General features: G+C 41.2%; 1 protein-coding gene across 1 annotated transcript; it reads right to left on the minus strand.

The window, feature by feature from the left end:
• Window positions 1-23,772: 23,772 nt before the first annotated feature.
• LOC122925814 (chloride anion exchanger-like) lies at window positions 23,773-87,145 on the minus strand. Its single transcript, XM_044277170.1, has 20 exons — window positions 87,015-87,145; window positions 85,801-85,940; window positions 85,560-85,670; window positions 84,393-84,529; window positions 84,136-84,300; window positions 80,655-80,807; window positions 78,135-78,217; window positions 72,926-73,073; window positions 62,034-62,147; window positions 47,005-47,082; window positions 46,819-46,914; window positions 41,733-41,839; window positions 41,314-41,383; window positions 40,575-40,667; window positions 40,390-40,485; window positions 35,462-35,695; window positions 31,196-31,250; window positions 30,676-30,821; window positions 28,609-28,668; window positions 23,773-23,922 (listed from the first exon to the last, which is right to left on the minus strand). Exons 1-20 carry the CDS (start codon window positions 87,143-87,145, stop codon window positions 23,773-23,775), a joined length of 2,367 nt encoding a protein of 788 aa, XP_044133105.1.
• Between the last annotated feature and the right edge of the window lie 57,034 nt (window positions 87,146-144,179).

Here is a 144,179-nt window from a genome sequence, read left to right on the forward strand (position 1 = left end):
TTTGTGACCGATGCAATTTCTGTCAAGAAGTTCACAAAGTCAAAAGGGGAATGTGCTCTTGTTTTTTCTGGCTGCTGGATAGCAGAACAGTATTAAAAGCTAAAGGAGCAAAATAAAATTCTATAGAACAAAGTCGAGCGTCTGGATGAGTTTTGGAGGTATGAGAGATCAAAAAGAAAATTTAGAAGATCGTGTGAAAGTACTAACTAGAGATATTGAAGCATTAAAAGTTTCTGCTAAAAGTGCTGCTGCTTTGTCTGTTAGCAACCAGCTAATTGTAGCAGAGAGCAAGTGTTTAAAAGTTGAAAATGAGGAGCTTACTGAGAGGCTGAAGGTGGCAGGAAGCCATGTTGTTGGGCCGACTGCTTTCTCCAGCACAAATCAGGTTGATCAATCTAAAAGAGAAAGGTGTGAGACACAGTAGAACAGGGTCCAAGTGTCTTCTGTTAGAACTATTGATTCAAATGGTAGATTTAAGCCTTATGTTCAGTATAAGCCAGTAAAATGCTTTTCTTGTGGTCAGCTAGGTCATATTGCAAACAAAAAGGATAATAGGGTTAAGTGCTTTGCATGTGGACAGGTGGGTCACATTGCAAAGTATTGCCCAGCACAAAAAGAAAGGAATTTGAAAACTTGTTATTCTTGTGGTAAGACTGGTCATATTTCAAGAAATTGCTACACTATAAAGGGTGCAGCAAGGGTCCAAAAAGATGAAGAAAGTGAACCTAAAATAGGGGGAAAAGAGCGGGAAAATACTTCCTCATGGTGGAAGTATAGACAATGGCAATATGGCAGCCGAAGACCTTCTCACTGGGTTCTATTCCATGTGGTCAGGGCCCAAAATGAAAAACTAGAAAGTGAAATAAGGCAACTTAAATTGCAGATAAGACCAGCAGAAAGTGAATGTTTAAAGTTGCCAAATTGTGTTAAGAAAGCCTCTCTTGAGGAGGTTCTGTCTGTTGTTATTAATATTTTACTAGTTTTGTCTTTCAGGGAAACTTAGAGATTTATAGAAGAACATGGAGATGTGCGGTTTTGACTGTATTTTTCCTTGCAGGCAATAACTAGATATTAGAGGACCTTTCTGTATTGTTTTTTTTGTTTTTTTTGTTTTTTTTTAAGGAGAAGCCTCTAAATTTGATGTAATGCACAGTCAGGCGGGTTAAAATCTAAATAGATTTTTTGTTTTATTTTTTCCCCCAAAGCTTGCACTGTAGTGGAAGAAAGTAGCTGCTATTGTGAGGCAAATGTAACGGAGAGGATTGTATTTGGGGACAATCACTCCTCTCTAGGAATGTAGCCAGGTGTAAATAAGGCGTTTACACATTCTTATGGTGCAATAGTTTGCATATCTTTGACTTTTTCTGTGCCAGATTATTCTGACTGGCAGCTAGTTTAATGATTTTTTTTTTAACAGATTGCATGTTCCTTTAATACCAGCAAAGTTATCCATGATAAAAAAAATAATAATGGTATAGGAAGCAGCATTCAATCTGGGATATTTATTTTAACTTGTTTGGTCGTCTATGTGTGTTTTGGAACGTCTGTCTCAAAAAATACATTGTCTGCTTGTCTGTAGCTCACACAAGAGCTATAATTACACAGTAGTTTATCAAGTATATGAAACGTCATACACAATATTATATGGTACAGTTACACTACTTTATGGGTTTTCTAAATTTCACAAGGTCTCTCTAAAAAGGTATTTTCTCAAAGTGAGCTCATTTTCTTTAACCACCTCAGCTCCCCTAGCTTAAACACCCTTAATGACCAGACCACTTTTTACAATTCTGCACTACACTACTTTCACGGTTTATTGCTCGGTCATGCAACTTACCACCCAAATGAATTTTACCTCCTTTTCTTCTCACTAATAGAGCTTTCATTTGGTGGTATTTCATTGCTCCTGACATTTTTAATTTTTTTGTTATTAATCGAAATTTACCCAAATTTTTTTTTAAAAATGAAATTTTTCACTTTCAGCTGTAAAATTTTTCCCCAAAAAAATACATTTCTATATAATTTTTTCTCTAAATTTATTGTTCTACATGTCTTTGATAAAAAAAAAGTTTAGGTAAAAAAAAACTGGTTTGGGTAAAAGTTATAGCATTTACAAACTATGGTACAAAAATGTGAATTTCCGAATTTTTCACTTTCAGCTGTAAAATTTTTCCAAAAAAAATACATTTCTATATAAATTTTTCTCTAAATTTATTGTTCTACATGTCTTTCAAACTATGGTACAAAAATGTGAATTTCTGCTTTTTGAAGCAGCTCTGACTTTCTGAGCACCTGTCATGTTTCCTGAGGTTCTACAATGCCCAGACAGTAGAAAAACCCCACAAATGACCCCATTTTGGAAAGTAGACAACCTAAGGTATTCGCTGATGGGCATAGTGAGTTCATAGAAGTTTTTATTTTGTCACAAGTTAGCGGAAAATTATGATTTTCTTTTTTCCTTACAAAGTCTCATATTCCACTAACTTGTGACAAAAAATAAAAACTTCCATGAACTCACTATGCCCATCACGAAATACCTTGGGGCGTCTTCTTTCAAAAATGGGGTCACTTGTGGGGTATTTATACTGCCCTGGCATTTTAGGGGCCCTAATGCGTGAGAAGTAGTTTGAAATCAAAATGTGTAAAAAATGGCCTGTGAAATCCTAAAAGTGCTCTTTAGAATGTGGGAGGCAGAGGCAGGGTGTCGGCAATGTGTTTCTGCCGCCGGCTGTATTTGTATATTAAACAAAAAAAAATCATGTTTTAGTGTCTCCATAGTCTGAGAGACATAGTTTTTCCAGTTTTTGGGAGATTGTCTTACGTAGGGTATCATTTTTACAGGATGAGATGAGACTTTTTGATTGCTTGGTATTACACTTTTTGTGATGTAAGGTGACAAAAAATGGCATTTTTTTACACCTTTTTTAGTTTTTTTTACGGTGTTTCCCTGAGGGGTTAGGTTACAATTACTAAAAAAAATATATAAAATATTTAAATCTAATTTAACCTCTATTTCTGAAAACGTTTGTGACAGGATTTGAACTCACAGCTTCTGCATCACAGCCCAGAACTTTAAACACTACACTATATATTTGCATAGCCAATCACAGAATTTTTATTTGAGACTGAGGGGTTAATTGCCGCGGATCACAGCACCCTCTCAGAGGCAGGGTGCTGGCAATGTGTTTCTGCCACTTGTATTTGTAATGTATTAAACGTTAGTAATCATTGGTGGCGCAGTGGCCACAGCCCCTCCCCTCCTCAGCCCCTCTGCGCTCTCATTGGTGGCAGCAGCAGCACAGAGACTGCTTCCTTCTCCCCGTGCTGCTGAGGGAACATGGCCGTGCTGATAGCAGCACGCTCATGTTCTCTGATACTAGGCTGTGCAGCCTAGTAGCAATAAAAGGCAAATCCCGGTATTGTATCAATACCAGGACAAAAGTATCGACTGGGTATCGAAAGTTCAATACCCAAAACAACCCTAGTCACAAGTGTATTAAAGAGCAGAGCGTGTGGACTTTGTGGTGTTTAATATAAAACTTGTTTGTGTGGTACGAGGTCTTATTAGGTGGCAGGTCCCTTTAAGTATTGCCACGTCCGTATCGACTGGCTCTATAAAACTATCACATGACCTAACCCCTCAGATGAACACTGTCCAAAAAACTTTTTTTCACCTTACAACACTAAAAGTGCAACACCAAGCGATCAAAAAGGCGTATGCCCCCCAAAATAGTACCAATCTAACCGTCACCTCATCCTGCAAAAAATGAGCCCCTACCTAAGACAATCTCTCAAAAAAAAAAAAAACTTTGGCTCTCAGACTATGGAGACACTAAAACATTATTTTTTTTGTTTCAAAAATGCTTTTTTTGTGTTAAATGTATTGCCGCATCCATAACAACCTTATCTATAAAAATACCACATACCCTAACCCCTCGGGTGAACACTGTAAAAATAATTTTTTAAAAACGGTGCCACCTTACATCACAAAAAGTGTAATAGCAAGCGATCAAAAAGTCATACACACCCCAAAATAGTACCAATCAAACTTATCTCATCTTGCAAAAAATGAGACCCTACTAAGACAATCGCCCAAAAAATAAAAAATAAACTATGGCTCTCAGAGTATGAAAACACTGAAACATGTATTTTTTTTAATAAAAAAATGTTATTGTGTAAAACACAAATAAATAAAGAAAAGTATACATATTAGGTATCACCGCGTCCATAAGAACCTGCTGTATAAAAATATCACATAGACTAACCCCTCAGGTAAACACCGTAAAAAAATAAAAATTAAAATGGTGTAAAAAAAAGCCATTTTTGTCACCTTACATCACAAAAAGTGCAATAGCAAGTGATCAAAAAGTCATATGCACCCTAGAATAGTACCAATCAAACAGTCATCTCATCCCATAAAAAAATAGCCCCTACATAAGACAGTGGACCCCCCCCCAAAAAAAACTATGGCTTTCAGAATATGGAGACACTAGTATTGTCGCGTCCGTAACAACCTGCTCTATAAAAAATAGCACTTGATCTAACCTGTCAGATGAACACTGTAAGTAAAAAATAAAAACAATGCCAAAACAGCTATTTTTTGTTACCTTGCCTCACAAAAAGTGTAATATAGAGCAACAAAAAATCATATGTGCCCTAAAATAGTACCAAGAAAACTGCCACCTTATCCCGTTGTTTCCAAAATGGGGTGTTTTTTTGGAGTTTCTACTCTAGGGGTGCATCAGGGGTCTTCAAATGTGACATGGCAGCTTAAAATTATCCCAGTGAAATATGCCTTCCAAAAACCCTATGGCGTTCCTTTCCTTCTGCCCCCTGCCATCTGCCCGTACAGCAGTTTACGACCACATATGGGGTGTTTCTGTAAACTACAGAATCAGGGCAATAAATATTGAGTTTTGTTTGGCTGTTAACCTTGCTTTGTTAGTGAAATATTTTTTTATTAAAATGGAAAATCTGCCCAAAAAGTGAAATTCTGAAATTTCATCTCCATTTTCCATTAATTCTTGTAGAACACCTAAAGGGTTAACAAAGTTTGTAAAATCAGTTTTGAATACCTTGAGGGGTGTAGTCTCTAAAATGGGGTAATTTTTTGGGTGGTTTCTATTATTTAAGCCTCACAAAGTGACTTCCGACTTGAACTGTTCCTTAAAAAGTGGGTTTTGGAAATTTTCTGAAAATTTCAAGATTTGTTTGTAAACTTCTAAACCTTCTAACGTCCCCAGAAAATATAAAATGGCATTCACAAATTATCCAAACATGAAGTAGACATATGGGGAATGTAAATAACTATTTTTTGAAGTTATTACTATCTATAATAAAAGTAGAGAAATTTAAATTTGCTAAATTTTTGGTAAATTTAGTATGTTTTTATAAATAAAAATGATTTTTTTTGACTCGCTTTTACCACTGTCATGAAGTACAATATGTGACGAGATAACAATCTCAGAATGGCCTGTATAAGTAAAAGCGTTTTAAAGTTATTACCACATAAAGTGACACATGTCAGATTTGAAAAATCGGCCTGGGATTTAAGGTGAAAAGTGGCTCGGTAGTGAAGGGGTTAAAGAGTTGTCTGTTGTATAGGTTTTGTCATCTTGGATTGGTGAAATAATTGTAATTATTGTTATGTGTGTATAAGTCTCTCTATGTAATATTTATTTATTTTTGTTCTACTGTAACTCCATATATACTCATCAATAATAACTATGGTATCAATTTTCCACATTATACAATATATCTTTTTTTACACATTCACTCTTGTGTCTCTATTATTGCATCCAACCCCGAATCAGACCCAGTAAGGGTACTTTCACACTAGCGTTTTTCTTTTCCGGCGCTGAGTTCCGTCCTAGGGGCTCAAATCCGGAAAAGAACTGATCAGTTTTATCCTAATGCATTCTGAATGGAGAGTCAGTCCTTCAGGATGCATCAGGATGTCTTCTGTTCAGTCTTTTTGACTGATCAGGCTTTTCAGAAAAACGTAGCATGCAGTATTTTTACCTCCGGCCAAAAAGCCTGAACACTTTGACTGAACGCCTGATCAGGCTTTTTTCCCATTAACTTGCATTAACGCCGGATCCGGCCCCGTGTGTTCAGTCAAAACGGATCCGGCTTTTGCATGTTAAACCCGAAAAATGTGAAAAAAACGTTAAAGTCCATAAATGGCGGATCCGTTTTTTCCAATGCATTTTTCCATTGTGATCGAAAGCCTGATCAGGATTCAAATGTAATCCGTTTTCACACGTTTTTCCGGATCCGGCGGGCAGTTCCAGTGTCGGAATTGAACGCCGGATTAAAACAACGCTAGTGTGAAAGTAACCTTAGACGGTGTATTGTATATTTTATATATTTAATATATATTTATATATAATAATTTCTTACACCTTGTGCCGCTAAAACATTTCTGACCTTTTGAGGCATGGACACAAGATCACCTCTAAAGGGTGCTGTGGTATCGGACAGCAAGAAGTTATCAGCAGATCCTTAAAAGTGGTTCTCCAGGAACATTTTAAAATGGCCACCAGTAACCTGTCCTAGACTGCGAGCTGGACTGTGTGCCTTCACTTGCATAGCTGCCTATAGGGGTGAGTGGGTGGGGCATCACTCCACACGATGCTCTTGCATTTGCATATTCTACATATTGGTGAGTGTTCCTGTCAGGCTGCTCAGCCATGGTGGCATATCGTTAATCACATCACTACCATCTATTGTAGAGCAGTAGTGTCATAAGTAGTGAGACCCCACTCTCAAAATCACAGAAAGACCTTGTCCGGGAAGGTTTTTTTGTTTGTTTGCAAAACACTACTGCCTAACTGGCTACTAACCACTCTTGTTCCAGGCAATAATACTTTTACTTCTTTTATTAAAACAATTGAGAAAAGTAAACTTATGTGAGCTACCTAAAGAGTTAAAACTAGCTATACCTCACTGGATGCCATTCCAGAGTGATAAACACCATAGGATTGCAGGCGGGGGTGCACTAACCCGCACTGCTTTCCTTAGCTACCTGCTATAATGGCTAAAGTATTACTCTGTGCCTAGTTATTCCTATCCCCCACGATTTGAGGCGTATGTTGACAGGCTAGGGCCTGTTCTGTTCACATTGACACTAAGCACATAGAATTGGTCTGGCACCGGTGAGGTACAACAACATAAAACTTAATTCCTGCCCCCCAACATGTTTCGCCAGCTAATCTGGCTTCATCAGGGGTATTGGGCAGATTTGAATGGTAAACGCTGGTATGGGACCTTTATAGGCCACCTCCTCACAGTTATGAAGAAATTAACCAATCCCACCCAGGTTTACAGGTGCATGCCAGGACTGCCCTATCAGGGTAAAGATTATACTTGTGACGAACTCCCTCGTCACCTGCTGATTGGAGTTGTGACCCGCTGCGCAGTGGGTTGTAGCTCCCGGAACTTAGCATTCACAAGCCGGCACCTGATGGTACTGCGGCTGCGCCCACACTTAGCCGTCTGTCTCCTGCCGCTACAACGAGATGCGCATGCGCTCGGTCTTCTTCTCTCCCTCTCTACAGCCGAGTGTTCTTGTTACTGCGCCTGTGCTTGCACTTAGAAATAATGCATTATACCCATGTATGGCAATATGTGGGTCTCAATTGTCGCCTATTTTATATGTTACACTTGTCCCCTATTGCTTAATGTATTGCACCATTTCAACCTGGGTAATTACTAATCTGGTTTAATAAAAATAACTGCTGATATTAAGGATTAAATAGTATGTATTAGGTAGTATTGTAGGGTTCAGGTCGCACAATATCACTTATCATTATTGACTATTCACTGTTTCGTATAATATCTTGATTTATGGCCCTATATTCTTTTAACATATACATAATAGGCCTCGTGATAATTTATGGTACTACATTATATCTTTAATATTTAGTTACCATTATTGATAGACCTAGATCTAATTCTACCATTATAAACACCAGTTGGTGCCTCCATTAGCCTAATTGCAGTTGATTAATTACAAAAATGATGAAAATGTAAAACCTTCATTGAGGCAATTAGAGCTGAGGCTGCCCAGGTGGTAAATCCACCTCATCTCTTCTTGAAGGAGAATTCTATCCAGATCTCCTCTACGTGCTCCCAAGTTTTTTTTTTTTTTGTATAGACCCCAGAATTTTAGATATCTCGGCTCACCATTACGAAACGCTCTGACATGTTTGGATATTGTAGTATCTGATTTTGTATTGATACTACTAATATGTTGGCAGATACGCTGTCGGAATTCCTGAGATGTTTTGCCCACATACAGTTTAGAACACGGGCACCGTGCAACATAAATGATGCCCGTTGTCCGGTAGATATTCCTCTTTTTAATGGCAGAGGATGATAACTCTGCCAATGTAGCAGATTGTTCGTAGGCGTAGGCTTACGATAAACCTCCGTACTGATGCGGCCACCAGATTGCAGATCAAGGAAGGTAAGTGTATGCTGATTTATCTCTGATGTGAATTTCATGCCTACATCATTTCTGTTGAGATTATCAACAAACTTGTGTCCCCAAAAATAATGTGCTTAGTGTATTGGGCAAAAGTGTCTGTGAAAACTATAGTGTCCTCCCACCACCCTAAAAATAAATTAGCAAAATTCGGTGCACATTTACTGCCCATGGCTGTGCCAACTAACTGTAAATAATAATGCCCATTAAATAAAAAATAATTGTGTGTAAGGAGAAAACATAAAAGTGTAAGTACTAACTCATTGTGAGTATTAAATTGCGTGCCCTTAGTGAATAAGAAAGAGGCTACCGCATTAATCCCCAAATCGTGTTTGATATTGCTATATAATGCCTCAATGTCTAAACTGGCAAGCTGAGTATGTTCTGTGACCTGAATCTCCTGCAATCTGGCAACCGCATCCTTAGTGTCTCTAACATAGGATGGTAAAGAAGGGACAAAGAGCGAAATGAAATTGTCGACATAGTCGCTGATATTTTCCGTAAGGCTATTGTTGCCCGAGATGATTGGTCTCCCTGGAATCGGCCGTCTCTGCTTGTGAATCTTAGGAATAGCATATATGGTCGCTATGGTTGGTCTCAAGTTAAGGAGATATTTGTATTTTTTCTTTGGAGATAAGGTTGTTACTTTTTTCTACTGATAAAATAACTTTGAGCTCCTCCAGATATTGCATTGTAGGATTGCAATCTAATTTTTTATACGTCGGTGTATCTCTCAATCGGTCCATCACCATGTCCTCATACATCTGTCTTCCCATGATAACAATATTTCCGCCTTTATCAGATGGTTTTAATACCAATTCAGAATTACCCATCAATTCTCCCAGAGCCATGTTTTCATCTGGGTCCAAATTACCATTAGTGGATGACCTTGATGTATGGAAACTTTTTAAGTATGATATGGGGATTAATGCGGTAGCCCCTTTCTTATTCACTAAGGGCACGCAATTTCATGCTCACAATGAGTTAGTACTTACACTTTTATGTTTTCTCCTTACACACAATCATTTTTTATTTAATGGGCATTATTATTTACAGTTAGTTGGCACAGCCATGGGCAGTAAATGTGCACCGAATTTTGCTAATTTATTTTTAGGGTGGTGAGAGGACACTATAGTTTTAACTGACACTTTTGCCCAATACACTAAGCACATTATTTATGGGGATGATATATAGATGATGTTTTAATTTTGTGGGATGGCACGACAGCACTTTTTCACAAGTTTGTTGATAATCTCAGCAAAAATGATGTAGGCATGTAATTCACGTCAGAGATAAATCAGCATACACTTACCTTCCTTGATCTGCAATCTGGTGGCCGCATCAGTATGGAGGTTTATCGTAAGCCTACATCTACGAACAATCTGCTACATTAGCAGAGTTATCATCCTCTGCCATTAAAAAGAGGAATATCTACCGGACAATACTTACAGGCGTGTCACAATTGTTCCGACGATTCTGGGTTCCTCCGGGAATGTAACACTCTTTTTCATCGCTTTTATCAAAGAGGTTACCCAAAAAAGACCTTGCATAAAGCCTTTCATAGGGCCAAAAGCACCAATCGAGCTGATCTTTTATGCAATTAACAATCTGTATGCACGGTTTCCCCAATAAGGTGCATTGGCACCTTTGATGTACAACATCGCAAGATATTTCAAATTTTACAAAAGCACTGGCATATATTAAGTACAGATAATGAATTCAGGGAGGTACTTTCATCTAAACCCACGATTACATACCAGAGAGGAAAAACTTGAGAGACCATCTGGTACACAGTTTTCACAGCTACAATCCTCCCAGAACAACGTGGCTGAAGTCAAATATAGTGGACAGCTACCCCTGTGGTAGATGTAGTTTTTGCCCATACATCCAAAAACAGAAAACATTCATCAATCCTTTGGATGACAGGAAATATGAAATTAGACAATTTATTAATTGTCAGACGACGGGCATCATTTATGTTGCACGGTGCCCGTGTTCTAAACTGTATGTGGGCCAAACATCTCAGGAATACCGACGGCGTATCTGCCACCATATTAGTAGTATCAATACAAAATCAGATACTACAATATCCAAACATGTCAGAGCGTTTCATAATGGTGATCCGAGATGTCTATAATTCTGGGGTCTATGCAAAAAAAAAAAACTTGGGAGCACGTAGAGGAGATCTGGATAGAATTCTCCTTCAAGAAGAGACGAGGTGGATTTACCACCTGGGCAGCCTCAGCCCTAATGGCCTCAATGAAGGTTTTACATTTTCATCATTTTTGTAATATGGAAGAACTGCACGTCATACTTCTCAACTGAAAAAATAATGTATAGTGAGCATATGTAAATGCTGGAGTAAATATTAAACTGTAATTAGGCTAATGGAGGCACCAACTAGTATTTATAATGGTAGAATGAGATCTAGGTCCCTCAATAATGGTAACTAAATATTAAAGATATAATGTAGTACCATAAATTATCACGAGGCCTATTATGTATATGTTAAAAGAATATAGGGCCATAAATCAAGATATTATACGAAACAGTGAATAGTCAATATTGATAAATGATATTGTGCGACCTGAACCCTACATTACTACCTAATACATACTATTCAATACTTAATATCAGAAGTTATTTTTATTAAACCAGATTACTAATTGCCCAGGTTGAAATGGTGCAATACATTAAGCAATAGGAGACAAGTGTAACATATAAAATAGGTTACAATTGAGACCCACATATTGCCATACATGGGTATAATGCATTATTTCTAAGTGCAAGCACAGGCGCAGTAACAAGAACACTCGGATGTAGAGAGGGAGAGAAGAAGACCGAGCGCATGCGCATCTCGTTGTAGAGGTGGTGAGACGGACGGCTAAGTGTGGGCGCAGCTGCTTTACCATCAGGTGCCGGATTGTGAATGCTAAGTTCAAGCGCATGTGCAGTGAAGGCCGTCGGCGTGTACAGATACTAAGTCCGGGAGCTGCAACCCACTGCGCAGCGGGTAACAAGGTAACTCCCATCGGCAGGTGACGAGGGAGTTCGTCACAAGTATAATCTTACTCTTACAAACAAAGTGTCTGTGGATCGCTACAGCTGAATAATTTGGATCAGGTGCTCTTGATCTTTGTGACCCACCCAGCCACAGAGAAATAATCAATAGGTAAAAAGATAGATCAGGCACTCAAAATATGTAGTCAAGGATGAGAATTGATTTAAAAGTATTTAATTAAGCTCCCTGAAATAGCATTAATTCATAAAAATAGCAGCATAAAAGTCATATACAACATAAATGGCAGTAATAATATAGCAGCATAAAACTCTCCTAAAAACAAATTGCCTGAGTAGCAGCGATAGGTGCTCAGCAAAGTGCAATAATGCAATTAGTAGCAGCAATAGTTAACAAATTCCAGCCTATGGACAACCGCAATCAGTATATTAGATCTTTATAAATAATAGCCCTCCTATGTATCCGGATGTTACTTTTGGATAAATATATTTTTTTCAAATGCTCATAGTTCTAAGTAATATTGCTACTGACTTTCAGTAGCAGCGCATTGATAAATATCACAAGTCCTTTAAAGGAGACAGGGAAGACTAAGTGGCACAGTGCGATAAGATGCAGCGGTGGCGCCCCACCTCTTGTTGTTACTGTGTCAATATTACCTTAGTCCGATCAGTGTACACCTGTCTTTATGCGGGCTTGGCGATTCACGATGAACCGGATGTCAGCTGACTGCGCATTGGTTGAAGTTTGGTATCATCAGCTGACCATGCGCTTGTTGAGGTTATGTGTCGTCAGAGCTTTCTCCAAAGATTGCCGGTCCTTTGATGTGGCCGTCTTTACTTCAAATCCAGAGGGACTTCTTAACCAGCATGCCGGTGCAGGGTATAACCCATACCGTTTCGGGGATATTGAAATGACCCCTTCCTCAGTGGTAACCTTGCAATGTTTCCCCTCCTCCTTTGATATCCTGATCCAGGTAAATATCAAAGTCCGGACTGGAATCGCATCATCCCAGAGAGATAACTAAAACCCGGATTTTCCATTGTGCGGTTTCTGTACATTTACTATGCGTTTTTTTGTAAAATTGCGTTTTTTGCACCATAGCTGCATAAATATAGCATAAATCATAATGCATATAAAATAAATATAAAATACATTAAATTTACATATAAAACACACATGGATCCAATCAATGAATTTTACCCACAGTTGGTAAATCTATGTGAGAAAGGTGCACAGGAGAATATTTTATTGGAGAGTGAGGTGAATTTTATACTGAGTACACAATGCAGACTTCCGTTTTTTTACTACCTACCGAAGGTGCACAAGTGTCCTATGAATCCCCCAGGCCGTCCTATAATTTTTTGGGATAAATTCCCTGACGGCCAACATCTCTCAATATGTTGATCGTCTGTTGCAACCAGTATTGAAGGACACAAAATTCTAATTAAAGGACAGCACACAAATAATGATTTTTTTTTTGGGGATATTGGGCACGTTGGATGTCCAATCACTGTACACATCCATTAAACACGAGCAAGGATTGGAGGCATTAACATCCCAACTGCACAAAAGTGGTAGGTTTAAATCTGTACAAATAGATTTTATGGCTGAGGCAGTGAATTTTATTCTGAAGCATAACTATTTTATATTTAACTCTGAATTTTTTCTGCAGAAGTCTGGTACCGCGATGGGCACCAGATTCGCCCCCAGTTACGCAATTTTTTTATGTCGGACAGGGAAGATGAAGTTATATCGCCAAAACTGGGGGCGGATCTGGTGCTCTGGAAATGATACATAGACGATGTTGTTTTTATTTGGAGGGGATCAGATTTGGCAATGAGCTCCTTTTTTATCGAGTTTTTAGATTTAAAGATTGATATGAATGTGGATAGGTTGGTCTGTAGCACTTACCATAAGCCGACAGCCAAAAATAATTTTATATTACATTCCAGCTGCCACCTTTGTAGGTAGTTGCTGAATGTACCAATGAGTCAGTTCAGGCGCCTCAAGAGAAATTGCACAATGGATGACACATTTGTTAAAGAGGCCGAAATTCTAAAACAGCAGTTCATTGAGAAGGATTATCCGAATGACTGCATTGAAGGGGCCCTAAATAGGGTAAAATATCTGGATTGCAAAAAATAAATTGTGGAAAGAGTAGCAGAACCTCAAAATGATCTGATGCTGTGTGAAGGATTACAGATTGTATTACGCTTCAACACTCAACACAAGAAAGTTGAGAATATCATTGTAAAACATTGGCCCTTCCTGCAAAAGGATAAGGTTATAGGGCCCATGATACCAGCAAGACCTAAAATAGTGTACACACGTGCAGATAATCTGGGTTTAAAAATAGCACCCACAGTAAAAAGATCTTAACAATTGAAAGATAAACACTGGCTATGTTTTGAGGGCTTTTTTAGATGTAACTCTTGTCCTAATTGCAAAATAACAAGTTTCCCTAAAAAAAAAAAGTGAAAGCCATTTCAAACAGCAATGCTATTCACACGAGATAAGAACTTTTCTAACATGGAATAGCAAGAGTGTCATTTATTTGATGACATGCCCCTGCAAAAAAACAATATGTTGGCCGCACTAAGAGACTTTTAAAAAAAAGGATCTCTGAGCATGTGGCCAACATACACCGAGGTTATGAGAACCATACTGTCTCAAAACATTTTAAATTGTGCCATAATAAAGACCCTACGGGCCTGATTTATACGGAACTAGCCAAAGTAGAACCAGATTGGAGAGGTGGTGATCTGATAAAAAAGATGTCAAGACTGGAATCCAAATTCTTATTTGACTTTGGCTCTTTGGTCCCCAATGTGCTAAATGCAGATTGGGAGCTATTTGGGTTCTTGTGAATAAAATGATCCTTGACACAATGGGGGACCTGTAATTCTGTCCCCCCTTGTGTTAATGAGTCTCACATAAAGATGTATGTCAAGGAACCCATTGATTTTAACCCTTATGGCTGAATTGTGGAGGAAATGATGGTTTAACAGTGTGTTTTATATTGGATTATATCAATTTAGTGTTTTTATATATAAATTTAATGTATTTTATATTTATTTTGTATGCATTATGATTTATGCTACATTTAAGCAGCTATGGTGCAAAAAACGCAATTAAAAAAAAACCGCATAGTAAACGCACAGAAACTGCACCATGGAAAATCCGGGTTTTAGAAATCTCTCTGGGATGATGTGATTCCAGTCCGGACTTTGATATTTACCTGGATCAGGATATAAAAGGAGCAGGGGAAACATTGCAAGGTTACCACTGAGGAAGAGGTCATTTCAATATCCCCGAAACGCGTATCGATTATACCTTGCACCGCCATGCTGGTTAAGAAGTCCCTCTGGATTTGAAGTAAAGACGGCCACATCAAAGGACCGGCAATCTTTGGAGAAAGCTCTGACGACACGTAACCTCAACAGTCAGCTGATGATACCAAACTTCAACCAACGCGCATTCAGCTGACATCCGGTTCATCGCGAATTGCCAAGCCCGCATAAAGACAGGTGAGCACTGATCGGACTAAGGTAATATTTACACAGTAACAACAAGAGGTGGGACGCCACCGCTGCATGTTGTCGCACTGTGCCACTTAGTCTTCCCTGTCTCCTTTAAAGGACTTGTGATATTTATCGATGCGCTGCTACTGAAAGTCAGTAGCAATATTACTTGGAACTATGAGCATTTGGAAAAAATATATTTATCCAAAAGTAACATCCGGATACATAGGAGGACTATTATTTATAAAGATCTAATATACGGATTGCGGTTGCCCATAGGTTGGACTTTGTTAACTATTGCTGCTACTAATTGCACTATTGCACTTTGCTGAGCACCCATCGCTGCTACTCAGGCAATTTGTTTTTAGGAGAGTTTTATGCTGCTATATTATTACTGCCATTTATGTTGTATATGACTTTTATGCTGCTATTTTTATGAATTAATTCTATTTCAGGGAGCTTAATTAAATACTTTTCAATCAATTCTCATCCTTGACTACATATTTTGAGTTCCTGATTTATCTTTTTACCTATAATCTTACTCTTATTGGGGCAGTCCTGGCATGCACCTGTAAACCTGGGTGGGATTGGTTAATTTCTTCATAACTGCGAGGAGGTGGCCTATAAAGGTCCCATACCAGCGTTTACCATTCAAGTCTGCCCAATACCCCTGTTAAGCCAGATTAGCTGGCGAAACATGTCGGGGGGCAGGAATTAGGTTTTATGTTGTTGTACCTCACCGGTGCCAGACCAATTCTATGTGCTTAGTGCAAACTGTCAATATGAACAGGCCCTAGCCTGTCAACATACGCCTCAAATTGTGGGGGATAGGAATAACTAGGCACAAAGTAATACTTTAGCCATTATAGCAGGTAGCTAAGGAAAGCATTGTGGGTTAGTGCACCCCCGCCTGCAATCCTATGGTGTTTATCACTCTGGAATGGCATCCAGTGAGGTATAGCTAGTTTTAACTCTTTAGGTAGCTCACATAAGTTTACTTTTCTCAATTGTTTTAATAAAAGAAATAAAAGTATGTCTTTGGTGTGTTGGAGGAAACCGGAGAACCTGGAGGGAACCCATGCAAACACGGTGAGAACATACAAACTCCATGCAGATGTTGCCCTTGGTCAGATTCAAACCTAGGACCCCAGCGCTGCTAGGCACCAATGCTAAGCACTGAGCCACTATGCTGCTTGATCACATTAAAGGGGTTGTCCGGGTTTATCTATGAATAAATCCCCATTTTCACCCCTCCGGCCCCTCTAACATGCTCTCCCTTGCCCTGTTCTGGATAGCGCAAGGGTTTGTTTGTTTATATTTTCACACTGCTAGGCGGAGGCTTCCGCCTAGCTTACCCTATGGAGAGCCCGATATGTCAGCGGATCTCTAGAAAAAGCCTATGCCCTTTGCGATTCAGCACAGGGCAAAGGATAGCATCGGAGCATGAAATGATCCGATGCTCATATCAGGGGGGGGGGGGGGGGGGCTGCCTGGGTGAAAATGAGGGTTTATACCCGGGTTCAGCTCTGAACCTGGACAACCCCTTTAAGATCTGGGTTGGAGGTCATCTTAACAACTTTATCATGTTCCTCAAACCTTTCCTGAACAATGTTAGTAGTGTAGCATGGTGCATTATCCTGCTAAAAGAATCCACGGCCATTAGAGTATACGGTTCACATGACGGGATATACTTTGTTTGCAACAGTGCTTAGGTAGGTGGTACATTTCAAAGAAACATTTACATGAATGCCAGGACCCAAGGTTTTCCAGCAGAACATTACACAGTGCACCACACTGCCTTCCCATACTTCATCCATGTGCTGTCCTGAGGAAGATATGGCACAAGGATGAACAAAGCATAACTTTGTGAGTAAACAGATGCCACTGTATGGCATCAATCTGAGGCATCCACTAACGTATACTTTTTTGTATGCATTAAACAGATGGCAAAATTTTTATTTTAACCCAGCCTAAGATTTGATTCATTCTGAGATGGAATACCCCTTTAAGGTGCCATTCACAATCTCTCAGTGCTCTACAACTACTGGGCAAACTGTCACAAGCATCCTGATTAGCCAACTATTAATCATTACTTGAATCTCATACCTTGGGAAGTCAAGTTCTGGAAAGCTTCAGTATCGGTAATTTTATTTTAGGACTCTTGCATGCAATGGCTCCAATTTTTGTTTATTAGGCTTCTACTGTACCACCATATACCTGATTTCATATAGTGGCATACAGATGTTTTTCTTGTCAGATACTAAATCGAGTTTGCATGGCAACCGAGCCCAGAGCTTACGGCCTCGGCGCACTGCCATGTTGATGAGCCCTTAGGAGACAGAATAGACAAATGGAAAAACAAAAATTCCACCGAATGATATACTGGTTGTGGACAGATCACCAACGGCCAAGAACAAAAAACATCTGAAGGTTGAAAATGCGCAATAAAACATTTAATTACTGCATGTTTTGCTTTATAAGACACACCTGATGATAAGACGCACCTACGTTCTACATCCAGCCTATCCAGATACAGGATATATTTAATTGCCCCCATTGCTTCTTGAAATGTAGGAACCGTGGGATATATCCAGTGTCTGAGTATGGTCTTTACAACCGCCAGAAGGAATAAGTGAACCCCTATAATATGGGTAGAGTGGGATATTTCTCCTTTGTCATCTAGTGGTATATAGTGAAAGATGCAGTGCATAGGTTACAATTGTTGTTTTATCCCCCATACCTGCTGAATATACTCGACAGTTTCCTCCCACAATGGCTTCAAGTGAGGACAATGCCAAAGACCATGCAATAGATTAGCTTTTTGCTGTAAACATTTAGGGCACCATCTCAAATAATGTGCAGGCGCGTCCCTATAAGATAAATTAAAGGCATACGTAGCCCTGTGCAGGATCCTAAAGTGCATCTCCCTCCACGTTTCACTAGTTATCGCTTGTCTCACTTTCTCCATCCCTTCCCTCAGCTTGGGAGTGACTGTTTCTTCCCCTAGCTCCTCTTCCCACCTCCTATACACTGTGTCGCCTAGTGGGGTAGAAAGAATGTTCTGCATTCGCCTATATAAATCAGATAATGAGAAATCCTGGGATTCCACCAGGGCCCCAAACCAGGTCAATCTCTTAGGGTCTCCCAGTTTCACCGACTGGGCCTTACAGTATGAGTGTATTTGCTTATATGGCAGAAAATGGGAAGCAGGGATCTAATATTTAGACTGAATCACAGGCCATGTTAAGAGCTCAGTACCTCCCTCATTCACTAGCTGTTGTAAAGTAAGTATCCCCTTACTCTTCCACAACCGGAATAGGCCTGAATGTCTACCTTCCGGGAATGCTGGGAGATTCCACAATGGCATGTATGGAGTGATATACATGGGCAGTTTATATAATTTACGTATGTTTCGCCATGCAGCTAGAGTGTCTCTCAAAACTACATAGTTTTTGAATGGTTTAGGGAGATCTCTTACTCTAGTGTGTAGTAGAGCTACTAATTCCCAAGGTGCTACCAATTCACTTTCCAGAGGGGTATTTAAAAAGTGCGAAGCCATTCCCTAGCATGCCTAAATAGCGAGGCCAAATTGTACCTTCTGATGGATGGCATCTGAAGTCCTCTCTCCCACTTAGTGAGGCATAGTTTGTCATATGCTATTCTAGGGCGTTTCCCCTGCCAGAGGAACCGTACAAACGCTCTTTGGATCCTATTCACATCAATATGTGTCAGCAGGAGAGGTATAGCCTGGATAGGATAAAGTAGTCTTGCGAAACTTACCATTTTTAAGAGGTGAGCCCTCCCAAAAAGTGAAAGTGGTAATTTAGTCCACTTGTCTAGCTCCATTTCTATTTTCCTAATTAAGGGGTCATAATTCAACTTATACAGTGAGTATGGGTGTCGCCCTATCTTGATGCCTAAATAAGTTAAATATTGTGGCACCACTTCAACATGACATAATTCGTGTTCTAGCTGGACTGAAGATCCTCCCTTATCTAAGAATAATAATTGGCTCTTAGTGACATTTATTTTGTAACCAGTAGTGCCCCCAAAATGCTCAAAAGCATCTAAAATCTTTTTAAGGTGAAGGTGTGGGAAATCTATAAATAACAGTATATCATCCGCAAAGCAGACAAGTTTAAGCTCTTTCTTTCCTATCCGGATCCCTTTATAAATATCAGACTGGATCAGATGCTGCACGAGTGGTTCCAGAGCCAAATTGAACAGGAGGGGAGATAAAGGGCAGCCCTGCCTTGTACCTCTGCCGAGCCGGAAGGGAACTGATAAAAAGCCGGGCACACTAACTTGAGCCTGCGGGCACTGATAGATGTTCTCAATTAATGATTTGAAAGATCCCTCTACTCCAAAAGCAGTCATAGATCTCCATAGCCAGTTCCAGTTTACAGTGTCAAATGTCTTTTCCGCATCGACAGACAACAAGGCAGGGCTCCCTCCCACAGCAGCAGGACCATGGCGAATATAATCCTGCACAACCAGAACCAATCTGATGTTAGTCACCGCCGCTCTGCCTTTTATAAATCCGACCTGGTGAGACCCTATAAGGTACGGCATATACTGTGCTAATCTGTTAGTCAACAATTTGGTCAGTATTTTAAGATCTTGGTTAATTAAAGAAATTGGTCGGTATGAGGTGGGCTGCTCCACATCCTTGCCTGGTTTAGGGATGAGTTTGATATGCGCCATGTTCCCAGATTGCATGATACTCCGCCCCTCCAGGCAACTATTAAACAACAGCGTTAAAACGGGGGTAATTTCCTCTTTGAGACCTTTATAGAAGTCAGCTCCGAATCCATCAGGTCCCGGGGCCTTCCCATTTACAAGTGATTTAATGGTAGTTTTGACCTCATCCTCCGTAATCTGTGCGTTAAGATGGGTGCGCATTTCCTCTGTAAGCCTCGGTAGCGAGACCTTAGATATGAGTTCCTCTGCTAATTTGGCGTCATATTCTGTTTGACCATATAAAGCGGCATAGAATTGGCCAAAGCAATCTACTATTCCTTTTGGGTCTGTAATCCTAGTTCCCGATGCATCCACTATGCTTCTAATATTAGTGCTGGAAACACAAGGTTTGGCCAGATTAGACAACATCTTCCCTGCCTTATTTCCATATTTGAATAAGTGTGACGTCTTATAATCTCTGGTCAGTTTTGTATTCTGCTCAACATAAAAATCATAACTGTGTTTAGCTGTGACCCAATGGGTTCTATTAGTATCTGTTGGATTAGTTAGGAAAGCCGTATACGCACGTCGTACCTCATCTGTCGCTGCGATCAGTTTTTGAGCCAACTTCTTCTTTTTAGCTGCGGCATATGAAATTATTCGCCCCCTAATAACTGCCTTTGCTGTATCCCAGAAAAGGGTGTAGTTATCCCGATGCTCCCCATTAGTAACTGCAAATTCCCCCCAACCCCCTTTCAGCTGCAGGAGAAATTCTTCATCTGTAGCCAGATGACTAGGCATGCGCCATATGTAATCTGTACCTCTAGGTGTGGTTTCCAAAAGGGATAGGGATATTGGGGCATGATCCGATATTAGAATATCCAATATCTCTGTTCCCTTCACCCTCCCCATCAGTCCTGGTGAGATAAGTGCGTAATCTATTCGGGACCATGACTGATGAGCAGGAGAGAAATGGGTAAACTCCCTTTCCGTTGGGTGTAGATGTCTCCATGCATCTATCAGGGCCGTGGATTGCAATAAGGGATCAAGTGTCATTCTCCTCACACTAGTTCCTTGTCCCTGCGAAGTTGCTACGTCTACCCTCTTGCAGTCCTCCTGAATATTATGGACTACATTAAGATCGCCCATCATTATTATATGTCCACTACTCTCCTGCATAACTTTCAGCTCTAATTCTGAATAAAAACTAGCTTGCATAGCATTAGGCCCATAAACATTAAACAGTGTTAGCCTACCTGCATCCGTATCTAAATCAAGCTTCAGTAATCTACCTTTCTCATTCCTATCCGTTGATAAGACCTCACATCTAAGTTTTTTGTGTATTAAGATCATCACGCCCGCCCTTCTACCGTCTGAAGGAGAACCATATATTTGTCCCACCCACATGCGTTGCATCCGCCAAAAATCAGCCTCCCCAGGTGCGTCTCCTGAATTAAAGCTATATCGGCCTGTAATCTCTTAAGGTGACGTAGAACCATTATCCTTTTGTGGGGGGCCCTCAGCCCTCTAACATTCCAGGAAACTAGTTTCATCACTTGAGCCGGGTATATGGTTTTAGTAAAATAGAAGCACCTCTGGGAGGTCGATTCCCGGCAAACAGCAATCTATAAAGCCCACGTGTGATACTGTAAATCATGTCATTACATGGCAAAGCAAACATAATCCCCCTTCCCAACATAACCCCAATGAACATATTGACACACTCTCCCCTAAAGAACTTGAGAGTGCTCAAAGAGTACAGCAAATCTTCTATAAACTTCTCTTTTTTCGCGCCAACCTGGGCTGGACCGCTGCATTCCCATAGCCCAGAGTCCATTTTCGAAAACTGTTCCTTCATTTACCGACCTCCCCTCCCCGGACTCAATACATTCACTGTAGTGAACTTGTTCACTATCCTCCCCTCCACTAAACATAATCAGCACATAGAAAAGAGAAAACCAATAGATTTCTTACATAGTCCTTTCCATATAGGAGTCACCGTCCACATTGTGGCTCTCCATATTCGCGACTCCTCGCTATCTCCGTGATATGGCATGCAGCTATCCCCACTCCGGGCTAGAAGCAGGGTCCCTCCTTCGTCTCGGAGACACTCCAGGTGATGTAGGTGGCTGCACATTTCTTGCATTCCTAAAGCGATCTCCTCCTGGCGAAGCAGCTCCCCTGTTAGGTGATCCTGCGGTTCGGTCTCTCTGTAGATTACAGTCTTCCAGGGCGTCTGCTGCGTCCAAAGGTGTAAGGTACGTGTCCACTATACCGTCCTTCCTGAAGACTCTCAGTATTGCCGGATAAATTAGAGCAAATTTTACTTTCTTGTGGACTAGCTGGGTACATATTTGGGAGAATGCTCTCCTCTTCTTGGAGACCTCCATGGAGTAGTCCCCAAAAATTAAAATCTGATGACCACGTAGTTTGAGCGGTTGCTGGAGCTTTCTGTATTTGAACAAAATGGCCTCCTTGTCCGCATATTTCAGATATTTCACTATGGTCGTTCTGGGTCTCCTCAATGGTTCAGCCCTCATGTCATCTTGCGGTGGGCCAATTCTATGTGCCCTCTCAACCGTTGCCGGGGCCTGGAGTCCCAATGCTTGTGGTAATTCGTCTGAGCAAATGCGGGATAGTTGGTGCGCTGGAATATTCTCCGGCAGGCCGAGAATGCGCAGATTACTTCTGCGGGACCTGTTCTCCAAGTCCTCGACTTTGTCCCGGAGCGCCTTATTAGACTGTGTAACTTCCCTGAGCTGGGTATGAACTCTCTCCAGCTCGTCTTCCACAATGCCCATTCTTTGCTCAAGCTCTTGCACTTGTTCCGTGTGCTGGGTCACCACAGCTGCTGTAGGGAAGTCGATATTGTGGCTTCCAAGGTGGCTTTTATATCTGGCGCCAGCAATTTAGCCACAGCTATGGCCATTTCTTTGCAGGAGGATTCCAGGCCTCCAGTCTGCTGAGCTCCATCCAGCTGCGTGAATATCAATTCCTCCGTCTCTTGCGGTTGAGAAGTTTGTGAGGACGAGCGAGTCGTCCTTTTCTTAGCGTCGGCCATCTTGCTCCTCTGGAGCTCGGTCAAGTCACGCGACGGGAGAGGTGAACTAGCCAGCGGGGTGCCACTGCGCACCACAAATTTCTCCATCTACCTCCCTTTGTGCAGGGGAGATATATAGTCGGGGTGGTGAAGCCCCGGGTCTCGGCAACACCCGCTGTTAATGTCCGGGGAGACGGAGCTCTCTCTTCTCACCTCCTTACATGCGCGCGCCGGAACCGGAAGTCCATTTGTGTATTGTTAAAGATGAGGTGGGGTTATAGTCACATTAAATATAAACACTGTCCAGGGACTGTACTATTATTGGCTTGTGTTTAAATTAAATATGACTATAACCTCCCTCAACCACTGTAGTACATCGGTGCATTTCTATAGATAAGGGGAGTTAAAGTCATATTTAACACACATTTCATTTTTAGGCCGGCCCCTGAGCTGTCACTTACCTAGGACTTTAGGTGACAGGTCAGGGAATAGCACGAGGGCCAGTAAAACTCTGTTGCTTTCTCTGTCACAGTATGAGCGGGGAGCTTTGTAACAGCGGGGCTCGTAGTACAGCAATGGGAGGGAGTAAGCTGATTGGTGGAGGAGCAGTAGTTCCCTCCGGCAAACACCGCCAATCAGCATTACATGCATGCGGGCGGCAATGGAGAGGTGAAGAACTGTTCTCTCTTCTCCTCCTCCTGAGGTATAGAGTGGACCCCCCGGCCGGCAGATCTGTGGTAAGGACATGCGGGCTGGTGGAATTCAGTATCACTGAATGGTTAACTGAATGGTTAACTGCTGCTGCCGCCCACCCCACACTTAATTAGAACACCTAATTAGGCTTAGCAAAAGCTCCTGCTATTCTACAATACAGCCGACCATCTTATAAAGCGAAACATTCGGTAATCCCTTAAAAATCAATAGATATGTTCATAACAAAAAAAAGTATAGATTAATCTGATTAGCCTCGAAACAGTGAGTCCTCTTCTTAGATAACAGAGGACAGCACAATATCCACTGGTCACTACACTGTATTGTAACTTAGTCCATTGACGCCAATTGGATGCACAGTGGCATCCAACCAGGCAGCAAGGAACAAATTAGCCGTGGTGATCTTACCACCTCTGAAGTTGCGCTTGGGTGTCCTGTGAGGATTCTGGGGTACTTTAAGTGCCTAGGGAATGGACAAGATATGTGTTTCAAGCTGGCATTTCCTAAAAAATCCCTGGAAGTCCCTATCAGGTGGCCACTCTGTCCTGGATACCTATACAAAGAGTAACAGCACTGATAATGACGACCCCATTTGAGAACCTGCCCCTAGCCTCAAACACCCTGTTTAGACCCTGTTCTCATAGGTTACAAAATGCTATGTTTCACCCAATGGACCATCAGGGGACAAGCTATATTATGGGGTCCTCAGGATAAAAGAGCTGGCTGAAACAAAGTCAGAAGGATGTCCCATTGTCCTGGTATGTACAAAAAACACATGGGGGGAACTGCTAACATGTCAAATTTGGTGACTTGGATTTAGTGAAACGCCTGGTGAGGAGAATTGACTCGGAATGGAGAATTTGGATGTTCACGCCAAAAACTGTGACACTTGGAGGGCTCAATGAACAATTACAACTGTTTTATATAAATAATTCCATATATTTATGTAAATAACTCCTAATTTCTAATACATCTGATCACTCTCTGTGTTGTGCCCAGCCATACAGAGATCCCATTCCCCCCCTGCTCTCTTGGTCCCCTGGTCTCCTTAAGACTCATATTGTGCTCTTGAATTTTATGTGCCCCAGAATATATACACATGGCTGGCTTCATTTATCTCATACACCAATGAGCTGTTAAATACTAACTGCTGATTCTCATTTGTATTTACTGTTATCTTTCAATTATTACTTTAGTGTTTTCTTTTAAGATGACTACTGCACCTTTGCATAAAGTGCCTCCCTATCCTACCATGGCCCAGAAATACTGGGAGACATGGACAAGGTGTATTTATGAAGCAATTAAGTTCAAGGGTTACCTGCCACAGCAGCACTACTGAACATTAGCCTACTGCTATGCTGGTGATGTTATCTTATCACCACCACTAGCAATTTAGTCCCAGTTTAAAGCGGTTGCTTTGTTTAAGCCAGCTCATATCCTGAGCACCTCACACACTATATAATGGCATGCAGAAGTTTGGGCACCCCTGGTCAAAATTACTGTTACTGTGAACAGTTAAGTAAGTTGAAGGTGAAATAATCTCCAAAAGGCATAAAGTTAAAGATATTGTGGGTGACGCTGGGGTGATCCCCATCCCCGCCTGCCATTGGCTGCTCCCCCCCCCCCCCCCCCACCCCGACACTGGATGTTTTCATCCATGTACAGGGAGAAGCAGCAGCGACGGTGCCGGGACCAGGAGCGGGGTAAGTATATTACCTGTGAGGGACTCAACACATGGGGGGGCTGTTTGAGAACTTGGATAACCCCTTTAAGGCTAGGTGCAGGTGCCGGATGGGGTTGCCCTTATCAGGACAGCTGATAGGGACGTCTAGGTATTTTTTAGGACATGCCGGCTTGAAACACATATCTTTTCCATTACCAATGCACCTGAAGGACCCAAGAATCATCACGGGACACCTGACTGCAACTTCAGAAGTGGTAAGATCATCATGGTTAACTTGTTTTTTTGCTGTCTGGTTGAATGCCGCGGTGCATCACATTGTTCTCTGGACTGAGATACAATGCAGTGTAGTGACCAGTGGATGTTGTGAGGTCCTCTGCTATCTACGAAGAGCACTCACTGTTTTGAGGCTAACCAGATTTATGTATTTTTTTTTTGTTTTGTTATGAACATATCTACTATATCTATTAATACGTTTTATTGCGCATTTTCATAATTCAGACAGAATACACAAGTCTACAACACTACGCTGCCTCTCCTTGTACACACTGACCAAATTGTACAGTACAACAACATAAATCACTTTTGTGACATAGTTTATTTTCAGTACGTCTTTAATTTCCAGTCATACTTATTTACATAATTACATGTTAATTGATTACCAAACTCTCTCCAAATGGACCGTTTCAATCTTTGGCAATTTTCTGTTTTTGTGTTTCCGTTTTTTACTCCCTGCCTTCCAGGAGCCATAACTTTTATTATTATTACTATTATTTTTCTGTTCACATAGCTGTATGAGGGTTTGTTTTTTTGTGGGACAAGTTGATCTTTCTAATGACACAATTTACTGTTGGATATTATATACTTGGAAGCTGGAAAAAAATTCCAAATGAGGTAGAGTTGGGGGGGAAAAAAAAACAGTTTTATGATTTTTGTTTTTATGGCATTCCATATGCAGTAAAATTGACCTGTTAATTCCCTGGGTCAGTACAATTACAGTGATACCACATGTATATAGTTTTTCTTGTGTTTTACTACTTAAAAAAAAATAAAAACTTATAAAAAATTTTTTTTCTTTTTATTACCATATTCTGACCCCAATAACTAACTATTTGCATGTTTATGTCTATGAAGCTGTATGAGGAATTATTTGTAGGGCGATCTTTACTTGTCTTTGATACCATTTCGTGTATGTCTTTTTGATCACTTTTTATTAAATTTTTTAGGGGACGATGAAGCTACCAAAAATGGCAAATCCACACTTTTTTTTTCTGTTATGCTATTTGCTGTATGGGATAAATATTATTATATTTTATTTATTAGTATGGGTGCTTTCAGACATGGCGATGCCTAATTGGTTTTTAATAACTTTAACTATTGTGAAAGAGGTTTGATTTGAATTTTTACATTTCTTTTATTTTTTTTATATTTCAAAAAAACTTTTTTTTACACTTTTTATAAGGTCCTCTAGGCAATTTGAACATCCAATTTGTCATAGACTGCAATGCATTAGCATTGAAGTCTATGAGGATTTTGCTATTCCAAAAGCAGGGCCTCCATAGGGACATAGCTGCGGCAACCTCCAATCATTCACTGGGACTGGGGCTGCAACCGGAAATTAACTGCTCCCCCAGTATCCCTTGGTGCAGGCCCAGAGCATGCACTTCCGGGTTATTTAGCACTTAGATGCTGTGGTCATATTTGACCACAGCATCTGAGGGGTTACATATCTGCCATCGGCGTTATCACTGATTGCAGACATTAGCCCCGGGTGTCTGCTGTTTAAAACATCAGGCACTCGGTGGCTATGGTACTTACTGCACTCGAGAGCAGGTGATATATTTAAAGACCCGGCCAGTGGCGTACATGTATGACGCTGGTTAGGAAGGGGTACCGTAATACATTTTAATTTTCGCGCTTAGCCAAATAATATACATAAATGATTGCATCAAAATTCCTTTAAAAACATTAATGAAAATGGCAGTAATCTTCAGTAACCTAACAATCTGTTACTGATATATAATCTCTTATAGCCTTTGGCTCATATACACATTGTAACATTGTTGATCAAATATTGTGCGAGTTCTTGGGATAGGACATATGACTAGATACACAATGCATGATAGATAAGAGTTGGGATGTCCTCTCATCTATATTCTAGTCAGTAGTTTTTGCAATTATGCTGGTATCCGACATGGATAATGGAAAGCAGCAATAAATGTAGGGTTATCGACCAGATTTCTACACTTGGAATCCCTGTATTAATTTACATTCCTAAATGGCTCCTTCTCCTCTACTGGTTTCTTCTGACAGTATACTTTGGTTCAGACAGTCTTTTCATAAAGCAGGAAACCTGCGAAAGCAGTCCTATGGCTCCAGCTCAGATTGGAGAGACAGATAAAAATATGTACAGTATAATAAGATGAATACTTAAAAAATAAAAATAAAAAATGTTCTCATCAATAAGCAAAGCTGCATCCGTGACTGCAATCTGTGTAGACCTCTGTTTCCTTCATAAAGCTGGTCCAGAAAACCTTGAGGTAATGTGCTGAATGACATCCTGTGATCAGAGCTGGGCTTCAAAGTTTTTCTGAAAAGAAGGACGTTAACAACTTTTAATGTCAGGATATAGCCGCTAGTCTCTATATGATAGCAAGAGGACGGTCTGCATAGCAATGGAACCAGTAACTAGCAATCAAATCCGCTTTGAATTTATGCTAAAGATATCTGTTTGATAGTTGGGATTTCTTAGGTTGCATTCAAACTTTCATGTGCTGTGTCATATGGATATGTAATGACATGTCACCTACCCAGAATTAGGAAGGCAAATTGCAGAATTGCAAAACACATTTTTTTTCAGAATGGACAAGAATAGGACATGTTCTCTATATATATATTTTTTTTTTGCGGGGCCAGATGCGAAGAGAATATGGATGCGGACAGCCCACAGTGTGCCTCATTGAAGTGATTCTCTCTTTTGTTCTCTACCAACTAAGGTGACAGCGTCAGGTTTTACAGTATACTGTACACTTACATGTATATTCCTTTTTGCCACCAGATGGCAGCAAATGTAAAATCAATACCATAATTACATATCATCTTTTCCTATTGATAATAATAACAACAATAATAATACATAATATACACCGTCAAAAAATGATACACATAATTTTTCTCCCAAAACGTTATTTAAAAACTGTCTCCTCCTGGTGATAGGGCTTCTTCAGAGTATGTTCACATCCAGCAGATTCTGTGCAGACTTTTGCGATTGTACCATTCATCTAAAAGGGGCTTGGGCTTCCCATAGAAACAACTACAAGCAGATATTTGAAAATTTCTGCAACAAATCTGCTATGTGCAAATATACCTTTAAAGGGAAAATCCCACATACAGACATGAATGTTCTTCAGGATCAATGTGGCTCAGGCCTTACAGTAAATGCATTAATATAGAAAGAGTAATACTTACAGTATATTCATTATCCATGATTACTGGTCTATTTGAATATTCTCTTGCATCAAACTTTGTCTCTTTCACTTCATCCTATTAAAAATGAAATGTTATTTTACAGATCATTTGACATGGTAATGAGCAGTGAAAGGTTGACTAGTGCATTGCATGATGTTTTAGGACTCTTTCACATGAGTGTGTCAGAGTGTGCTCAGTGAAAAACGGATGGTTTTCCATGCAAGTTGAATCAGTTTCATCTGAGATTGCGTTCATTAACACACATCCTTTACTAACGCTCAGTGCAAAATGGACTGTATCCAGATGCCATGCATGGCTGACTTCAACAGACCAGTCCTGCATGACAAATGGATGAAGATAGAAGATTTTGTACAGTATGTCTGCTTGTATTGTTTTCTATTTCTGTTTTATACTGTTAAAAACTAATGCAACTTTACATTTCTGATGGCTGTGATGATATAGCATATGAATGGTGAAAATGGAGAAGACTTTGTTATGTAGTACAGTGGAGTTTTATTAAGTTGTTTCATTAAGACAACCTTTTAGCATGCCCTATTAGGATGTGTGACTGTCATAGATGACATCAAGCGATTGGGACCACTCTAAGAGCCATGGTAGAGAACTGCTTAAAATCATTAATTTCCTTTGCAGTGTCCAAAACTTCTCCCCAGAAAAATAGGAATTTCAGAAGTGGGACTTGTAGCAACTATGGGGGTCATTTATAAAACTGGTGTAAAGTAGAACTGGCTTAGTTGCCAGTTGCTTAGTAGCAACCAATCATATTCCACCTTTCATTTTGAACAGCTCCTTTGGAAAATGAAAGGTGGAATCTGATTTGTTGCTATGGGGAGCCAAGCCAGTTCTACTTTTCATCAGTTTGATAAATCTTCCCTTTGTCTTATGAACATACTAAACTTCTGACAGTACTAGTTAGGTGCTGGGGAAAGAAGTTCAAACATACCTTTTGTGCAACTTTTATTATAAGGGGTAGTGAGGATATGAACTTTTATTCTGCAAGATTCTGCTACTGCAAGTTCACTTGGGGAGGAGCTCACTCTCCCCAGCCCCTGCCTAATGCTGTCAGCAGTTTAGCATTGTCAAAACTGCTGACAAATTTCCTTTAAGATTGGAAATGCTTTATCCTGTAAAATTGTTCCAGTTTAAACAACCTATGTGTACATACAGTAATTCACCTGATCAGTTGTCTTCATATTAATATGGCCATAATCTGTGTGTCTTATTAAAAAAATAGGTTTTGCTGTAAATAACAATTGATCAGAGTTTAAAAGGAGTTTGTCAGAAGTCAAATATACCTTTTGTGGAGCGGTTCTTATCAGAAGTAGTGTGATTAAGAAGCTTTATTCTGCCAAATTCTGCTCTCTCAAGTGCACAGGAATGAGTTTCACTGTGTTGTTTTCTCCATATTGAGCTGCTTCAAAGCACCTCCCTTCTGCTCTGAGTGACAGCTATAGCATCCAATTAGGAGATCTCTACAGCTGTCATTCAAAGGACAGGGGCTGTGACATAGATCAATGTAAAGAGCAGAGAGCACCTCATAGTGGTACCTGCCTCATGGGCACTTGAGAGGGCCAAATTTGCAGAATAAATTGAATAAATGTCCATATTCACACTACTCCTCATAACAAAAGACCCACAAAATGTAGGTTTGTACTGCTCTCTCCAGCACCTACCTAGTTCTGTCTGAAATATTGCATGGTCAATTCTGCTGACAGACTCCATTTAGTGATAATTTTCTAAGCTGCATTGATAAACTGTAAGACAGGTTAGAGTTCCCAGTTTATCCTAGTTCAACAAAATGTTATATTTACTTGATTATGTTTATTTACATACATACAAGAACATGAGAAGCATTTACATGCATACTATAATACTGTACAAAAAAAAGTACAATAAGAATGAGTGACAGACTAGTACAGATGGTGAGAGGACCTTGCTCTTGAGGGAACTTAATCTAGTAGATGGTACTTACGTTTTTGCCTAGAAACATATCACATAGGTTTTTATTACCAGACATCATGCAACTGAATGAATTATGAAGACAATTACCTTAACTTCTTTTAATTTTTCTAAGCTGTCCAGATTTTTCTTATCTAGTACATGTAAAACTGCATCATGGATGGTCAGGAAAATCATTGCGGTTGTAATGTCATCATCAAAAAATCCACATTTTACAAGTTTTTCAAAGACATTGCCTGAGAACAGGAAATCAAAGTCAGAAATACTGCAAGGAATATTTATCAAATATAATTATTTTGGATTGTCTCCATCTATGTATGTATGCCTGAGATGTATTTTATTGATAAAGTAAATGAAAGACACAATCACCTGATGAGCGAGTGTTTGCTAGTTCATTAGGTGATCACAGGCACATTTATACAGGGCATTTCTTCAAATACTCATACCTGATAATTGACCCAATGATTGGTCCATGTGAAAGGAAATATGAACTCGTCCCATCCTCTCCATTATAGAGAAAACCACTGCTAATAGTCTCTCATCACACCCCATAATTGCCCTATTCCTTTTCTCAAATTAACTATAATGAAGTATTAAAAAAGTTACTTACTGTCTAATCCAGCAATGTATACATCCACATCAACCTTGATAAAGTCTTTCAAAATCTAAAAAAAAATGAGAATATAGAGTTTTGTTTATATATATATATATATATATATATATATATATATATATAGTGACACAGTGAGAGGTTTGGTCTGGGAAAACAGATATTTTCCTCCCAGCATGTGCTGCTGGGCTGATTTACAGCCAGATGAGGTCAAATGCCGGACCGGATTTTAAGTGCCGGTCAGGGTTTTGGCAACACCTGGCTGTCCTTAAATAGGCAGCTGGGCTCAGAAGCGTGGTCTCTGTGATGGGATCTGGGAGCCTTGTGTCTGGATATAGGTTCGCTACCTGTTTGGCATGAAAACAGGTTGGTGCTCCTATGCTCAAGGACTCTTTGAGGCAGAATTGCCGCATGGTGTGAATTACCACCAACACCGCAAGGTGACTTTTTGCTTGTTTATGACTGCTTGTTTTGTCACTTGCCTAAAGGGTGAATAAAACACTGAACTGATTGATCCAAAGAACTTGTTGTTGCCTCTATACTGCGTCCGCTAATCCTGTCTACCAGAGCGAAACCCCACAATATATATATATATCAAATAAAAATATAATATATTAATAAAGCATTTTGGAATTCATTGTTATGCGACGGTAAAAAGACCATTGGAAGTATTCTATGCCTGCTCATCTTTATCTGGTGAATTTCTTGCATGGATGGTTTAAATATCCTGTTTTGATACAGAAATGAATGTAAGCACCAGGGTAGAAAGCATAACACCAAACACCTAATAGTGTTCATCTTCACTCAGGGGTGATGACTGCAGTAAGTGATCACTATGATGGAAGGGAAGAGTGGAAAGGGTTGTAAAAATATGAAGGTAGATCACTGGAAATGAGGAAAATACAAATAGGTCTTTGTGGAGACCAAAATGATATGTTTATGCCCTGATCATGTTGTTGAAGGAAGTTCTCCTCATGGTTACTTGTTACATTTCTGATTGAAACTTCAATAATTCTGGTCTCTTATTAAAATTATATTGATTATTTTGTTCTTGATCTTAGCTTTCTAAGATCTTAGATTGCCTTAGGGTATGACCACACAGGTTTCTGAATGCAGTTATGGAGACTAAAACCAGGAGAAAATTAAAAAAGAGGTCATATCTGTCCTGTATATTTTTATGACCCACACCTGATTTTGGCTTCCAAAACTGCATTCAGAAATCTATGTCGCCATAGCCTTATAGTATTGCATTAATGGTAGCTGTAATCCCTAGAAGGATCATGTAGACAACTCTGCTGAATCTTTCATTTAATGAATCATGTAAAATGAACACATGATCCCTGTGGGCCTGGCAACCAATAGAAAGCTAGGGGGACATTTATTAATCTATTTACGCCAATTGTGTCACGCCAAAGAAATTGTGTCATGCCGTTTTTTGGCATGGAAAATGGCTTAAGTCTATGCCAGAAAGATGACTGGCAAAGAGTTGTCTGTTGCACACTCTGCAGAACAAAGCACCAAACTTATGTAGAGGCCTGCACCTTTACATACCTTTGGTGCTGCCTCCGGCAGCGCAGAAGGACTTGAGGCCTTGAAAAATGCTGGTCTTAATAAATGTCCCCCCTAATATTTAAAGGGGTGTTCCAAGCATATTCTCCTACCTATACAAGTATCCCCCACTGATTATAATAGGACTTGTGCTTGATACTTGCTGTGTGTCAGGTGTTTTTATTTTATTTATTTTTATATAAAGCTAAAGTGTTCTCTTTTCAATATACTCCTTTTTCCTTTTTTTCCTTGCATTACTGCAGCATGGCCTTACTGTTGCACATCTACGACATATACACCACAAAACACAGTGCCGTTACACATAGAGGCTCTGCTCTTTCTGCAATTGCTGCATGCTCTCCACTTGGATTGACAAGGCCAGGTAGTGAAAACATTAAAATGCCTGGTCCTGTCAATAGAAGTGCAGACGGTGCAGCTGTTGCAGAGAGAGCAGAACCTCTAGGTGTAGTGGCAAAGCCCCCGTTGCTCCTAGAGGCTTATTTGCATATATTAAAACATTATTTTTCTCAGCAATAAGGGCACATATGAACATGGGACCAACACAGATGCCTTCAGCTGCCAAGCGCCCATGTAACAGGTCAGCTAGTTTCATAGGTACAAATCTGCTGACAGATACCCTTAAAATTCTTGATGATACTCTTTTAGTCCAACATTTGCCTCCCACTAGTAATTATCTAGAGGATATTTTCATTAGTGTTTGAGTATATATTTCCTTATAACCAACGGTTTTGATATTTAAATTGTGGAGATATAAATATCCTTGTGTATTTACTACATTTTTGATCATCTTTAGACCTTCTAATTGTGTATACTGAAGGTTTGTTCTATATACTTATATACAGTGAGGACCAGAAGTATTTGAACACCCTGCGATTTTGCAAGTTCTCCCACTTAGAAATTCTAGAGGGGTCTGAAATTCACATTGTAGGTGCATTCCCACTCTGAAAGACAGAATAAAAAAATTAAAAATCAGGAAATCACATTGTATGATTTTTAAAGAATTTATTTGTCTTGCACTGCTGAACATAATTATTTGAACACCTGAGAAAATCAGTGTTAATATTTGGTACAGAAGCTTTTGTTTGCAATTACAGAGGTCAAAGGTTTCCTGTAGTTCTTGACCAGGTTTGCACACACTGCAACATGGATTTTGGCCCACTCCTCCACACAGATGTCCTCTAGATCTGTCAGGTTTCAGGGCTGTCGCTGAGCAACACAGAGTTTCAGCTCCCTCCAAAGATGTTCTATTGGATTGAGGTCTGGAGACTGGCTAGGCCACTCCAGAACATTGATATGCTTCTTACGGAGCCACTCCTTGGTTATCCTGGCTGTGTGCTTAGGGTCGTTGTCATATTGGAAGACCCAGCCACAACCCATCTTCAATGCTCTGACTGAGGGAAGGAGGTGGTTGCTCAAAATCTCAAAATAAATGGCCCCATTCATCCTCTCCTTAATACAGTCTTCCTGTCCCCTTCGCATAAAAGCACCCCAAAGCATGATGTTACCACCCCCATGCTTCACAGTAGGGATGGTGTGCTTAGGATGCAACTCATCCTTCTTTTTCCTCCAAACATGACGAGTGAAGTTTAGACCAAAAAGTTCTACTTTGGTCTCATCTGACCACATGAATTTCTCCCATGCCTCCTCTGGATTATCCAGATGGTCATTGGCAAACTTCAAATGGGCCTGGACATGTGATGACTTGAGCAGGGGAACCTTCCGTGCAATGCATCATTTGAAACCATGATGGCAGAGTGTACTACTGGCAGTGACCTTTGAAACTGTGGTCCCAGCTCTCTTTGTGTCATTGACCAGCTTCTCCCTTGTAGTTCTGGGCTGATTCCTCACCTTACTTACCATCAGTGTTACCCCACAAGGTGAGATCTTGCATGGAGCCCCAGTCCGAGGGAGACTGACAGTCATCTTTAGCCTCTTCCATTTTCTAACAATTGCTCCAACAGTTGATTAATTTTCACCAAGCTGCTTGGCAATTGCCCCATAGCCCTTTTCAGCCTTGTGGAGGTCCACAATTTTTGTCTCTGTTGTCTTTTGACAGCTCTTTGGTCTTGCCCATGGTAGTAGTTGATGTCTGACTGAGGGGTGGACAGGTGTCTTTAAAAAGCTCAGACAGGTGCTACTAAGTTAGATTAATGAGTGGAGTAGCGGTGGACCTTAAAGGCACAGTAACAGGTCTTTGAAAGCCAGAATTCTTGCTGTTTCTCAGGTGTTCAAATACTTATGTTTAGCAGTGCAAGACACATAAATTCTTTAAAAATCATACAATGTGATTTCCTGATTTATTTTATTTTATTCTGTCTCTCAGAGTGGGAATGCACCTACAATGTGAATTTCAGACCCTCCATGATTTCTAAGTGGGAGAACTTGCAAAATCGCAGGGTGTTCAAATACTTCTGTTCCTCACTGTAGCTGTAATTCTGTGCACCCTATTACTGAACGTGTATTTTACTTATATTCTCAGAGAATTCAGTCCTATTTATGCAGTATGACTCTATATTTTTTATTTTTAATATATGTTTTTAAGATATCCTAATATACTTATTTTGGGGCTTGTTTGCATCTGTGACATATTAGGTACCTATACAGTGATATATCTCAAGATACACTGTTCCAACTAACTACTAGATAAAACATTAATCATTCAGAATTTAATATCAACATCTTATTTGTCTTACATACCGCCTTAAAGCCCTTCATTCCAGATATATCAAGAAAAGATACTGCTCCAAAGTCAATGATCAGACTATGGACATCGATTTTGGGAACCTTCAAATTGCTGGGAAGATCTGAATTCCAGTCAATAGCAAAGGGCAAGTCCGAGGTGTTTATTGGTTGGTCTAACTCTTCAATCCTGTTATTGTCCAGTTCTTCTTCAGACTCATAATTGGTTTCTATTGTTGCAATGATTCCTTTCTGCAATACAAAGTAATATCCATTTAACTTAAATTCAAACAAGGTGAAGTCTTCAAAGAGATATATATATATATATATATATATATATATTATTTTTTTTTTAAAGAAGCAGATTGGGCTAACAAAATAAAAGCGGTATTACTCACCGCGTTGATTCCCTATCACTACCATACTGTGGCTTACCAGGTCCCCAACTGGTTTCTGTTTCCTGGTCATATCTCAATGCACATGTAATGGTAGGAAGTACTTGATCTGTCAAGTACTGGCTGAGGCGAGGCATCACTGTGACCAGTGATTCGGTGAGCACTCATTCCCTATTGTTGAGATGGGACCAGAGAACAGCAGGACTAAGTAAGCTTTGGAATGACAATTGGAATAATGTTTAGTAATGATGACATTTGCACTTACATAACAGTGTTTTAATATTAATAATCAATAACCAAAGGTTATAAAGTTCTGTTTTTGGCCTATTTATTAAAATGTTACTTTGATTATAGTCATGTTTAAAATACAAACTGGATTCCCAAAAAGTTGGGACACTAAACAAATTGTGAATAAAAACTGAATGCAATGATGTGGAGATGGCAAATGTCAATATTTTATTTGTAATAGAACGTAGATGACAGATCAAACGTTTAATCCGAGTAAATGTATCATTTTAAAGGAAAAATACGTTGATTCAAATTTTCACGGTGTCAACAAATCCCCAAAAAGTTGGGACAAGTAGCAATAAGAGGCTGGAAAAAGTAAATTTGAGCATAACAAAGAGCTGGAAGACCAATTAACACAAATTAGGTCAATTGGCAACATGATTGGGTATAAAAAGAGCTTCTCAGAGTGGCAGTGTCTCTCAGAAGCCAAGATGGGTAGAGGATCACCAATTCCCACAATGTTGCACAGAAAGATAGTGGAGCAATATCAGAAAGGTGTTACCCAGCGAAAAATTGCAAAGACTTTGCATCTATCATCATCAACTGTTCATAACATCATCCGAAGATTCAGAGAATCTGGAACAATCTCTGTGCGTAAGGGTCAAGGCCGTAAAACCATACTGGATGCCCGTGATCTCCGGGCCCTTAAACGACACTGCACCACAAACAGGAATGCTACTGTAAAGGAAATCACAGAATGGGCTCAGGAATACTTCCAGAAACCATTGTCAGTGAACACAATCCACCGTGCCATCCGCCGTTGCCAGCTGAAACTCTACAGTGCAAAGAAGAAGCCATTTCTAAGCAAGATCCACAAGCTCAGGCGTTTTCACTGGGCCAGGGATCATTTAAAATGGAGTGTGGCAAAATGGAAGACTGTTCTGTGGTCAGATGAGTCACGATTCGAAGTTCTTTTTGGAAATCTGGGACGCCATGTCATCCGGACCAAAGAGGACAAGGACAACCCAAGTTGTTATCAACGCTCAGTTCAGAAGCCTGCATCTCTGATGGTATGGGGTTGCATGAGTGCGTGTGGCATGGGCAGCTTGCATGTCTGGAAAGGCACCATCAATGCAGAAAAATATATTCAGGTTCTAGAACAACATATGCTCCCATCCAGACGTCATCTCTTTCAGGGAAGACCCTGCATTTTTCAACAAGATAATGCCAGACCACATTCTGCATCAATCACAACATCATGGCTGCGTAGGAGAAGGATCCAGGTACTGAAATGGCCAGTCTGCAGTCCAGATCTTTCACCTATAGAGAACATTTGGCGCATCATAAAGAGGAAGGTGCAACAAAGAAGGCCCAAGACGATTGAACAGTTAGAGGCCTGTATTAGACAAGAATGGGAGAGCATTCCTATTTCTAAACTGGAGAAACTGGTCTCCTCGGTCCCCAGACATCTGTTGCGTGTTATAAGAAGAAGGGGAGATGCCACACAGTGGTGAAAATGGCCTTGTCCCAACTTTTTGGGGATTTGTTGACACCATGAAATTCTGATTCAACATATTTTTCCCTTAAAATGGTACATTCTCAGTTTAAACTTTTGTTCTGTGATTTATGTTCTATTTTGAATAAAATATTAGAAGTTGGCACCTCCACATCATTGCATTCAGTTTTTATTCACGATTTGTATAGTGTCCCAACTTTTTTGGAATCCGGTTTGTAAAATAAACAAAAACATATGTGATTATTTTTAAAAAAAGCCTTACGTGATTTTAAAATCATCGAAAAGCATTGGTGTTATGCTTTTTGTTTCACTGTATATCATCAATATGGGTCTTGGGCTTAATTCTGCATGAGAACAATAGAAGTGTTATTTTTCACACTAACTTTGATATCATAGGTATCAATGTCTTTTTAATGTACAAACCTAACAAGTAACATAAATGTTGCCACCTGACTTAAAGGGGTTGTGTCACTTCAGCTAATGACATTCATCATGTAGAGGAAGTTAATACAAGGCACTTACTAATGTATTGTTGCTATCCATATTGCTTCCTTTGCTGGCTGGATTCAATTTTCATCACATTATACACTGCTCGTTTCTATGGTTATGACCACCCTGCCATCCATCAGTGATGGTGGTGCTTGCACACTATAGGAAAAAGTGTCAGCCTCTCTGGTGGCTGGGACCATGGGAGCTCACATAAGCGGGTGCTTTTTCCTATATTGTGCAAACACGATCACCACTAACGGATTGCAGGGTGGTCTGTAGCCATGGAAACTAGCAGTTTATAATGTGATGAGAAATGAACAGATGCTTCAAACCCCTGAAGACGCCACAGTTGTGGCGAAACATGTCGGGGGAGCTCTAGTTAGATTTTAGGAAGAAGCTCATTGGTGATTGAATAAGGGAGCCTTACTGCAGACATCCCCCTATTTTAAGCTAACAGGCAGCAGAGACATGAAAAGCCTGTGAAGTAAAACCGACTTAGCGTAGGTGATTTAGGGCTACTTGAATCCTGGCAGTAAGGATAGTGAATTTTTGGCAAGTTAGACCACAGTAAACTATTTCTGATAATCGAGAAACAAGTCTTCCCTGATAGATATAGTTGCTACTAAGGCTACTTTCACACTAGCATTCGGGGCTCCGCTTGTGAGTTCTGTTTGAAGGCTCTCACAAGCGTCCCCGAACGCTTCCGTCCAGCCCTAATGCATTCTGAGGGGATGCGGATCCGCTCAGAATGCATCAGTCTGGCACCGTCTGTTCTCCGCTCCGCTCAGCAGGCGGACACCCGAACGCTGCTTGCAGCGTTCGGGTGTCCGCCTGGCCGTGCGGAGGCAAACGGATCCATCCAGACTTACAATGTAAGTCAATGGGGACGGATCCGTTTGAAGTTGACACAATATGGCTCAATTTTCAAACGGATCCGTCCCCCATTGACTTTCAATGTAAAGTCTGGACGAATCCGTCTGAGCAACTTTTCACACTTAGAATTTTTTCTAAACTATAATGCAGACGGATCCGTTCTGAACGGATCCCATCGTCTGCATTATAGGAGCGGATCCGTCTGTGCAGACACCAGACGGATCTGCTCTGAACGCAAGTGTGAAAGTAGCCTAAAAGGGGGAACGCTGAGAAGATAGCGAGTTACTTATTTCCCTTAAGCCAGGTGGCAACATTTAATGTACAAACCAAACAAGTAACATAAAAAGACATATTGATACTTATGATATCAGAGCAAAGTTAGTGTGAAAAATAACACTTCTATTGCTCTCATGCAGAATTAAGCCTAAGCCCCACTATTTATGATATACAGTGAAACAAAAAGTATAACACCAATGCTCTTCAATGTTTTTAAAATCACGTAAGGCTTTGTTTGAAAATAGTCACATATATAATTTTTCCTTTTTATTTTAATTTTAAATAGGACTATAATAAAAGTTACATTTTAATAAATAAATAGGCCAAAACCAGAACTTTATAGCCTTTGGCTATTGATTATTAATATTTACAAATATGTTCTGAGCCAAAAAGGGTCCTTGCTTATAAATGTTTTAATATGTAACATACAATTTATTACTTTATGTATGTGGCTAATCTTTCAAATTAGAGTTTACCAACAAAAAACAAGAAGCCATGAGATTTTCACAAACATTGTTACAATATCAAAGGATACCTTGTAAAATGTGCCATTCTATGCAGTGCCAAGTGATAGCTGAAGTATATGTTCCCTGTATCATGCTTTACTACCCAGCATTATTTGTTGGTCTGTGTTAGGGAATGCATTAATTTATTTTACGCACATGCTTTACAGACATTAGCATTAAGCTGTCCCCAATGGGGCTCACAAGTTCCCTATCAGTATGAAACCTACACAAACATGGGGAACTCCTTGCAGATGTTGTCCTTGGTCAGATTTGAACCCTGGACCCCAGTGTTGCAAGGCACCAGTACTAACCACTGAGCCACCATGCAGGTATAAATGTTTGGGCTTGTTTTTCATGGTTGTTGTGTATCCCTTGATTCCACTGAAGGAAAATGTTAATGTTACATCATATAATGGAAGTCTACAGAGTTATGTACTGCACTTTGTGGAAGGCCCTTTACTATTTCTGACAATAGTCCTATGCACAAGGCTAGGTCTATAAATAATACTTTGGTGTAGAGCCTCTAATTCCACGCTCAGTGCCCTGATCGCATGAAACGTTACAGTGTAACAGCTTGCAGGACTTCCTGCCTTCATTTATGCAAAAATACTTTTGCGATAGTAAAGAAATACTTTGTATGTGGAAATGCTCATCAGCACTCACTGGCGAGATATAGAATTCCCCTTTACTTATCATCTTCTTTATTTTTCTTAGAGCTTTGTTGCGTTTGCGTAACACTCTCAGTGGGTTAAAGCCTGCCTGTAATGGATAGACATATTACAGCATTAAAATGTTGTTTTATAAAGACATTGAAACCATATATGTTTTTTTTAAGTTTAGAAACTCACAGCAGTCACAAGTTTATCTTTAAAAAAATCTATATTGGCAAAAAATATTGGCGATGGACATCTGAAAATCTTGATTCCGTGATGCTCATAGATCTGTAGAAGACAAGCAAAATTCAACAGTGAAATTACCAAAATTACTGATCAGCTGTCTATACAGATACCTATAGAATTGAAAGAGCCTTAAAAATAGGGGCACTTTTGGATACCATGAATAAAAATAAGTTGCACTAGGTTTAATTCAGTAATCTTCAGTTCTTCATTTATTTTCAGACAATTTACAACCTGCTTCTAGTTTAATATTTTTCTCATGTGGACATGTTCCTCCAGTAATACATGCTGGCAGTGAGGCCTGTGTGTCCAGTATACTGCAGTCTTTACTAGCTCTCATGTGCTTTCCTTCCTGTCTACAGCCTGTGTAAGCTGTCCTGCCTGAATGTTTTCCCCCTTTTCTACAATCTGATCTGCCATTTACTCCCCCCCTGCTGTCATCTTTTACACAGAGAGAAAAGAGGGGAGAGCAGAGAAAGCCATCAGAAACAACAGTGAAATAGATTTATTAATTAAGACTATTTATAAAGTTAATTAATTTTACATTTAGGAAGCAACTGAACAAAAGAAAAATCAGTACAAAGGTGCCCATAGCATTTAAGACATGGACTTGAGCTCATTTTTAAATTATATTAAATACTGCTGAAAACTATAACCTAAAACCATACTCTTAAATATGTTTGTGGCTTACATTTTGATAGTCTTTTCTGTTTCTGTAAATGTCAGTTGCTCCAATGTTTGCCAACTGGGAACATTTTGGACTGAAAAAAGCACAAATAACATAGTAAATGAGTATTGATGCATTTAAAAGAGGAGTATTATATAGCGATTGTAGATACACAAAAAAAAAAAACTGAACAGTAAAAACTGCTTCACAGTATAATGCCACCAATTCTCCCATCACAAATAACATTTAGTTCCGATGCTTATGAAAACTGAAGCCAAGTTTGCACTTGGACTAGAATAACCTTTGCCATTTGCATCAATTATGCAGTCCTCAGTCTCACATATACTAACAGAGCCTGAAGTTTCTTAATACCATGTCTATTTTCTTCCTATATTAAGCAATACTTATGGACTACTTATAGGTGAATGAATTGCAGTACTCACAATTGTGCACGGAATACAACTGTCAGCAACTCGAATCCTACTCCTGCTGCCAATCCAAGGTCAAGACCGAGTAAAACAGCAGCAATAAATGACACCACCCATACTAACTGCAATGAAAAAATTAACATTTTAAGCCATTTGGATATAAAATGTTTGATTACCTAAATATAAAACAATTTACTAATCATTTTTAGAGATCGCACTCCTGTACCACTCAGTAGAAAGACAAACAAATCCATGGAAACTGTTGTAAATCTAGGAAAACAAGCAATAATAATAATGATAGAGTCTCATTTGCATATGTCAAAACATCATTTTTCTCAGCAATGTAGGGACATATGAACATGGGACCAACACAGATGCCTTCAGCTGCCAAACGCACATGTAACAGGTCAGCCAGTTTCATAGATACAAATCTGCCCTTTAACCACTTCAACCCCGCTAGCTGAAACCCCCTTAATGACCAGGCCACATTTTACACATCTGCACTACACTACTTTCACCGTTTTTTGCTCGGTCATGCAACTTACCACCCAAATGAATTTTACCTCCTTTTCTTCTCACTAATAGAGCTTTCATTTGGTGGTATTTCATTGCTGCTGATATTTTTACATTTTTGTTATTAATCGAAATGTAACGATTTTTTTGCAAAAAAATGACATTTTTCACTTTCAGCTGTAAAATTTTGCAAAAAAAACGACATCCATATATAAATTTTTTGCTAAATTTATTGTTCTACATGTCTTTGATAAAAAAAAAATGTTTGGGAAAAAAAAATGGTTTGGGTAAAAGTTATAGTGTTTACAAACTATGGTACAAATATGAGAATTTCCGCTTTTTGAAGCAGCTCTGACTTTCTGAGCACCTGTCATGTTTCTTGAGGTTCTACAATGCCCAGACAGTACAAACACCCCACAAATGACCCCATTTCGGAAAGTAGACACCCTAAGGTATTCACTGATGGGCATAGTGAGTTCATAGAACTTTTTATTTTTTGTCACAAGTTAGCGGAAAATGATTTGTTTTTTTCTTACAAAGTCTCATATTCCACTAACTTGTGACAAAAAAATATAACTTCCATGAACTCACTATGCCCATCACAAAATACCTTGGGGTGTCTTCTTTCCAAAATAGGGTCACTTGTGGGGTAGTTATACTGCCCTGGCATTTTAGGGGCCTAGATGCGCGAGAAGAAGTTTGAAATGAAAATCGGTAAAAAATGACCGGTGAAATCCGAAAGGTGCTCTTTGGAATGTGTGCCCCTTTGCCCACCTAGGCTGCAAAAAAGTGTCACACATCTGGTATCGCCGTACTCAGGAGAAGTTGGGGAATGTGTTTTGGGGTGTCATTTTACATATACCCATGCTGGGTGAGAGAAATATCTTGGCAAAAGACAACTTTTCCCATTTTTTTTTTATACAAAGTTGGCATTTGACCAAGATATTTATCTCACCCAGCATGAGTACGGCGATACCAGATGTGTGACACTTTTTTGCAGCCTAGGTGGGCAAAGCGGCCCAAATACCTTTTAGGAGGGCATTTTTAGACATTTGGATCCCAGACTTCTTCTCACGCTTTCGGGCCCCTAAAAAGCCAGGGCAGTATAAATACCCCACATGTGACCCATTTTGGAAAGAAGACACCCCAAGGTATTCAATGAGGGGCATGGCGAGTTCATAGAATATTTTATTTTTGTATTTTCTCACAAAGTCTCCCTTTCTGCTAACTTGGGACAAAAATTTCAATCTTTCATGGACTCAATATGCCCCTCACGGAATACCTTGGGGTGTTTTCTTTCTGAAATGGGGTCACATGTGGGGTATTTATACTGCCCTGGCATTTTAGGGGCCCTAAAGCATGAGAAGAAGTCTGGAATATAAATGTCTAAAAATTTTACGCATTTGGATTCCGTGAGGGGTATGGCGAGTTCATGTGAGATTTTATTTTTTGACACAAGTTAGTGGAATATGAGACTTAGTAAGAAAAAACAAAAACAAAAACAAAACAATTTCCGCTAACTTGGGCCAAAAAAAATGTCTGAATGGAGCCTTACAGGGGGTGATCAATGACAGGGGGGTGATCAGGGAGTCTATATGGGGTGATCACCCCCCTGTCATTGATCACCCCCCTGTAAGGCTTCATTCAGACGTCTGTATGATTTTTACGGATCCACGGATACATGGATCGGATCCGCAAAACGCATACGGATGTCTGAATGGAGCCTTACAGGGGGGTGATCAATGACAGGGGGGTGATCAGGGAATCTATATGGGTGATCACCCGCCTGTCATTGATCACCCCCCTGTAAGGCTCCATTCAGACGTCCGTATGTGTTTTGCGGATCCGATCCATGTATCCGTGGATCTGTAAAAATCATACGGACGTCTGAACGGAGCCTGACAGGGGGGTGATCAGGGAGTCTATATGGGGTGATCAGGGGGTTCATAAGGGGTTAATAAGTGACAGGGGGGTGGGTAGTGTAGTGTAGTGTTTTGTGGTACTTTACACAGCTACCTGTGTCCTCTGGTGGTTGATCCAAACAAAAGGGACCACCAGAGGACCAGGTAGCAGGTATATTAGACACTGTTATCAAAACAGCGTCTAATATACCTGTAAGGGGTTAAAAAAATCGCATCTCCAGCCTGCCAGCAAACGATCGCCGCTGGCAGGCTGGAGATCCTGTCTCTTACCTTCAGTTCCTGTGAACACGCGCGCCTGTGTGCGCGCGTTCACAGGAAGTCTCGGCTCTCGCGAGATGACGCGCCGGCGTGTCACTCTGCGCAGAGCTGCCGCCTCCGGACCGCAGATCTACGTTAGGCGGTCCGGAGGCGGTTAAGGTCCAGCTGGGTGTTACCAGTTAAGGGTGTGTCCCTGAACAGTATGGCACTGGCAGAACTGATTGGCTAGTACACACTGTGTGGGGACACAGCCTCAACTTGTAACACTCATCTGGATAACATAGAGTCATAAGAATAGATGCTCCAGAACTGTTAGAGGTTATATTACAAGTAATGCGGAAAGAATAAGCTAATGCACGTGTGCTTCTGGCAAAAGAAAGTCCAAAGAGTCTAGGATAATTGATTAGGATCTTTATTGTCAAAACATTTTAATATTGGTTTGGTATTTTCATTAGGCCGGTTGAAAATACCAAACCAGTATCGAAACACATTTCTAATAAAGATCTCAAAAAACAAGATGGCTGCACACCATTATATATACAGACAATAGAGCTAAGAAATGGGGGTCATTCTAGATAAAAGTGACCCCCATTTCTTAGCTCTATTGTCTGTATATATAATGGTGTGCAGCCATTTTGTTTTTTTGTAATTATGTTTGCCTCATGGAAATGCACCTGTGATCCTGAAGGTTTTAGTCTGAATTTTCTTGCAATATATTGGGGGTGGCACCCCTTTTAGACTGGACACGCCCATCTACCTGGGACTTCTGAGCAGAGTATGTTTGTAGCTGGTTCCTACACTGCCCTGAATATTGTAGGCTTAAGTAAGTCCAAAGAGAGGCATTATATTTAGTGATAGGGACCCTTCTGTGGAAGCCACCTTGATGGCTGATAGATGGGCCCGACACGTATGTGCGCTAAGGGCTTCCATTATTCATGTATTCTCATTTATAGTCAGTATTGTACCACTTTTATCTAGAATGACCCCCATTTCTTAGCTCTATTGTCTGTATATATAATGGTGTGCAGCCATCTATGTTTTGTAATTATGTTTGCCTCATGGATATGCACCTGTGATCCTGAAGGTTTTAGTCTAAATTTTCTTGTAATAAAGATCTCATTCATTTATCCTGGACTCCTTGGGATTCTTTTTGCCATCAAGGAAAAATATTTATAGGGTAGTTGTAAAATCAAAAACACTGTCACTGAAAACAACTACCTAGGAAGTTGTTTTCAGTGACAGTATTCTTTTTGTCAGCAGCACATATGCATTTGCCCCATTCTTCTAGTATTACTTACATTAATAGCGGTGTTATCTATCAACCTCCTGGGCTAAGGTGCAGGAACTGGAAAAACAAAATTCTATCTCAAAAGGGTAAGCACAATATCTAGAGCATTTACTGCTCTTTTTTTCTTTACATGTTGTGCCATGTTCTTCTATCTCAACAGTGACGTTCAGGTGAGGTTACAGGCCCTCTATAAAATTCCTCTAACACCAGTTAAAGCCCAACTTTATCAGTGAAATAAGTTTATATTAACGATGTCCATGGTGTATGTTCATGAAAATAAAGCTTGAAAACAATGGAATTTAAATAGAACTATTTTTGTAGTTAGGTCCCATGGTGCATCAACTACAATTAAGAGTCCAGTGGATGGTTCCTTTCAGTTACTGACAGAATTACATACAGGTTTATTTATGTTCACATGGACTGGTCCCCTAATAATTTAGGTATTTAGTTGTAAGCTCTTATGGTCAGGGACTACTCTCCTTTTGTCTCTTGTCTTGTTTTGATTTCTTGTCATTTTCTTTTCTTATGGCTTTCCCAATTGTGTAGCCTTGAGAAATATCTCAGTATTGTATAAAATAGTATTCTTTTGGCTACAAAATCAAAATACATTATTTACTGTAATAGACCTACTTGATTTGTTGTAAATGTATCTCTTTTTTAATTAGATGACGCTGTTATCCAAACATATGATTGGCCTTCATTTATAAAAGAGAGTTACAATCCTATTAGTATTCTTTAAAACATGTAACCTCTTCTAGATACCATTGTGCTAGATACCATTATCTAAATTGCTGGAAAAAAAAATGTAATTTATAGAGTTGGAACCTCTATGGACTTCCATTTTATTGCTATACTTAGTGTGACACTTTGTACCCAGACAAGCGATCATACTATGCAAGCAACTCGTTTCCTGTCATTATTTAAAAAACTCTTGTGTCTTTTTGGCAGCAGTTTAAAGGCTCTGAGGTAATATAGTCATATATTTTATAAGAATCAGTTCTTATAAAATATTGGCTCAGGTCCTTGGACATTGCACTAGAATGTTCTAAGGACTAAAAACGAATGTTTTTTTATTATTTTTTTTATATATATATATATACAGCTTTGATGTGGTACTTACACAATCATATTTATCTTTCCGGAACAAATTAGGAATTTCATTGAACTGCATCAACATGCCCTTCAGATTGATGATGACTAAGGCTGCAAGTACAGACTAAAAGAGGAAAAGAAGCAAATTCAGAGGTTGATTCACATACATTTACTGATTGAGATGATTTTATATTAAAGAATGAGGTAACTGTACCTTTTGCAGTGGTTCAAGGAGAAATCCTATAGCCAATGTGACAATCATGACAATTATAGCTGATAAAAGTCCTGCTACCTATTGAAAGATGATAACATATATATAAAAATAGTTTTCTATCTAAATGCTTCTACTATTGAAATGGAGAAAGCAAGGAATAATCAATGCAAAGTTGTGTGGAAATGGGTGACCAGATGACCAGGAGGCTCCGCTCCGTACCTTTTGATAGGTAGACAGCAGTATTGATCGCGAATATTCTAATCGCAAATTTTTATCGCGAATATCGGCACTTCGAATCATGAATATTCAGGATTTTTTTTTCATCAGTAACCTCCCTTCTTGCTTGTGGGCCAATTAGAAGGCTGCAATATGTTTGTCAGAGCATAGCAACATCCCTAGCAACCAATAGGAAAGTTGCCTACCCCTTTATTATATAAGAAACTCCCCAGCAGCCATTTTCTGCTGTTTTTTGCTTGTGTGAGAGAGACAGCAGTGTCATTGCTGTGCTCTGTGCTTTGCTGAGTTATTTACATTGCTGAGTCAATTAGATTAGATAGTTGGCTCATATATATAATACAGATAGTTAGTTGGAGATAGTCAGTGTAGGTTAGATAGTGATATAGTGTAGCTGCATGTAGGTGCAGGGTGTTAGGTAGTGTGGTAGGAGATATTTCTCTGCTGTACATACATACAGTCGTGGCCAAAAGTTTTGAGAATGACACAAATATTAGTTTTCACAAAGTTTGCTGCTAAACTGCTTTTAGATCTTTGTTTCAGTTGTTCCTGTGATGTAGTGAAATATAATTACACGCACTTCATACGTTTCAAAGGCTTTTATCGACAATTACATGACATTTATGCAAAGAGTCAGTATTTGCAGTGTTGGCCCTTCTTTATCAGGACCTCTGCAATTCGACTGGGCATGCTGTCAATCAACTTCTGGGCCAATTCCTGACTGATAGCAACCCATTCTTTCATAATCACTTCTTGGAGTTTGTCAGAATTAGTGGGTTTTTGTTTGTCCATCCGCCTCTTGAGGATTGACCACAAGTTCTCAATGGGATTAATATCTGGTTTCCAGTTTCCAGGCCATGGACCCAAAATGTCAACGTTTTGGTCTCCGAGCCACTTAGTTATCACTTTTTCCTTATGGCACTGTGCTCCATTGTGCTGGAAAATGCATTGTTCTTCACCAAACTGTTGTTGGCTTGTTGGAAGAAGTTGCTGTTGGAGGGTGTTTTGGTACCATTCTTTATTCATGGCTGTGTTTTTGGGCAAAATTGTGAGTGAGCCCACTCCCTTGGATGAGAAGCAACCCCACACATGAATGGTCTCAGGATGCTTTACTGTTGGCATGACACAGGACTGATGGTAGCGCTTACCTTTTCTTCTCCGGACAGGCCTTTTTCCTGATGCCCCAAACAATTGGAAAGAGGCTTCATCGGAGAATATGACTTTGCCCCAGTCCTCAGCAGTCCATTCACCATATTTTCTGCAGAAGATCAATCTGTCCCTGATGTTTTTTTTTTTTTTTTTAGAGAAGTGGCTTCTTTGCTGCCCTTCTTGACACCAGGCCATCTTCCAAAAGTCTTCACCTCACTGTGCGTGCAGATGCGCTCACACCTGCCTGCTGCCATTCCTGAGCAAGCTCTGCACTGGTGGCACTCCGATCCTGCAGCTGAATCCTTTTTAGGAGACGATCCTGGCGCTTGCTGGACTTTCTTGGATGCCCTGAAGCCTTCTTAACAAGAATTGAACCTCTTTCCTTGAAGTTCTTGATGATCCTATAAATTGTTAATTGAGGTGCAACCTTAGTAGCCACAATATCCTTGCCTGTGAAGCCATTTTTATGCAATGCAATGATGGCTGCACGCGTTTCTTTGCAGGTCACCATGGTTAACATCGGAAGAACAATGATTTCAAGCATCACACTCCTTTTAACAGGTCAAGTCTGCAATTTTAAATCAATCAGCCTGATATAATGATCTCCAGCCTTGTACTCGTCAACATTCTCACCTGAGTTAACAAGACGATTACTGAAATGATCTCAGCAGGTCATTTAATGACAGCAATGAAATGCAGTGGAAAGTTTTTTTTGGGATTAAGTTAATTTTCATGGCAAAGAAGGACTATGCAATTCATCTGATCACTCTTCAAAACATTCTGGAGTATATGCAAATTGCTATTATAAAAACTTAAGCAGCAACTTTTCCCATTTCGAATATTTATGTAATTCTCAAAACTTTTGGCCATGACTGTACATGGTACAGTCATGGCCAGTCAGACATAGTGCTGTGATGTCACAACAACACTTAGTGCACCAATCAGTAATATCTACTCAGACCTGATAAAATGTAAAGTTGCATGTATTGCACCAAAAATATGTGCATCATTAGTGCCAATTTTTTCGCAATCGTGAATATATTGGAGCACAGTGCTGTAATGTAAAATTACTTACAGTGATCAGGAGTCACGAAAGTTGCTGCCAACCATTTTCTCCAGCCTCAGGAAACTTCTAGCAGCTTGAAAAATGTAGCAAAAGTGAACTACGCCTGTATTGTGCGCGCAATATGCGCATGTTACATTGCCGTTTTCCGCAATCAAGAATATAATTACTGGAGATCACGAATTTGCGAATTTAGGGCGAATATTAGGTCAAAAATTCTAATATTGACTATGCTGCTCATCACTAGTAGACAGTAGAGATGAGCGAATCGAAGTTGATGAAGTGGAATTCGATCAGAATTTCAGGATAAATTTGATTCACGCTTCGTGGTAAAGAATCAAATTTCTTCCTAAAATTGCTGCTGCACATGTGAGGATATGGAGCAAGGAACTCTGTGAACGCAGGTTCACCCATAATGCCATGCATGCAGCCAATCAGCAGCCAGCCAGCCCTGTGATGTCCCAGCCCTATAAATAGCCTTAGCCATCTTGGATTCTGTCATTTTCCAGTGTACTTTCCAGTGTACTTAGTGCAGGGAGAGACATCAGCAGGCGCTAGGGACAGTGCTAGGAAAGACTTAATTGTGCTAAAAAAAAACTATTTACAAAGTTCAGGGAAAGATTATTCAAGGTGTCGGGAAAGGATAGGGAGGAATCATTTCACAGCATTTATGTAGAACAGGGTTCAGTAGGGGAGGTTACAGCCTGGGTAATAGGAAGAATCCTATTACACCTTCCTGCACTGACTGGGGATCCAAATTGCCATTATACAGCTCTGTAATTCCAGCAAACCGTTCTTGTTATTGGGGTGCAAGTGCTGTTTGATATAGCCATTAACAGGGTTTATTACAAGGAAATATTTCTACATCTTATTTGCCCTTTTGCGGTGCAGTTATATGTTCTAAAGCATTTTTGGCTTGTATTAATGGGAAAAAAGGGCTTATTAGCGGAGTGTGGAAAAAAGAAAAATATATTTACTGTTCAGCGGTGCAGTTATATGTTCTAAAGTCTTTTGTGTCATGTATAAGTGGATAAAATAAGGGGTTATTTGTCGTTCAGTGGTGCAGTTTTATGTTCTAAAGCCTTTTGTGCAGTGTATAAATGGAAAAAAGAAAAATATATTTGCCATTCAGCAGTGCAGTTATATATTCTAAAGCCTTTTGTGTCGTGTATAAGTGAAAAAAAATAAGTGTCTACTTGCCGTTCAGTGGTGCAGTTATATGTTCTAAAGCCCTTTTTGTTGTGTATCAGTGGAAAATAAAAATATATTTTCTGTTCAGAGGTGCATTTATATGTTCTAAAGCCTTTTGTGTCGTGTATAAGTGGAAAAAAAATAAGGGCCTATTTGCCGTTCAGCAGTGCAGTTATATGTTCTAAAGCCTTTTGTGCTGTGTATAAGTGGAAATAAATAAGAGCCTATTTGCCGTTCAGCTGTGCAGTTATATGTTCTAAAGCCCTTTTGTGTAGTGTATAAGTGGAAAAAAATAAGAGCCTATTTGCCGTTCAGCGGTGCATGTGCATGTTCTAAAGCCCTTTTGTGGAGTGTATAAGTAGAAAAAAGATAAATATATTTGCCGTTCAGTGGTGCAGTTATATATTCTAAAGCCTTTTGTGTCGTGTATAAATGGAAGAAAATAATGGCCTATTTGCTGTTCAGCAGTGCAGTTATATGTTCTAAAGCCTTTTGTGGAGTCTATAAGTGGAAAAAAGACAAATATATTTGCCGTTCAGTGGTGCAGTTACATGTTCTAAAGCCTATTGTGTTGTGTATAAGTGGAAAAAAATAAAGGCCTATTTGCTGTTCAGCGGTGCAGTTATATGTTCTAAAGCCCTTTTTGTCGTGTATTAGTGGCAAAAGAAAAATATATTTGCCGTTCAGCGGTGCAGTTATATGTTCTAAAGCCCTTTTTGGTGTGTATTAGTGGAACAAAAAAAAGGGCTTATTAGACGTGTGGTGAAGTGAAAAAATTACAGACTTTTTGGGGGTGTTTTAATTTCCTTTTTATTTATTTATTTGATCTCACAGTATGTCGGACTGCTACTGGCGCTGGCACTGGTCGCAGCAGAGTAAGGGGATGTGGCAGCAGGAGTCGTAGCGAGAGGCTTGAGCTCCCAGTGTCATCTAGCGGTCATGTTGTTCCACTTCATCCCAAGTGACACCCGCCAAGTGTCGATGGGTTCATCAGACACAACCCTTAGTTGGCATGGCCCGGGAGCAGGCCCTGTGCCCTCACCTGTCCTCAACCTGCCTCTGTCCTTTTCTGTTCCCTCAGCCAGAGAAGTATTATATGCTATGGGATCAGCCCCACTATACAGCAAGGACGAGCTACTAGAGGACAGTCAGCAGCTACTGGCCAGCCAAGATGTCGAGGAGACATCCGCCGCTTCCTTCACTGGGCAGGCAAGTAGTGATGAGGAGAGTGGCGTGGGAGCTAGTGTTGCCGGCGGTGAGGCTCCTGACCCAGAGACTGTTGAGGAGGACATCAGTGACTTGCAGACAGTACTCGATGATGATGTAGCTGATCTCACTTGGGAGCCGGGTGAATTAGGGGCTTCATCATCATCGGGAGAAGAGGGTGGCAGCTTCCCCGTGAGGCAGCGGTGGAGACAGTGAGTTGATAGCGTGGTCGGGAGATAGAAGGGTGGCAGCAGCAGGTGGTCTGTAGCCAAACTTGCCCGGGGTAGACCACCCACTTTGCAGGAGCCTATCTGCCCAGAAAGTAGTGGTGCACGGGTTCACGGAAGCAGCGGTGGCAGTCAGTCAGTGCGTAGTGTTGGGGGTAAAATGACCTACTCGGCGGTGTGGCAGTTTTTTGTTAAGCCGCCGGAGGAGGTGGACATGGCCGTATGTAGAATCTGTGGGCAGAAGGTGAAGCGTGGCAAGGGTGCCAATGTTGGCCCCACATCCTTGCGTCAACATATGCATCGTCACCATAAAGTAGCCTGGGAGAACCGTGGTGGTCCAGCCTGCCGCAGCAACCGCTGCATCACCCAGTGACACACACCCGGTTTCAGGCAGTCAAGGCTCCACCACCTAAGCTGAAGGGAGCTGTCTGTCCTTCCCATCATCTGCTAGTCCTGATGCTCCTCCTCCTCCTACGCCTCGTCAGTCAGCAATCGATCACCGAAGCGATTACCAAGAGACAACAGTATGCGTGCACTCATCCAACGGCACAGAAGCTGAATGTGCTTCTGGCCAAGTTGCTGGTGCTGCAGTCCCAGGCTTTCCAAGTGGTGGACTCTGCACCTTTCAGAGAACTGATGGCTTGTGCTGAGCTGAGGTGGAGAGTCTCAAGCTGTCATTTCTTTGCCAAAAAGACAGTACTAGCCCTGCACACACATGTAGAACAGAAGGTGGGCCAGTCCTTGAGCCTGTCGGTGTCTGCCAAAGTGCACACCAGCGCCGACGCGTGGAGCTATAACTACGGTCAGGGACAATATGTCCTTTACGGCCCACTGGGTGAATGTGGTTCCTACACAGCCACATCAGCATCTTGGCCAGGTGACGCCGCTTCCGCCTCCACGTTGTCACGCCGTTGCTCCTGCAACAATGCCCGCTCAGGCTCCTCATCCTCCACCGTGTCCTCAGCCTCCACTACAGGGACAATTCACAGTGCCCCTCCAGCATACCACATGTGCAGGCGAACTGAGTCACACAGGGGAGGAACTGCTCCGTGTGCTTCATCAAGAAATCTAATCCTAGCTTTCTCCACGACAACTCAAAATTGGAACCATGTGACTGACAACAGGAAGAACATGGTGTCGGCACTGGGTCAAGAAAGGCTGAGCCATGCGCCCTGCACAGCACACGTGTTCAATCTGGCTGTCAAGCTGTTCCAGAAGTCTTTCACCCATCTGCAAGACATCCTAAAAATGTCCATGAAACCTTGCATGCACTTCAGCCACTCATACACTGCAAAGCACACCCTCCTTGAGCTGCAGCGGCAGAATGGCATTCCCCAACATAGGCTGATATGCGACGTTTCCACCCATTGGAATTCCACCCTCCATATGTTGGACCGACTATACAAACAGAGAAAGGCCATAAAGATTTCTTGATGATCCAAGGGGACAGGAGTACTCCCTTATGTAACTTCAATGTCAGCCAGTGGCAACTGCGTGACACCTGCCGTTTGCTCAGGCCCTTTGAGGAGGTCACGTTATTTGTCAGTCGCCAGAACTATGGGATGAACAACATAACTCCACTGCTTCATGTCTTGGAACAGATGCTGGTAAATCTGGCTGCTCAGGGGACTGGAGACGTGGCACCTAGATCTCACGGCCACATGAGCCCTGTGGGGGCTGAACTGGAGGAGAAGGACATTGAAGCACAAGCAATGTGTAGTGAAATGGGTGGTTTTTACACACAGATGACAAAAGAGGAGGAGTAGGAGCAGCCAGAGGAGCTACAGGGTGATTAGGAAGACGAGGCAGAGGACCCAGACACACTGTGGCAGTATGCAGTGGATATGGAGGCAGGGAGTCCCTCCGAGTCACTTGCATGAATGGCCTGATGCATGCTCACTTGCTTGGGTAGTGACAGCCAAATTGTCACCATTTGGCAGAGGGATGACTTCTGGGCCTCCACCTTGTTGGACCCTTGCTACCGGTCCAAAATGGGGGCCTTTTTTACACCCACTGAGAGGGAGGACAAACTCATCTATAGAGATGCAACCTCGATGTCATCCATAAAGTTGAAATTAGGCCTGTGTTGTTCATGCAGAGGCACAATGACTGGATTAATGATGTTTTTCAAGTAGTATGGGCTTATCACTGTACCATTTACAAAAAGTAGGGCAGTTCTGTATTGAGTAGACACACCTGCCCACCAAAGGCTCGTCTGGTGACAACAGTGGCTGATGCATAGTGCTCTCCTTGACGTCTCCAACATTGTTGGCAGCCATCATTTCTGCTCAGCGTGAATCGACTTTCATCCCTCATCCAATGTAGATGCTCCCCGGCCCATGCAAGATGATGCCTGTGCCTGGTGGTGTGGTCAGGTAACCTTGCAGGTCGTCTAGCATGCAGACCACACTGATATAAACAGTTTTTAATGGTCTGACGTGACATTTGTTTGCCTCTCACCTCCCTTAAATGTGCCTGGAGTTGTGTGGCATTCATCATCTGGTTCGGCAATCCATTGTTCACAATAAAGCAGTCATCAGTGTGGGATGTGGCCAAAGGACGTCCCCTTCTATGCCTTTCTGTGACTCTTCCAATCTCTCTGGATCTCTGTTGCAACCTGCTGATGACAGTCTGACATCTCATCTCAGTGACCACTTCCGAATATCCTGCTTCAATCCTTGCAATGCCGAGGTAGTGTTGATCAATTATCAGGTGTCGTCTTGGTCTTATGATGTCAAAATGTGAACAGCATGATGAGGAGGACTATTTAAATATCAATTCTAATTGAACCAGGAAATGTATTGGGCGATTCATGGATGAAACACCTGTTGTGAATTTTGCTGTTAAGCTCCTTGTTAAAGAACAGCAAGTTGCGCAAAAAGTACTGAAACATTGAACAGTTGGACATGTGCATTCAAAAGTTTAGAAAAGGTCACATTAAGTTCATCTGAAAAAATTAGAGTGCATTTTAGGTTCATCCTGAAATTTTGCCCACAAGCCAAATATCCCTAACTTTTTGTGAATAGTGCATATACACCCCACACACTGCATATATAATAAGCACATATACATATAAGAAATGCAATAGGTATAGATATATAGTATATGCAATAGTGTACGAGGTGAAATTTATACCTCGTACCACACATATCAGTACACTGCTGTATATACTATATATCTGTACATATTGCATCTATAATACTGTGTAATATATGCAGTATGTATATATATATATATATATATATATATATATAGTTATATATACAGTACAGACCAAAAGTTTGGACACACCTTCTCATTCAAAGAGTTTTCTTTATTTTCATGACTATGAAAATTGTAGATTCACACTGAAGGCATCAAAACTATGAATTAACACATGTGGAATTATATACATAACAAAAAAGTGTGAAACAACAGAAAATATGTCATATTCTTCTAGGTTCTTCAAAGTAGCCACCTTTTGCTTTGATTACTGCTTTTACACACTCTTGGCATTCTCTCGATGAGCTTCAAGAGGTAGTCACCTGAAATGGTTTTCACTTCACTGGTGTGCCCTGTCAGGTTTAATAAGTAGGATTTCTTGCCTTATAAATGGGGTTGGGACCATCAGTTGCGTTGTGGAGAAGTCAGGTGGATACACAGCTGATAGTCCTACTGAATAGACTGTTAGAATTTGTATTATAGCAAGAAAAAAGCAGCTAAGTAAAGAAAAACTGGTTCATGAAGGTCAGTCAGTTTGAAAAATTGGGAAAACTTTGAAAGTGTCCCCAAGTGCAGTCACAAAAACCATCAAGCACTACAAAGAAACTGGCTCACATGCGGACCGACCCAGGAAAGGAAGACCAAGAGTCACTTCTGCTGCGGAGGATAAGTTCATCCGAGTCATCAGCCTCAGAAATCGCAGGTTAACAGCAGCTCAGATTAGAGACCAGGTCAATGCCACACAGAGTTCTAGCAGCAGACACATCTCTAGAACAACTGTTAAGAGGAGACTGTGTGAATCAGGCCTTCATGGTAGAATATCTGCTAGGAAACCACTGCTAAGGACAGGCAACAAACAGAAGAGACTTGTTTGGGCTAAAGAACACAAGGAATTGACATTAGACCAGTGAAAATCTGTGCTTTGGTCTGATGAGTCCAAATTTGAGATCTTTGGTTCCAACCACCGTGTCTTTGTGCGGCGCAGAAAAGGTGAACGGATGGACTCTACATGCCTGGTTCCCACCGTGAAGCATGGAGGAGAAGGTGTGATGGTGTGGGGGGCTTTGCTGGTGACACTGTTGGGGATTTATTCAAAATTGAAGGCATACTGAACCAGCATGGCTGCCACAGCATCTTGCAGCGGCATGCTATTCCATCCGGTTTGCGTTTAGTTGGACCATCATTTTTTTTTCAACAGGACAATTACCCCAAACACACCTCCAGGCCGTGTAAGGGCTATTTGACCATGAAGGAGAGTGATGGTGTTTCCCCTAGATGACCTGGCCTCCACAGTCACCGGACCTGAACCCAATCGAGATGGTTTGGGGTGAGCTGGACGGCAGAGTGAAGGCAAAAGGGCCAACAAGTGCTAAGCATCTCTGGGAACTCCTTCAAGACTGTTGGAAGACCATTTCAGGTGACTACCTCTTGAAGCTCATCAAGAGAATGCCAAGAGTGTGCAAAGCAGTAATCAAAGCAAAAGGTGGCTACTTTGAAGAACCTAGAATATGACATATTTTCAGTTGTTTCACGCTTTTTTTGTTATGTATATAATTCCACATGTGTTAATTCATAGTTTTGATGCCTTTAGTGTGAATCTACAATTTTCATAGTCATGAAAATAAAGAAAACTCTTTGAATGAGAAGGTGTGTCCAAACTTTTGGTCTGTACTGTATATATAGTTATATATCTCTGTAGAGCGATAGAGAGTATTGATATGATACATACAAGGTATAATAGATGCAGTGTGTACAGAAATATGTGGTCAGTTATACATTATGGTCACTGTGTGTGAGGTACATGAGGTAGTAATGATGTCACTGTCTTCAGTATTATATATGAGTGAGCAATGTGTAAAATCAGGGCATGGGTGGGGGGAGGCAAATGAAGAGGAAAAATGGAGGACCTCCTTATACCACTCCATTCCAGTTTTTAATAGATCAATGCATAGCACATTATGCACTTCTAATCCATGCTGGTAGGGGGTTGAAGGACCTGTGATGATGTCATCACAGGTCCTGGCAGATCCACCTATTAAACCTGGGAACTACAGATGTAGCAGGGTTAGCACTCATGCTCTTAACTCAAATTTCTTAACTCATCACGTTATCTTGAGACAAAAGCCATTGAAAAGCAATTGAAGGTGTTTGCTTAACGCATTTAGTTTAGATAACACGTCTCATAATTCATGAGTGTTAACTCTACTGCATCCGTACAGCATCCTTGGTGCAGTTCCTTTGCTAGATCATGCAGGACCTGTGATGCTGAAGATGATGTCATCAGAGGTCCTGGCAGATGCATTGTTCTAACCTTGGAACTACACTATTATCTGTGCAGTTCCCTTGCTAGATGTACAGGACCAGTGATGACATCATGAAAAGGTCCTTTAGCTTCCTCCTCTGACGATAGGAATTTTAGATGAATGGGATCCAGTATTGAAGGTAATTAGGGGGCAGGGGCCTATCCTCCACTACACGGCTACCCTTCCCCACAGGCTCCATAGCAGCTGCGTGGTTCACCTATATGTGAGGTATGCCACTGTGTGTGAGATCATCTAATTTACTTTACCTTGAATGGAATATATGTCTGCAGATCAGGTCCACATTTAGAAAAAATTAATCTACACAACTGTATGGCTTTACTGTCATGAATGTGTATTCAGTGTGTAATGTGTATTTTCAGTTTAATTTGTAAAGCCTTATACATAAGATCTATGGAAACATGAGCATGGCATCTGTATTCTAGCATGGCAAATTGTGGCAGGAGTCAATGGGACTCATCTTGGCTGGAGTCTGGGATTTTTTTTCACTGTATACTGTAGTTATCTGTATTACACGCAGGGTAAACGTGCATAAGTGCATCTGAGAATGGATATGTCGGTCAGGTTATTCATGCTAATATTGAATTCACTCACACACTGTCATTAGAGCAAATTTCATTATCTCAACTGACTCTTTCTGTTCCCCCATTTGTATAACCTTACAGTTATACAATATAATTATACTATACTATATACTATATTATACTTTATAGTATACTATATATAACTAGAGGCGTGAAATACTGATCAATGTACTTCTGCCCACTGAGGCCAACCCCACTAATCCCAAGAACTGGCTAGGAAATAGGTGGAGATTATATTGAACTCAACAGGAATGGCACTTTCCATAAACCCTCATTGTACGCTTGTGGCCTGCTTTTTTTGGTTTGCTGGGATAAAAACTGCTGTATTCATAAAGTCAGTACCTCCATTGATTTTATGTACTGCCCTATTTACGTGTCATAAAATGTTTGTTGTGAAATTCCTTCAATTTACTATGGACTTTAAGACCAAATCAATGAGATTTGGATTAATATTGCTAAGTCTGCAAGTATATGCCTACATACAAAGATGGTTCCTGCTAGTAACCAAGTTACTAGTACAAACCGGATTCCAAAAAAGTTGGGACACTAAACAAATTGTGAATAAAAACTGAATGCAATGATGTGGAGATGGCAAATGTCAATATTTTATTTGTAATAGAACGTAGATGACAGATTAAACGTTTAATCCGAGTAAATGTATCATTTTAGAGGAAAAATACGTTGATTAAAATTTTCACGGTGTCAACAAATCCCCAAAAAGTTGTGACAAGTAGCAATAAGAGGCTGGAAAAAGTAAATTTGAGCATAACGAAGAGCTGGAAGACCAATTAACACTAATTAGGTCAATTGGCAACATGATTGGGTATAAAAAGAGCTTCTCAGAGTGGCAGTGTCTCTCAGAAGCCAAGATGGGTAGAGGATCACCAATTCCCACAATGTTGCGCAGAAAGATAGTGGAGCAATATCAGAAAGGTGTTACCCAGCGAAAAATTGCAAAGACTTTGCATCTATCATCATTAACTGTGCATAACATCATCCGAAGATTCAGAGAATCTGGAACAATCTCTGTGCGTACGGGTCAAGGCCGTAAAACCATACTGGATGCCCGTGATCTCCGGGCCCTTAAACGACACTGCACCACAAACAGGAATGCTACTGTAAAGGAAATCACAGAATGGGCTCAGGAATACTTCCAGAAACCATTGTCAGTGAACACAATCCACCGTGCCATCCACCGTTGCCAGCTGAAACTCTACAGCGCAAAGAAGAAGCCATTTCTAAGCAAGATCCACAAGCTCAGGCGTTCTCACTGGGCCAGGGATCATTTAAAATGGAGTGTGGCAAAATGGAAGACTGTTCTGTGGTCAGACGAGTCACGATTCGAAGTTCTTTTTGGAAATCTGGGACGCCGTGTCATCCGGACCAAAGAGGACAAGGACAACCCAAGTTGTTATCAACTCTCAGTTCAGAAGCCTGCATCTCTGATGATATGGGGTTGCATGAGTGCGTGTGGCATGGGCAGCTTGCATGTCTGGAAAGGCACCATCAATGCAGAAAAATATATTCAGGTTCTAGAACAACATATGCTCCCATCCAGACGTCATCTCTTTCAGGGAAGACCCTGCATTTTTCAACAAGATAATGCCAGACCACATTCTGCATCAATCACAACATCATGGCTGCGTAGGAGAAGGATCCGGGTACTGAAATGGCCAGTTTGCAGTCCAGATCTTTCACCTATAGAGAACATTTGGCGCATCATAAAGAGGAAGGCGCAACAAAGAAGGCCCAAGACGATTGAACAGTTAGAGGCCTGTATTAGACAAGAATGGGAGAGCATTCCTATTTCTAAACTTGAGAAACTGGTCTCCTCGGTCCCCATACGTCTGTTGAGTGTTGTAAGAAGAAGGGGAGATGCCACACAGTGGTGAAAATGGCCTTGTCCCACCTTTTGGGGATTTGTTGACACCATGAAATTCTGATTCAACATATTTTTCCCTTAAAATTGTACATTTTCTCAGTTTAAACATTTGTTCCGTGATTTATGTTCTATTCTGAATAAAATATTCGAAGTTGGCACCTACACATCATTGCATTCAGTTTTTATTCACGATTTGTATAGTGTCCCAACTTTTTGGGAATCCGGTTTGTAGAAAGTACCAAGTAAAATGTAACCATTTTTGTATGCCTTTAGTTTAAAGCAGTTATCTGAGATGCATCGCAATCCTATGAGTCCGCCACATTGGGCAGATGATCCCAGCTTGGGGATTGAACCCCCAGCGCATGAGTGACTCTGAATCTCTCACAAGAATTTTGGGTAGAGAATCAGACTTATGCTTGTGCTGCTGGTTGTAATCCCAGCCTAGGATCATGTACCCAAGGTTATAGTCTGGCCATTGGGACACCCACTGAAACTGAAAATGAGGGAATTATGTGATATATATAGTCTCTCGCAAGTGAAATAGACAAGAGTTATAGAAACCTAATCAAGGGTTAGCCATGCCTTCTGAATACATTAGCTGAACCTTCAAAACCTTGCGGTGACAAAAATCACCATATTGGGTGTAATTTACTCAGACTGGCGTTTCACACTCTGATCTTAGTAAAAACCCTGCTGAAGACAGATCTCACACCTCTTAATAAAGTAGTTCCACCTTCTGTCGGCCATGCACCAGAATTGGAAATGTACTCCACCCAGAAGCTGGAGTAGATTACTGATGTAATGTGCGCCAGTTTTCTGGTGTACATGTAGTTAAATGAGTCAGGTTGTTAATAAAGGGCTTCTGTCACCCCCCAAAACTCATGTCTCATTTTTGGGCATATTAAAATCCTTATTGGACGACTATTCCCCATATAGGGCTCTTACCTTGTTCTGTGGCTTGGTTTCACTAAAAATCGATCTTTTAAAATATGTAAATGGCTTCACTACCAGCAAGTAGGGCGTCTACTTGCTGGTAGCCGCTGCATCCTCCTTTCCAAAAAACGCCCCCTCATCCTGCTGATTGACAGGGCCAGGGAGCGCTCTCCTCCTCCGGCTGGCCCTGTCTGCAATTCAAATCCCGCGACTGCACCTCATTTGGCGCAGGCGCTCTGAGAGGAGGACGCTTGCTTCCTCAGAACTCCCTCAGTGCGCCTGCGCTGATGATGTCACCTCTAAACTCGAAAGAGAAGATTTCATTGGCGCAGGCGCACTGAGGAAGTGCTGAGGAAGCGAGCGTCCTTCTCTCAGAGCACCTGCGCCGACTGAGGTGCAGGCGCGGGATTTGAATTGCAGACAGGGCCAGCCGGAGGAGGAGAGCGCTTTCTGGCCCTGTCAATCAGCAGGAGGGGGGGGCGTTTTTTTTAAAGGAGGATGCGGCGGCTACCAGCAAGTAGACGCCCTACTTGCTGGTAGTGAAGTCATTTGCATATTTTAAAAGATCGATTTTTAGTGAAACCAAGCTACAGAACAAGGTAAGAGCCCTATATAGGGAATAGTCGTCCAATAAGGATTTTAATATATCCAAAAATTAAAAATGAGTTTTGGGGGTGACAGAAGCCCTTTAAGCTCCTGCCATACTGAGGGCATCAGAAAAAGTTAAAAAGTCACAAAATGGCACTTGTGTCAAAATAGGTGACTTTTCTACTCCAGAAACTGTATAGTAAATTATGCAGGTATACATTTACACTCAAACCCGTGTGCATACACCCAGATATATAGACATATACAAAGACTGCACAAACATACGGAATGTTAACCTGAATATCGGCTGTACCTCAGCTGGAAACCTCTCTCCCACCACTCAATTAAAGAGAGAAGGCATAACATTGTTCTCTAGAAAAGTCAATAGCAGGATGAAGGAGATGGGAGTAGGACTGAAGGGCAAGGGGTGATAGCTTATGATATATTCACCTGTGTTTTTCCTCCTGTGCTTTCTTGGACGGCAGACCTCGACAATGAAGTACTTGCAGCAAATCCTCTAAAACAACCACAGAAGATGTTGCTTAATCCAAAGGCTACTAGCTCCTGTGAATGTAATAAGCAAGCGATATTACTAAAGATGAACATAGAAAGATGTGCAATATCATCCCACTGTGCATAATTGTACATGTACTTGCTCCGACTTTGGGAAGAGGTAGCCATATATTAGAAGTAGAACCATTTGTATAAAGACTAGGGATGAATGAATCGAATTCGGATGAAACATCCAAAGTTGATTCACATAAAAGTTTGTTTGATTACTTTACGGAGCAAGCTCCGTACAGTATTAGAATGTATTGGCTCAGATGATCCAAAGTTATTACTTTGCAAAGCCTCTTGAGACTTCGGGTAATAACTTCAAAAATACATTTTTACTCTTAAAAACCTTTTCCCGAACTTGGGTTCGGTTCCAAGTGGTACCTTGGGACCGAACCCGAGCTGCTTTGTAAAATAAAAGGTGGAATATGATAGGTTGCTATGGGCAACTAAGCCGTTTTTTCTTTACACCAGTTTTGATAAAACTGACTATGACTAAAATGATATTTCATTTACGTTCTGATCATTAATAGTTGTGTCACTTTAAGGTTAAAGAATTAAAACTGAAATATTGATCTCTTACAAGGTCTCAAGTGAAGAAAAAAAAATACTTTTTTTAAAATCCTACTTTAATGTAATAGTTTGAGTTATAAATTGATTTTACGGGGAGGATGACGTGATGACGTAGTGGACGTCGCGCTCCCGGCTTTCCCCGCTGCTCAGCTACACCGCTGCCGCCTCGATTATGCTGGCGTCTCTGTGCCGAATCCTCCATCCACCCTCTCTGTGACTGGGAACGGGTGATCAGCGTTGTTGAACCGCGGCGCTGTTATCGACTGCTGGTTCGGATGTGGGGGCTGCCTCCGGTTCCTGCTCTTTGTCCAAGCCTGCATGCTGCTGCTTGTTGATTCTGCCATTCCCGATTCTGCGCTCCTGCCTCCTTTATCGCCCACCATGTCGCTGTGAACAGTTTCTTGTCTGGAGGTTCTTTTTTCCTTTACCCCCGTGGACTGTGCCTCCGGCTCCTGCCTGAACTGCTACCCCCCCTTTGGTGCCGTGAGTAACCTCTGTGTTCCCCCCCTATTTGTGTTCCCCCCACCTAATGGATTGTTGGAGAAGATGATAAGCTGATAAGCTTCTCTTCTTTAGTGACTAACCTCCTCACGATTGATGACTCCAACTAACCTTGAACGGAGTTTGAGATAATTGCACATGACTGCACATGATTACAAGAAAGTGAACTCTGAAGTTTAAAGTATAAGGTGGAGAGGGAAAAAAAAATAAAAATAATAATAAGAGGGGAAAGAGTATAAAGAAGAGCGGACACAAAAAAAAAAAGAAGAGAAGAGAAACAGAATTAAGAAGAAGGCACTATAAAAAAAAAAAAAGGGAAAGGGGGATAAGGAAAAAGGAAAAAGGAAAAAAAAAAGAAAAAGTAAAGTAAAAAAAAAAAAAAAGAGAAAGAAGGAGAGCAAAGAAGAAAAGATATATATTTAAAGGAGAGAAGGAGGTGGAATAAGGGGAAAAAAAAAAAAAAAAAAAAAAAAAATTAATACTCCAAAAAAATAAATAAAAATAAAAATAAATATTTTAAAAAAAGGGATAAAGAGGAATAAGCTATGGGCCCAAAAGCCTTTAGGCGTTCGACTGATCTATCAGGTCAGAAACATGGGTCCAAAACTGCTGAACCAACAAAATTGGACCAGTTTCTGAAGTCCCCAAGGGTCAATACGAGGGGTGGACAAAAGGAGTTTTTGGAAAAAAAAAATTATGAATCAGAGGTAACAGACCTAGAAATACAAAAAGGCGCTAGATACCCTGAAGAGGAAGATGGAATAATGGGGGAAGCAATCCCTAATGATAACTCTTCACCGCTGGAAGAAATACTCCTAGCGGTTAAACAGAACGGGGACCTAATACAGGTGGTTACAACCCAACTTGGATTTATTCAAGTTGATGTGGGACTAATAAAAGATGAATTGTCCAAAATGCGAGACAGAGTCAACACCCTTGAAAGTTCTGTCACCCTAATACAGAAGGAATCCAAAAAAATAAATACGGAAGTTTCTACACTTAAAGTGGAATATAATCTCTTGAAGAAAAAGGCAGTGGACCTGGAGGATAGGTCACGAAGATACAATGTGAGAATAATAGGGATCCCAGAGGGTGAGGAAGAAAAAAATCCAACCGAATTTGTACAGAAATTAATTCTTGAGAACTTTGGTAAAGAGTCATTCTCTCCTCTTTTTATGATTGAAAGAGCCCATCGGGTCCCAGGAGGAAAACCAATTCCAGGGAGACAACCTCGGTCAATCCTTGCTAAGCTACTGACTACAGGGGACAGAGATGTCCTCCTGAGAAGGGCGAGGGAATCCTCACCGGTTCTGTATAACGGGATTAGACTGGCCTTTTTTCCTGATTTTTCGAAAGAAATACAAGAAAAGAGACGTATATTTATGACTGTTAAAAAGAAGCTAAGAGAAAGGGATATTAAATATTCTCTTATATTCCCGGCCAAATTGCGGATTGTTTTTGAAGATAAAATCTTTTTTTTTGATACCTCAGAAGAAGCCACGGATTGGCTAGAGCGAAACAATCGATGACTCAATTGGGTTACAATCGGGCGGGAATAATTAGTATTATAAGGGGCTTATACCCCCAAAAAAATAGTTTTCTTTGCTTCTTAATCGCGGTGTGGGGGTGGCTGAGTGGGGGGAGGGTCGAGGGTTGGTCATAGGAAAGAAATCTACTACAATATGTGGTGGATTGCATGTGGGAGGGGGGTGAGGGGGGGGTGGGGTTGGGTTGTGGTGCGTCAAAGTGGGCATGGTTCCCCTTTTCTCAGTTTGCTATTTTCTTTTTTTTTCCTTCTCTTGTTTTTTCCTTTTTCCCTCTCTCCTGATCCTCCACTTAACCATTGTAGATGACGATGATTAGAATTTTTTCTTGGAATGTACGTGGTTTGGGGTAAGAGACAAGCGGTTTTTGACCTGACTCAGGCCCATTTACCAGCAATAGTATGCCTGCTAGAGACCCATCTTACTGAGGAGACCACTAGGGTGGTCGACAGGGGATGGGCTGTGCACACGTATCATTCTACCCTCTCCAACTACTCGAGAGGTGTTACGGTTTTGATACATAGACTTATTGATTTCGTTTGTGAGGCATCCTCTGTCGACCAACAGGGGAGATTTATTTTTCTATATTGCAGGTTAGGGGGAGAGTTATGCATTCTGGGCTTTGTTTATATCCCTCCGCCATTTTCTCTTTTGGTTCTTAATTCCCTTCTATTATTTATGGATAGATGGCCAGAATGTCCAACATTGATTATTGGCGATTTTAACTGTGTCATCGATCCTTTACGTGACAGGGTTTCTATGAGTGCCGGGAGAGACAGTCCGGTCCAGGGGTCTCCCCTCGCACGGTTTTGCCTGGAGGCTGGATTTGAGGACGCTTGGGAGTTTCTGGGACAGGGGAAAAGGGTTTTTTCATGCTTTAGTAAAGCAGGCAAATCACTGTCCAGAATAGACCTGGTACTGATAAATAGCAAATATGTGAAATTGATAAAACGAATGAAATATGAAACAAGGTCAATATCTGATCACTCCCCGTTAGTATTTGAACTATGCTTGTCTCAGGAAAGATATACACCAAAACCTCCCTTTAGACTAAACCCTTACTGGCTATCAGTCATAAAGACACATGAAATAATTCGAAATGAAATAGGCCGATTCTGGGATATTAATTATGGCTCAGCAAAAATTCAAGTGGTATGGGATACCTTTAAGGCGTACATGAGGGGATTGATGGTTAGTAATATTACGAATCTTAGAAGAGAATATGGAAAAAAACAGAAAAATTTAGAAAAACATGTAATGTCAGCGACAGAATCCTTCCATATAAATAAGACGGAGAATAATAGGGAAAATATGCAAAAAGCCACACAAATATATGCTAATTTTTTACTGGATAAAGCTCAACAGAATCTCTTCTTTAAAGGGCAAAAATACTTTACAGAGTCTGGGCGACCCGGTAAGCTCCTCTCTAGAGTAATCTCCAATCAACAACCCAAAAAACATATAGACAAGGTTCGAGTGAGGGATGGTAGGATAGTTACTGGACAGGGTCCGGTGGAGAAGGCCTTTTTTGATTATTTTCTTGATCTGTATAAGGCTGATTCTAATATTACAGACGATAAGATAGATTTATATCTAGATAGGATCAACTTCTCAACTATCACTGAGACGCAAAAGAAAGCATTAGAATTGGAGGTCTCAATTCAGGAACTTGAGGGAGCTATTAAATTATGTTCAGCCAATTCTACTCCTGGTTCAGACGGCCTTCCATATGAACTTTATAGTAAATATGGGGACTGTATTTTTCCTAGATTACTGGAGGTTTTTACTGAATCAATGGAGGATGGGATGTTGCCAGATTCAATGATGGAGGCTACAGTGATACTAATTCCAAAAAAAGGCAAGGACCCTCTAGATTTAGAATCTTATAGACCAATCTCACTGCTTAATGCAGATGTAAAGCTTTTGGCGAGGGTCCTTGCTACAAGGCTTTCTGGGGTTATCTCCTCCATAGTCCATCCGGATCAGAGCGGTTTTATTAAAAACAAGGGTACACATCATAATTTACATCGGCTATTTTCTAATATCCAGGCCCCTGGGGGGACCGCCCGCTCCATCTTGTCATTGGATGCCTCTAAGGCCTTTGACAGGGTGGAGTGGCGTTTTCTCTGGAAGGTTCTTGTTAGGATGGGCTTTGGAGAGAGGTTTATACGCACTCTTAGGTTGTTGTATGGATCTCCAAGGGCTAAATTGAGTCTTAATGGAATCTTGAGTGGTAGTATCGAGCTAAACAGAGGCACCCGTCAGGGTTGCCCATTATCTCCCTTATTATTTGATATATATATCGAACCCCTTGCGATGGCCATCAGGCAGGACGATAAGGTCAAAGGATTTGGTACGTTAGGAACACAAGACCGTATCTCATTATATGCAGATGATATTCTGTTTTTTATAGATCATACGGAAACCACTCTCCCTAGGATTATTCAAATGGTTAAATTATTTGGTGAGGTGTCTGGTCTTCTTATAAACTGGGCTAAGACCAGCTTGCTCCCAATAGACCCCCTGCCACAGAAAGAGGTTCCTGCTACACGGTTGGATATTGTTGATACTTTTCAATATTTGGGTTTGACTATATCGCCTCGGGTCGAAAATTTTGTAGAACTCAATCTGATCCCCATAATGGTAAAGATCAGAGCTAAAATAGGAATCTGGTTGAAACTTCCCTTATCTAGAGCTGATCGAGTTTCACTAGTTAAAATGGTGATACTACCACAATTTCTTTATGTGCTCAGGAATACACCTATTTGGATACAAGATAAACATTTTAAACTTATGGAGAGACTAATTAATGATCTAATATGGGGAAGAAAGCGAGTTCGAATTAAGCTGGAGTACCTGTATAGATCAGTGGAGTGCGGGGGTTTAAATCTCCCCTATTTTAAGGGGTACTTTATTGCAGCCCAGCTACTGAGATGCTACGAATCAGAGCATAGCGCACTTCTGGGGAAGTTGGTAACTAGTCACGCTCATAATAATATTTTTTCCTTGTTGGAATCTGGGCTATTGAAGAGTTATGAGCAAGGCTATAGAGAGACTATAAAACTACTCCTTAAGGTGTGGGCTACAACTAGGACATGGTTGAAGGTTAAGGGTTCACTCACATTTACGCCTCTTTGGCATAATTTGTATTTACAAAGGCTGGATGAAATTGCAGCCGACACATTTTGGCAGAAAAATAAAATTTTATATATTTCACAGGTAGTTAAAGATAGAGAAATTAAACCCTATACAGAAATGACACAAAATATAAAATTTTTTCATGGTTTAGGTATTTCCAATTGCGTTCTGTATTATCAAGTTTGGATGATAAGCGGATGTTGGATATAGATAATTTATCCTTTTTGAATGATTGGGTAGGGGGTACACTTTCTAGAATAAAAATTTCAAATATATATAAGTTATTACTTAAGGTACGGTTTAGTGATATACACTCACCAGGACAAAAATTGTGGGAGGTGGATTGTCCGAATTTACAAATAGAAGGGTGGGAGAATATTTTTGGGAATTTAACTTCACTATCCCAGAACTTTAACCATGTTCTAATACAATTTTATATCTGCCACAGATTATATATTACTCCATTGTGGATGAACAAATGTGGGTTAAGAGACACGTCCAACTGTCCCAAATGTGATACTGTTGGAGCAGATTTCCTCCATATGATATGGACCTGTCCAGAACTTATAAACTACTGGAATGGTATCAATAACTGTATTATGTGTAAACTAAAAATTCGAATTCCTTTTGAACCACAAGTATTTGTTCTTAATGATCTCTCCAAACTAAAAAATCATAACCATCAAAAGATTTTTTTGAGCAGAATATTGATGCTGGCTAGAGTTTTGATCAGCCGGAACTGGTTTGCCCGATCCACTCCAGACATAAACACATGGATAAATTTAATTGATAAAGTAAAGAACTATGAAAAAATTCTATATAGACGGAGGGAAAACGAATACCAATGGAGTAGGATATGGGGTGGTTGGAGGTTTGGTTAGCTGAGATCAGGTTGTTTCATATATAGGGGTCCTACTTTGACGCACCACAAATTGGGAGGGAGGGAGGGAGGGGAGGGTTTTCTTTTCTTTTCTATAAATACTATGAAAAGATGAGCGGAATATATTTATATATAACTATTTGGGTCACTAAGAATTGAGAGATTGTAAAAAAATTCTTTTTTTATTGTAAATGTTTTGTAGTTTTCCCAATAAAAAAAAAAAAAAAAAAAAAAAAAAAAAATTGATTTTACAATGTGTACCTTGTAATATAATAAGTGATAGAAATGATTCTTAGAGATTATTCTATAAAATAACAGCCATTTTGCATGGCCTTTTGCTTCTAAGGAGCCTTAGTACGGTGTCCATGGACTTCTATGAGGCCCTATTGTACTCTCATATGGTAGCATACAGAGATTTTTTTTTAAATGTGATGTGTTCAATCAAGAGCTGTACTGTGGGATTATTTTCCCTTGAACAATAGTTTCTAGGTGAGAATATCTCTGAAACACAGCACCATTCAGAATGCCATATAGTGGCACAAATAGTCTCTATGACTCTGTACTACTGAGACAGGAACTTCATGCACAATCCTTCAAGCTCATCACAGAGTGCTGCTATTTGAATGACATCTAATCTCTTGTGTGAAATGGTTAAAAGTAGTGTTGAATGAAGTGAAGCATTCGAATTTGAATTTGAACCGAAGTTTAGGAAAACTTACATTTGCAACGAATCCGAATTTCCTCACGCTTTGTGGTAATGAATCATGTTTTTCTAAAATGTCGGCTACACGTGTAACATAGTGACAGTAAGAGGCCCAGGAACTGGACATCAACCATATTGCCATGGAGCCTGCCAATCCACAGATAACCATCCCCTGTGATGTCACAGCCCTATAAAACCTTCAGCCCGCATGGTCTCCGCCATTGTTCTGTGAGCTGAGCATAGGGTGAGATGTGGCAAGCAGTGATGCCCAGTTCGCAGTGATGGCCAGCCTGATAAAGGCCCCAGACGGCTGTTCTTGGAACTGCCTGCTCCCGGTGACCGCATTTGATTTCAGACCGACTCGCGGCACAGGCACAGGTAAGGGCTTACCTATGCATCGCCGGACGGGTGAGTCTAACCTTACTAAAGATGGCAGCCCGCATGTGTTCGCTGGTGAACACTGTGAACTGGCCATCACTGGTGGCAAGTTCTCATGCGCTAGGAACAGTGTTGCTGCAAATAATATATTAGAGAGGGAGAGTGCAGCATGACTTATTCTGCATCAGTTTTATATATTCTTACATTTTCTTATTCCTACATCAGTTGTAAATGTAATTTAATACCAATAAGATAGAAACCTTTATTATTCCCCTGCCAGTATGCCAACCATAGAGATAAGCGAAGTTTAAAAAAAATTGATTCTGCCGCTTCGCAAAATTTTTCCAAAAACTTTGCTTCAATACAAATTAATTTGTCACAAAACACTTTAAATCAGGTTTATCCCAGCCTGCAGTTAAACTTTAGGGAGAATGTATCCTGGTGTACATCACTGTGCAGTGCAGCAACATGCATAGCTAGTCCTTTCTGGTAGCTAAACAGTTACTCTGCATCAGAATGACAGACAGGTCACATATATGGACATGCGCATCATCGTGCAGGCCACCTACATTCCAAGCTAACACCCAGCTAAACAAAAAAAAAAAGCATACAGCATTCTTCAGTAAAGAAAAAAAAATGCTGCCCCTGTAGGTATCAAACCCACAACAGGTGCAGATCTATTCATGAGACCTAAACCTAGAGTAGGCCGTCCTATATCACCATGTGCAGGATCTTCAATAAAAAATGGAGGCCGCTGGCTCTTCACGCTCAAACGGATGAGGGAAGTATGATTTTTTAAAATTATTTTATACTGCTATTTAGGGAAAATCGAATTGCTACCACAAAGCACGAGGAAATTTAGCTTCATGGTGAATCAAATTTTCCCTGAAATTCAGATCAGATTCCACTTTGTGGAGTTCGATTCAATCAACATCAATTCACCTGTAGTCCTCGTGATTGGCAAATAAATTGGCCTCCTCAAAGGGTCTGAGCATACAGCAGGTGTCACACATGAGCTGCCACTGTCTAACGTCAGAGTTACACCGGGGAGTAGTCCTGTCTGCCTGCATCATCAAGAAACTGGTCACGGGTTTCCTCTGCTCATACAGTCGGTCCAACATGTGGAGACTAGAGTTCCAACTTGTGGAAATTTTGCATATGAGGCGATGTAGGGGAACACCATTCTACCTTTGCAGCTCAAGGAGGGCGTGTTTTGCATGGTAAGAGTGGCTGAAGTGCATGCACAGTTTCCTGGACATTTTTATCAGCTCTTGCAGTTCAGTGGAAGACTTGAGGAACCGGGTGAAAAGGAGATTGAAGAGTGCATGGGTCTGTCATGCAGAGTGCATGGGTCTGCCCTCCCTGACACAGTGCAGATAGAATGTTCATCCCATTATTAGTGACCATGTTCCTATCTCCAATTGGTGAAGAGACAGGCAGAATTCACGGACCAGTTCCTCCCCGGAGTTCACCCAGGCTTCACCAGGTGCAGAACGGTGTGACACGTCATGCTTTGCATTGGTGGTATGCTGGAGGACCACTCCGAACTGTGCCTACAGTAGAAGTAGAGGAGGACATTGGGGCAGAAATCCCATGATTACAACGTGGAGTCGGCATTGCCATCACCTGGCCAAGTTGCTGCCTGGGCTGGAACCACATTTACCCAGTGGGCTCTAATGGACATATATTGTTCTTGGCCATAGTTACAGCCCTACACATCAGCTCTGGTGAGAACTGTACCAGACATCGATAAGCTAAAGGACACTCTGCACAGTCAGTCTATTTAAAGTAGAACACATTAAGTATATATAAACCTTCCTATATTTTGGAACACCTGCTGACAATGAGTTTGATGCACTATGTATAACTGAATGGATTAATTATTAATCAGATGGATTAATTATGCATCAGATGAAGTAGGTGCATGCATCAATATATTAGACTGACTGTTGAGACTAAATTTGATGCACAGTCTATGTATAACAGAACAGATTAAGTATAAATGGCACAGCAGTGGAACAAGATGCACAGGGCAATTACACAGAGCCTGCACTGTCCCTGCAGTCTCCTTATGCTCTCACTACAGTGTCTAAACACTCTCCCTATGAGCTCCCTACACTGTCTCTGCACTGTCCATATCCAAGATTCTACAATTTAAGCTTTGTTAAACTATGTCCTTGTCACTGTAAAATGGTGGAGACTGGGTGGGATTAGGATTTTTATAGGGCTGTGACATCACAGGGGATGGCTATCTGCTGATGGGCTGGCTGCAAGGCATTATGGGTCATATCTCCTTCCCGGGCTTCTTACTTACACTTTATAACATGTGCATCAACCATTTTAGAAAAAAAACCTGATTTGTTACCACAAAGCATGAGGAAATTCGGATTTATAGCAAATCAAATTTTTCCTGAAATTCTGATCGATTTCAATTAGTTTCACTTTGATTTGCTCAACACCAGTGACCATCCTGATCTTTCACTGGCTTTGCCTCTTCCAAATCATCCTTCAAAGTCTCCATGTCCTAGAAAAGTCAGAGACAGGAGGAGCTGGATGTTCCTGATGACAAATTCTCATCAATATTAGATGACATATAAAAGAAGGAAAAGCAGATGGCAGAAAAAGGGCTCCCACCTAAACGGCAGGAGTGTGCTGGGGTTTGAGAACTGGGTATGCCAGAGCTGAATAATATTCAGTGTTAACTGTCAAATAACCTGTAGGAGAACAGCAATAATATGTATATTGCCCCCCCCCCCACCTGACCAGCCAAACCCCATACCAGCAATAGCCCCTATTTATAGGTGCAGTGCGGCCATTAACAATGAAGAAGGACTATACAGTATGGACTTCATTATTAAATGAAAGGCAGCTGCAGGGTAATTGGCTGTACGGTTCTTCACCGCAGCACGGCTGCTCCATGTGGCTTTGTCCTAATTAATATACCTTGATTTATAGCAATTCATGACAAATTAATTGGTAACAAATTGCATTTCTTGGTTAATTTCGATTTTGCCAGATCGAGATTTTTAAAACTTTGCTCCTCCCTAGTTAAAAGAATGATGTAACTTACCTGATTACCATTTATTACATAGTCATGCTTTATGGAATAGACTTTGGCCACAGAAAAAGCTACAGCAAATCCGACAATTCCGATGGAAAAGCCATCAGCTACACAGTCTTGGAATACCGAAAGACTTGGTGCCAGTGGAGGCTGAAAACTGTATGAGAAGAGTATGAAAAAAAAAAAAAAAAAAAAGAAACAGTAAGTTTTAGCGATATTTCCTTTACTTTTTTACTTACTTTAGTTATGTGTTACTTCAGACTAATACTCTTGTATAAATAGAATTTGATGGCTGAACATAGCATTTATGTGGAAATATTTGATAACTCAAATGCCAAAATGCAAAAATAAAGATCAGATCATTAAAAATATACATATAGGGTTTGGACCTCGTATCATAAATAGACGGTATACAAACAGTTTTTTTCTCCTCCTTTTAGAAAGGTACCAAGGTCTGCAGATGTCCTATTTGTGGATATCCTGCAACTTGTAAAAAATTGTAATAGTGTAAATCCGTATGGTTGTGCTATCCTGCAATGCGCAGATTGTACTTACATGGCACTCCACCAACACCAGGCGTATCAAAGGTATCCTCCGTGGCTTGTTTGATTCTTCGCAGCGAAGGTCCACGTTCACACGCCAGCGCACAGAGTCCAACCATGGACTTAATTCCAGCACACACCAGATGAGTCTGCTAGTATTCCCAATTTCTTTTGATTAAAAAATTTCTATGGATATAAGTGGCTCCTACCATAGTGAAGCTCCGATAGCTAGTTTAAAAGGTTTATTCAGTACATACTTACAAACATGCACTTTAAAATCGCATTAAAAATCCCAGCGTCTTTTTCTTTGCCCGACCCAGGTTTCGCTCCTTGAGCTTCGTCAGGGGCACACATCATCTCTCCCTCCCCCTTCTTTTTTATTTGGTAGGCTAGCGTTAATCAAGCACCTGATGTGCTACTCCAAACACCTCCTCTTTTTTTCTATCACTTAACCCTACACTTGTATATCTTAGTTCTCAATGGGAAAAACCGCGCATCTTTAGGTCCTAATTCACATGGGAATAGTGGTTCCACCAACTTCTGTAATTAATTTAAAACAGCTTGCAGATCAAATTCTACATTCAGGCCCCCTGGCTGTAGCGTACTCAATTCATATATCCACCTACTTTCTTTTTTATTAATTTTCTCTAAAAAACTTCTTCCCCTCCAATGGTTTTGTACTAGTTCTACCCCCATAAATTTGAATCCCTCTGGGTTCTTTTGGTGATGTTTTTTATAGTGCGCCGAAAGACCATGACTTTCTAGCCCCTTCTTGATATTTCTTATATGCTCCTGTATCCGGACCTTGAGGGGTCTGATGGTACGACCTACATACTGGAGGCCACATGGGCACTCCAGTACATATACGACCCCTTTGATATGGCATGTCATCTCTCCCACTACTTCCAATTGTTTGCCTTTCACAATACTGTGTACTGTAGTACTATTTTGTGATCTTTCTGTTCTTTTTCTATTTTTACAGGCAATGCAGAAACCACACCAATTAAAACTATTTTTTCTTTTTTTATTAGTCTCCTCAGGTCGAATAGCACTATGTACTAATTTGTTTTGTAAATTAGGTGCTCTTTTGTAGATGACCAGTGGTTGTTCGGGAATTGCAGGTCCAAGTACTGGATCTTTTTTCAGAATGGGCCAGTTTCTTTTGATTGCATTTTTTAGTTCCCCTAGAACATTGTGTGAACTGGGTTATGAACGAAAAACGAAAGTCAGTTGTGTTTTTCGGTATTTTTGGATTATTTGGGGTCTCCTCCTTTTGTTTTATTGTATCTTTTATACATCTCTCCAATTTTTCGCTCTCATATCCTTTTTCTAAGAAACGTTCTTTTATTATTTTGCTTTGTTCTTTAAACATAGCTGTGTCAGTGCAGTTGCGGTGGATTCTCTGGACCTGTCCCTTGGGTATATTTTGAAGCCAGGGGGCATAATGGCAGCTGGTAAAATCTATATACCCGTTGACATCAGTGGGCTTAAAATAGATCTTAGTTTTGAGGTGTCCCTCATCCACATATATAGTTAGGTCCAGAAAATCCACCGAAACCGCACTAACAGTGCTAGTGAAACTTAAGTTCCATTCCTTATTTTCCAATCCTCTAATAAACGCCTCCAGCTGATTTTTTTCCCCTTCCCATATCACCAGGCAATCATCTATATGCCTTTTCCAAATTCTTAATGTCCCACTTTTTTCACATTTGTTCACCTTGGGGTCAATGTAATGTTTTTCCCACATGGTCATAAAAATATTTGCAAAACTGGGGGCGAATTTCGCCCCCTTCGCCGTTCCAACCTTCTGCAAATAATACTGGCCCTTAAACCAAAAATAATTATGATCCAGGCAGAATTCCACACAATGTACGATGAAGTCAGCTTGTGTTTTTATCATATCAGGGTCATCATATAGGGTATCTTTTATTGCTTGTAATCCTTTGTTTTTTGGTATAATGGTGTACAGGGAGGATACGTTGATGGTGGCCATCCATGTATTCTCCCCAACCCCCTGTAGTTCTTTTATAATTTTCACCACACAACCACTATCCTTCAAAAATGACGGTGCTAGGGGTACGTATTTCTGTACAAAATTATCTATGTATTCCGTGATCCTACTGGTCAGGGAATTAATCCCTGACACTATGGGTCTACCAGGGGGATTTATGGGGCTTTTGTAGATCTTCGGTAATACATAGATAATTGGGGTCGTAGGTTCTTTTATATTCAGATAATCCATTTTTTTAATTTATTTTTTTATATATATTATCTGAATATAAAAGAACCTACGACCCCAATTATCTATGTATTACCGAAGATCCACAAAAGCCCCATAAATCCCCCTGGTAGACCCATAGTGTCAGGGATTAATTCCCTGACCAGTAGGATCACGGAATACATAGATAATTTTTTACAGAAATACGTACCCCTAGCACCGTCATTTTTGAAGGATAGTGGTTGTGTGGTGAAAATGATAAAAGAACTACAGGGGGTTGGGGAGAATACATGGATGGCCACCATCAACGTATCCTCCCTGTACACCATTATACCAAAAAACAAAGGATTACAAGCAATAAAAGATACCCTGTATGATGACCCTGATATGATAAAAACAGAAGCTGACTTCATCGTACATTGTGTGGAATTCTGCCTGGATAATAATTATTTTTGGTTTAAGGGCCAGTATTATTTGCAGAAGGTCGGAACGGCGATGGGGGTGAAATTCGCCCCCAGTTTTGCAAATATTTTTATGACCATGTGGGAAAAACATTACATTGACCCCAAGGTGAACAAATGTGAAAAAAGTGGGACATTAAGAATTTGGAAAAGGTATATAGATGATCGCCTGGTGATATGGGAAGGGGAAAAAAATCAGCTGGAGGCGTTTATTAGAGGATTGGAAAATAAGGAATGGAACTTAAGTTTCACTAGCACTGTTAGTGCGGTTTCGGTGGATTTTCTGGACCTAACTATATATGTGGATGAGGGACACCTCAAAACTAAGACCTGTTTTAAGCCCACTGATGTCAACGGGTATATAGATTTAACCAGCTGCCATTATGCCCCCTGGCTTCAAAATATACCCAAGGGACAGGTCCAGAGAATCCACCGCAACTGCACTGACACAGCTATGTTTAAAGAACAAAGTAAAATAATAAAAGAACGTTTCTTAGAAAAAGGATATGAGAGCGAAAAATTGGAGAGATGTATAAAAGATACAATAAAACAAAGGGAGGAGACCCCAAATAATCCAAAAATACTGAAAAACACAACTGACTTTCGTTTTTCGTTCATAACCCAGTTCACACAATGTTCTGGGGAACTAAAAAACGCACTATGGTAGGAGCCACTTGTATCCATAGACATTTTTAATTCAAAAGAAATTGGGAATACTAGCAGACTCATCTGGTGTGTGCTGGAATTAAGTCCGTGGTTGAACTCTGTGCACTGGCGTGTAAACGTGGACCTTCGCTGCAAAGAATCAAACAAGCCACGGAGGATACCTTTGATACGCCTGGTGTTGGTGGAGTGCCGTGTAAGTACAATCTGCGCATTACAGGATAGCACAACCATACGGATTTGCACTATTCCAATTTTTTACAAGTTGCAGGATATCCACAAATAGGACATCTGCAGACCTCGGTACCTTTCTAAAAGGAGGAGAAAAAAACTGTTTGTATACCGTCTATTTATGATACGCGCGGTCCAAACCCTATATGTAATTTCCATGAAAGTGTGATCGACCCCACAACACTCCTCGGACCTGCAGCAGAATCTTTTGCGGACTGGTGATTAAATATCTTTCTTTTTACTCCATTAAAAATATACAGAAGTAAATTGCTTGACACTTCAAATAATTGCTATCTAACATACTTTTAACAGTGACTTTGAGAGTCTCCGGAGAGATGCAGCATTGTAATGACACTGACATACTACTGAAATAGTACAGATATTACAGTAATTTCCAGAACTACAGTGCAGACTCTTAGGGTATGCACCCATGGGAGATAAATTGTAGTGGGATAATCTGCAGAGGTCTTGCCAATGGCCTGCCTTCTGCCGCTCACACCTTGCATACTATTTACAAAAGTAACCTGAGAGTTGGGAAGGGTAAAAAAGTTGCACATTTTTCAATCCAGGACTTGTGCCAAAATGTGTGACTTTTCTATACCAGAAAAGAGGCCTAGAAGCTTAATACTGTGTATCTCCCCTTTGTAAGGTTTACCATTAATGACAGAGAAAATGTGTGAATAATCCTGTGGATGCACTGACAAACCGAGCAGATTATAACAGTTCAATTTTAGTGCTATAGATAATATGATTATTTTTAACAATCATAAATAAAATCAGAGCAAAAGGGAGTGACAGATAATGGAGTATGGTGGGATGTCTACTTAAAGGAGTTGTATGAGTTAAATAAAATGTCTTGCAAATATGCTTAAATAACCCTATTTAAGAACACAGGTTTACATGCCATACAGAGTTTGGAGACAACCCTTTGGTTACACTGTCATAGCTGGAATCACCTGTTGTTGCTATGCACATTACCTATAAAGGGGACTAGAAATTCTACAGAAAGATATAACAAATATAATAAAAGGCTCCACAGAAGAGGACAGCTCACAACATTGGGTCTGACTATTTTATAGAAAGAAACATTTAGGTGTTCATACCCCTTTTGCAATTTTCCAACAATGTCAACCTTATATATTGCCTGGAAATTGAATGCATACGATACGCCTGTTGCAATTACTGTCTACAAAAGAAAAAAAATGAACACATATAAGTAAGTATAAATACACAGAAATATTGCCAGTCATGAATTCTATCAAATTGTTCTATAATAGTGAAATATTAATGTACAAATTTATTCAGTTTCCCTGTCTTCTATATGCCAAATACAATTAGTCACTTGTAATTGTTAGTCAATTGTATTATATTTAAAAAACAACTTGTAACGCAAAGAAGCAGCTGACTTCCATAAGAAAATGATGATTAGTTAAAAAGGTTAAACCATTGTACAATACAGAGTTGCCAGAGGTTGCCCAAAGACTACTCAAACACATAGGAAGACTCAAGTGTTATAAATGGGACATGGTAGCTAGTGTTGATAACGAATATTTGAATTTTGAATTTTTATCGCGAATATAGGTACTTCGAAAATTCGCGAATATTTAGAATATAATTATCTATATTCGTAATTTTGAATATTCAAATTTTTTTCCTTTTTTTTTATTCGATTATTTTTTATTTTTATCTGTACACATGATCCCTCCCTGCTTCTAGCTTGTGGGCCAATAAGAAGGCTGCAATATACTTGACTTTAGGAGTAGTAGTGTTTGCGAATTTTGCTCTATATTAGTTTTTTCGAATATTCGCTATATTGCTATATATTCTTGTTTTAGAATATTACAAATATTCGAAAAAACAAAGTTATAGCAATATAGCGAATATTCAAAAAAACAACTAATATAGAGCAATTTAGCTAATATAGTGCTATAATGTTCTTTGTCTAATAGTTGTAAGTTGAAAAATTCTCAATAAAAATTTGAATACGAAAATTCGCATATTACACAATCATTATCTTGCTGATTTTTCGAGTAAAAAAAATCGTGAATTTTCGAATATTCGACGAATATTCTAAAAAATATTTGCAAAATATCGCAAAATTCAAATTCGAATATGACCCCTGCCGCTCATCACTAATGGTAGCTAAGAGGCCTGTAACAGATTTTGAATTGGGACCCAGTGACTTTAGGTTACGCTTTAACAGTGTAACATCTCAGTTGATCCAGAAATACTATGTAACACAAGTTACTAGATAGATGGAAGAGGTGATGGGTCGTTCTTGTCCTAAACACCTAATTCACATACAGTATATCTGTGATGATTGCTCATGTTAAAAACGTTTTCCAGTTTATTTATATTGGTGGCTTATCATCAATATGATCAATAATTATCTAATCAACAGGGGTCCAACACCATGCTTCCTGTTTATTAGCTGATTTGCACAAGCTTTGATATCAGAACTACACCTTCATCCATCATGTGTAGTGGAGAGAGTTGGCTACTGCAATACTGTTCCCATTCACTTCAGTAGTAACATCTACTGCTGAACAGCTGATCAGTGGGGTTACGGAGTGCAGGATCCTCACCAATCTGATATTCATGGCCTATCTTGAGGTTCGGTCATTAATAGTAAATTGTCCTTATCCTGTGTTACACATTGTACTATACTCCAGAATTGCAAAAAGGTAGTTGTCAGACATTTCCACATCATATAACGTTATGGCATATTTCTATGTCATCACTTTATGATCAGTGAAGGTCAGACCACTAGGACCTTCACTGATCCTGAGAATGGTGAGGACACAGTGCTAGTATAACACTGTGATCCCTTCAAACTTTTCATAGCACAGCAAAGCATTGTCTCCAGCCAGTCACATTCACTCGAATAGGGCCAGTATGCGGCTCTACGAACAGTCTGGTGGCCAGTGGCTTTTTTTGCAGGAAAAAAAATGAAGAGGATACAGTGCTATAGCCATTTTCATTCTCAGCATTGGTGAGTCTGCCATCATGGACCCCAGGGGCGTAGCTATAGTGGAAGCAGGGAAAGCACCTGCTATGGGGCCGAAATCAGAAGGGGTCTACCCAGGAGGACGGCTAAAAGATTTTATTGTCAGGGCACCATCAACAGTATTATACAATGACATTATATATAGTGACAGTATGTACAGTGACATGACATACAGTATATACATGTAGGATATGGATGGAGTGGTTGGATGGCCTGGTCTGGAAAAGTGATCTTGACTAGTCACAAGTGTGAGGTTTGCACAGTTGGAGGGAGTTGCTGGGGGGAGGGGCTTTTAAAAATTTGGTGTGGGGCCCAGTCACTTATAGTTACGCCACTGGCGGACCCTCAACAATCATACAATGGTGGCATATCCTAACAGTTTGCCATCTATGAGATGGGGAGCCTCTTTTAACAGCTCATCCAAGGTCAAGTTATCTGAAGACTGGAGAACTGTGACTGCAGCTCTGGAGTACAGTACATGCTGTCAATGAAAGGTATTTACAAAGATATATAAGCTGTTCAAATTATGTCCAAAGAGGAACATACCCTTTAAATATAATATTCAGCATGTTTAATAGTTTTATCAAACTTTGATTTCAAAGAATTGGTTACTTACCATTATAACTTCAATAGGGATTGGTACAGGTATCTTGGATTTATATCGATCATTGATTTCCTTCACAGCAAATACTACCACCATTATAATTATTGATGTCACAAGGTCGCAAATATTTGTCTTTGTGATGTCCGTAAATACACCCTTCAAAGTCTGTAGATCAAAAGCAATTCCAATTACACTAAAAATATGTGTACAGTGTACAGTAAAATTTTAATCAGCACATTACCTGTTTTCGTAATTATATTCACTTTAGAAAACGTTATCAAAGCTTTGCCCTTTATGCCGTACTGTTGGCCAAAGTTAAAGGGGTTGTCCGGTTTCAGAGCTGAACCCGGACATACCCATAATTTCACCCAGGCAGCCCCCCTGACTTGAGCATCAGAGCTTGAGGTTTCCGCCCAGCAATGTGTTCAGTGACGTCACCGGCTCTTATGGGCGGGCTTTAGCGCTGCCCTAGCCGTTTTACAGGCTAGGCCAGCGCTAAAGCCCGCCCATCAAGCCACCATCTGGCAGCCCGAAGGAAAGCCCGGTACATCACCGGAACTCCACAAAATACCTTTGCCCTGCGCGATTTAGCGCAGGGCAAAGGAGAGCATTGGAGCATGAACTGCTCCGATGCTCAAGTCAGGGGGGCTGCCTGGGTGAAATTCTGGGTATGTCCGGGTTAAGCTCTGAACCTGGACAACCCCTTTAAGCTCTTAGATCTCAGAGTTGCTGATATTATTAAAACTATATTTACATAGTTACATAGTTAATACGGTTGAAAAAAGACAAACGTCCATCAAGTTCAACCAAGGGATAGGTGGGGGCTCGAATCCCAGAAGGAAGTGAGACTCAGATTTCTGCACATTTTCATAAGCATTTATGTTTTTCACTTTTAAGAATTCGTCTAAACTCTTTTTGAAACTGTCCACTGTTCTTGCTGTGACCACGTCCTGAGGAAGTCTATTCCACAGATTCACAGTTCTTACAGTAAAGAAGCTTTGACGTTTCTGGAGACTGAACTTTTTCTTCTTCAGTCGGAGGCAGTGCCCCCTTGTCTTTTGAGCACATTTTACATGGAACAGCTTTTCGCCGTATTTTTTGTAAGGCCCATTTATATACTTGTACAGGTTAATCATGTTCCCCCTTAGATGTCTCTTCTCAAGACTAAATAAATTCAAATCTTTTAATCTTTCTTCATAACTAAGACCCTCCATGCCCCTTATCATTTTAGTCGCTCTCCTTCTGTACTTTTTCCAGCTGCAGTGCATCTTTTCTATGTACTGGTGCCCAGAACTAGACTGCGTTTTCCAGATGAGTTTTTCTGCAGAAACTGTTCAACTCCTGTCCAGCATCCATATACCAGACACAACCCAGGGACAAGAGTAAATTAAATGCTCTATAAACAAACTGAGCTAGCCCTGCAAGGCATTGTCTCTGGTTTTACAATGAATTTCCTGGCAACAGACTGCCTTTAACTCTTATACTATCCCCGTAAGTAATTTTTAAATACTGTGACAACAGTTTAAGGGAGAATTCCCATCAGAAAAAAATGGATCCTGTAAAAAACGCATCCTATGCATCTGTTATGCGCATTTGGCTATCTGTTTGATAAGCCATTTCTGTCTGAGATTCTTTTTTTTAGACGTGAAAAAACTGCTACATGCAGGAGTTTTTATTCCATCTAAAAACAGATCTCAGAAATGGCTCAAACTTATGCCAAATATGCATAATGAATGCACAGGATCCATTTTTTTTTTACAGGATCCGTTTTTGATGATCAGAGGAACGGCAAAAAAACTGTGATGTGAACTCCCCCTAATACAGCCAAAGAGAGCCACTAAAACCTAATAAGGGGAAGGACTGCCACAAAGTGTGGAAATTAGTTTTTATACAAACGTATACTTAGTTCCCAAAGACCACTAAAGGTGAATAGTAGCTTAAACATCTGTTGATGTGAGTTTGAAAATTGCATTTACCAGTTGCCTACTGCTGCACAACTTTTTATGTAGTCGAGGTAGGCTGTTAACTGTAAACTAACATATAAATGTGTCGGATTACATTACGATCTGTTGGTACCCTATAGCCAGCCAAAGTGGTCTCCGGGCATCTGAATGCTGTAACAATCCTCTGTGAAGAAAAGTATAAAAAGCCAGAAGTGACACTTTCAGCTATTTGAGAGCGACCTCTGCTCACTGTAACTGATCCGGCTGTCTGCGAATTAACCCCTTCCTACCCTGACTGAGGCAGGAGGAGTTAATTCACTTTTTCATAAAAAAATAAAGAGTAAAAAATAAATAAAAAATAATAAAAAAGTTATAGCTATAGTTATTAGCTTTAGCAATGGCATAGTTTACTACATATACACACACACACACACACACACACACACACAATTTTTCCCCAGTTTTGTTTCATGCAAAAAAAAAATGTTATTAGTTTTATAGGTTTAGCAATAGTATTTTATAGAAGACTTTTATGTGTAAAATATACAAATGTACGCATATTTTTCCATTTTCTTTCATTTAAAAAAATTAAAAAGATAGGTGCTCATTTTAGTTATATTTAGTATTAAAATGTCTGAATTTCCCTAATATGAATACCTCTGGGTCAACACTCAACATAACAAAATAGTCACTTTGAAGGCGTTTCTAATGTTTTGGCAGTGTTGTGCCATTAAATCAGCAACAGAAATATAGGCTGCCAAAACCCCAAAACTCCTTGGGGTTTTGGCAGCCAGTAGATCTCAGCCAGTAGATATCCATTCTCACAGTGCAAACATATAGTAATGGTTTTAGGAATGTTTTGTAACATTTAGGAAAAAGTTAGGAAAAAAAATGAAGAAAGGAAATATCTAATTTTATTCATAATTATCATTTTTTTCTTTAATTTTTTTTAAATATTACATCTGTAATCAAATGTCACAAAAGAAAAATCCAATGTCTCCTGTGAAAAATAATATCAAATACATGTAAGTTAGCTCAGAATTAGTTATTTGTAGTTAGATAGGCCTACTACAAAAATTTTAAATTGGCCTTGGTGGGGAAGTTAACACTCTAGTAATGAAATAGTTAATATGTTAAATGCAAGAGTTTGTATGCCTATGCATATGTATCTTATGGTTGGCATCATTAGACAGCCTCTTTAATGTAGAACATATGTAGTTACCCACGTATCATGCAACAGAAACACTAGAACCACATTGTGACTTTGTAAATATGTTCTAGTGCAAGTTTAGTGAAAGACTCTTCTCTAATGCAATTAAAAAAATCTATATTAGACAATGTTAAGAAAATCATATAAATGTAGATCTATTGGCTTAAAAAGCGACTAAAACTGAGTTTAAAGACCTATTCATTTTATATAGGTAGATGATACCAAAGTCATACAGGGAAGATATACAGTAATAATGTTTGAGGGCATTCATAATTATATTTCTGTATTTATAATAGCAGGTTGTAGAGAAAACATGTAGAAAAAGCATAAGAATACTTACATAAAACAAGGCCAAAGGTCCACTAAATGGTGGAACTGTTAAGCCGAATATAAACTTTAACTGTGAAACTAAAACATGAATGGCAGCAGCGGTTGTAAAACCACTAATCAAGGAATCCGACAAGTAGATGACTATGAATCCAATTTGCAGTAGTCCTAATGCCAACTGAAAAAGAAGACAAAAAATGCATTGGCCATTACTGGAAATTGGTATCTATGTGGAGTAGCATAGCGCATGGACGTTCCAACAGGACTAACCTGGAAGATCCCAGCTAGTACCGTCACTGAAGCGGCTACAGTAACTCTTTTGCTATTCAAATCTGGATCATTTAGATCATCAGGAAACAACCGCAGCACAGCTGTGCCAACCATTAAACTCAACACAGGAAAGGGACCTGCAATAAAACAGAAGATCTGTGATTATTTATTTGGGTAACAGAATTTATTAGCAGGTTCCCTCATCAGATCTCTTCTATATTGTAAAGCGCTGCTGAATATGGTGGTGCTATAAAAATAATAAGTATTATTATTATTATTATATGATATTGTAATGCCGTTGCTGTGACAACTTTTTTCTTCATTAGGCTCCCCCATCTCTACTAATGATCTTCACAAACAAATAGCTAAGTCTAAGGTAGAATCGATTTAGTAGTAAATCAGTTTTATGATCATGTGAAAGAAAATGTGTATATTCGTTATAGTATGGAAAAGAGATGTTATCTTAAAGAAAAAATACAACATATTCGGGCAAATTAAAGACTGGCATTTCATACAAGACGTCAACTTGGAATAAGATGCATTTGTGATGTAAACTGTTTTAAAATCAAGAAGGCCTTGCCCCTTTCTGCTAAGTTCATCCACTTTTTTTTAAGTATGACTGTAGCCGTAGACACCAAAAATATGACATTTTAATAAAGGAGGACATTTATTATGACTGGCATATTACATGCCAGTCTTAATCTATCCCCTGCTGGAATCAGATGCGCCATAGTTATTGAGAAACCCATACCTCTTAATAATTTGGCGCACCTGTACAAGTCCGTGCACCAAAATGGTAGCTGGAAAGGTAGCTGGTGTAGATCTCTGATATAACCCTTACCAGTTTCCTGGTATAAATTATAATAACTCTATAGACACTGCTTCACTGCCCTGCTCGCCTCAATTTTTTTTAAAGTGTCGAGTGAGGATCTAAACCCCCCAAAAATTGCTAAATTTTGCATGACCATGGCAAGCACCCAACAGCAACTTTTTAATGCCACCATTCTGGTGTACAGTGGGTGATAAATGTCCCCCTAAATTGCTTCAGTTGGAGCAATAAAAATGGTTGTGATGGTTTACTTAGCCTTTAACAAGAGGTTAACCTGAAACCAGTTGTTATATTCCACCTCCACACATTTTACTAGTTGTATAATTTTAACAACTCACCAACTGATATGTGTTTAGATGTACCAAAAAAGAAGTAGATGATAACGGGAAAAAAAGCTGCATACAGTCCATAATCTGGAGTGACATTCACCAGCAGAGCAAATGCAAGACCTGAAACGATAAAAAGTTATAACTCACTACAAAGATTAACATTCGCTTTGTCAGTGCAACATTGGTTCTGCAGTATATGAGAGGAAATTCGTGAAAGTTATTACAGCATCATTTGACATGGTTAGTTTACCTTGTAGGACTGCAATTAGACCAGTGCTGACTCCAGATACAAGATCGCTGAGAATCCATTCTTTGATTCGGTACATAGGCAGCCATGAAGCAATGGGAAAAAATGTAAATGCTATTCGTTTAGCCTTCTGCTTTGAGCACCTAGAAATGGACGACAATCACATGTCTTATTTCATAGTGGATCGGCGACTCAAGGTATGTAGTTATCACTGTTCAGATCAGATAGGGATAACTGGTGGTCAAGATTCTATGAAATAGATAGAGAGTTCAATGCCCACCACATATAGTAATTGTAATTCATTATTGCCTATACTAATAGGAATAATTGATACATTGTTATCAAATTTGGAATAGTAATATCTCTTAAATTGGCCTCACTTAAATTGGTTGGAAACATAGTTCTTGGGTATTGTAACTGTGTATGACTTCCATATTGTACAGAGCTATAATGTAGCACCCCTAGAATTCTATGCATCTCTGAATGACTCCAGTTTCATATATGGGCATAGACAGATTTTTTTTGTTGGATTACATGTGAGTTCAATATAAAGAGATCTTGGCCATCAGGTGCCATATTATGGAGATATGCAGTGCTGTACAGATTACTACAACAGTTGGGTATATTACTTGACTGTAGAGTCACATTTTGTTGGAAAAGTCTATACTATGCATCATCAGCCCATGATGAGAATTGATGTATACAGGATGAATGAATGACATCAATGTACATTGTAATTATGCCTCATATTTCTGGTGGTAGAAAAATATAAACTCTCAATAAAAAAATATGTGTCAATATGTAGAACACTTTCTGTCTATTGCCAGTCATAATATACATTGTCATAGTTCTTGGGGCTACAATGAGAGTAATATATATTTCAAAAAACTTAAGTAAAACGTGGCAATATTAGGCAAATGTTAAAATCTAGCAACACATAAAGATATCATCTCTCCTGTGTGGTGCAGTAGTGAGGACCTTATGTCCCCACAACCAGGACATAATATACATGTACCCTCCACCTATGTGGGTCAAACAGATTTATTTGTAATAAGGAGCTGTCGCCTCCTAAGACGTTTGACAACTCCTGACGAAAGCATTCAGCTGTCAGCTATCTAATGTAGCCAAGTCATGTGTCAGATACATATGCATACAGATACTGTATGGATGTACACATCCAAAATCTACATATCTAAAATCAGGAACGTGGCACTTACCCAAAAGTTTCTCGTAGATGATCCCGAAATCTTTTATGATATCTATTCACTTTTTGATTCTCAACTTGGAAAGCATTTTCAGAGTATGCAGGTCTGGAAACCACGTACTGGTTTCCCACCACCTCGTACATTGTTTTGAGTAATTGATCTTGATGCTTCAAGTAATTTTTGAATTATAAATGACAAACAATTACAAGGAAATGACCTGAGCAGAAGTGAAAGAAAATAAAGTATGTTAATACTCAGAATGATATTTTTTTAAAGATGGTGTGTAGATTGTGCACAGTGTTATATCTTGGAATTCAAGAAATATTATAATTGTTTTTACAGAAAAACTTTATATTTAAGTTACTTAAAGGTTTTGGCCAAAGATGACAATCCCTTTTCAGATAGAAGCTGATAGACAACCTTGGATATCCCTAGAATACAGTAGGCCATTCAAGTGAAAGGTCATCTATGTAATAGTAAGTGGACAGCTTTGGCACAACAGGACCAGGGCTGTTGTATGTTGCAACCAAGATCTCTTTCTCAGCTCATAGGGGATGTCCTAACTATGGACTTTCCGCCATGATGTCCATATTCCCTAACAGATTGTCTTTATGAAACAACCCCTTTAATGCATAAGTAAGTTTATCTTCAGACATATCTCAAGACTTATTTACAATTTGGACTGTAAGGGTGCTTTAAACTATATAATCCTATGAACAGGCAATGTCTGCTGACACAGCTGCAGAGAAACCTCACAGAGCATTGCCTAGACTGGGTACAACTGTATCCACTTCTCAGATGAGAGCACAACTCTGCCTCTAAATGTAGATAAGAAAGTTTTCGTACACTGATAGCAGACCAAGACCCTGGAAATGGTGATGAATTGGAACACAAACTCAATCAATCAATGTAATAACTTCTAGATCTGCTTTTTGTTGATTTTGCCATCTTACACTTGTTGTTTGACTAATCCTCTTTACTCCTCCTTTTTAGGGAGGGGGGCTTTAGTTTTACATATCACTTTTTTTCTAATTTGAGTAACCTGATGAACCTGCACTTGGGGGAAACGCATCCGGACAGTATAGAGATTGTTAGTTTGCAACTAGGGGTAGGTTCCAGTGTTGTAGGGTTTCCACTTGCAGTGAGCCCTGCAACATCAGGGTAATTAGGGTGGAGTGCAGGTTAAGGGGGCTCCATCAACCCCCCTACCCTACCCTATTATGTATCCAAGAAATCATCTGCTCTACTCCCACCATGGAGCCCCTGTCTGCATCCCTTGATTTTATACATATTTTTATTTTTGCTTCCCTTTTGATTTTTTATATATCTTTTCAATAAAAGTTATGTTTTTGCCTCATAGGTAAACTCGGTACTCTATGCCAGTCTATTTTTCTGAGCATCAGGCCAACTGTGCTTTTTGGCAGTTTTATACTACATCACAGAGTCATTGGGATAATAGTAACAACCACAGGAGATGCCAATATTATTTGTTATGGGTTTGCAGTACATTGCAAAGGATTGTCCTGCTTAATGAATTCTTGAATTAAATACTTCTTATTTAAATTAAAAAAGTATTTGCTGTTTCATTTAAAATGAGACAATAACTATGGTATGTGCCATACATAGCACACAAAATACACTACAAGCATAATAGTCCCGCAAACATGGTGTAATGTGCCAATTACTTCTTAACATGAAATCACAAATAAGCTTCTATTTCACTATAAGTAATTACATGTGAAAAGATGCATATACAAGAATGTTTAAACATGCTTATAGTTCCATCATCTATGTTTCTATAACCTGCACTGATAAAACACTCCACACAACAGTGTAATGAAAGGCATCTTCTATATGTATAAAGGTTCCGCTGCTAGTAAGTAACCATATTGTAACAACTCCACATATTACCTTCTTAAGTATCTATTTCTCCCACTAACACTTACCCATGTGCTGAATCACTTTGGAGCTGCCTGCTACGTTTTTTGTAGTGTCCTTCAACTGCTTAACTGAAATGAAGTCTTACATATTTATTTACTGATGATGCATCAGGAAAGACGTCTTATCACCCCTTTGTAATAATTAACATGCATTAACTTTTACAAGATCTTTTAGTTCTCAAGTGGCCTTGACCTTTGACAGTTAAATCGATAGAAAAGAAAAAGAGTGTAGAAGTGTCTATAAGGCATCCTAAGGGCAGGAGCATCTTAACACTATTAAGTGAAACATGTATTTGTTATCTGAAAGTTAGAAAACTGTATTCTAATGTGTAGTCCTTATACTCAAGAGGTTGTTGATGATTAAATAATCAGATTAATGTAATCTATAAATCAGATATTGAAAGGGGTATTCTTATTCCTCAAAAATGCTCCTATTGCGTAAAACAAAAAAAAAACTAACAAAAAAAAAGATTGACATATTTGGTATCACCGCATCAGTAATGACCAGCTCTATAAAATTATCTCATGATCTGCTCCATCAAGTGAACGCTGTAAAAAAAAAAATATATATTACGGCAAAACATCATCTCGCCTCCCAAAAAACATAATATCAAGTCTTTAAAAAGTCTTATGTATCCGCAAATGGTACCAATAAAAACATCTGTCTGTCCGGTAAAAGACAATCCCTCAGAAATCTACGTTGCCAGAAAAATAAAAATGTTATGGATGTTAGTATGGATGTTAGTATATAGTGATGCAAAATATATTTTATTATGCAAAAGTAGTAAAACATGAAAAAAACCTATGTAAATTTGATATCACCATAATTGTATCAATATTTTATATAATCATATCAATATAATCAAAAGTTATCATATCATATATACCATATGGTAAACCTCATTAAAAAAAACATGCACACCTCACCTCCCAAATGATGAGATAAAAAAACTATCTGAAAGCCAAATGTACCCCAAAATGGTGCTAATAAAAACTACAGCTTGTCCCACAAAAAATAAGGCCTCATACAGCAAAGTCAACAATAAAAAGAAAAGAAAAGTTGTGGCTCTTAAAACCATTTCAGCAAATCCCATGTTAGAAAATCCAGATACTGCTCCTTCCCTTCTGTGCCCTGACATATCCACAAATAAACAATATGGCGCTCCTTTCATTCTGAACCCTGCCCTGTGCCCATACAACAGTTTACGATTATATTTGGGGTAATTATGTAAACTGCAGAATCAGGGTAATAAATATTGAGGTTTGTTTTGTGGTTAACCCCTGATGTGGTACAGGAAAAAAATAGATTAAAATGGAACATTGTGAAATTTCACCTTCATTTTCCTTTATTTCCTGTGGAATACCCAAATTAACAACATTTCTAAAATCAGTTTTCAATAGTATGAGGGGTGTGGTTTCTACAATGGTGTAACTTATGGGTGGTTTCTATTATGTCAGTTCCTCAAAGTCACTTCAGAACTGAATTGGTGTATAAAAAATTGATTTGGAAACATTTTCTTGAAAATTTCAAAAATTTCTTCTAAACCTTCTAATGTCCTTAAGAAAATAAAATAACATTACCAAAATGATGCCAACATAAACATATTGTGAATACTAATTAATAACTATTTTAAGAGGTATCACTGTCTTAAAAGCAGAGAAATTCAAATTTAGAAAATAGTAAATTGTAAAAAAAAATGCAAAATTTTGAATTTTCTTAAATAAGTAAAGGTAAAACATATTGGCTAAAATTTACAATTAAGATGATGTGCAATCTCAAAATGACTTGGATAAGTAAAAGCACTCCAAAGTTAATATCACATAAAGTGACATGTCAGATTTGCAAAATTAGACCTAGTCTGGAAGTGGTTAATGGTCCTTGCTATAGAACAATAATGTATGAAAAACCAACCTTAATAAGTTCCCCCCTAATTGTTTTGAACTCTTGTTATTTTTTAAAGATTGCGCTTGATGTCAGTGAATGGAAACATTCTTGCCACAGGCTTAAAAGTGATTATTTCAAGTGCATGCAATATATCGTAACAACGTAAACAGACTACAGTGGTCCCTCAAGATACAATAGCCTCAGGATACAATATTTTCAACATACAGTGGTCTTTTCTGGGCCAGTTGAAACAAGACTCAACATGCAATGCCTAAAGCCTGTATTAGACCTAGCGATCACACAGGCGATTGTTGGGAGGGAAGTGCTAGTGGAGAAGACCTCTGCTATTACATCCACAGCATCGGGATCCACAGCATGGGGAGGAGCGATCATTATGCCATCACTCATACCCACACTGTCTAGTTGTTTGCCAGCAGCACATTGTCATTAGACAGCATGATCTGCCACCGGCAAATCGTGATCTTTTGAACTCGTTAATCACGTAATTGGCGGCAGTATTACACTGCCAGCTGATTGCTAATGTGCGTTACAACGAATGCTAGCAATCATCATCTGGAAGATTTTCTGCCAATGTAATACAGCCTTTAAACTCAGATCCAACCAATCAACACGGCAATTTCACTGGTAAAACACCTTTATTGGTTGTCTAGTAGGTCCTCTGTGGTATAACATGTTCTCTACTGCCCCCTGTCTGTGCCAGGATGAGCTACTCCTTTGAACATCAGTTGAGCAGCAACTCCATTTTATTTTCTAGTACATCTATATACTATGCAAGACCCTGAAGAATCTCTTGCCCTCACCATACAAAGTCATTTACAGCTTCCAGCATCTATTCCTGTCTGCTTTACTTAAAGAAGACCCACCAAAAATCTTACTGTTAGAAAGGTACAATGACATAATCTATAGTGAATGTAATTTTCTTACAAGTGGCTGTATTTGTGAGTTCTACCTCCCTTCTGCTTCTCACCTGTGTCATGTGACCAGCAATCAGACTCTCCAACTGACACAGTGTCTTATGTCTGGACAGGAAGTCTGTTTCTCTATATATTCCTATAGGAGCCTCATTCTCAGTCTCATAGGAATGAATAGTGACATAACTGACTTCCTGTCCTGTGTCAGTTGGAGATCAGAGTTGGTCACATGACATCACTTTCTAGCAGGTCAGAGAATAAACATTTTGCCGGGAGTTCTACTTTAAGGATGTGCTTTATATGTCTTGACTATCTACTTATTTTTCTTAAAATGACATTTTTTCTTATTCTGGGATGATATTATTGTGCTTTGGAACCAATTACTGGTTTTCCATAGAGTTAAAGACTCAAGTTACAATGGTTTCAATATACAATAGTCGTCCTAGAACTAATTAATATTGTAACTTGAGGGGCCACTGTATTAGTAAGAAATGGTGACGTAACTGGGCTGGTATCACACAACAACAGTTTGGTACAGTGAATCATTGCATCCACTGTGAATTATCATCTGTGAATTATGAATGAAATTTACTTCCAAGCACTAATCTAATTACGGAAAAAAAAAATAATCTTAGAAAAGTACTTTCTTTTTTTTATCATTTCCAGACCAGGTCATGACCAAGCCTAATTTTTCAAATCTGACATGTATCACAATAACTTTGGAATACTTTTACTATTCTGAGATTGTTTTCTTCGTGACACATTGTACTTCATGTTAGTGGTAAATTTATGTCAATGTTTTAGTGGTAAATTTATGTCAATGTTTTAAAAAAAAAATGTTGAAATTTTCCCATTTTCTCAATTTGAATATCTCTGCTTTTAAGACAGATAGTGATACCTCATAAAATAGTTATTACCATTCACCATATGTCTACTTTATGTTGGCATCATTTGGTAATATTTTATTTTTCAAGAAAATGTCCCAAATCAACGTTTTTCATGGACCAATTCAGTTTTGAAGGTACTTTGAGGAGCTTATATAATAGAAACCACCCCATTTTAGAAACTAAACCCCTCTATTTATTCAAAACAGATTTTAAAAATGTTGTTAATCTGTTAGATCTTCACTTTGGACCAAATGCTGAAGCCCCATTTTTCAAATCTGACATGTGTCACTTTATGTGGTAATAACTCTGGATTGCTTTTACTTATCCAATCGATTCTGAGATTGCTTTATATTCATAATTCATGTTAGTGGTGAATTTGAGTTGATATTTTTTACCTTTATGTATGAAAAAATCCGAAATTTACAGAAAATTTGGAAAATCTATTTTTAAGATAGTGATACCCCATAAAATACTTATTAAGTAACAATCACCATATGTCTACTTTATGTTGGCATTATTTTATAAATGTCTTTTTAATTTTTTAGGACATTAGAAGGCTTAGAATTTTGGAAGCAATATTTAAGGACCAATTCAGTTCTGTAGTAACTTTAAGGGGCTTTCGTAGTATAAACAACCCATAAATGACACCATTTTAGAAACTACACCCCTCAAATGATTGAAAACTGAATTTTAAATTTCCCATTTAATCCATAACATAGCAAGAGTTAACAGCAAAACAAACTTCAATATTTATTAAAACATCACAGAAAAAACAAAGATAAAAACATCCTGCACAGTATGATATATACATTTGCGGATGTTACTGGCCATATTATTGAAGAAAATCACAGAAATAAGATAATAATGCACTTAGTAAAGTAGATGCAAGCATTATATATGGACAAATTCCTCACTCTGATGTGATAAAATCTAAAACACTTAGCCAATATATTTTGATAAAAACACATCTGAGCCCGCCTACCAAGAGCCAAGGTGTTTTCAGGTCAGGTGGGTCCTATACTAAACCTACCTAAGCCATTGGGCTTCTATGCTCAGGAGCGCAGATGCTGCTCATATGGTGTGCTGCTCCTAGTCACCTCCATGTGCATTAAGCAACCAATGGGAGGAGGAGCAAGCACACCTATATGTACCACTTAATCTATTGGATAGGAAGGGCTAAAATGCAAAGTAATGCTACTCCCAAGATAAAATAGGAGCGCATTTACACTTGAAGCTGCCACTCTGTGAAGCAAATACTACATAGACAAAAAAAAAAATCACAGAAAAATCAAAGATAAAAACATCCTGCACAGTATGATATATAAATTTGGGGATGTCACTGACCATATTATTGAAGAAAATCACAGAAATAAGATAATAAATAGAATAATGCAAGCATTATATATGGACAAAGTCGTCACTCTGATAATCAATATATTTTGATCAAAACACATCCGAGCCCGCCTACCAAGCGCCAAGGTGGTCTCAGGTCAGGCGGGTCCTACGCTAAACCTACCTAAGCCACTGGGCTTCTATGTTCAGGAGCACAGGCGCCGCTCAATATTTATTACCCTGATTCTGCAGTTTACAGAAACACCCCATATGTGGTCATAAATCTCATCATGGGCACAAAGTATTGCTCAGAAGGGAAGGAGTGCAATATTGTTTTTGGAAGGTAGATTTTGCTGGAATGGTTTTCAGGTGCCATGTCACATTTGAAGAGACCCTGAGGTATCCCTAGAAGGGAAGCCCCAAAAAGTGACCCACATTTTGCAAACTACTCTAAGGAATTGATTGAGGGGGTGCAGTGAGTGCTTTGACCCAACAAATGTTTCACAGAATTTAGAAACATGTGGCTGTGAAAATGAAAGATTAAAAATGTTATTTCCAATAATTTGCTGAAATTGTTTTTAGGGGTAATACAATGTATACTTTTTTGTTGACTGAGCTGTTGGGGGGGTTTGCGGGATGAGCTGTAATTTTTTTATGTACCATTTTGGGGTACAAATTACTTTTTTTATAACTTTTTATACCATGTTTTAGGAGATGAGGTGGGCATATTTTGCAATTCTGTCAGTGTTTTTATTTTATTTTATAGAGTTTCTCATGCAGTATGCTAATTTTATTCTGTGCGTTTTACTACTTGTGTGGCATAAAATCACTTTTTATTAAAAATAAGTTATATTTTGCATCACCATATACCAACATCATTAGCATTTTTATTTTTACACCAATGTAATTGTGTGAGGGCTTATTATTTGGGTAGCAGGCTGTCGTTTCTGGTAGATACATATGACTTTTTGATCCCTTTTTATGCAAATTTTTTCAGTGTTTTTTATTTTTACTTTTTATTAGGTTCCTCTTGCAGTATATATGATATGATGACATACAACATTTCAGATGACCCACTTACCCAGGGCTTGTTGATGACATACAACCCAGGGCTTTATGATGATGTTCTGTGGGTTGATAAGGTTAAGGCAATAGCAAATTTCTATATTTTTTTTTCATGTTTTACTACTTTTGCAGCATAAAATCACTTTTTAAGTAAAAATATATTTACATCGCCATATACTAACATCCATAACATTATATATATATTTTTTATAATTTGACACTTTTTTTAATCAAGTCCCACTGAGATCTAGAAGTGACGCTGGTGGCTGTACTATACTCTGCAATACTCATATTACAGAGTATAGCACTGTCAGTTTTACACTGACATTCACCCTGATCAGAACACTGCCTACTGGGCCTGTCAGGGAGGCTTGGTTCCATGGCAAGCTTGGATGTCTTTGTAAGGCGCCCGGTTGCCATGGTAACCATCGGGACGCTGCCATCACGTCGCAGTATCTCGATGGGGGAGAGAGGGGGCTCCATCTTTATATTATCCCCATGGTTATACAAGACTTTTGAGGGATATTTAACATTACATTTTTTCTTTATATTGCTGATTTACAGAGAGACTGTACATTGCTATGCACATGCTATGCTCACTGCAGAGGTGATCAAGGCCTAGGAAGACCTGGCAACTCCTGCAGTCTCCCAGCCACGGCAGTCACATGATCACTAGGGCCGGAACAGGAAGCGGCATAGCACTTTCTCAGCTGTATACTGCCTGGATGTTTATAGTCAATGGGCAGTCAGTAACTAGTTAATTACACTATTATTATTGCCTATTTGAAAACAGATTGTAATCATATCAAGTGGAAAATGAAGCGCGCTGATTTATGACGCCTTGATCTATTGCTTCATAATAATCTGAAACCAAACAAATCATAAGTAAAGTTAATAGCAGGACATGAATCACTGATTCCATTAGGCAACTACTTTTCACATTTGTTTTCTTAAGGAATGTTACTTCCTTTAAGGGGTTGTGCCACTAACAACAATTACCCTCAGTAATTATTAGAACAGGGGCCCTCAAGTGCTGCTGAACTGCCTCATGAGAATGTAGCGGTGCTACGCACTCCAGTCCATTCACTTTTATGGGACTTATGGGAGTGCTGTACTAGAAAATCCCATAGAAGTGAATAGAGTGATGGACATAGCACCACTGCATTCTCATGGGCCAGTTTGGCGGCACTTGTGAACCCCCATTCTCATGATCATTGGGGGTTCTACACCAGCAAACACTTATTCCCTATCCTTTATTATGTTTTTAACTTATTTCTTACATTTATTTTTTGACACATAATATGGTTGCAGTCATTTTTTTGCACTTTTTCAACTGTCACTGGGGCATCAAAAGTAGCCCCAGTTACAAGAGGGAAACAGCCCCCTGTGGGGACATTGCACACAGACAGAGCTGATCAGGGTCTTCTAAGACCCTGCAGCTCTTCTTTGCCCCAGAGACATGTTATTTACATGGTACTGTATGTTGGAGGTGGCTGGGAGAGGGGATGATTCTATTTACATGGGACTGTATGTTGGAGGGGGCTGGAGGGAGTGATGTTATTTACATAGGACTGTATGTTGGAGATGGCTGGGAGAGAGAGGTTTATTATTTATATGGGACTGTATGTTGGAAGAGGCTGAAGGGTGGGAGGGAGTTAATTTATTTACATTGGACTGTATGTTGGAGATGACTGGTTAGGAAGTTATTGTTTTTAAATGGGACTGTATATTGGAGGGGGCTGGAGGGAGGGAGGGAGTGATATTATTCACATGGGACTGTATATTGGTGGGGGCTTATTCACATGGGACTGTAGGTTGTTGGGGGCTGGAGAGAGGGTGTGATGTTATTTACACAGGATTGTATGCTGAAGAGAGAGGAATAATGCTATTTACATGGGTCTGTATGATGGAGGCACTGGAGCATTATAATTTCTGGGTGCACTACGCAAAGGACTGTAACTACAGGGGGCACTGCAGGAGTGTATTATAAATCACAAGGATACTACATGGTATAATATGAGTACAAGGGGCATTGGATGGGGCATTATAAATACAAAGGGCATTACAGGGAGAGTATTATAATGGTAGGGGACATTATACATACTGAAGGCATTGCAGGGGGAATTAGAAATCAAGGGGTACTACAATGTGCAAGGTACTACAGGGGGCTCTGCAGGAAACATTATAAATACTGGAGGCACTGTAGGAGGCATTATAACTACTGGGGGCACTATAGGAGGCTTTATTACTACTGGGGGCTCTATAGGAGTGCCTCATAGATCGGCTTGATTTCTACTGGAGGGGTCTAAAGATGTGCCTTATAGAAGGGCTTTATTATTACTGTGGGCACTATAGACAGCCTTTTTACCACTGGGGGGCACAATACGGGACCTTATTTCTACTGGGGAGGTTGTGGGGGCCTTATTACTATTGGAGTACTGTGGAGGCATTATTATTATTGTGGGCACAAAATGGAGGGCTCTACTATTGGAGGCACACTTAGGGATCAATTATCACTACTGGGGGCACTGTAGGGAGCACTATTACTAATGAGGGAATTCTGGGGGGATGATTACTATTGGTGGGACTTTGAGGAACACATTGGTGGCACAATGGGCAGTCAGTAACTAGTTGATTGGTCATGTTGCGCCATCATCTGCACCTAAAATACGCCTAATACAGGCATATTTCAGTATAATAAATGACCCCCAAAGTTCTAATGGGGGTCTTATCTGAGGTTTGATATAGGGGTCTAATCTGAGGATCTGATGTTGGATTCTGATTTGAGGTCTGATATAGGAGTCTAATCTGAGGATCTGATGTTGGGTTCTGATTTGTGGTCTCATATGGGGGTCTGATATGAGGTTCTTATTTGAGGTATGATATGGAGTTCTGATTTGAGCTGTGACATAGGGTTCTGATTTGAGGTCTGCTATGGGGGTCTGATTTGAGGTCTGATGTGTGTGTCCAGCTATCAGCGCCAAGGTGGTATCAGACAGGCATGACGTAGTCTAAACCTACCTATGCAGTTGGGCATCTACAGTCAGGTCCATAAATATTGGGAAATCAACACAATTCTAAAATTTTTGGCTCTATACACCACTAAAATAGATTTGAAACGAAATGAACAAGATGTGCTTTAACTACAGACTGTCAGATTTAATTTGAGGGTATTTAAATCCAAATCAGGTGAACGGTGTAGGAATTACAACAGTTTGCATATGTGCCTCCCACTTGTTAAGGAACCAAAAGTAATGGGACATAATAATAATCATAAATCAAACTTTCACTTTTTAATACTTGGTTGCAAATCCTTTGTAGTCAAATACAACTTGAGGTCTGGAACGCATAGACATCACCAGATGCTGGGTTTCATCCCTGGAGATGCTCTGCCAGGCCTCTACTGCAACTGTCTTCAGTTCCTGCTTGTTCTTGGGGCATTTTCCCTTCAGTTTTGTCTTCAGCAAGTGAAAAGCATGCTCAATCGGATTCAGGTCAGGTGATTGACTTGGCCATTGCATAACATTCCACTTCTTTCCCTTAAAAACTCTTTGGTTGCTTTTGCAGTATGCTTTGGGTCATTGTCCATCTGCACTGTTAAGCGTCTTCCAATGAGTTCTGAAGCATTTGGCTGAATATGAGCAGATACTATTGCCCGAAACACTTCAGAATTCATCCTGCTGACTTTTGTCAGCAGTCACATAATCAACAAATACAAGGGAACCAGTTGGCAGCCATACATGCCCACGCCATGACACATTACTGATGAGGTGGTATGCTTAGGATCATGAGCAGTTCCTTTCCTTCTCCATACTCTTCTCTTCCCATCACTCTGGTACAAGTTGATCTTGGTCTAATCTGTCCAGAGGATGTTGTTCCAGAACTGTGAAGGCTTTTTTAGATGTCATTTGGCAAACTCTAAATCTGGCCTTCCTGTTTTTGAGGCTCACCAATGGTTTACATCTTGTGGTGAACCCTCTGTATTCACTCTGGTGAAGTCTTCTCTTGATTGTTGACTTTGACACACATACACCTACTTCCTGGAGAGTGATCTCAGATAAATAATTCTTCAGTCCTCCACCACGGTTGTTTTCCGTGGTCTTCCAGGTCTTTTGGTGTTGCTGAGCTCACCGACGCGTTCCTTCTTTTTAAGAATGTTCCAAACAGTTGTTTTGGCCATGCCTAATGTTTTTGACAGCTCTTTGGATCTCATCTTGAGAGTTGACAGCAACAGATTCAAAATGCAAATAGCAAACTTGAAATGAACTCTGGACCATTTATCTGCTCAGTGTAATTGGGATAATGATGGAATAACACACAGCTGACCATTGAACAGCTGAGAAGCCAGTTGTCCCATTACTTTTGGTCCCTTAACAAGTGGGAGGCACATATGCAAACTGTTGTAATTCCTATACCGTTCACCTGATTTGGATGTAAATACCCTCAAATTAAAGCTGACAGTGTAGTTAAAGCACATCTTGCTCGTTTCATTTCAAGTCCATTGTGGTGGTGTACACTACGTGCAGAATTATTAGGCAAATGAGTATTTTGACCACATCATCCTCTTTATGCATGTTGTCTTACTCCAAGCTGTATAGGCTCGAAAGCCTACTACCAATTAAGCATATTAGATGATGTGCATCTCTGTAATGAGAAGGGGTGTGGTCTAATGACATCAACACCCTATATCAGGTGTGCATAATTATTAGGCAACTTCCTTTCCTTTGGCAAAATGGGTCAAAAGAAGGACTTGACAGGCTCAGAAAAGTCAAAAATAGTGAGATATCTTGCAGAGGGATGCAGCACTCTTAAAATTGCAAAGCTTCTGAAGCGTGATCATCGAACAATTAAGCGTTTCATTCAAAATAGTCAACAGGGTCGCAAGAAGCGTGTGGAAAAACCAAGGCGCAAAATAACTGCCCATGAACTGAGAAAAGTCAAGCGTGCAGCTGCCAAGATGCCACTTGCCACCAGTTTGGCCATATTTCAGAGCTGCAACATCACTGGAGTGCCCAAAAGCACAAGGTGTGCAATACTCAGAGACATGGCCAAGGTAAGAAAGGCTGAAAGACGACCACCACTGAACAAGACACACAAGCTGAAACGTCAAGACTGGGCCAAGAAATATCTCAAGACTGATTTTTCTAAGGTTTTATGGACTGATGAAATGAGAGTGAGTCTTGATGGGCCAGATGGCTGGATTGGTAAAGGGCAGAGAGCTCCAGTCCGACTCAGACGCCAGCAAGGTGGAGGTGGAGTACTGGTTTGGGCTGGTATCATCAAAGATGAGCTTGTGGGGCCTTTTTGGGTTGAGGATGGAGTCAAGCTCAACTCCCAGTCCTACTGCCAGTTTCTGGAAGACACCTTCTTCAAGCAGTGGTACAGGAAGAAGTCTGCAAGGTAAGAAAAACATGATTTTCATGCAGGACAATGCTCCATCACACGCGTCCAAGTACTCCACAACGTGGCTGGCAAGAAAGGGTATAAAAGAAGAAAATCTAATGACATGGCCTCCTTGTTCACCTGATCTGAACCCCATTGAGAACCTGTGGTCGATCATCAAATGTGAGATTTACAAGGAGGGAAAACAGTACACCTCTCTGAACAGTGTCTGGGAGGCTGTGGTTGCTGCTGCACGCAATGTTGATGGTGAACAGATCAAAACACTGACAGAATCCATGGATGGCAGGCTTTTGAGTGTCCTTGCAAAGAAAGGTGGCTATATTGGTCACTGATTTGTTTTTGTTTTGTTTTTGAATGTCAGAAATGTATATTTGTGAATGTTGAGATGTTATATTGGTTTCACTGGTAAAAATAAATAATTGAAATGGGTATATATTTGTTTTTTGTTAAGTTGCCTAATAATTATGCACAGTAATAGTCACCTGCACACACAGATATCCCCCTAAAATAGCTAAAACTAAAAACAAACTAAAAACTACTTCCAAAAATATTCAGCTTTGATATTAATGAGTTTTTTGGGTTCATTGAGAACATGGTTGTTGTTCAATAATAAAATTAATCCTCAAAAATACAACTTGCCTAATAATTCTGCACTCCCTGTATAGAGCCAAAAATGTTAGAATTGTGTTGATGTCCCAATATTTATGGACCTGGCTGTACATTCAGGAGAGCAGACCCTGTACATATAGTGTGCTGCTTCTTGCTAACTCTGTGCACCAAACAACCAATGAGAGGAAGAGCACGCATATCTATATGTACCAACTAATCAAGGGCATCTGTGGGATAGGTGCGACAAAAGCGCACAAAAATGCGCACTTTAAGGTGCCACTCCTTCAAGAGTACAAACTAATCAAAAATCACAGAAAAAGATGCAAAACATCCTGCACGATGTAATAAATGAATATGCGGATATACATGGCTACATTTATAAAAGAAAAATCACAGAAAATAATGCACAACATAGATGCACAGATGTGTTTTGATCAAAATATATTGGCTGACAGTCTAAGATTTTGTAATATAAGAGTGAGGGGTTAGTTCATATACACTCACCTAAAGAATTACTAGGAACACCTGTTCTATTTCTCATTAATGCGATTATCTAGTCAACCAATCACATGGCAGTTGCTGCAATGCATGTAGGGTTGTGGTCCTGGTCAAGACAATCTCCTGAACTCCAAACTGAATGTCAGAATGGGAAAGAAAGGTGGGCTACAACAGCAGAAGACCCCACCGGGTACCACTCATCTCCACTACAAATAGGAAAAAGAGGCTACAATTTGCACAAGCTCACCAAAATTGGACTGTTGAAGACTGGAAAAATGTTGCCTGGTCTGATGAGTCTCAATTTCTGTTGAGACATTCAAATGGTGGAGTCCGAATTTGGCGTAAACAGAATGAGAACATGTATCCATCATGCCTTGTTACCACTGTGCAGTCTGGTGGTGGTGGTGGTGTAATGGTCTGGGGGATGTTTTCTGGGCACACTTTAGGCCCCTAAGTGCCAATTGGCCATCGTTTAAATGCCACGGGCTACCTCAGCATTGTTTCTGACCATGTCCATCCCTTCATGACCACCATGTACCCATCCTCTGATGGCTACTTCCAGCAGGATAATGCACCATGTCACAAAGCTCGAATCATTTCAAATTGGCTTCTTGAACATGACAATGAGTTTACTGTACTAAAATAGCCCCCACAGACACCAGATCTCAACCTAATAGAGCATCTTTGGGATGTGGTGGAACGGGAGCTTCGTGCCCTGGATGTGCATCCCTCAAATCTCCATCAACTGCAAGATGCTATCCTATCAATATGGACCAACATTTCTAAAGAATGCTATCAGCACCTTGTTGAATCAATGCCATGTAGAATTAAGGCAGTTCTGAAGGCAAAAGGGGGTCCAACACCGTATTAGAATGGTGTTCCTAATAATTCTTTAGGTGAGTGTATAATGTGTGCATCTATTGTGCATTGTTTTCTGTGATATTTCTTTTATAAATGTAGCCATGTACATCTGCATATTCATTTATTACATCGTGCAGGCTCTGACCTGAAAAGTAAGGGGGTATGTAAGGGGGTATTTTTTGTACTGGTGAACATTATAAGGTGGTATTTTTTGTGCTGGTGCACATTATAAGGGGGTATATTTTGTAATGGTGCATATTATAAGGGGGTATTTTGTACTGGCACATATTAAGGGGCATGCATTATAAAAAGAGTTATTACTACTGGGAGACTATGGGGAACATGATTACTAGTTTGGGCACAATGGGAGCATTATTACCATTGGGGGCACTGTTAGCACTATGCACTCTGGCAGACAAATATTTCTATTGGTGGGACTTTGGGGAGCACTATTACTGTGAGGGGCACCCTTGCACAGTATCAGCATAGCACAATTATTTTTTTGGGGTATTATGTTTAGAATATTATTGTCAGGGACACTATTTGCTGGAAGCAGTTATTTTTTACAGCACTGTATGGCAATAATTATTGAAGGGGGCACTATCTGCATGGTACTAGTATTTTCAGGGGGACTTTTTCTGCACTATAGTTTGGGGGAACACAGCGGGCACAGTATTAGCGGTGGCAGGATGGGCTGGCTGTTCAGAAGGTGGGAGGATGATGGAAAAATAGGAAACTAAGATGACTTAAGGTCAAACTCTGCAGAAACAAGAGATGGCTGAAAGAAATCATCATGGTGGTCTGGTCTGAATGGAGAAGATGAGGAAAGAGATATCTTCATTAGAGATCAGAGGAGACGTCACTGGATGTAAACGATATGTGGACTGTATTAACTTGTATGTTTTGTAGCGCTGTATGTAATGTTTTCCAAGTATGGGAGTCATTTACTAAGCTGAAATACACCTAAATTAACCATTGCCCCGCTATCTGTGACCTTATCCCACTGACGCCAGTTCTAAAATTGTAGATGTGGTGTGGGCAGGGAAGAGATCGGGCCAGCACTCCTGGTTTAGGTGTATAAAATGGTCTAAATGTAAGACAACTCGGAAGCTGTCTTACATTTAGAACTATCACTGGTTTAGCCGAAGTTATGGAGAGGCCTGCGCCTCTTTCCAGTACCCGTGATACTCCCACAGCATGTGAAGCAGGTCAGCTGGCTCCAACGAGCATCTTGGACACCTTGCGTCAGTTGTGACACCAATGTGGTGTAAAAATATTGGTGTTTTGTGCACTCTATGAATAATGAAAAGTTGAGACAATTTCCCCTGTTCACTCAATGACACCAGCGGGATCGCTTCTAGAATGTCTTCCTATTGGTCCTGTGATATCGCCCTCAAATCTCTCCCCCATTTTTTTATTCGTGTCAGTGGATAAGAGTCAAAGAACTTATCCATTAGCAATGTGTAAAGTGCAGATATCAGACCTCTCATATCTCTTCCTGTGAGCATTAATTTTTGGTCCGTCTCTAGTTTAATAATGTTAGTGCTTTTTTTCAGTGTAGTATCATACGCGTGGCGCAGTTGGAGATATTGGTAGAAGCTCGTGTGAGGGATCTGGAATTTCTCTTGTATATCCGTAAAGGATCTAAACACTCCATTATCTATAGATCACCTATTCTAAGAATCCCCTTATTCTTCCAATCCTGCAGTCCTAACATAGAAAGAAATTCAGGTAGAAGGGGGTTGTTCCATAGCAGGGATGATTCGCTAATGCCCATGGCACCTCTCAGCTGCTTAACCATAGCCCATACTTTCTTCATAAGCCCTATGTTTTGCTGTAGGATCTGACAAGTCATATCCACCAGTGTATAAGTCCATACATCCCTTAAGATGCTGACACTGCACTGCTACATAATAGATCCAAGGATTTGGTACCGCCAGCCCCCCCGCTGTTTTAGCATATTGCAATGATTCAAATTTAATCCTAGGCTGACCTCCCTGCCATATTAAGTCCCTGAACCAGGCTGCTGCCCATGGAGCTGGATTCGAATCCCGACCACATTTACAAAATTCGGATCCAGCGAATCCTGGCATAGTCATCTGTATCATTATGTGGCTTACCTGAGCAGTAGAGTGAGAAGTGTCTGCTGGGATTCTAACCCACGACCTTCTGTATCAGAGGCAAGGCACTTACCCACACAGCTATAAAAGCTACTTAGCCACTGACTGAAATATGAGACTTCTACTGTAGACTCGTTGATAGCTTTGATAGCCAGTGTACATCCATACACATGACAGCTGCCCCAGCACACTCAGCTCTGCTATAGCTCTATATATGATAGCTGCCCCAGCATACTCAGCTCTGCTATATCTCTAAATATGATTACTGCCCCAGCACACTCAGCTCTGCTACATCTATACACATGACAGCTGCCCAGCACACTCAGCTTTGGTATATCTCTATATATGATAGCTGCCCCAGCACACTTAGCTCTGCTACATCTATACAAATAACAGCTGCCCAGCACACTCAGCACTGGTATATCTCTATATATGATAGCTGCACCAGAAAACTCAGCTCTACTACATCTATACACATGACAGCTGCCCAGCACACTCAGCTCTGGTATATCGCTATATATGATAGCTGCCCCAGCACACTCAGCTTTGCTACATCTATACACATGACAGCTGCCCAGCACACTCAGCTCTGGTATATCTCTATATATGATAGCTGCCCCAGCACATTCAGCTCTGCTACATCTATACACATGACAGATTCCCACCGCACTCAGCTCTACTATATATATATGACAGCTGCCCCAGCACACTCAGCTCTGCTATATCTCTATATTTCTCTCTCTATATATATATGACAGCTGTCCCTGCACACTCAGCTCTGCTACATCTATACACATGACAGCTGCCTCTGCACACTCAGCTCTGCTATATCTATATATCTCTAAGTATTACTATACAGTAGATAGATATATAGAGATATAGCAGAGCTGAGTGTGCTGGGGGAGCTGTCATGTGTATAGATGTAGCAGAGCTGGGTGTGCTGGGGCAGCTATCATATATAGATATAGCAGAGCTGAGTGTGCTGGGGAAGCTGTCATGTGTACAGATGTAGCAGAGCTGGGTGTGCTGGGGCAGCTGTTATGTGTATAGATGTAGCAGGTCTGGATGTGCTGGGGCAGCTGTTATGTGTATAGATGTAGCAGAGCTGGGTGTGCTGGGGCAGCTATCATATATAGCGATATAGCAGAGCTGAGTGTTCTGGGGCAGCTGTCATGTATATAGATATTCAGAAAATCCCAGCAGTTGCGTCTTCAGGTATATGATGTTTTTTATTTCATCAAATCAAAATGCCCTTGTGAGGAATATGGATTAATATTTACTGTCAGCCATGTCCTCACACCCCCCATTTGCTGACAGATAGCAGAGGTAGGGAACTCCACAGGAGGGCCCTGCTTCAAAGCCCCAGCCCTGATTGTAATTTGATGCACCTCTTGGCATGTTCAGTGTACATGCAAAATGGGTCCCCCCCCCCAGCCATCTGAGTGTCAGTTGGCAAGAGCAGAGGCCCCCAGGGGGTCCAGGCTTCAAGGAGAAGGTCACACCACCGTGCACCAGTTTGGAGCCAACTGAATCTTGCAGGAAAACCCCCAGCATTGGGTATCCGCCCTTCCCCAAGATCAATGAGACTTCCCAGACATGTTGGCACCTACCTTTCATAAGGAATTATGAATTGCCTGGCCATCGCAGGCGAAAACGATATTTGTGTCCACGAGGTACGTTCCCATGGTCTTTGTTTACTGGGACATGGTCGAGGTAGGGAGATACCCATATCTCCCCATCGAAACCACATAACGGTACCAGGTTTGGGCTCTACTTGTAGCCGGAACCCAGGCAGGTCCATTAGTCCCAGAACCATCTCCCTGTGACCCTCTGGTCTGGAGCTATGAACCCTAAAGGGTTTTGTGGGTCATTTGCTGCCAGCCCAGAAGAGGGGGAGTGGTCCCCTCCCTGAGGCAGGGAGGGGAGGGGCCGGCTGCAGGTTAAAAGTCTGGTGCCAGCAAGTAGGCGGGTCTTTCTCTGAAGAGGGGTCACATCCTACACATGTGTTTAGAGGGACCCAGGAAATAGCTGAGCTCACGGCCCTTCATGTGGACTCCATCAAAGAACATCTCAAAGGAACTTTCATCATACTCGGTAACTGACTTTTACACTGCTTAACCCTGCTGTAACCATATAACCTGTATCTGTAACCTCAGACCACTGTATATATTGTCTGTGTATATTGTGTTATATCTAGTGGGCTCTTACGGCGATTAAATCTATAATTTAATCTTGTGCTATCTTGTATCTCGATCACGAATCCCCACGTCCGTGTTTTGGCCTAGTTATAAGCTACCGCGGGTTGGTTTCTGACCCGATATAATCCCGTTAGCGGACCGGGCTTATATCAAACGAGAACTGGTGGCAGTTACCCGAGCTGAGGGCGCTCTGTTTTCACTGCGGCAGTGAAAAGGCTCTCTCAGCTTGTTGCCTCTCTGTGCCCGCGTGGACAGGAGGTGTGTGTGTAAACTATACCAGCCTGACCTTACGTGCTCCTCTGGAGGCCGTAACTTCACGTTTGGTAAACCCTGTGATCATACCAGGTCTCGTGAGCTCAACGTGGTTGACGTCAAGTGGACATGAGGTGTGGTATTCATCACAGTCCTCAATCCAGGACGCGTTTCGGCTAGCATGCCTTTATCAACAGGTACAGGTATACAAAATGACCAGATATATATTATGAGATAACTCCTCCCATTATGACATCATCACCAACTCCCTACACCTGCACAGGTGGTGGGAGGGGTAAGTAACAAGCAAAAAATATCAATCAATATGTCAAAGACTTATACAACAGGGTTCATGCCTCAAACTGTGCTTCAAAAAATATATAATACCCAAAAAATAATATATATATGCATATCTACCACAAATCATATTTCATATTTCCTGGTGTATGAGATGCCTCACCGGGTAATTGATGTCTGAAAAATAAAGGTTATATGTAAATAACACAATATCAAATATGCATGATCTCATAATCCCTGTTAAGGCCCCTAGGGTGCAGAGTATCCAATGTATGGATCCAATATGCTTCTCTACGTAATAACAGCTTCTTCAAATCCCCTCCTCTCCTTGGTCTTTTAAACTGTTCCAGTATCTGAAACCTCAATTGAGCAATCCCATGTTTGCACTGATCAAAATGAAATGGGATAGGTAACATTAGATTCTTAGTTCGAATAGTAGATGTATGTTTCCCAATACAATCCCTAATCATTTGTGTAGTCTCTCCTATGTATAGTAAGCCACAGGGACATTTTATCAAATAAATCACATTAGTGGATTCACATGTGAAAATAGATATAGATATAGCAGAGATGGGTGTGCTGGGGCAGCTGTTATGTGTATAGATATAGCAGAGCTGGGTGTTCTGGGCAGCAATCATATAAAGAGATATAGTAGAGCTGAGTGTGCTGGGGCAGCTGTCATGTGTATGGATGTACACTGGCTATCAAAGCTATCAACGAGTCTACAGTAGAAGCCTCTGATACGGAAGGTGGTGGGTTCGAGTCCCAGTGGAAACTTTTCTGAAATACAGGCTAAATTAGAATACACAAGCACTGACTCCATATATGGACATACACAGCGGGACATAGGCCGGAAGAGGCTGCATCGCATCGCTGACATGGAGGTAAGTATAAGTGTTTTTTAAATACCGGACTCTTACTGCCACATGGGGGGAGGCACTTGATACTGGCACATTGGGGTGGGGGGGTGGGGGGGTGGGGAGATGGCACTATGATACTGGCACATGGGGAGAGGAGAGAGGCACTTGATACTGGCACATTGGGGGGGGAGATGGTACTATGATACTGGCGCACATGTGTGGGGGGGGGTGGGAAGGAGAGAGGCACTATGATACTGGCACATGGGGGGGAGAGAGGCACTTGATAGTGGCACATGGGAGGAGATGGCACTATGATACTGGCACATTGGGGGGGAGATGGCACTATGCTACTGGCACATAAGGGGGACTACTGGCACATAAGGGGGGCTGCTGGCACATAAGGGGGCTACTGGCACATGATAGGGGGGACTACTGGCACATAAGGGGGGCTACTGGCACATAAGGGGGACTACTGGCACATGATAGGGGGCTACTGGCACATAAGGGGGCTGCTGGTACATAAGGGGGACTACTGGCACATAAGAGGGGCTACTGGCACATAAGGGGGCTACTGGCACATGATAGGGGGGACTATGGCTACTGGCACATAATGGTGGGGGTCTCTTATTACTGGCGGGGCATCTATGGGAGCACATCTTACTGGCACATTATTGGGGGGCATCTATGGGGGCAAATCTTACTGGCACACGATTGGGGGCATCTATGGGGGTATTTTCATCTAAGGGGGTATGTTTTGCACATTATAAAGAGAATTATTTCTACTGGGGGGCATTATGGTGGGCTGTATTACTCCCCCATGGTATGACCACCTAGTAGCAGCACCAGCCTCTCCCTGCTCTGCTATCCCTCTGCCCTTTCTCCAAATCCTTATTATGAAATCTTTCTCATTAGGATAAAACACAACATCAGCTCCACTGAGCCCATGGCCAAAGTGTGGAAGTGGTGTCCGAGATCCCCAAGGGCCAAGCCAAGTAATTGTAAGTTTTCATGTGGAATATGTTTATGTTATACGCATATAGCATACACTATGCCACACAATATACAGTATACCTCTACACTGTGTAGGGGTTATACTGTTTATTGTACAGCATGGCACAGAGGTTATATTGTCCGGCATGGTGTAACTTCCATACATTTTATGTACAGTATACAGTAATCCGCCTTGCCATCTATGCTTTGAATCTGGTTTTATATGTTGCTTGGTTTTTGTACATTTACTTGCGTGTGCTAGTTGAGACCTGCTGTGATTGGGTTTTAGTTAGTTATTAAATGCTAACATGACAATTTTTTTGTTTTGCACATTATTGATGATTGTATTTCATGACTACTCTTCTAAGGGTATTGCATTCCTTTATACTGCAGTTCCCCTGTACCACTCTGCCTGCGACTTTTAGCAGTTTAAGCAGTAATTCATTATTTTCTTTTGCTCTCAATAAATCTTGTGTTAAGCATAAAAATAAAAATATATATATAGTGAGACGGTTGCAAGTACTCTTCTGATATGATTTCATCGAGCAGTTTTGATGGGGGAGGGAGTTTTTTTTGACAGTCGCCCTGAGAGAAATTTTACCTAGAAACTGCACTGTCCCTGAATATAGCATTCATTTTATTAAATCTATCCAGGGGTTACCAGATTGGGGCGTTGTGAAGTATGTATAGTAGTTGCGGTATCATTACCATCTTGAGGAGATTTACTCTACCCACAACTGAGAGAAATAACTTATACCATGCCCTAACCTTCACTCTAAGTTTTACCAGCAGGGGACACAGGTTTAACTCCTCAAAGTCCATGATCCTGGGCGGGATTTGAATAACCAGATACTTACTACTCTCCACACATTGAATATTATTAGCAATGGCCGTGGCAGACATAGCATGACCATCAATAGGCAACAACGCAGATTTTTGCCAATTAACAGTGAGGCCCGACATCCTACCAAACCGGTCTATCAGGGAAATAGTGGCCGATAGAGAAGGTGACGTATCTCCCAAAAATAAAAGACTATCATCAGCATATAACGCAATTTTATTTTGTATCTGTCCGTATTGAAACCCCTAATATCCTGCACCCATTTGATAAACCGCTGTCCAAAGCCCATACATCTCAACGTAAACCCAAACATACCCCCACTCCACACTATCAAAGGTCTTAGCAGCATCAAGAGACAGAACAGCTCTATCTCCGCAATTGTCCGCTGAAACCTGTAGACTGGTATATACTCAGCGAATGTTAATAGCCGTAGATTACTGGGGCATAAATCCCGTCTGATCTGGATTGATTATGCTAAGAATCCCCTTGGACAGACGTTTTGCCAGGACTTTTGCTAGAAGTTTGACATCTGATGTTAGAAGGGGTATCGGGTCTATTAGAGTCAGGGAATTTCGGGTCTTTCCTTGGCTTTCGTATCACTACTATAAGGGCCTCCTGCAGAGAAACCGGCAGAGAGCCCACCTCTAATGAGTAATTGATGAGAACCTTTAGTAATTACTCCCAATACTCAATACTCCCTGAAATTTCTTATATGCTTCCACTGGAATGCCATCCGATCCCTGGACCTCATCATTAGCCATTTCTTTAAGGGCCTCCTCCAGTTCCTCCAGATTAATAGGTGCTTCTAATTGTTCCCTCTCCTCTGTTGATAGTGTAGGCAATTCTGCCTGCTCTAACAAAATACCACATGACCTAACCCCTGAGGTGAACACCGTAAAAAAGATAAAATAAAAATGGTGCCAAAAAAGCCATTTTTTGTCACCTTACATCACAAAAAGTGTATTACCAAGTGATCAAAAAGTTATACACTCCCCAATATAGTGCCAATCATACCGTCAACTCATCCCGCAGAAATGAGCCCCTACCTAAGACAATCGCCCAAAAACTGAAAAAAAAACTATGGCTCTCAGACTTTGGAGACATAGTAACATAGTACATAAGGCCGAAAAAAGACATTTGTCCATCCAGTACGGCCTGTCATCATGCAAATTGATCCAGATAAAGGCAAAAAAAAAAAAAGTGAGGCAGAAGACAATTTTCCCCACTTTAGAGGAATAAAAAATTCCTTCCCGACTCTAATCAGGCAATCAGAATAACTCCCTGGATCAACGACTCCTCTCTAGTAGCTATAGCCTGTAATATTATTGCGCTCCAGAAATACATCCAGGCCCCTCTTGAATTCCTCACTCACCGTCACCACCTCCTCAGGCAGAGAGTTCCATAGTCTCACTGCTCTTACCGTAAAGAATCCTTTTCTATGTTTGTGTACAAACCAGACGCAGATGATGTCCCCTCGTCACAGTCACAGTCCTGGGGATAAATAGATGATGGGATAGATCTCTGTACTGACCCCTGATATATTTATACATTAGCCCCTCAGTCGTCTTTTTTCTAAAGTGAACAACCCTAATTTTGATAATCTTTCAGGGTACTGTAGTTGCCCCATTCCAGTTATTACTTTAGTTGCCCTCCTCTGGACCCTCTCCAGCACTGCTATGTCTGTCTTGTTTACAGGAGCCCAGAACTGTACACAGTACTCCATGCGTGGTCTGACCAGCGGACTATGTTCTTATCATGGGCATCTATGCCCCTTTTGATGCAACCCACTATCTTATTGGCCTTGGCAGCAGCTGCCTGACACTGGTTTTTGCAGCTTAGTTTGCTGTTTATTAAAATTCCTAGATCCTTTTTCATGTCAGTATTACCGAGTGTTTTACCATTTAGTATGTACGGGTGACTTGCATTATTCCTTCCCATGTGCATAACCTTACATTTGTCAGTGTTAAACCTCATCTGCCACTTATCTGCCCAAGCCTCCAATCTATCCAGATCCCTCTGTAGTAGTATACTGTCCTCATTAGTGTTAATTACTTTACACAGTTTAGTGTCATCTGCAAAAATTGATACTTTACTATGCAAGCCTTCTACAATATCATTAATAAATATATTGAAAAGAATAAGGCCCAATACTGACCCCTGAGGTACCCCACTAGTGACAGTGACCCAATCTGAGTGTGTACAGTTAATAACCACCCTCTGTTTTCTATCATTGAGCCAGATACTTACCCACATACAGACGTCCGAGCATTCTCATTTTATATACTAACCTTTTATGTGGTACAGTGTCAAATGTATTGGAGAAGTCCATATTTACGACATCCATTGATTTGCCGCTGTCAAGTCTAGAACTTACCTCCTCATAGAAACTGATAAAATTAGTATGACCGATTTATTGGCATGACCGATCCCTGATGAAGCCATGCTGATATGGCATTATTTGCTTATTTCCGTTGAGATGCTCTAAGATAGCATCTTTTAGAAAACCTTCAGTTTACCCACAACAGATGTTAAACTTACTGGCCTATAGTTTCCAGGCTCTGTTTTTGGACCTTTTTGAGTATTGGCACCACATTTGCCATGTGCCAATCTTGTGGGACATTCCCTGTCAGTATAGAGTCCGCAAATATCAGAAATAAGGATCTGGCTATGGCATTACTTAATTCCCTTATGATATGGGGGTGTATGCCATCCGTTCCTGGCGATTTGTCTATTTTAATCTTTTTAAGTCGCTGTTGTACTTCTTCCTGGGTCAGACAGGAAACTTTTAATGGGGAAGTTATTTTTACATTCTGCATGTCATCTGACAGTTTATTTTCCTCAGTGAATACATTGGAGAAAAAAATATTTTACAGCTTTGCTCTCTGCGACTCCCCCCTCATTACTCTTTAAAGGGCCGACACCTTCAGATTTATACTTTTTAACAGTTATATAATTGAAGAACATTTTAGGGTTAGTTTTACTCTCTTTGACAATTAATCTCTTGGTCTCTAGTTTGTCCGCTTTTATTTGTTTTTACATGTTCTATAGTTTTTCAGTGCTTCCGTGCTACCCTCCTGTTTTAGTGATATATATGCTTTCTTTTTGTCATTTATTGCTTTCTTTACAGTTCTATTTATCCACATTGGTTTCTTTTTGTTCCTTAACCTTTTATTCCATACGGTATGTACCTCTCACATTGAGATTTTAGGATGCTTTTAAAGATATCCCATTTTGTGGCTGTATTTTTTATTTTTGAGAACTTTGTCCCAGTTAGTTAAGCCTATGGCCTCTCTTAGTTGGCTAAATTTAGCTTTTTTGAAGTTTTGTTTTTTTGTTCCTCCCTGTAGAAACTCTCTTTTGAATGATAATTGGAAGGTTATTACTTTATGGTCACTGTTTCCCAGGTGTCTGTTGTTCTGTCAGGCCTATTGGTTAATACTAAGTCCAGTATGGCCGTCCCTCTAGTCGGGTCCTGAACCAGTTGGGAGAGATAAGAGGTCTTTGGTTATTGCCAAGAACCTATTTCCTTTATGAGATATATAAGTTTCAGTTTCCCAGTCTATATTTGGGTAGTTGAAGTCCCCCATAATAACCATCTCATTATGATTTGCCACCTTGTCTATCTCGTTTAGTAGTAGATTTTCTGTGGACTCTGGTATATTAGGTGGTTTATCTTTCCAGCTGACTGCTGCACTCAAAAATTATTTAGGCTCTACACGAGCGTTGCGGGAAAAAGTGCGGGTGCGTTGCGGGAGCATGCACGATTTTTCCGCACAAGTGCAAAACATTGTAATGCGTTTTGCAGGCGCGTGAGAAAAATCGGCATGTTTAGTACCCAAACCCGAACTTCTTCACAGAAGTTCGGGCTTGGGATCGGTGTTCTGTAGATTGTATTATTTTACCTGCACACAGCAAAGAAGAAGACAGAAGAGAAGCCGGGCTGCGTGATCAAGAGGATTAAGGTGAGCTAATTATTTTTATTTTATTTTTTCCCTCCAGCGCTATTGTACGGTGCATACTGTATTCAGAATGCTATTATTTTCCCTTATTACCATGTTATAAGGGAAAATATTAATGATCGGGTCTCCATCCTGATAATCTCCTAGCAACGGTGGGTGAAAATCGCACCGCATCCGCACTTGCTTGAGGATGCTTGCGATTTTCACGCAGCACCCATTCACTTCTATGGGTCTGCGTTGCGTGGAAAACGCACAATATAGAGCATGCTGCGATTTTCACGCAATGCACAAGTGATGCACAGCCCCATAGTAATGAAGGGGTCAGGATTCAGTGCGGGTGCAATGCGTTCACATCACATCATGCAATGCGTTCACAACACATCATGCCTAATTTATGAGCTATAACAATGAATTTGACCTGACAATCTTCCAAAACCATGGCCTCCACTATATGGCACATTTCCTGTGAAGGTGTTTCAACAGGTCACCCTGAATGGGGTCATCTTCAGTTGATTCCCTACCCCATTTATACTGCTTTGCCCAAAACTTTATTTTCTAGTATGAAGGTGCATCATCACCATATACAGCAATCGTCCTTTTAAGGATTTATTTAGACTTCTTTTCTTCCTTTGAAAGGAATTTAATCACTGAACAAAGCTCCAAATACCTCACTTTCTTTGTAGACCCCTACTGTACTGCACTTGCCATCCTGTCACTTCAAGTGCTTTCATTAGACTCAACTGCTACAGTGTGTGTTGCACGGCCAGACACGTCTCAACCTGCACAGACAAGCTCAGCTCTCTGACAGAACGTGTTGGGGTAGATAACTTACTGAACACCCCTCGTACCTTGAATGCACAAAGTAACTCCAGTTACTAAAATGAGTTGATGAGATGAGCAAATATATAAAAATTCTGTTTTCCATGGATTCTCCAAATCAATCTGAATTGCCGTGCATTTACTTGGTGAATCAATTCCAGCATCTCTGCCCTGTTATTTTCCCTTGTGTTTTTTTTAAGCGTATTTGTTCTGTTTTCTAACACATTCACACAGTGTGCAGTCTGACATTAAGCATAAACCATTCCTGTCTTCCAAGTAAGAGGACTGTTCTTTGTAGTCTAACTTGTTTATTGGTCAGTAGGTTGAACATATTTGTTTGATAAAGCAGATATACGTTTACAAAGATGGTGGAGTTTGAGAAGGAGACATGCATAGGACAGCTCTGAACGGTGTCCTGGAGACTGGAAACTTCTCTTTCCCAGAATGCTTTGCACTCCCACAATGCAGTGCACCACCCACAAGGAGGTAGTATTGTAACAGGAAAAACAAAGTGTAATATTACTTAACACTGTTAGATGGTGCTATAACCACACTAAAAACTTCAGAAATACCAAGACTGAGGCAGACATGGTCTGTAATGATTCTCTAACCCTGCTGGGCAGAACACTCTCCGTCTGGCATAAAATGGCCATTGAGGGGTTAAAAATAATAAAAAAAACTCACCTCATCCACTTGATCGCACAGCTGGTATCCTCTTTTTTCTTCAGGACCCGCAAAAGGACCTGCAATGATGTCACTGCATTCACCACGTAGTGAGTGCGAAGATGTCATCGCAGGTCCTGCTGAATGAAGATAGAAGGATCTTCTGTCTTCATTCAGCAGGACCTGTGATGACATCACCGTGCTCACCACGTGGTGAGCACAATGACGTCATCGCAGGTCCTTTTGCAGGTCCTGAAGAAAAAAAGAGGATACCAACTGCGTGATCAAGTGGATGAGGTGAGTTTTTAAAAATTATTTTTAACCCCTCAATGGCCATTTTATTTAGCATTCTATCTTAAAAATTCTATTATTTTCCGTTATAACCATGTTATAACAGAAAATAATAAAGTGAAGTTCGGGTCCCCATTGACTTTCGGTGTTCAGGTCAAGTTCCCGAACCCAAACTTTGACCTGAAGTTCAGCCGAACCCGGCGAACCCGAACCTCACCGGGTTCGCTTAGCCTTACTTAACACCCGATTGCTGACACAGCTGTAAAAGTGCCTGGTATATCCGAGAACTACCTTGCTGTCCATGTAAAACTCGACTTCTTCCATATCCAGGTTCATTCCTGTCGTTAAAAGCTCAGCCAACTCCACTGCAAGCACAGCAACACAGAGTTCCAGTCGTCTTTGGTCTTTAGGTATGATACGGCTGCAATCACCTTGACTGAAGCATCGCAGAAGATATACAGTCTTTGCATCTTGACTTCAGTTGATGGCACGGAAGCATACGGTCGTGTCACATGAAGGCTGGACAGAGCTCCTTTTTCAGACGTCTCTGTGGTGAAGTCTCTTAACATCATTTTACCTTGGATGGTAACAGGTGCAACGAATTCCAGAGGATCATATAAGCTGTTTATGGTGGACAGGACTCCTCTGTGTGAGAAGGGCTTTTCTTCCTTGCTGATTTGGGTGGTGAATGTGTCTGCCTTTAAATCTCAGAGCAAACCGAGGCTGCGCTGCATGGGAAGGGAGTCAGTGCTAAGATCCAAGTCCTTTAGATCACTTGAATGGTCTTGGGGTGAGAAGGCCTACATTAACTCACAGCTGTTTGAGGCGATTTTGTGCAACCTAAAATTAGATAGAGTGAGCATTTCTTGGGCCCTTTTCAAGAGACTGATTGCGGTCTCGTTCGTGGGTGTGGCTTTCAAGCAGTCATCCACATAGAAATCCTTTTCCACAAAGGACCTGACATCTGACGCATACTTTGCTTCACCCTCTCGGGCTGAATGTCTTTGACCGTAGATAGCGATTGCAGGGGAAGGACTGTTTCCGAAGATGTGCACTCTCATTCGGTACTCTACAATGTCTTCATTGGGGTAGTTGTTGCGGTACCAGAAGTACCTCAAGTAGTTTCTATGTTCTTCCTTGACGAGGAAGCAGTGGAACATCTGCTGTATGTCGGCCATAAATGCTACGGAATTGCTGCGGAAGTGGAGAAATACCTCCAGAAGTCTGTTGTTCAGGTCTGGACAAGACAGTAAGACATCGTTTAGCGAGACACCTTTGCACCTGGCGCTCAAGTCGAATACTACTCTTTTCTGCCCTGGCTTTTTAGGATGATACACGCCGAATATGGGTATATACCAACACTCCTCTGAGTCTTGGAGTGCGGGTGCCATTTCTGCATGGTTGTTCTGAAATATTCTTTCCATGAAGGTAAAGAAATGTTCTTTCGTCTCTGGTGTCCTCTGAAGTTTGTGCTTGAGGGAGATGAATCGACTGTAGACAAGTTATTTGTTGTTAGGCAAGTGTTGTCTCTGGGGTTTAAACAGTAAAGGTGTGACCCAGCTTTTTGACTTGTCTTTTACTATTCCTTGATCCATGATATCCAAGAACAAACTGTCTTCTATTGACATTGCGTATGGAGCGTTTTGGGGACCTTTAATCTATCCTCTAGCCTTATGAACTCGTAGTATGTCTCTTCCAGGGAGTAAGACTATCTGGGCTTTTGAGTCAAGTTCCGGTATCAGGTGAGCTTATACACCTCAGGTGGGGGTGATATGCCGCTACCTCTGGTGTTGGTATCTCAGAACTGTTGTCAGGAATGTGGTTGCACTCTAGTATGGTTGGCAGGGACAAGCAGGTCTGACCATCCATGGACTCTACCTTGTACCCAGTTGCTTTCCTCCCACCGTCTCAACGGTACCAGAACATGTCCTTAAGGAGTAGGGAGAACCGAGTCCTACGATGTTTAAGGTGTCGAAGAAGGTAGATTTAGCTAAAGACCTGTTTCTTTGATCATCTAAGATTGCATATACCTTGATCGCCTTATCTTGATTGCCGACCAGATAAATTCTGAAAAGGCAGATTTTTGAGCAGGACTTTCCTCCTACGAGTCCTTTACAGATCTCTGTACACTGAGAAGTAACTACTGGGGTGTCTATGTCAGTTTCATCATGCTCCTCTGCTTGGGATGATACCTGAGAGAGTGGACCAGGGTGTAAAACCGTGTTGTGTGCTACTGCATTCTGTGCATGTCACACTGACCTTACAGTTCCTGGGAAAGTGCGATGTTCTAGTGCAGCACCTGAAGCAGATGTTGTTTTCATTGAGGAATTCTTTACGGTCCTCTAAAGACTTCTTCCTGAATGCTCTGCATTTTAGTAGAGGATGTGGTTTCTTGTGTAGAGGCATTGTTTGATAAGATCTTTGGGTATGTTCTCTTCTTGAGAAGACTTAAGCGGCCTGTCAGGAGCACCTGTGGAGGCAACATTAGTTTTGTGGACTGCCACTGATGTTTTATAAGGTTTGACACCAGGGGTAGTGGGACATGAGAATGTAAAGTCAAAACTGGGATCATTTCTGATTCTTGCCTGTTGAACGTCATAGTCTACAAACACCACAAAGGGGGGAAATGGTACATTATGGACCTGTTTATAATGAGAACCATGCGTGATCCACTTCTCTTGTAGATTATAACAGAGTTTTTAGACAATCGGATTGACACCTCCGCCCGTGTCCAGGAATGCCAGCCCCGGCAGATCTCCTTCTGCTTGAGCAACCTGTATCTCTATCAACAAGTCACTGAGTTCCCTGAGCCTCTGGTAACCCCTACCTACTATTCTGGGAAAATTATCAATTCTCTTATATAAAGCATTTTCTATAGCTTCTATTGACCCATAACCCTCATAGTTTATGTTAATGTCTCTGATTCTCTGGCGTGTTCAAACCCCAGAAATCTCTGTACACACAGTGGACCTAACTCTGATAGTCTGCTGGTGGTGTCAGGAGCCTGGCCATGTAAGGGCTGACTGTCCCCATTGGGTTGAGAACATGGACACCAACTATGGCTACTGTCAGTCGCTATATGCCAGGAGGCTGTGTGCAACAGGTACCCCAGAGTCTCTAGATCACTTGTGCCAGGTGGAAGTGGGAGACACTCTGGCGGAGGCTCTGCTGGACTCAGGGCTCCCCTTGTATGTTCAGCGGAGTATAATGGCCGGAAATTCGGGGTGATGTGCATCCACAGAGACTTAAAAGACTACCCCACTGCGCTGGTGTCTCTAACCACAGTGGCCGGTGGATGGACCCACAAATTTAGATTATGAATTCATAAAAAGGAGAGACTTCCTGGGCTTCCCGGCACTGTGGCTTGCTATGAGATACCCATGAAACAGGGGTAACCCTAGCAGAGTGGCCCGGCTCAGGGGGGAGACCAGAACCCTGGGAACATGAGACCAAAGAGCCAGTAGTAGGAGTGACAGCCACTTCGGTGGAAGAGGGGGAGACAACCCCGCTAAGTGTGATGGTGGGAAACGTGGAGGACTTGCTGCCGGGTCCTGAATTGGCAGACCTCAATGTCTCTGGGGATAATTTTGGTACCGCCTAATGTCGGGACCCAACTCGATCCCGTGCCTGGGAAAATGTGTTAATAGTACATGGTGAACCACAACAACCTGGGGCAGAGTCAGTGTTTCCCTGTTTTGTGGTTCATCAGGATATGTTGTACTGATGTGATGGCAGGGTCCCGATGGTTACCATGGCAACCGGACGCCTTACAAAGGCATCCAGGCTTGCCATAGAACCAAGCCTCCCTGACAGGCCCTGTTCGCTGCTATGCCATTAGCGTCACTTCAAGATCCCAGTGAGACTTGATTAAAAAAGTGTAAAAAAAAAGTGGCTTTTGGCTACGTGGAAGGAGCTCTACGAGGTTCTCGAGTAAATTGGAGATGTAAACTACAAGGTACACCAGACAGGGCGGCAAAAGAGGGAGCAGGTTTACCATGTTAATTTACTCAAACTGTGGAAAAACAGAAGAGAGCCCGCGGCCGGGTTTTCTAGGAGAAGATATATTGGCCCCTCTGTCGGATACAAGAGAGGCAGCTGCCACAGTAAAAATTGCTGACAGCCTCTCCTCTAAACAGACTCAGGAGGGTTTTGGAGTTCGTTAGTCGGAACACGGATGTGTTCTCGGACCTCCCTGGATGCACTTCCATAATCCAGCATGACATTGTCACTAAGCCTCAGGCAAAAGTCAGATTAAAACCATACCGAGTGCCACGGGCTTGGCGACAAGCCATATCGGAGGAGGTGCAGCTAATGTTGCAGCTAGATGTCATTAAGGAGTCAAAAAGGGAGTGGGTCAGTTCTATATTATTGATACTCAAGCCGGACAGGAAGTTGCGGTTTTGTAACGACTTTCGAAGACTTAACGAGGTTTCCAAATTCAATGCGTATCCCATGACCCGGGTGGATGAGCTCATCGAGAGGTTAGGACAACCCCGGTATTTTTCTGTTTTGGACCTCACGAAAGGGTACTTAACAGGTGCCCTTAACAGAGGCTGCCAAAGAGAAAACTGCCTTCATCACGCCTGAGGGGCTGTATCAATATAAAGTCTTACCCTTTGGTCTGCATGGCGCCCCCACCACTTTTTAGCAACTAATGAACTGTCATGGAACCATGAACCAGACGTACAACAAGAGATAAGTGGAAATAAGAAGGCTTTATTGAAAACCAAGCTGTAAGGCAAAAGTCCAAACGGATGGCTAAACCGAAGCAGGGTCTTGCGAAGCCAGAGGTCAGGAACCAGAAGGGTAGTCAGACGAAGCCTGGATCAGGAACCAGCAGGGTAGTCAGACGAAGCCTGGATCAGGAACCAGCAGGGTAGTCAGACGAAGCCGGGATCAGGAACCAGAAGCAGCAGCAGTCTTAGAAGCATGTGAACACAGGAGGACCAAGCAAGGAACTGAAGCCACAGACCTCCTATATATATGAGCTAGGCATCCAGCTCCTCCCAGTGGGAAGGAGAAGCCGCAGGGTGGGAGGCTACAAGAAACCCAGAAACCAAGATGGCCGCCAGCACATGTCAAACGAAGGAGAACAGCAAGAAGGTAAGACCATGACAGTACCTCCCCCTCAAGGGCCCCTCCTCCGCGGAGTAACGAACGGTTTCTGAGGGAAGCGTGCGTGGAAGGCTCGGAGCAAGGCAGGAGCATGGACATCTGCGGAGGGAACCCAGGAACGCTCCTCTGGACCATAACCACGCCAATGGACCAAAAACTGCACCCGACCGCGGACCAGGCGTGAGTCCAGGATATTGCTCACCTCATACTCCTCACGATTGCCCACTTGGACCGGACGAGGCCGAGGAACCGAGGAAGTGAAACGATTACACACCAGTGGCTTCAACAGGGAGACATGAAACACGTTGGAGATCCGCATGCCAGGAGGAAGCGCAAGGGCATAGGCTACCGGGTTTACCCTGCGAAGCACTCGGAAGGGACCAACAAAGCGAGGCGCCAGCTTGGGAGTGGGCACTCGAAGGTTGAGGTTGCGGGTGGACAACCATACGCGGTCTCCGACCTGGTAGGAAGGAGCGGGCGCTCGTCTGCGATCAGCCTGGAGTCTCTGGCGCTGCGCAGAGACCTCAAGGGACCTCTGGATCTGTACCCAAGAAGCACGTAGGACGGAAAGGTGATCCTCCACAGCCGGAATATCCTGGGGAGAGAATACCTCCGGTAACACGGCAGGTTGGAACCCATAATTGGCCATGAAGGGAGACGTCCCAGAGGAAGAGTTCACCGCCGTGTTCCTGGCAAACTCAGCCCAAGGCAGGAGGTCAACCCAATTGTCTTGGTGATCGGAGACATAGCAATGAAGGAATTGCTCCAAGGCCTGATTGGATCGTTCTGCGGCCCCATTGGACTGAGGGTGGTAGGCCGAGGAGAAAGAGAGATGAATCCCCAACTGGGAGCAAAAGGCGCGCCAGAACCTGGACACAAACTGACTCCCCCGATCCGACACAATCTCCTTGGGCAAACCGTGCAACCGGAAGACCTCCCTGGCAAAAATCGAGGCCAACTCTTGTGCAGAGGGTAACTTCTTGAGAGGAACACAGTGGCACATTTTGGAAAACCGATCCACAATCATGAGAATGACCGTATGGCCTCGGGATGCAGGGAGGTCCACAATGAAATCCATCCCCAGGTGTGACCATGGACGCTCCCCGGTGGCTATGGGTTGCAAAAGGCCCAACGGAAGGTGCCGAGGGGACTTACTCTGGGCACAAACGGAGCATGCCGCTACATATGCGGCGATGTCGGAACGTAGAGAAGGCCACCAGAACAGACGTGAAACAGCCCAGGACAGCTGATTCTTTCCAGGATGCCCCGCGGCCTTGGAGTTATGGTAGGTTCGCAACAACCGAGTGCGCAACTCCTCAGGCACAAAACATCTGCCGTTGGGTCTCCCAGAGGGAGCACCAGATTGAGCTGCCAAAATCTGCTCACCCAGGGGAGAGGTCAGGCTGGTGCGAATAGCGGCCAGGATCTGATTCGGAGGTATGACCGAAGTCGGAATCGACTCCTCCCCGGACAGCTCGGAGTACTGCCGTGATAAGGCATCCGCTCTGATGTTCTTGGAACCGGGTAGGTAGGAGACCACGTAATTAAAACGTGACAAGAACAGAGCCCATCTGGCCTGACGTGGTGTCAATCTCTTGGCCTCAGAGAGGTAGGTCAGATTCTTGTGGTCCGTCAGGATGAGAACCGGAACCACCGAGCCCTCGAGCAAGTGCCTCCATTCTTTAAGGGCCTGCACGATGGCCAATAACTCCCTGTCACCAATCTGATAGTTGCACTCCGCGGAAGACAGTTTCCGGGAGTAAGACCCACAAGGAAGCAGAGGACCCTCTGGTGTTCTACGCTGAGACAGAAGGGCGCCTACTCCCGTCTCAGACGCGTCCACCTCGAGGACAAAAGGCAACCCAGGGTTGGGATGCGACAGAATCGGAGCCGACACAAAGGCGGACTTTAGAGCCTCAAAAGCTCGGATGGCCTCGAGCGGCCAGACCTGGGGATTACTGCCCTTCCTGGTCAGATCCGTGAGAGGCTTGGCTAGCATGGAAAAGTCCCTGATGAACTTCCGATAATAATTGGCGAAGCCCAAAAAGCGCTGCAGGGCACGAAGACCACTGGGCTGGGGCCACTGTAAGACAGCCGAAACCTTCTCAGGATCCATAGGAGAACCCCTCAGCGGAAATGATGTAACCTAAGAAGGTTACCTGGGATCGGTGAAATTCGCATTTCTCAAGCTTACCGAACAGCTTGTTCTCTCGTAACCATTGCAACACTCGTCTGACATCCAGAATGTGGGCCTCCATGGATTCAGAATATACCAAGATGTCATCCAAATAGACCACCACACACTGCTGCAACAGGTCACGGAAAACATCGTTGATGAATTCCTGGAAGACTGCGGGCGCATTGCACAACCCAAAGGGCATAACCAAGGATTCATAATGACCGGTCCTGGTGTTAAACGCGGTCTTCCACTCATCGCCCGCCTTGATCCTTACCAGGTTATATGCCGCCCTCAGGTCGAGTTTGGTAAAGACCGTGGCCCCTTTGAGGCGATCGAACAGCTCGGAAATCAAGGGTATCGGGTAAGCGTTCTTGATCGTGATGCGATTGAGACCCCTGTAATCGATGCAAGGCCTCAACTCACCGCCCTTCTTTTTCACAAAGAAAAATCCAGCCCCTGCCGGGGACGAGGATTTGCGAATGTGTCCGCGTGAAAGCGCCTCCCTCACGTACTCCTCCATGGCCTCATTCTCCGCTACCGACAGTGGATAGACTTTGCCACGAGGAGGAACGGCACCAGATTGTAACTCTATGGCACAATCGTATGGGCGGTGCGGAGGTAGGGCAACCGCACGCACCTTATCGAATACATCCCGGTACTTATCGAATTATCGAATACATCCCGGTACTCCTCGTATTCAGGAGGCAACAGGGAGTCCGAGGGAGTACACAGCAACTTGACAGGCCCATGAATGCAACTAGCCCCACACTGCTGTGACCACGAGAGGATCTCGGCCGATCTCCAATCGAAAGTCGGATTATGCTTCTGGAGCCAGGGGTACCCCAAGACCACCGAGTAGTGTGGAGACGAAATAACCTGGAGACAGACCGACTCTCTGTGAACGGCACCAATGGCCATCCCCACTGGAAGGGTCTCCTGAGTCACGTGTGGCGGCAGAAGGGGTCTGCCGTCTATCGCCTCAAGAGCCAGTGGGGAACCTCGAGGCTGCAGAGGAATGGAATTGGCGGCAGCGAACACACTATCAATGAACAAACCACCTCCACCAACGCCTGGGTCATCACCGAGCCCCCGACCCAGGAGAGGACAACAGTAATCAGTGGTTTGTCAACACGGGAAACCGGGGACGAGGAGACTCCACCCAAGATCTGCCCCCGACAGGATCTCAGGTGCGAGCGTTTCCCGGACGGTTCAGGCATGCCAACCGAAAATGCCCACCGAGACCACAGTACATGCATCGGCCCTCGCGTCTCCGGAGTACCCTCTCCCCCTCGGACAGGCGAGCAAACCCCAGCTGCATGGGTTCACCCCCAGACAAGTCATCCCCAGGAGGCGTGGGAGGAGAGGGAGGCACGGGTGGGACAGCAAACGTAGGCGCCAATCTGTTAGAAGACCTCCGCAGGCTCTCCTTAAAGGAAGGTCTCTCCCTGAGTCTGGTGTCAATCAAAATCAGGAAAGAAATAAGGGACTCGAGCTCCACTGGTAGGTCCTTAGCTGCAACCTCATCCTTCAAGGCATCCAAGAGACCATGAGAGAAAGCAGCGACCAGAGCCTCATTATTCCAGCCCATCTCTGCTGCCAGGGTACGAAACTCAATGGCGTATTCAGCTACGGATCGTGAACCCTGTCTGATGGACATAAGGAGCTTCGCAGCAGAGGCAGCACGAGCCGGCACATCGAATACCTTCCGAAGAGAAGCAACAAAACCGGAAAACTCGGCAACCACCGGATTGTTGTTCTCCCATAAAGGGCTGGCCCAGGCCAAGGCCTTGTCCGAGAGCAGCGAGATCAAGAAGCCCACCTTTGATCTCTCAGTAGGAAAGGCATGTGGCAGCAACTCGAAATAAATGCCCACCTGGTTAAGGAAACCTCGGCACTGAGTTGGCTCTCCCCCAAAGCGCTGTGGAAGGGGGGCAGAACCGGTCATACCCCGAAACACCGCAGGCGCAGCAACAGGTGTCGGAGTAGACTCTGGCGCAACAACCGGAGCGGCAGTAGGAGCGGGCCCAGGAGCGACAACCGACCCATCGGCAACGGAAGCTAAATGAGCCGTGCGTTCAAGCAGGGTTTGCAATGCCACAGCGAACCGACCCAACAGGTGATCCTGCTGATCAAGTCTGGCAACCAGCGTAGGTAGCGAGGATGGCCCTGTACCGTCAGAATTCATGGCTTGGTCCTAATGTCATGGAACCATGAACCAGACGTACAACAAGAGATAAGTGGAAATAAGAAGGCTTTATTGAAAACCAAGCTGTAAGGCAAAAGTCCAAACGGATGGCTAAACCGAAGCAGGGTCTTGCGAAGCCAGAGGTCAGGAACCAGAAGGGTAGTCAGACGAAGCCTGGATCAGGAACCAGCAGGGTAGTCAGACGAAGCCTGGATCAGGAACCAGCAGGGTAGTCAGGCGAAGCCAGGATCAGGAACCAGAAGCAGCAGCAGTCTTAGAAGCATGTGAACACAGGAGGACCAAGCAAGGAACTGAAGCCACAGACCTCCTATATATATGAGCTAGGCATCCAGCTCCTCCCAGTGGGAAGGAGAGAAGGAGAACAGCAAGAAGGTAAGACCATGACATGAACATTGTGCTTCGCCCACATCGACAGTACGCTTCGGCTTACCTGGATGATATTGTCATCCACAGTACCGACTGGGAAAGTCAACTACCCAAAGCGCAGGCTGTAGTCGACTCCCTTCGGAAAGCTGGCCTAACCGCTAACCCCAAAAAATGTGCAATAGGGTTAGAAGAGACTAACTACCTGGGGTATGTCACTGGGCGCGGAGTCATCAAACCCCAAGTGAACAAAATAGAGGCAATACGGAATTGGCCCGACCTGTCACGAGTAGGCAAATAAAGTAATTCCTGGGAATTGTGGGCTATTACATGAGGTTTGTTCCACACTTTGCTACTCTAACCGTGCCCTTGACAGATCTCTTTAAGAGACATAAGTCAATGATGGTTTGCTGGGATGATCGGGTGGAAGAGGCTTTCTCCACTTTGAAGTCGGCCCTATGCGGGTCCCCAGTTTTGGTGACTTCAAAATGGACTTTATAGTACAGTCCAATGCCTCCGAAGTAGGCCTCGGTGCTGTACTGTCTCAGAAAGTCAACGGGGAGGAGCATCCAATTGTCTTCCTCAGCCGTAAGCTCACATGGCAGGCCGGTTACAGGGAAACGCGCGGATGCCCTGTCTCGAGTACACTGTCTGGCGTGTGTTCACCTCCTCAGGGTTGAACAAAGAGGGGGGGGGGTATGTGACACAGTGAGAGGTTTGGTCTGGTAAAACAGGTATTTTCCTCTCAGCATGTGCTGCTGGGCGGGCTTATTTACAGCCAGGTGAGATCAAATACTGGACTGGATTTTAAGTGCCGGTCCGAATTTTGGCAGCACCTGGCTGTCCTTAAATAGGCAGCTGGGCTCCAAAGCTATGTCTCTGTGTTGGGATCTGGGAGCCTTGTGTCTGGATGAAGGCTTGCTAGTGCTACCTGTTTGGCGTGAAAACAGGTTGGTGCTGCTATCAGCAAGGACTCTTTGAGGCGGAATTGCCGCATGGTGTGAATTACCACCAACACTGCAAGGGGACTTTTTGTTTGAATATAACTGCTTGTTTTATCACTTGCCTAAAGTGTGAATAAAACACTGAACTGTTTGATCCAAAGAACTTGTTGTTGCCTCTGTACTGCGTCTGCTAATCTTGTCTACTAGAGCGAGTCCCCACAGTGGTCAGGACAATGCAGCGCAGCCCCAGGGAAGAAGACCAGGGGGAGTGAGTACCAGCAGCACTTGCAGCGCTTCACTCCCCGCTCCCTGCACCTAATGTATGCTAGTGACCGATTCCATAATAGAAGCACTCACTAGTGTTCACTTTATGACACAGTGCCATTTTACCCCCACTTATACGGGGAAAAATTACACCTTATAAAGTGAAAAATACAGTATTTTGCAAGGGCTCACTATCCGCCTTAAAAGTAGATAAATTCATATTTAAATAATTGCAAATGTTTCCAAATTTCCCTTAAATTTTGTTTAAAAAAAAATTAAGGGAAAACTTATCAACTCAAATTTACCATTAACATGAAGTATGATATGGCACGAGAAAACAATGTCAGAATCATTTGGATAGGTAAAAGCATTCCAAAGCTATTACTGCATAAAGCGACATGTCAAATTTGCAAAAATAGACTCAGGAAAGTGAAAAATGGCTGTGTGAGGAAGGGCCTAAATACTGGGGCACTATAGAGGGCCCTATATTAAGTACTGGCGCACTATAGAGGGGTCTAAGATAACTACTGGGGTCGCTATAAAGGGGCCTATGATAACTACTTGGTGCACTATAAAGGGGCCTTATTACTACTGGGAGCACTATAGAGGGCTTATGATAACTACTAGGGGCATTATAAAGTGACCTTATTACTACCAGGGGCACTTTCATGGAGCATTATTATTGTATGGGGCACTATTAGTAATGTGTAACATTTCAGGGCCAGCAGTGCACGTCTCTATAGTGTCACTAGTGTCCTGGTTGCCAGGGGGTCAGGCTGGGTCTCCCTATGCATGAGTGCCAGCCAATCAGGGCCGACGCTCACATAGGAAGGCGTGCTGAAGTCACTGGTCATATGACAACAGGCATGTCATGTGACTCAAAACCACAACCTATTTAAACAGGCAACCTGCTGGCCACAGCAGGTTATCTTCTGATTGCCACATTAGCATTTTCCTGCAGGTTGCTTTTTGGATTCCTGACCATAGCTCATACCCAGGCTCTGACTTGTGTTGGACCCCTTGGACTTGACATGACCTCCAGGTTTTAACCTCTGGCTATCCCTGGTTTTTGTTACTGGTTCTGATTCTGGTTTGGCCTCTCCTGGCATTGACCTTGGCTCTGTACTTTGTGGTTCTGTTTGTTGTCCACTGTGCTTTTCTGTCACTAGCCTTCTGTTATTTTGCCTCCCTGTGTTCCCCTCCCTGGTTCAGGCCCAGCACGTAGAAAGGTAGGGACTGCTGTCCAGTTGCTGGCTGACAGTTAGGGCGCATCGTGCAAGTAGGTAAGGACAGGCGTGCGGATAAAGTTCAGGGGCTCACTGTTCCCTACATAGCATAATGAGGAAACTCTGGGAGACAATTATTATAATTGGTGGGACTTTTGAGAGAACTATTAGTAAGAGGGGACTATCTATATGCCACTTTCTGCAGTATAGTATTTGGGTGCATAAAGGAACACAGCAGGCACAGTATGAGGGTAAGCAGTAGGTTAGCACTTCTGGTTAGCACTAGAAGGGGAAGGATGTTTAAAAAGTGAGGATACTAAGATGTCTGTGTGGTAAACTCTTTAAGAGCAAGACAAAAAATGTCCTCATTATGGTTTGCTCCCAATTGAGGAGATGAGGAAAAAGAACATCTACATTAGGGTAGACATCACTGGAAGTAATAGGTATGTGGCGCTGTATTCTCCTGTATGTTTGGTAGTGGTGAATGTAATGTCCATCCATATATACCATAAACATTGGGGTGGATATTTTATATTCACCACTCAATAAGTTTATTTGTTTTAAATTGCCAGGGCTGAATTTCAGTCCCAGTCCGGCCGTGGTGACATGCGTTCTGCTGGACTGAGGAGTTCTCAAACTATAGTCTTGCCTGTACAGTAAATGTATTTACTATTTCACAACTGCACAAGACTAGAACTACGGCTATAGCTGCACATTCCAGGTTCATAACATATTGGGTGGTATCCAACAGCGTCAAATTCCAAATTGTGTGGATCTTGTTGCAAAATGCCAAACATATGTGATGCATTTTTCTCACAGAGGAGATTTGAAACGCAGGAGTGGTTGTGATGATGGGGCAACTCATTGGGGAGACAGTAGCAGCCATATAGGCATTCATCCCCAACATGCAACACTCACTCAATTTACCCATTTGTATATTTTTGGAATGTGGGAGGAAACTGGAGTACCCAGAAGGAACCCCTGCAACCACAGGGTGAACATACAAACTTTATGCATATGTTTCCTTTGGTGAGGTGCTAAACACCAAGCCACCATTGTCAAATGATGATACACTAAACCAGAATATCCTGAATTATCTCTGTTTCTACAATGGTTTCCTCTTGGTAATGCACCCCCCCCCCCCCCTCAACCAAACTGATAAAACTTACTAACATTGAGTTTTATCACAAATAAATAATAGTGTGCAGGTTTCCAACCTCTCTACCAGCTGCAGTCCCAAAGTCAAGAGTAGGTCCGTTCTCCTGTATAAATCAATATGAAAACACACAAATATGGGTCCGCGCTAACAGCTCTCAGTCTTGGGGAATATTCACATGTAGTCCCTTTGCACAGGCAGTTTTTTCCTTTTCTTCGTTACTGGCTTCCTTGGTCCCAGTACCGACCGACAACATAAACCTTTACTCCTTCAAAAGGAAAATGGACATAGTACAGACCCGCAAACAGATCGGTTCACCACCGCGCTTTATTGTACTTACACGGTTAAAACTTGTCACATCACACATAAAATTGGTACTTTTATGTGCGATGTGACAAGTTTTAACCGTGTAATTACAATAAAGCGTGGTGGTGAACCGATCTGTTTGCGGGTCTGTACTATGTCCATTTTATTTTTGAAAGAGTAAAGGTTTCTGTTGTCGGCCTGTGCAAAGGGACTACATGTGAATATTCCCCAAGACTGAGAGCGGTTAGCGCGGACCCATATTTGTGTGTTTTTGTATTGATTACTAACATTGAGAAATACATTATAAAACTGGCTACAGGAAAATTTGATTGCGACTGGCATGAATGGTGGAAATCTCGCCACAGCACGGCAAAATATTTTTGATACTGTATAAGCAAAAGGGAAGAATATAAAATAGTTTGTCCCAGTTGTGTGAGAATAATACCAATTTATGTTGCAGCTGTCAGAAGATAATGTGTACTCACTGTCATCAAAGCTGCAGTCATGTGAATATATGAAGAGGTTAGTGCTTAAAACTAAATTTCCACAGTTTCTGCCAGTTTTCACCTTACATCTGCATCAAAGGAGCATTTCTTACATGCAGATTATACTTTGAATTGTGCTTCAGATTTCACCTTATTACAAGAGTGAAATTTTCAATAAAATCTCACAACTTGTCCATGAAATAGTAAGCATGCAGTAGGTTTGTAAATTCACAGCATATTCGTATTTCTGTACATGTGATGAGATTTTTGAAACCACAATTTACATGTATTGTACAGTAAATTACTGCAAATTTGATGTCCAGACCTTGTGATGAAGTTGATAACAGCTTTACTTGAATAAATGTTTCTCCAAACAGTTTCAGTCTTTGTCTTGGTTCCAGCAGGTTTTAGCATTAACTGTGACAGGCAAATTCCTCTCTGCTACATCAGTTGCTCTCAGGCTATGCTGTGCTGTCAAGATAGCTATGTAACTCAGCTTTCTATGGGTGCTGCAAATTCTCACTTGGTAGTCTGACATTGAATTATGCTATACTAGGGAGTCTCTCTCCTGGCTCCTGAGGCTCTAAGCTTTTGCCTCCATATCCAGCTGAGCTGAAGGTGCTCCAGCTGGCCTGGGCAAGGCCACGTCCAACAGGGACGTGTACCTGCTGTACACCCTCCCTTGGCAGGCAGCAAAATTAGACCTTCCCCTAGCAGGGGGTAAGCTAGACTAACTTGAACTAAAACTCCTCCCTCCCTGCAGCAAGTGGGAAAACGCCCACCACACCACCTGTCCCTGTAGCTCTGTCATTTATGCTGCCACCTGCTGGTGAACCAGGCATATTACATGTAAACTGTTACATAATAAGAAATATGAATACACATTTTGCAGGACCTAGAAATTAATACATAGGATGACACGTGGTTTACCATAGGAAATAGTGGCGGGGTGCAGAAGTGGTAATGCCACTCTTACATACCCCCTTACTTAACCACCTCAGCTCCCCTAGCTTAAACCCCCTTAATGACCAGACCACTTTTTACAATTCTGCACTACACTACTTTCACGGTTTATTGCTCGGTCATACGACTTACCACCCAAATGAATTTTACCTCCTTTTCTTCTCACTAAAAGAGCTTTCATTTGGTGGTATTTCATTGCTGCTGACATTTTTAATTTTTTTGTTATTAATCGAAATTGACCGAATTTTTTGCAAAAAAATGACATTTTTCAATTTCAGTTGTAAAATGTTTCAAATAAAACTACATTTCTATATAAATTTTTCTCTAAATTTATTGTTCTACATGTCTTTGATTTAAAAAAATGCAATAAGTGTATATTTATTGGTTTGCGCAAAAGTTATAGCGTTTACAAACTATGGTACAAAAATGTGAATTTCTGCATTTTGAAGCAGCTCTGACTTTCTGAGCACCTGTCATGTTTCCTGAGGTTCTACAATGCCCAGACAGTAGAAACACCCCACAAATGACCCCATTTCACCCAGACACCCTAAGGTATTCGCTGATGGGCATAGTGAGTTCATGGGAGTTTTTATTTTTTGTCACAAGTTAGCGGAAAATTATTGTAAGAAAAAAATAAATAAAAAATAAAGTCTCATATTGCACTAACTTGTGACAAAAAAAATTTTTTTACATGAACTTACCATACCCCTCACGGAATATCTTGGGGTGTCTTCTTTCCAAAATGGGGTCACATGTTGGGTATTTATACTGCCCTGGAATTTTAGGGGCCCTAAAGCGTGAGAAGTAGTTTGGAATCCAAATGCGTAAAAATGCCCTGTGAAATCCTGAAAGTATTCATTGGAATATGGGCCCCTTTGCGCATCTTGGCAGCAAAAAATGGTGGTATCGCCGTACTCAGGAGAAGTAGGGCAATGTGTTTTGCGGTGTCTTTTTACATATACCCATGCTGGGTGAGAGAAATATCTCTCTAAAAGACAACTTTTCCCATTTTTTTTATACAAAGTTGTCATTTGACAGAGATATTGCTCTCACCCAGCATGGGTATATGTAAAAATACACCCCAAAACACATTTTGCTACTGCTCCTGAGTACGGCAATACCACATGTGTGACACTTTTTTGCAGCCTAGGTGCACAAAGGGGCCCAAATTCCAATGAGTATCTTGAGGATTTCACAGGTCATTTTTTAGGCATTTGGATTCCAAACTACTTCTCACGCTTAAGGGCCCCTAAAATGCCAGGGCAGTATAAATACCCCGCAAATGACCCCATTTTGGAAAGAAGACACCCCACGGTATTCCGTGAGGGGCATGGCGAGTTCCTAGAATATATTTTTTTTTGGCACAAGTTAGCGGAAAATGTATTTTTATTTTTTTTCTTACAAAGTCTCATATTCCACTAACTTGTGACAAAAAATATAATTTTACATGAACTCACCATACCCCTCACGGAATACCTTGGGGTGTCTTCTTTCTAAAATGGGGTAACATGTTGGGTATTTATACTACCTTTGCATTTTAGGGGCCCTAAAGCGTGAGAAGTAGTTTGGAATCCAAATGCGTAAAAATGCCCTGTGAAATCCTGAAAGTACTCATTCGAATTTGGGCCCCTTTGCGCATCTTGGCTGCAAAAAAGTGTCACACATGTGGTATCGCCGTACTCAGGAGAAGTAGGGCAATGTGTTTTGGGGTGTCTTTTTACATATACCCATGCTGGGTGAGAGAAACATCTCTCTAAAAGACAACTTTTCCCATTTTTTTATACAAAGTTGTCATTTGACAGAGATATTTCTCTCACCCAGCATGGGTATATGTAAAAATACACCCCAAAACACATTGCCCTATTTCTCCTGAGAATGGCGATACCACATGTGTGACACTTTTTTGCAGCCCAGGTGCACAAAGGGGCCCAAATTCCAATGAGTATCTTGAGGATTTCACAGGGCATTTTTTACCCATTTGGATTCCAAATTACTTCTCACGCTTTAGGTCCCCTAAAATGGACACCCGAAGGTATTCCGTGAGGGGCATGGCGAGTTCCTAGAAAAAAAATTTTTTTGGCACAAGTTAGCGGAAAATGATTTTTTTCTTTTTTTTTCCTTTTTTTTCTTACAAAGTCTCATATTCCACTAACTTGTGACAAAAAATTTAATTTTACATGAACTCGCCATGTCCCTCACAAAATACCTTGTGGTGTATTATTTTCAAAATGGGGTCACTTGTGGGGTATTTGTACTGCCCTGGCATTTTAGGGGACCTGAAGCGTGAGAAGTAGTTTGAAATCCAAATGTGTTAAAAATGACCTGTAAAATGCTAAAGGTGCTCTTTAGAATTTGGGCCCCTTTGCGCACCTAGGCTGCAAAAAAGTGTCACACATGTGGTATCGCCGTACTCAAAATAAGTAGGGCAATGTGTTTTGGGGTGTATTTTTACATATACCCATACTGGGTGAGAGAAATATCTCTGTAAAAGTCAACTTTTCCAATTTTTTTATACAAAGTTGTCATTTTACAGAGATATTTCTCTCGCCCAGCATGGGTATATGTAAAAAGACACCCCAAAACACATTGCCCAACTTCTCCTGAGTACGGCGATACCACATGTGTGACACTTTTTTGCAGCTAGGTGCGCAAAGGAGCCCAATTCCAATGAGTACCTTTTAGAAGGGCATTTTTAGACATTTGGATTCCATACTTCTTCTCACGCTTTAGGGCCCCTAAAATGCCAGGGCAGTATAAATACCCCACATGTGACCCTATTTTGGAAAGAAGACACCCCAAGGTATTCCGTGAGGGGCATGGCGAGTTCATAGATTATTTTTTTTTTGGGCACAAGTTAGCGGTCATGGATTTTTTTTCGTTTTTTCTCACAAAGTCTCCCTTTCCGCTAACTTGGGACAAAAAGTTCAATCTTTTATGGACTCAATATGCCCCTCAGCGAATACCTTGGGGTGTCTTCTTTCGAAAATGGGGTCATTTGTGGGGTGTTTGTACTGCCCTGGCATTTGAGGGTCTCCGCAATCATTACATGTATGGCCAGCATTAGCAGTTTCTGCTATTCTCCTTATATTGAGCATACGGGTAATGAGATTTTTTTTCCGTTTAGCCTCTGGGCTGAAAGAAAAAATGAACGGCACAGATTTCTTCATTCGCATCGATCAATGTGGATGAAAAAATCTCTGCCAAAAAATTTGCAAAAAAAAAAAAAGGAGGGGAAAGGCGTCTGCTAGGACATAGGAGCTCTGCCCAACATCCAAACCCACTCAGTTCGTATGCCCTGGCAAACCCCCCGATTTCTCCATTCACATCAATCGATGTGGATGAATAAATCATTGCCGGAATTTTTTTTTATTTTATTAAAAATGTTTGCCAAAGCATATGATCACAGCCCCTCAGCTCATAAGCCTCGGCAAACGTATCTTTTTTACTGCAGAGGAGAAATCTCGTCTTGCAGCGCCGCATACACCGACTTTTGTGTAATCTGACAGCAGTGCAATGCTTCTGTCAGAATGCACATCAGTGCTGCAGCTGGATGATCAGTTGTTCCACCTAGAAGGTAAAAAAAAAAAACAGGCTGCAACGCAATAAATTTATTAAAATTACCTTTACATAACATTTGAAACAGAACATTAACTTTTATAAACTTTATTGAACTTTTGGAACATTAACTTTTTTGCTTACCTGTGATTTTATTTTTATTTTTTTATGTTTTACATTTATAGGACAAACCTCTCCTTCCCCATGGGACAATGTGCAAAGCGCAAAGCGCCCAGAGATGTGGCAAAGTACATTATGCACTTTGTCCCAGGTGAAAGGAGGGGTTTGCAGCAGCTGTGAGTGAAAGGGCCCTAAGAGCCCTGTGTGCCTGTCCTGTGTCCTGCAGTCCCTATATTAATAGTGTACCTGTGTGTGGAACTTCCGGAAACACTCCCCTAAGCATAGGGCAGGGTGGTCAGGGTGACACGCCTTATTCCACTCCTGCTACAGACACGCCATTTTTTTCGGGGTGGCGCTTGGTTTGAGGTACCAGCAACGACATTGGGAAAATGTCGCTCGTATAGACGGCTCACTACACTGGTGGTTGGGGCCACGGAAACTCCTGGATACAGGAGGTTCTCGATGATCTCTTTCTGAAATTTGAGGAAGGATCCTGTTCTCCCAGCCTTACTGTAGAGAACAAAACTATTATAGACAGCCAATTGAATTAGGTATGCAGACACCTTCTTATACCAGCGTATGGTCCTGCAGGAGAGTAAACAAGAAGCCAACATCTGGTCATTGAAGTCCACCCCTCCCATGAGCAAATCATAGTTGTGGACACAGAGGGGCTTTTCAATGACTCCAGTTGCTCGTTCAATTTCTATTGTCGTGTCTGCGTGAATGGAGGAGAGAATGTAAATGTCACGCTTGTCTCTCCATTTCACCGCAAGCAGTTCTTCGTTACACAAGGCAGCCCTCTTCCCCCTTGCAAGACGGGTGGTAACGAGCCGTTGGGGGAAGCCCCGGCAACTTGGTCAGCGCGGTGCCACAGCAGCCAATCTGTTCTAGAAACAAATGCCCGAAGAGGGGCACACTTGTGTAGAAATTGTCCACATAAAGATAGTACCCCTTGCCAAATAAGGGTGACACCAATTCCCAGACTGTCTTCCCACTGCTCCCCAGGTTGTCAGGGCAACCGACCGGCTCCAGGGTCTGATCTTTACCCTCAAAGAAATTTGTGCGTATAACCTGTGGCCCTTTCACAGAGCTTATACAATTTGACCCAATACCGGGCGCGCTTGCTTGGGATGTATTGTTTGAAGCCAAGACGCCCGGTAAAATGTATCAGGGACTCGTCTATGCAGATGTTTTGCTCAGGGGTATACAAATCAGCAAATTTGGTGTTAAAGTGGTCTATGAGGGGCCGAATTTTGTGGAGTCGGTCAAAAGCTGGGTGGCCTCTGGGACGAGAGGTGCTATTGTCACTAAAGTGCAGGAAACGCAGGATGTTCTCAAATTGTGTCCTGGACATGGCAGCAGAGAACATTGGCATGTGATGAATTGGGTTCGTGGACCAATATGACCACAATTCATGTTTTTTTGTCAGGCCCGTGTTGAGGAGAAGGTCCAGAAAAGTTTTAAATTCAGAAACTTGGACGGGTTTCCACTGGAATGACTGGGCATAAAAGCTTCCCGGGTTGGCGGCTATAAATTGAGTGGCATACCGGTTTGTTTCTGCCACGACTAAGTCCAACAGCTCCGCAGTCAAGAACAGCTCCAAAAGCCCCAATGCCTATCCGATCTGAGCTATCTCAACCCGAACTCCAGACTGGGCGGTGAAAGGGGGAACTACTGGTGCGGCTGAAGTTGGGGGCTGCCAATCAGGGTTTGCCAGCACCTCAGGGACTCTGTGTGGTGGCTGCGACGGGGGAACTAATGCACGTGCCACCGTACCAGCTTCAACTGCCGTTCTGGTGCTCGCCACTTCACCATGTTGTACGGCAGTGCTAGTACTAGGTCCAGGATGGGCTGTGCTGCTGGTGTATGCCTCACCACGTAATCCGACACCGCCAGCCCCACTCTGCTGCCCTTGAAGCAGATCCTGCGAATTCTGTGGTCTAGCAACACGGGGCCGGGTACACCTGGTGGTATCAGGGACCTCAACCTCATTGTCCAAACTTTAGGTCAGACTGCCACTGCTTTTTACAGGTTCGTATTCTGACCCGCTGGATTCGTCAGATGAGGGTTCCCATTCCTCATCCGACTGGGTCAGAAGCCTGTAGGCCTCTTCAGAAGGATACCCCTTACTTGCCATTTGGTCAACTAAATTTAGGGGATATTCCCTGAGACTACCCAAGAAAAAAGCAAGCCTGTCTTACAAATGGGAGGCTAGCGAAGTACAGGAAGCCGCTGCGATTGATAAAAAATATCAAAGCTGATTTTTTTATCGCCACAGTGCTTGTGAAGTGATTGTGCAGTGATAAAAAAAAAAATTGTCACTGCGGCGGGGCGGGTGTGGGTGAGTGGGTGAATGAAATAAATTCCAGACATTGTGATGAAGTTGATAACAGCTTAACTTCAATAAACGTTTCTCCAAACAGTTTCAGGCTTTGTCTTGGTGCCAGCAGGCTTTGGCATTAACTATGGCAGGCAAACTCCTCTGTACTACAACAGTTGCTCTCTAGCTATGCTGTGCTGTCAGGATATCTATGTAACTCAGCTTTCTCTGGGTGCTGTAACTTCTCACTTGGTAGTCTGGCTCTGAATTATGCTATGCCAGGGAGTCTCTCCTGGCTCCTGAGGCTCTAAGCTTCTGCCTATCCAGCTGAGCTGAAGGTGCTCCAGCTGGCCCGGGCAAGGCCATGTCCAACAGGGACGTGTACCTGCTGCACACCCTCCCTTGGCAGGGGTAAAATTAGACCTTTCCCTAGCAGGAGGTAAGCTAGACTAACTTGTACTAAAACTCCTCCCTCCCTGAAGCAAGTGGGAAAACACCCACCACACCACAGAGAGGGGTTTACTATGGAAAGAAAGGTTCAATTCCCTGTCCCTGTAGCTCTACCATTTATGCAGGCACCTGCTGGTGAACCAGGCATACTACATGTAAAAAGTTATGTGGCGAAACCAACCTCGCCACTGTGTTTTGGAGGGGGCTGTTTACCAGCCTCCTGCCCTGGGATTATGGTCCCTTAAGTTATTGGGTCTTAAGGCACTTGGGACTGAGCCCTCTGTCCCTGGATTGCATCATTTGCCTTACTTGCTTGGATTTTACTATTCCCATGGTGAGAACAATGGATGAAGCACATGGTGAGAACAATAGATAGCGGCCATTTTAACTCACAGACACTGTTCTGACTTTTCAACACGGTGCTATCTTGCCTGTATTTGGTGCACAGAGACATCATTCAGTAGTTTGAAACTACCAAACAGGGGACACATTTATTAGTGACTATTTTCTGTATAACATGTACAATAGGATAAGAGGGGCACACCTACATCTAATTCACATCGACCACTAGACAGTAATATATTATTGAATTAAAATTTATTAAATATACATACGGTACTAAGTCTAAAATACATAAAGAAATACCAATACAGATAAAGTGCAGTCGTGCTAAGGGTTAATAACGTCATGCACTAAGTTCTTGGTGGTTAAATGTCTCTAGTGGAAATGCTGAGGCTCAATAAAGTGGATAAGAATGCAGTCACTATATTGGTCCGCGGTATGTGATTCTTCCAAGAGAGAAAAAAAAATAAAAAAATGGATGCGTTAATCTTTCAATATAGGAAAAAATATATATATTATCCTTTGCGCATGATTGCATACATTCCTTTTCGTAATGGTAGCTTCGTTTCGCAGTTGTAGCTCCGCTAGTACACTGTGATACAGTGTAGCAAGTACTCACTGTTTGTAGAGGCGGTGAAGTGTTCGGATCGTTGCGCTTAGCGTGGCGTCCCACGTGTTGTCAGCGAAGATGATTGTACCTCCAATCTACTTTATCGTGAGTTATAAGCTTGCACTGAATGAACTTGCACAAAAAAAAGAAACAGTCCGTTTGATAAGCTAGCGTCAGTATGAATTCGGCCCTACTAGAAATTTGCCATTGCTTTGTATCTTTTTTACACGGCAGGACTTTTGTTTCTTTACGGATTAGTTGCAAATTCGGTTAAGATGCGCAAATGATGTTGCGGTTTCCTTCTTTCCGTTGAGACTTGTCTACACCATACGCGTTTCGGAGTTAACACGACTCCTTCCTCAGTGGTCAAGTCTCATCTGTTGTTTGCCTCTTTATATAGGACTACATCCATTACCCATTTAGAGCGATTGCATCATTTAATGAAACACCTGAGAGCTGACGTCCAGCATAGCTGGTCATTTAACCTCTTAGTCACAGTATTGCAAAAATATATGTGCATAGTATAAAACTAGACAATAATAGTAGTGGTTCCTAAATATACAATTTTTGCTGAACCTTTATAAACATAAGATAAAAATAACCAAATAGTAATTTTGTATATATAATATTACCTCTTATATATTTAAACAACTATAATTTTAAACCATTATGTTTTAAAACCACTCTAATCATACATTTATATTATAAAATCCTCAATATATATATAAAATATATCTAAAAGCAAAAAGTATATATCTAAATGCTCAACTGCTGTTTGTTCATTTATTTTGTTGCAATTTTCAAATGCGGTTCTTACTGCGATTTTCAGATGCCATAATTTTTATAATCGCCATTTCCACATTCTTTAAATGCAATAAAACATGCTCCTAAAATATTTATACATCCTTCCCATAGCATTGTATATATCTGGCAAGGTAATACCGTATATTATAGCCATGTATATATATGTGGAGGCTTATAATTAAAAAGCTGGACCTGTCTAATTGGAACGTAGGGTTAATAGTATTTCGTTCTCCCTAGGTAAGTTGTGTGTTGGCTGGTTGATAATTGGTTGTTTCCACAAAGTGTGGACACATGGGTCTCTATACTTATGCGCACGTCTGCTTCCAGACCATGCGTTCTTGAGACGATCTCAAAGTATATGTACCAACCAGTCAAACCAATTTGTTTAAATCGTACCTTACTATATACATAGATGTTTTTAAATTCTAATATCAACAGATATATATGTTCTCCTGCAATTTTTATTTAGTTTAGAAAGATCTTGATCCATATTATATAGGGAGCCTTTAAATAATAAAGATGTGTGAGCACATAATTAGTGCATAACCGACAGATAGTTTTTTATACTTCCATAAATAGTCATTAGTAAAAGGCTTTTTAAAAATATATATTTTTAATTTTATTTAAAACATAAATACATAAAAAATATAAATGTATAAAAAATGATAAAAAAAAATTATTTCTTTTCTTTCTTTTAGGAGATGCTTCGTCTACAACAATTTAAGGTGTACTTTTGGTGAGTATTATATAGGGTCCACTCGATCTTTTGAGTTATAGCAGTGAGAGACAAAAATTGTTCTCAATTGTCCTCTTTTTACAAAAAACCGAATACCTCCATCTCTGCATTTAATCCTTGTGGGAGAAGGGAATTGAACTCAAAAATCTTTCTAGATTCCATCCTAGACATTTTTCCTATATGGTCCCCTCCTCTCCACTGTACGCTTACCTTTTCTAGGGCCACAAAGCTCATCCCTCTTGGGTCCTGATTATGTACTGTTTTAAAGTGGAGTGACAGGGCATGCTTGTCATATCCTTTTTTGATGTTTGTGATATGCTCAGCTATGCGTTTTTTCAAGGTTCTTTTAGTTCTGCCCACGTATTGTTTTCTGCATGGGCACTGTATAATGTATATTACGCTTTCTGTGTTGCATGTCAAGAATTCCCTAATTTTATGTATATGATTATTGCTGGTTGATTTCACTTCACTTGTTTTTTTAGGGAATGTAGTAAATTTGCATCCCATACAGGACCCACATCTATAAAAACCTGACATACCTATCCATTTTTGGATGGTTGGTATTTTTAAGGTTTTGTTGTTGATTGTAGGAGCAACTAATAGGCCCAAATTTGGTGCCTTAGTGAATATGATGTTAGGTTTATTGGGCAATATGTGTCCTATTGTTCTATCTTTAATGATGTGGTGCCAATGTTTATTAGTTATATGTTTAATCTTTTTGTATTGTGAATTGAATGGTAATATTATTCTGACAATTTCTTGTGTTGTAGACTTTGGAATTTCTATTTTTTCTGAGAAAAAGGTGTTTTGATCCAATTTACGTACTGTATCTAACGAGGATTCTAATAGATCTAATGGATATTTTTTCTCTAAAAATTGATCCTTTAAAATGGCTGCTTCTTCTTCAAATGTGTCTTGTTTTGAACAATTTCTTTTAATACGTCTGAATTGCTCATTATTTATGGCCCTGATTCTGTAGTTTACAGAAACACCCCATATGTGGTCGTAAACTGCTGTACAGGCACACGGCAGGGCGCAGAAGGAAAGGAATGCCATACGGTTTTTGGAAGGCAGATTTTGCTGGACTGTTTTTTTTTACACCATGTCCCATTTGAAGCCCCCCTGATGCACCTCTAGAGTAGAAACTCCCAAAAAGTGACCCCATTTTAGAAACTACGGGATAGGGTGGCAGTTTTTTTGGTACTAGTTTAGGGTACATATGATTTTTGGTTGCTCTATATTACACTTTTTGTGCGGCAAGGTAACAAGAAATAGCTTTTTTGGCAATTTTTTTTTGTTATTTACAAAATTCATCTGACAGGTTAGATCATGTGGTAATTTTATAGAGCAGGTTGTCACGGACGTGGCGATACCTAATATGTATACAATTTTTTTTATTTATGTAATTTTACACAATGATTTCATTTTTAAAACAAAAAAAATGTTTTAGTGTCTCCATAGTCTAAGAGCCATTGTTTTTGCAGTTTTTGGGCGATTATCTTAAGTAGGATCTCATTTTTTGCGGGATGAGATGATGGTTGATTGGCACTATTTTGGGGTGCATGTGACTTTTTGATCGCTTGCTATTACACTTTTTGTGAAGTAAGATGACAAAAAATGGCTTTTATTACATCGTTTTTATTTTTATTTTTTTACGGTGGTCATCTGAGGGGTTAGGTCATGTGATAATTTTAGAGAGGCGGTCGATACAGGACGCGTCGATACCTAATATGTATACTTTTTTTTATTTATTTAAGTTTTACACAATGATTTCATTTTTTAAACAAAAAAAAATCATGTTTTAGTGTTTCCATAGTCTAAGAGCCATAGTTTTTTCAGTTTTTGGGCGATTATCTTGGGTAGGGTATGATTTTTGCGGGATGAGATGACGGTTTGATTGGTACTATTTTGGCGTACATGCGACTTTTTTGATCACTTTTATTACCTTTTTTGGGAAGTAAGGTGGGCAAAATTTCAATTTTCTCATAGTTTTTATTTTTTTATTTTTATGGCGTTCACCGTGCGGGGAAAGTAACATGACCGTTTTATAGATCAGGTCGTTACGGACGCGGCGATACCTAATATGTGTAGTGCATTTTTTTATTTTATTTTTTATTCAGTGATAAATGTGTTTTTTTTATCACTGTTTTTTTTTTTACCCAGACCCACTTGGTTCTTGAAGATCCAGTGGGTCTGATGTCTGTATAATACAGTACAGTACACTATATAGGGTACTGTACTGTATTTTACTTACACTTTGTCTGAACAGATCTATGTCTTTAGCATAGATCTGTTCAGCACCATGGACAGCAGGATGCCTGAGAAGGCGTCCTGTTGCCATGGGAACCTTCCCCGTCTGCTCAGTTGTAGCCACAACTGCACAGACAGGGAAGGGTATGGACGGGGCTGTCGGGGGGCTGTCTGGGGGCTTTCTCCCTCTCCATCGGGGGCTGCAAAGGCACAGCATCCCCCCGATCTGAGAGAGAGGGTGCTCCCTGAGCTGTTAACCTTTTACATACAGCGGTCCGTATGAACCGCTGTATGGAAAGGGTTAAACGGCTGACATCGCATCACTGATGTCAGCCGTTTATACCAGGGTGTCAGCAATGTGCTGACACCCTGGTATAACCACTGTCCACCAACGATTATTCAAGGGGAAGCGGACGGGGGATCGAGATCCCGCCTGCCGCACCACCGGCCTCCCGCACTGCCTGCGACACCCCCCCTGCACCACCCGCCCACATATATCATTCAGGGGTGCAGGGGGGTTAATAAAACGCTATTTGGGGCATTTTAAAGTTTGATCCCCGCGGTCAGAGACCACGGGGATCAGGATCGGCTGAAAGCGCAGCAAACCGCAGGTCTGAATTGACCTGCGGTTTGCTGCGATCGCTGATGCGGGGGGGGGGGGGGTCACATGACCCCCCTGGTGTTGTGACAGGATGCCGGCTGAATGATTTCAGCCGGCATCCCGTTCGGATTAACCCCCGGGGCGCCGCAATCTTATTTTAGACTCATGACGTACCGGTACATCATGGGTCCTTAAGGACTCAGGAAACATGCCGTACCGGTACGTCATGCATTCCTAAGGGGTTAAGCAAAAAAGCATAGCTATGGTAGGCAATTTCAAGTGCTCGGCAGCACTAAATCAGGTGCTTGGCAGCACCAAATCAGAAACCATATGTCCTACCACAATCCAGGGGGTTCCAGTGCACATCCATGAATCCCGGAGGGAAAGCAAAAAACATCTATCCCTGGGCTGATGATGATGTGGTATTGAAGGACAGGGTGGGCAAAGAACTGTCCCTGATATTGCCCTACAGGGGGGGTGCTATTCTGGCCCTGATAGCCTAACCACAGACCACCCACCCTGATAAGAGCGACCCCGTCCGGAACCTTACCCTATATAAAAATTGCCCTAGTAAGCCCCTAGCACCTAGGCCCCTGTCTTCCAGGTGATCACTATATAGATCTATATGTTTTTGACTCATTTTAAAAGTATATTATAAGTATATCGCACACCTGTGTATCACACATATTGATAGCACACCTATACTAGTCTTTAAAAAATGACTTTTGTGGCCCTATTAGCTAGCATTTGGTGTCCCTAACAGCCTGTCCCTGCTCTACACACCAACCTCTCCCTAAACTGGAAAAACACAGAATGTAAAATGGTGGCCATCAGGTTTATTTATAAGGTGGGGGTATGTCCATATGCTGAAATGTCTCAATTGGCTGTCCTGTACCACCTGATGGATGTGTCATGGATCAAAGTTCTTCATAATGTAAAATAATATGACGGGCGCAAATTTCTCCATATGTTCGCATTTTCGGCGATTCGCAAACACGCAAAGTTCGCCGTGAAACGACCGCCGGGCGAACCGCAAGGCCATCTCTAGTTGTGTATAGATCCAAAAATGTTACAATTGTGTCGATGTCCCAATATTTATGGACCTGACTGTATGAATACACATTTTGCAGGACCTAGAGATCAATACATAGGATGACACGTGGTTAACCATAGGAGATAGTGGTGGGGTGCAGAAGTGGTAATGCCACTCTGGGACGTTACACATCACAAACCTGCAGGAATTCTGTCACATCTAAAAATTCTAACTGGGCACTGCATCTGTACAGCATATTTTGCGAGTGAATGGGGTTTCCAAAATTAATTCATACATTGTTGAAAAAATTTACATGGATTCATGGTATGATGCAGACTGCAGGCAGGTGGCAAAATTCAAGTTGGCTATAGAAACTGAGAAATGAGTAGTGAAATATGCATCCAGTACAGCACTGATTTTAAAAGCAGATTTTTTTGTTGATTAGTT

This window comes from Bufo gargarizans, chromosome 2, assembly GCF_014858855.1.
Source record: "Bufo gargarizans isolate SCDJY-AF-19 chromosome 2, ASM1485885v1, whole genome shotgun sequence".
In the NCBI taxonomy this organism is placed as follows: domain Eukaryota; kingdom Metazoa; phylum Chordata; class Amphibia; order Anura; family Bufonidae; genus Bufo; species Bufo gargarizans.

Coding starts and splice junctions, on each gene's coding strand:
- LOC122925814 (XM_044277170.1), bottom strand. CDS start 87,145: ATGTACGAGGTGGTGGGAAACCAGTACGTGGTTTCCAGACCTGCATAC. Junction 80,808..84,135: donor GACCTTTGGCCTTGTTTTAT/GTAAGTATTCTT, acceptor TTTGATCTACAG/ACTTTGAAGGGTGTATTTAC. Junction 35,696..40,389: donor GGGAATTCTATATCTCGCCA/GTGAGTGCTGAT, acceptor TTTGTATTGCAG/AAAGGAATCATTGCAACAAT.